Genomic DNA, 144,179 nt, shown 5'->3' on the forward strand with positions numbered 1-144,179 from the left:
CTTCATCGCAAGAAGTCAGAAGAAGTCTATGTGGGTCTGAACAGGTTGCCTAAACATTTGAACGTGTTGCAGCTAAAGAAAGAGTTAAAGAGTGAGAAAAAGAAAAAGAAAAGCACAGCGGAAAGAAGTGAGCCGTTTCTTTTCTGTCGAGAGGGGAAACGATCAGAGGACAAAGGGAAGGTTTTCCTCTCCCCACACCTCCTCCTTTTCTGTCCCTACATACCAACACACTGAGTCATCTCTGGCAGGAAGCATCGAGTTCAAACCGGAGAGGAGGCGAAGGGAGGGCCGCTGGAGGGCCAGAGCTGAAACCTGAGAGAAGGAGGAGGAGGGAGGACAAAAGGAAGGAAAGAGGGGAAGAAAGGAAGGAAGGTATTTGATGGGAGATTCCCAGCGGCATCAGACAGGAAGCAGAAAAAGACCAGGGTCAGGATTTCTCAAGAATCCGAAATCATCTGTGACGTTAACCTGAGAAATCATCTTCACTAGAGCAGAAAATCCATCATAATCCAGCAGCTACGCCTCACTGTAACAACATGACGCTTCGTTAAAGAGTCCTTAATCATACTTCTGGTTGCAAAAGCCTTTCAAAACACGGGCAGCACCAAAACATATGTTCATCCGGCGAAACTGTGGCAGGGGGAAGTTTCTAGTTCCTGGAAAGTTCAGGAGGTTGAAAAGGATGAATTCAAATGAAATCCACAAACAGGTTCGGTGAAAACCTCTCTCAGAATCAGAAATACTTGTTTTTAATTCAAACTCCAGCTATACAAACAACAAATTTGACAACAACGATATTATACAGAAACAGACATATAAAACAGTATGCATAGTATATATAACTATATATAAAATATCCAATTTAGAATGATAATATATACAGATCAAGTAGTCATAAAGTACTGTAATAACGTGCAAAGTGCCGTAAATATGTGCAAAGATGAACTAGTTCATAGTTCTTTTTTTAAATTGCAAGCAAGCTATTATTTTTCGAAATTATTGCCACAGTATAGAACACAATATAGAGCCACAGACAGCATCATTTTATCAGTTTCAACACTAAAACGATGCGTCGTTTCATCTTCATATCCAATTTTGAATCCTTATCCAACCCGGGTTTACATTAGACTCAACACTTTGCTGCGTTCCATTCAGTCCACACAGCAGCAGCTGCAGCTTTCACACCTACACTATATTCTCAAAACCAGGAGGAAAAACAGGACAGTAATCCTTAAGGTGCAAATGTTTTTCAATTTGAATCAATTTACATTTCAGTACATACTAAAAAGGAAAACTGGAATCCTGGTTCAACAAAAAAGCTACATGAATAGTAAAACCAGGAACCAGGCTGAGGTAGGAAAATAATTATTAACACGTTCACAGTAATGTTCATCAGGCAGAATACAGTACGTTCAGTTCGCCCAAAATATAAACGAGTTCAGGTACTATCGTTCAGTGTCATGCAAACACATGAAAGTGTACTGTACTTTGCTGTACTTTATTATTATTAGTTTTAGTTTATTTTTTTTTATTTTTTTATTTGGCGGCACAGAGGTCCGCGTCTATAACCTCGGATGCCCAGATCTAACAACGCACCCACCTCTCCCGACTGAAGAGGGAAGGATACTTGTTTTAATGTTTGACTGCACTGACGTCTTGTTTGAACGCTGGAACATCTCCTTTCTGCAAGACAAATGTCCCATTGGTTACTAATGAAGAGTAACCATGAACCTGCGGTGACCGTGGTAGCTGCATTCATCACTCGTCTCCGTTGCTCTCTCCTCAACAACATGAATTTCAACTTTTTTTGTCCCTGGAAGGCACAAGCCTGCAGCCAGACTACTTACTGAGACCTCATAATGCTCGCACGTCACCGCACTTCACTGGCTTCAATTAAACAGTCTTGCTCCAGAGTGGAACCACTGATGCCGTAAACCTCTGCTGGGCCCTTCAGGTCCTCTGAACAAGGCTTACTGCGTACAAGACTGACGACACGGGTAGACTGTGTACTGTGGGTCCCAGGATGTGCAACAGCCTCTCCCTGGGACTCAACAGCAAACCATCTTGCATGCTTTAAGTCAGAGCTGAAGATGTCTCTCTATTCCAAATGTTACTGTGCATGAGTCATGCTCTCTCCTATTTATCATGTTCATGAAGCACTTTGTAACCTATGTTTTGAAAGGGGCTATGTAAATAAAATGAATGAATGAATGGGTTTTGCAGCGAGACAAAGACAGTCAAGACAATAAAATACAAAAAGCTTACGTGGGGTACATTATGAGTGACTTTCCTATCACAGATGATACAGTAATAATAGCGTGAGCGCTGACTTTAGGGAGATTTTTTAAAAGATCTGCATCATTATGATAACAACAAAGCTCAACCATATGTTGTTTCTGAAGTTCAGTGACAAATACTCAGATATTCTGTTCAGGCGATCGATAAAAAACAACTTCCAGTTTCCATGTTACCACTCTCTTGCTATGTAGCCACTGTGTGAAATAGATGAGAGCAGCATTGCAGACATACCTGGAAAGTGACAAGCGAGTGGGAAAACACGCCGTGGACTATTTTAAACTCAGGTTTTGAAATAGTCTTTTCTTGTTTGGCTTGAGGCCAAACTCTGTTGCAACTTTTTTAAAAAGCAGAATCTTTTTTTAGTTAATATTGAACGAGTTTCTGCGGGTTCAGAGTGTGAAACAGAGTTTAGCTGTCTACTTTTGTTTTACATGTTTAATTCTGGGCTGAAAGTGAGTCCAACTCCACCGCCTGCTGACCCCTGAAGCTTGAGCAAAATCACCACCAAACATGTAGCGTATACCTTGTGCTATAACTACTTAAAACTGGCATTTTTAGTGGGATTTACAGTAATATGAATATATGTTGCTTGGTAGAATATGCACTTTTAAGGCAGCTTTGTCATGTTTAATTGGTGAGCAATGAATCGTTTATCATTTAATCCTTCAATAAGTTATTTTAAAATATCCAGTTCATTCACAAATCCAGTTAGAAAAGTATTTAAAGTATTTGTGTGGTGGGGAACACCCAGAGTACCGGCGGGGTGGAGCTGCGTTCAGGTGCACAGTCATACATCCGATACCTGTAAAGTAACTAATCCAAACTCTGTCCCCACTCCTTCCACTGAATCAACATAACAGTCTGAGAGCAGATCACCTGGGAGCTCCGTTCACACAGAAACGCCGCCATCACTCATCATGACATGACCGTTGAACATGCCAAACATACCAGAGAGCAGCGTTTCTGAGATAATAAAAGAGGGTGCAGCATTATGTCACTCCCTGCATTGCACCTGAACACATCACCTGTGAATTTCATGAGAATACAGCGGCGTCTTCTGAAATCAATAGAAGCTATAATTAAAACAATTATGCTCAATCTACAATAACCATTTGTCATCTGAACTTAACCATCAGCTTGTTGTCTAAACTTAACCATCACCATTTGTCATCTAAACTTGACCATTACCTTTTGTCGTCTAAACTTAACCATCACCTTTTGTCGTCTAAACCTAACCATCACCATTTTTCATCTAAACTTGACCATCACCTTTTGTCGTCTAAACTTAACTATCACCATTTTTCATCTAAACTTGACCATCACCTTTTGTCGTCTAAACTTAACCATCACCATTTGTCATCTTAACTTAACCATCACCTTTTGTCGTCTAAACTTAACCATCATCATTTGTCATCTAAACTTGACCTTCACCTTTTGTCGTCTAAACTTAACCATCACCTTTTGTCGTCTAAACTTAACCATAACCTTTCGCCGTCTAAACTTAACCATCACCTTTTGTCGTCTTAACTAAATCGTCACCTTTTGTCGTCTAAACTTAACCGTCACCTTTTGTCGTCTAAACTTAACCGTCACCTTTTGTCGTCTAAACTTAACTGTCACCTTTTGTCGTCTTAATTTTACCGTCGCCTTTTGCCGTCTAAACTTAACCGTCACCTTTTGCCGTCTAAACTTAACCATCACCTTTTGTCATCTAAACTTAACCATCACCTTTTGCCGTCTACACTTAACCATCACCTTTTGTTGTCTAAATTTAACCGTCACCTTTTGTCATCTAAACTTAACCATCACCTTTTGTCGTCTAAACTTAACCATCACCTTTTGTCGTCTTAACTTAACCGTCACCTTTTGCAGTCTAAACTTAACTGTCACCTTTTGTCATCTTAATTTAACCGTCGCCTTTTGTCATCTAAACTTAACGGTCGCCTTATGTCGTCTCAACTTAACTGTCACATTTTGTCTTCTCAACTTAACCGTCACCTTTTGACGTCTAAACTTAACCATCACCTTTTGTCGTCTAAACTTAACCGTCACCTTTTGTCGTCTAAACTTAGCCGTCACCATTTGACGTCTAAACTTAACCGTCACCTTTAGTCGTCTAAACTTAACCGTCACCTTTTTTCGTCTAAACTTAACCGTCGCCTTATGTTATCTTAACTTAACCGTCACCTTTTGACGTCTAAACTTAACCATCACCTTTCGTTGTCTTAAAGTAACCGTCACCTTTTGTCGTCTAAACCTAACCGTCACCTTTTGTCGTCTAAACTTAACTGTCACATTTTGTCGTCTTAACTTAACTGTCACCTTTTGTCGTCTAAACTTAACTGTCACCTTTTGACATCTAAACTTAACCATCACCTTTTGTCGTCTAAACTTAACCGTCACCTTTTGTCGTCTAAACTTAACCGTCACCATTTGACGTCTAAACTTAACCGTCACCTTTAGTCGTCTAAACTTAACCGTCACCTTTTTTCGTCTAAACTTAACCGTCGCCTTATGTTATCTTAACTTAACCGTCGCCTTATGTTATCTTAACTTAACTGTCACCTTTTGCCGCCTTAACTGAACCGTCTGCTTTGTCGTCTAAACTTAACCGTCACCTTTAGTCGTCTAAACTTAACCGTCACCTTTTTTCGTCTAAACTTAACTGTCGCCTTATGTTATCTTAACTTAACCTTGGTCTTATGTTATCTTAACTTAACTGTCACCTTTTGCCGCCTTAACTTAACCGTCTGCTTTGTCGTCTAAACTTAACCGTCGTCTTTTTTCGACCAAACTTAACCGTCTGCTTTTGTCGTCTTAACTTAACCGTCACCTTTAGTTGTCGAAACTTAACCATCGCCTTTTGTCGTCTAAACTTAACCGCCGCAACAACTTCCGGCATTAAATAGATGTCATATTGTATATCGTAAATTAGACGTATCTGATGATTAATACATTGGTTATTTTATGACCATTTATGACCTGTGATTTCAAAATAAAAGCCACACCAGGTTGAATATTTTGTCTAACTTTGAAACACAATGCCCGCTAACAAAGAGCTTCACACAAACACTCTTACTCAATCTCTTTATCTCTTTAGACAGCAGAGTACAGACACACCCTGCACACACTGGAGGAATTCAGCTGAATCGGCTGTGATGAAAGGGGACATTCCTGCCGTGATGAAACTCCGTTTTGAAACAAAGATGAGTGTAATAATTTTACATCCGTTTACTCACCTTGAATCAAAGGAAGCAGCTCAGATTTTAATTTTATTTAAATATAATCCAAATTTTCTCTTGGTTCACAAACACTTCCTGACTGTTCGTTTAAGATTTATATTTTTTCATCTTTTTTAAAAATGTCTTCTTAATTTCTTTGTTTGGGGGGTTTAAACTGTATGTAAAATAGGCCTTAAACAGATGGAGGAGTTATAATCACACTGTGATCTCCTTCATGTCAGATGTTTAATTGTCTGCAGTGAAATACTTTCTATAAACAGGACGGAACACTTCCTGGTCTCGTTAAATCTCTTCCTCCTCTTTGAGCTTTCGGAGGAACGACAGGAATGTTGACCGGGAGTCAGAAATACGTTGAGACATGTGGAGCAAAGTGACTTCACACCTTCTGCAATGATGAAACATAAAAATGGAAGATGAATTGACCTGTCAGCCTTCAGCCAAAAGAGATGGTTTAAGTGGAAAACTACAGGAAGACGACAGGAAGTTCAAACGTTTCAAATCAAAACCTTTACTCATCATGAGGGGAAGGTTCATTCATTTAATTCAAATCAAAATATGCCACATTAAATCCATAGATGTGTTTATTTAAATCAGGATACCACCGGCTATACACGTCCATAAAAAGTCTGACAATGCAGCAAAACTGGATTTTGTTTTTGATTTTTACCATCAGTGAACTTTTGACGGTTCAGAAAAGCTGTCTGAAGAGATTCTTAGAAACAAAAAGTGGGACAAGATTCATCACCACTTGTAATGTTCTTCTCCTGTTTGTTTCAATCAGACTGGTCCATCCCACCTGTGAGGACCAAAGACTGTATTAAAAAAAAGGACATAGCCTCTCGGTCCGTTCTCTCAACTTGATCCAATCATACTCGCCTCTGGGAGCCTCCATCTTGTCAGACTTTGTCTCCTCCTCATTTCCTCTTACCAAAAAAGGACATTGATGTGATGTTGGGGGAGGGAGATACGGCCGTCTGGCTGACGTTTACAGAATTAGCTCACATTAGCTCACATTAGCTCACATTAGCTCCACCGCCCGGGAGCTAGGCTAACAGAACACGTTACTAGATAAACGGGAGAGGGAGTCAATGTTGAAATTTTTTTCTGGGACCGGGAGGGAACTGAAGTCTTTATTTACTTATTTTTCCCCCCGTGTCTCTAGCAGAAATTACACCGGCTCGGCGAGTGAAGTGCAGGCAGTATTTATGGTCTATGATTTAAATTGATATTCAACACAGTACCATGCCCATAGACTGTAAAACACCGACCCTCACGACCCCAATCCTCCTGGTGCTCCAGATTAGCATCTAGTGTATGTGTCATAGAAAGCAGGCTGTATTGCAAGTCATGGTGCAAGTGTGGCTATTTAATTAGCATAACAAAACTAATGTTAACGCGGTGTGTTCCTAAACCATCTGTTTGTACAGTTGATCGAAGAGCAAACCATCTTGTCACTTATAGTAACATCACCACAGGAATGACCACAGTCCAGGTCCAGATGACAGAGTTAGCATGCTAATGATGCTAATCATGACAACTAGCCCCCGAGGAGAAGTGAGAGCCAGAGGCTAACTGTCACTCAACAGGCCACGCCCCTAATTATTCATACACTTTAACCTCCAATAAAATAGAAACTAGCCTGGTACAAAAATAACTCAACTGAAAAAATACCTGGAGGTGAGAACGTTTGAAGCCAGTTTGGGGAAAAATGAAAGGTGGAGGATACGTTAGCTCGTTCAGCAAGTAACTACATCCTGAAAGTTAATGTAATACGAGATGTAACTTAAATTGATTACTTATTTGGTAAGTACTTATTTTTGCCCTGAATTATTTAAGGATCTTTGACTAATAACATATATATATATTATTATTAAGTGATGCAGTACAATTCAACCAAAAACATTACATACGTTAGACTACACGTGAACATTAAACAAAACAAAGACGTGTTTACATATAAGACAACAAATACATGACAGAAACATAAGGGGAGGTAGATAAAAAATGATTAATAAATTGAGTAAATATAAATATGATTAGATATGTGTACATAGAAATTCAAACCCATTAAAATTGATTCATAATTAAGCGTAATAGAATGGTAGAAAGATGATTTTGTTGTTGGTTTTAAATGGGAATAAATACATGCTTATTGGAATGAGCCTAAATAAATATGTGTATATGGAAATTCAACATTAAGTGAGTGTCTGTCATTTCTTGTCATCAAGTTTGATTTTCTCATGTACACTTTCGGGTATTATTGCTTGTCCACTTCAGATCATACACTGGTTTGTCCAAGTGGTGTAGCTAGTTTTCAAAGATGGCCGACCTTCTGAATTTGCGCACCTCAGGTCGTGCATTAATAGCCCTGGAGCAGAAAAAGATCCCAGTTGGTCCTATTCCTTGTGTCCCTTGGGTCTAGGTGTTTCCACAGTGCAGTGTTGCAAATGCCAAGCTAGCTAATTTACCAGCTGGATCCCCATCCGAACACCGGCTGCCTGTTGACCACCACTGGACTGAGGATACCAGCAAAACAGCCGTGTTGGTAGCCCTCATTTACAAACTCTTTCTCGCCGGTGTCCACGTTAGGTTTCTCCACCAATTACGCATGAATATCTGAACACTGCATGCATATCTGAACACTGCATGAATATCTGAACACTGCATGAATATCTGAACACTGCATGCATATCTGAACACTGCATGAATATCTGAACACTGCATGAATATCTGAACACTGCATGAATATCTGAACACTGCATGAATATCTGAACACTGCATGCATATCTGAACACTGCATGAATATCTGAACACTGCATGAATATCTGAACACTGCATGAATATCTGAACACTGCATGAATATCTGAACACTGCATGAATATCTGAACACTGCATGAATATCTGAACACTGCATGAATATCTGAACACTGCATGAATGTCTGAACACTGCATGCATATCTGAACACTGCATGAATGTCTGAACACTGCATGAATATCTGAACACTGCCTGAATATCTTTTTACTTGTTCATGTTCTCCTCACGCTCGCTGATTGCACACAGATCCAGAAGTCTGTCATGGATCTTTGCTGGTTAATGTCTTTTACTTCCATTGCCAAATTGCGTGCACACACTAGAGTACGTCATCATTGATACAGGCTGTAAAAGGATATTTGCTTCAACAACTCCAACTGTATAGATGCTATATAATACTGTGTTTGTGTAAATGAACCAGACTTTCTCAGCTGGAACACTGAACGTCCATAATAACTCCTCACGCTCTGTTTTTCACGTGTCACGCGTTTCAGTCGTCGTGTTTTTTGCAGCTGATTGAGTCACACTACATGAATGAAAGTGTGACGGCAGCCAGCTGGAATGTGTCCAGATAAATGTCCCTCTGACCTGCAGTCCTCCTCCACTCTGAGCCTGTTTGTCTCATGAATCATAAAGTGTTTGTGTTGAGCGGCTCAGTGCGGAAACACTGCGGCATCAAACTGTAACCGCTATCGCTCCGAGTTTCTCTCTCCTGATAACCTAAAATAAACTCCTCTCCTCCTCCTCCTCATCGTGATGATGACGAGATATTTTATACACAGACGCTGACGTAATTTGGGTGTTTTGGAGTAAATATATTTATCAGATCATTTGAAATGAATCAGGAAGAAACAGACATGAGTCCTGACTGCTGTTAGTTTTCAGTATTTTAAACCCAAAAGCATAATTTCTACCCTGTCCCACTCACTTTTCAAAATCCTTTTTTACATCTTTCTAGAAACAATCTCGTGGTTACTCAGAATAATCCGCAGACTTTGCTCTTCTGTGTGCAGATAAAACATCCTGCAGGAGGATGTTTTTTTGGTTGTTGTTTTGTTAATGCATTTTTAAGAAGAGTGTTTGTGCCTGTCCTAAATTATTTGTGTCTTCGTGTGAAGAATAGAAATGGGGACATGAACTGGGTCAGACTTCAGCCAGCTGGACTCTGTCCATTTGTTGAATAATCAGAGTCTGGACTCAACAGGACAGCAGCTGATTTCAGCGTCTTCTCAGGAAAGTTCAGGTCCGACTGCGTCACTTTCTTCTTTCTTCACAAAAATTGATATTAATCTCCTGAAATAGGTTTTTTAAAGGTCCCATGTGTAACATTTTAATTGTTTTTCATCACCAATGGTTGAATGTGTTGTTCTGTAACTAAAACCATCACCTTCAGGACTTTCTGGTTGTCTCTAACAGCCTGTGGACTGACTTCTCTGTAAAGGACGAAGGATGATGTGAGGTTTTGCTCCAGGGTCCCTCGCCTCACTTCAGCTCATCTACAGCCAACAGTGATGCTTAACGGAGTCGGCTAACATGAACAAATAAACACACATGCTGTTCTTCTGTTCTACATTCTGCCCGGAGATGGACCTAAGGTTAGTCGCCGTCCTGTAACTGCAGCAAACGGGGAGTGGGACTCTGGGTGGTCCAGGATCAGATCCCCGGTGCTGAGGTTTAGGCCGGCTGAGGGTCTGACTCCCGGTGCTGGGGTTTAGGCCAGCTGAGGGTCTGACTCCCAGTGCTGGGGTTTAGACCGGCTGAGAGTCTGACCCCCGGTGTTGGGGTTTAGGCCGGCTGAGGGTCTGACCCCCAGTGATGGGGTTTAGGCCGGCTGAGGGTCTGACCCCCGGTGTTGGGGTTTAGGCCGGCTGAGGGTCTGACCCCCGGTGTTGGGGTTTAGGCCGGCTGAGGGTCTGACCCCCAGTGTTGGGGTTTAGGCTGGCTGAGGGTCTGCGGGCTGCAGAGCATCTGTAGCGGAGGGACAGCATGGATGGACTCATGGAGGGACAGCATGGATGGCCGCACTGTGTTGTGCTGCTACAACAAAACCCTTTTCCCCTCGGTGCTGATAAAATCCTAGAGGAAACACTGACGTGGAATATATTGTGCTGTTAGCTGCTAATGCTAGCTTGCTGCTAATGCCGATGAAGTGATAGCTAGCTGATTCAGCAACTACCTATCTTGAGTAGATAACATCAGCTGATTAATCCAGACTCCTGGCTGGCTCGCCGTCTGGAAATGACTTTATCAGCTAACATAACAAAGCGACCGACACCAGATCCATGCAGCGCAGTGAAGTTACAGCTAGCTGGCTAATGTTAGCTTCTTGCTAATGTTGGCTCTGTGAAACCTAAGCTGGCTAACGTTAACTTCTTGCTAATGTTAGCTCAATGAAACCTAAGCTGGTTAACGTTAACTTCTTGCTCATGTTAGCTCAGTGAAACCTAAGCTGGCTAACGTTAACTACTTGCTAATGTTAGCTCAGTGAAACCTAAGCTGGCTAACGTTAACTTCTTACTTCTGTTAGCTCAATGAAACCTAAGCTGGTTAACTTTAACTTCTTGCTCATGTTAGCTCAGTTAAACCTAAGCTAGCCAACGTTAACTTCTTGCTAATGTTAGCTCAGTGAAACCTTAGCTGGCTAGCGTTTAGCTTGCAGTTTAGGTTGGTACTCACTCGCAGCTATGGCGTGTGAGCACCAGGATCTGACTGCAGTTCACTCGCTGATAACAAGAGGACCATTAAATACCCAGTTACTTATTTATCCTGCTGATTATGTCTTCTTTTGTCTTCTGATTGACTGTTGTGAGATTTTAAGAGGCTGAATATGAGGAGGAGGGGGAGGAACGGGTGATGACGAAGATGTTTACAGTCTGTGGAGGACGGAGCAGCTCTCACAGCCACATTTGGGAAAGTTTACATGAATGTTTGGACGGTGAGAAGAAGCTGGTTATTATTAGCCGGACGACCTGCAGGAGGGTCTGTGTTTGACTGTGACTGAATCCACTCTGTGATGGATCACAGACGTCTCTCACTCTAACTGATTTATTAACTGTCACCTTTGGTTGTCGAGCTGAATCCATGTTGTAATGTGCTTCTTCCACACATTTCAAACATTTCTGCAGCTGGGGTAACCGTCAGTTGCATTTACTTCCTCAGCGTCTATAAATAACCTCTCTTGTCTTTCTTTTCTTAAAAAGAAATGCATACCTAACTATCTTGTTATGTTATATGTTATTTAATTAACAATTTGTTTACTGTGACCACGTCGACGTGGGTTGTTGGGAGGGATAGTTGGATTCATGTTGGGGTTTTTTCTTTTTCTTTTTCACTTTAAAGCAGACGCTGTGACGCAGTATGCAACACCATCTGCAAAAATTGAATAAAGAAATTTGGAAAAGAAAAAATTGCAAACAGCTATGTTTTCGAAAAACTGAAAGCAGAGAGCGAAAAATGTAAGATCGGAAAATTTGTTTCATGCCTTCGTTACAATCATCTTAAGGTAAAAGCCTGTAAATAAGATGGCTTAAGAACAGTTTGAGCTGTATTTTGTATATATTTCTAAAAATGTTTTAAATATACTGTATATTCTATTATGAACACTAATTGTGTTTCCCGCAGATATCACAGCTATCAGGCTGAAAGATGAACAAGACATGAATGATTCTGTCTTTTGTGTCTTAATATCATCTGAAATGTAAAGAAGCAGTCTGTTAGTTTGATCTCGTGGACAGAGTTGTGACACTCAGAGGTGAGTGAATGCCCCTCTGCGTGTCAGCAGGATGAACTGCACTGTGAAGTAACGTTGGGCTTTTGTCAGTGATATCACCCCCTGCAGTGACATCACTTCCTCTATATGACTACAGCGCTCCACTAAAGGTCAAAAGGTGGAACTGACCTCATAGCACAGCTTAATTGGTTTTTAATTTATTCAATTCTTGTTAACTATCGTGTAGATGGTCATGAAATTTGGACATTTATGATCTTCTCTGGAACTACAGTATAATCAATAATCCACTCCACTCCACAAAGCTGCATTCTCTCTAATGTCCAGCAGGTGGAGACTCCACTTAAAGCTGCATTCTCTCTAATGTCCAGCAGGGGGAGACTCCACTTAAAGCTGCATTCTCTCTAATGTCCAGCAGGAGGAGACTCCACTTAAAGCTGCGTTCTCTCTAATGTCCAACAGGGGGAAACTCCACTTAAAGCTGCATTCTCTCTAATGTCCAGCAGGAGGAGACTCCACTGGCTCCAAAAAGAAGTGTGATTGTGTAGAAGTGAATAAGAAAATGAGCCTAAACTTCTCACTTGATTTATTTCCTCAGTAAACATTTTCCTAATGAGTTTATGTCTAAATCTCTAGTTTAAAGTCTTCTTCAATACAACATGATGTTCATTTAGTAACTTATGGTTCCATTTAGAGTCAAAGAGACCAGAAATCAGAGATGCTTTAGGGCAGGGCTACACTTACGACTACAACACTCATTCTTATGTAATTGTATAGAATTATATAATCTTTGTAATTACTGTAATTTGTCCTTCTTGTATATTTATACTGTGTACATATATACATTTACATTTACTTTTCATGATTCAGTCTAAATGTTTGGACCAAACTGAGGAGGAGGGAAACGTCATTGTTCACAGTTATCTTCCAGCAGTAATGGTCTTTGTTTTTAGTGTAAACAGAATACAGAGGGCTCTTGAGTCACCAGGGGGCCCCTGTCGACAGAGCCGTAGGGAGGAAGTGATGTCATCGTGTCGTGTGTGGAATGATGAAACTGTGGTTTGAAGGAGAAGAAGAAGAGTGGGATAAACAGAAAGAGAGAGAGATAGCTCCCTCTGCTGCAGGATTGAATCAGCCGATGGAGAGAGAGAGAGAAAGAGAGCAGAGAGAGGAAGGAGCTACAACACGAAGGTTGAAGGCGAGAAGAAAAGACTGGATCATGGAGAGAGAGAGAGAGAGAGAGAGAGAAGTGAATCTGCAGGATGTGACGTCATTATCAAAGGTAGGGGACGTCACTCCACTCTTTGGTGAGGAAGTCTCTGCTGCAGCTTTACCTTTCTGTGTGAAACTCTGCTGACCCCTGCTGTCTGAAACACACACACACACACACACACAAACACACACACTCACACACACACGCGCACACACACACACACGCAAGTTCTTTTTAAAATTTTCTTTTCATCTGCCTTTGAAAATCATTTCAAATTTTTAAAATGATGAAATCAGTTTTAATTTTTCTAAAAAAAGTTTAATAAAATGGAAGAAGTTCATGGATTTATTTATTAACACAAGTATTTAAGTATTGTAAGATTGAATTATATATAAACATATTGCATAATTATTTATTATTCATTTATTCAAGCATTGTATTATGAATTATATCTATTTACTAAGCAATCACATTTATTTATTAACCTTATTAATTAAAGCATTTTTAATACCAAACAATATATATTTATGTGGGTTTTATTTTAGAATTCTATTAGAAAAGTATACATTTTATCAAACATTAAATTAAATAATTATTTATTTATTGAATATTTATTATTAATTATATATATATATATATTAAGTATTAGAAAACATAATCATCTTTTTATTAATGTATTCAACATTGATTATAAATGATATGTATTTATTAAGCATTAAACCACACAATTACCTATTCATTTATTTATTTGAGCATTTCATTTTAATATATATATTTATTAGGCATACAATTATATAATTATTATTATTATTATTTAAGCTTCAATTTTAGCATTTTATTATAAAGTATACATATTTATCAAACATTAAATAATGTAATTATTTATTTATGTAATATTTATTATAAATTATATATTTATTAAGCATTAAATCACATAATTACCTATTCATTTATTTGAGTATTTTATTATAAAAGTATAGATATTTATTAAGCATTAAATTACATATTTATTTATTCAAGCTTTTATTTAAGATTTTTACTATAAAAGTATACATATTTATCAAACATTAAATAACGTAATTATTAATTATTTTATTATAAATTAAATATGTTTATTAAGCATTAAATCATTTAATTATTTAAGCTTTTATTTAGGATTTTTACTGTAAAAGTTTACATATTTATCAATAATTGAATTACATAATTATTTATTTATTTAATATTTATTATAAATGATAGATATTTATTAAGTATTAGATAACATAATCATAATTTATTCATTTATTTAAGATTGATTATAAAGTATATATATTTATTAATAATTAAATTGTATAATAATTTATTTAAGCTTTCATTTAAGCATTTTATTGCAAAAGTATACATATTTACAAACATGAAATTACATAATTATTTATTTAACATGTATTATTAATTTTATATATTTATTAAGTATTAGATAACACATTAACCCGTAGTGAATGAAATCACATACTTACCTTTTCATTTATTCATTTGAGCATTTTATTATACAATTATACACATTTATTAAGCATTAAATTACATGTTTGTTTATTCAAGATGTACTATACACTAAATATATTCATTATCATTAAATTACATAATTATTTAAGATTTATTATCTAGATATACATTTATAAGCATTCGATTACATAATCATCTTTTTAAAATTTATTTAAGATTAGTTATAAATTATATATATTTATTGAGCATTAAATTACATATTTATTAAAGATGTTTTACACATTATGCATATTTATTAAGCATTAGATGACATAATCATCAATTCATTTATTTAAGATTGATAAGAAATTGTACATGTGTAGGCTATAATGTATACATTATATACATGTATATACTGTATATGCATGTATATATTACATATTTATTAATATACATTAATTCATTTGTATATGTATGAATGAATATTAAATTCCATAATGAATGCCATAATGATTTATGTATACTTTTATTAAAGCATTCAATCATATAATGGGGTGTCAAACTCAGGCCCGTGGGCCAAATCTGGCCCGCGGTGTAATTATATTTGGCCCGCAAGATCATATCAAGGTTCTCTGAGAGCTGGCCCGCGAGTATAAAGCACACACGTCTCCTTTCTGTTGACAAACATGAACATCCATGCTACCAGTCTCTGCAGACACACTGAATCCACCCCTCCCCAAAAACGTCCAAAAGAAAGATGGAGAACAGGAGCTTTCAGCAGATGATCTGTGTGTGAAGGTAAAGAGCTGTTTGTCACCGTGGCTGTAACCAAAGAATCAAAGAGAAGAAACACCACGACAAGAACAAGAAGCTGCACTGGAAAGGTTCAACATTACACATGTGGAGAGAAGGGAACACATGCACATTTAGAGTCTTTTTTTGTTTTTTTTAGTAAATATTGAGTTTGGCTGCAACTTTGTCCCAGTTTTTAAATTTGGCCCACTGTGAATTGGAGTTGGACACCGCTGTGTTGGGTATTTATGTATTTGACTAGATGCATATTGATCATATTGAACAGTTGCAACATGCAAACTGGAGCCCTCCGCAGGACCCGACTGTTCCTGTAAGTTCTCAGATGTCAGAGACTCGGGGAGCTCATGTTGCCTTCCTCCTCCTCCTCCTCCTCCTCCTCCTCCTCCTCCTCTTCCTCCTCCTCCTCGGAAACGGGATGTGATGTAAATACACCGTTTTTGTCTCTGGACTGTGCAGCAGCAGCACTTTGTTGGAGGAAAACTGGAAGAAAATTCAAAAGCAGTGAAATCCTGCGGACAGAGAGCCCTCAGAGGAATCCGGTCCCCGGTAGTATCTCCGGTCGTCTCCTGCACCATGATCCCCTGAGTCTCCCACGGCTAAAACACACCGACCTGCCGGACCGGGAACCGAGGAAAAACGGATCAAACCGGACAGGAGCTCGCTGTTGTTGTGGAGCCAGAGGGAACCGGCGGACAGGTAATCAGCTGTTCTGCTCATCTCTGCTGTAGATTTCCATAAACGTGTGTTTGTGTGTGTGTGTGTGTGTGTGTGTGTGTGTGTGTGTGTGTGTGTGTTGTTAGTGAAACAGTTCAGTCTGCGGGGAACTTTGAGTGCATGACAACAGAGATCAGTTCTGCTGCCGAGGCCTTCGTGATGAAGCACAGCACACATTCATATGCAACAGTCACAATGATTATACACTGATTCAACTTGTTATTACACTGACAACTGCACTACTCCCACCCTGCACTGCAGCTAAAGCACACACTCAAGTAAAAGTCCTGCATTTAACATATACAAGTATTATTAAGTAGTCAAAGTATAAAAGTGTTATGAACTTAATGTGCTTAAAGTAGTAAACGTATAAAAGTGTTATGAACTTAATGTGCTTAAAGTAGTAAACGTATAAAAGTGTTATGAACTTAATGTGCTTAAAGTAGTAAACGTATAAAAGTGTTATGAACTTAATGTGCTTAAAGTAGTAAACGTATAAAAGTGTTATGAACTTAATGTGCTTAAAGTAGTAAACGTACAAACGTTTTATAAACTTAATGTTCTTTAAGTAGTAAAAGTATAAACGTATTATGAACTTAATTTTTTAAAGTAGTAAAAGTATAAAAGTATGATGAACTTAATGTACTTAAAGTATTTAAAGTATGAAAGTATTATTAACTTAATGTATTTAAAGTAGTAAAAGTATGATGAACTTAATGTACTTAAAGTATTAAAGTATAAAAGTATGATGAACTTTATGTATTTAAAGTATTAAAGTATAAAAGTATGATGAACTTAATGTACTTAAAGTATTTAAAGTATGAAAGTATTATTAACTTAATGTATTTAAAGTAGTAAAAGTATGATGAACTTAATGTACTTAAAGTATTAAAGTATAAAAGTATGATGAACTTTATGTATTTAAAGTATTAAAGTATAAAAGTATGATGAACTTAATGTACTTAAAGTATTAAAAGTATAAAATTATTATTAACTTAATGTATTTAAAGTAGTAAAAGTATAAAAGTATGATGAACTTTATGTATTTAAAGTATGAAAGTATAAAAGTATGATGAACTTAATGTACTAAAGTATTAAAAGTATAAAAATATTATTAACTTAATGTATTTAAAGTAGTAAAAGTATAAAAGTATTATGAACTTTATTTATTTAAAGTAGTAAAAGTATAAAAGTATGATGAACTTAATGTACTTAAAGTATTAAAGTATAAAAGTATGATGAACTTAATGTACTTAAAGTATTAAAGTATAAAAGTATGATGAACTTAATGTACTTAAAGTATTAAAGTATAAAAGTATGATGAACTTAATGTATTTAAAGTATTAAAGTATAAAAGTATGATGAACTTAATGTACTTAAAGTATTAAAAGTATAAAATTATTATTAACTTAATGTATTTAAAGTATTAAAGTATAAAAGTATGATGAACTTTATTTATTTAAAGTATTAAAAGTATAAAATTATTATTAACTTAATGTACTTAAAGTAGTAAAAGTATAAAAGTATGATGAACTTAATGTACTTAAAGTAGTAAGAGCATAAAAGTATGATGAACTTAATGTGCTTAAAGTAGTAAAAGTATAAAAGTATGATGAACTTAATGTACTTAAAGTAGTAAAAGCATAAAAGTATGATGAACTTAATGTACTTAAAGTAGTAAAAGTATAAAAGTATGATGAACTTAATGTACTTAAAGTAGTAAAAGTATAAAAGTATGATGAACTTAATGTACTTAAAGTAGTAAAAGCATAAAAGTATGATGAACTTAATGTACTTAAAGTAGTAAAAGCATAAAAGTATGATGAACTTAATGTACTTAAAGTATTAAAAGTATAAAAGTATGATGAACTTAATGTACTTAAAGTAGTACAAGTATTATCAAATGAATGTACTTAAATATTTAAAGTCAAAAATAAATAAAAAGTTTAAAGTTTGACGCAGTAAAAACTCTTTTGATACCACAGTATAAGAACCCCAAAAGTCCATGACACAAATCCATTTCATGGAAATGACCGACCCGCACACTTACTTCCCTGTTGTTTCTTTTTTGCAGCCTTGGGTTGAAAATCTGATTGAAGATCTGCGTTTTGAATAACGTTGATACTTTCAATCCCACTTTAAAACATGTGACTTTGACAAGTGTTGAAGAATCGATCATTTGACAACAGGGCAGCCAATAATCCGTCTTTGAGTACTGATGGTATCCGCCCCCTGAGGTGTCTTTCACAGTAAAGAGCTGATTCATTGTCTCTTGACCGGCCTGCAGCTACAGAGTCTCACAGTGATTTCACAACAGCAGCCGCTCAGTGTTTGGCTCAGGCTGTGAGAGCTGACAGCTCAGTCTACAGCTGAAGTTCACCACTTTTTCTCTTCATCACACTGTCAGGATGTATGAGCAGTGTGTTCATACATGTACCTACTGTTAATATAACTCATTATAGCTAATAATGCACTGCGATTCATAATCCACGTATTTATTACTGTGGAAATGACGTCCGGAGCAAAGAAGGGAATCAGGTTACGTAGTATGAGAGTATATGAAGGAGGTTTGGGGTTGGTGGATGGGTCCCAAAACACAGGACTCTTCATGTCCCGGAAGAACTAAGACAAACCACCACCTTTATCTGATTTGAACCAAGTCCTTTAGTGACTAAACTTAACCTTCACCTTTAGTGACTTAACTTAACCGTCACCTTTAGTTAATAAACTTAACCTTCACCTTTTCAGTCCTTTAGTGACTAAACTTAACCTTCACCTTTAGTGACTTAACTTAACCGTCACCTTTAGTTAATAAACTTAACCTTCACCTTTTCAATTCAGTTCAATTCAATTTTATTTACAGTGGTAAACAAAAGTTACCTCTGGACACTTTACAGAGTAAGTAAAGACCACACTCTATGAATTATTTAGGATTTACACAGACCCAACAATTCCTCCATGAGGCAATCTTGTGCACACAGTGGCAACAAAAACCTTTCCTGTAACAGACAGGAATGAACAGACCCAGCTCTGTGGAGCAGACATCTGTCTGAACCGGTTGGTGAGGAAGAAAAGGAGAGAGAAAGAGAGAAAAGACACAGATGGACAGAGAGAGACAAAGATGGACACAAAGACAGAGAGACAGACAGATGGACAGAGAGTGTGGTTAATATGATCAATGATCCTGTGAATGTTCTCATTTGTCCAGGTCATCGTTATCCTCAAAGCAATTTCAGTCAAAAGCAACTGGACTTGTTTATTTGAAGACGTTTCACCTCTCTTCCAAGAGGCTTCATCAGTTCATGTACGCATCTGACCAGTCCCAGCCTGGTCAGATGTGTCTTCCTAGACAAAGTTGCTTTTGACTGAAATTGCTTTGGGGATATGATTGATAATGAGTAGTGGTAATAACAGCTGTGATACAATTAGAAATATTACTGATGATGTTTTTATGGCTACAAATTTTTATAATTTATAAGACTAATGATAGTTTATATGAGTAACAGTGATAATAGAAGCAGGAAGTGTCATGGAGGACCACGGCAGCAGGCACCACCACCATCAGCAGAGACCTGAGAGGCGACAAAGCACAAACAACTCCGGGGAAGAAGTGAATTATTAACATACATTGATGAGACATGAATGATACAGACGGGGGGGGGGGGGGGTCAGAGAATAAGGAACATGATTATCCCCCGGCAGACTAGGCCTATAGCAGCATCATTAAGAAGAACACACTTGACAATAACAACAAAGCTGAGGGCTCGTAAGCCCTAGCTGTAAGCTTTATCAAAAAGTAAAGTTTTAAGTTTACTCTTAAATAAGGGGACAGTGTCTGCCCCCGAATAACACTTGGGAGTTGGTTCCAGAGGAGAGGAGCTTGGTAGCTGAAGGCTCTGCCTCCCTTTCTACTTTTGGAGGCTCTAGGAACGACAAGTAGCACTGTATTCTCAGAGCGCAGCGATCTAGTCGGGTAACTTGGTACTATGAGCTCTTTAAGATAGGACGGAGCCTGACCAATAAGAGCTTTGTACGTAAGGAGAAGGATTTTAAATTCTATCTAGATTTTACAGGTAGCCAGTGCAAAATAGTTAATAAAGGTTCGGCGTCTAAACTTAACCGACGCCTTTTGTCGTCTAAACTTAACAGTCACCTTTTGTCGTCTAAACTTAACCGTCGCCTTTTGAAGTCGAAACATAACAGTCACCTTTTGTCGTCTAAACTTAACAGTCACCTTTTGTCGTCTAAACTTAACCGTCACCTTTTGTTGTCTAAACTTAACCGTCACCTTTTGTCGTCTAAAATTAACCGTCACCTTTTGTTGTCTAAACTTAACCAGCACCTTTTGTTGTCTAAACTTAACCAGCACTTTTTGTTGTCTAAAATTAAATCGGCACCTTTTGTTGTCTTAACATTACAGCTTCATATTTCTTCACTGATGTCTGTTGTTCTCTCACTTCAGTCTGTTTGTCTGCGACCATCAAACCTCCTCTGAGGTGAACCACAGTCTGAAGAGAGTTGATTCTCCTAAACGTATTTAGTAATTTAAAACACAGGTCTGCTGCCACTTCAGAGTTCCCCAAACATTACCAGCACTACCAGGTTTTTTATTGCTTTAAAATCTAAAACTGGTATTTGTTGTTCTCATACTGCTTTGATATAATAACAATAAAATTGTTAAAAAAACAATAAAAATGAATGTTTGAAAAGGCACAAAACTGTAGACGCTTTCAGAGCTCACTTACTGGACTTTTAATAAAAATGTAGTCACTTCCTTATGGGATTTTATACATCATAATCTGCAGTCATCTTCACAACTTTTAATATTTCTGATGGTTTTTTAAAGAGAAAGGCTTCACAAAGACGCACAGCTGCTGCGCCCTCAGTGCACTCTGAGGACTAAAAGTTCACAAGATGACGTCAAACTGAGTCTCTTGCTTTCCAATGAAAGATAATTCGTCCCATCCTGATTTCTATACCGCATCCAGATCTCCTCTGAAATCGCCGCAGCTCAACCTTGGGCCAATAAAGAGATCTTTTCTCTGAGGTGGAACTATTCAACAGATCGTATTTCCGCACCAGAAAATGTAAAAAGACGACCTCCTTCCAGTGAAGACACTCCCAAAGACTTTAACCTCATAAGTCACCATATAAAGTTTTATCAGGCTCTGATTGGACTGATGATGCTCTCATGATGCTCTTTTCACATAAACGCCACTCGAACACTCACAGGAAACAGTCAAAATGGCTTCTGGAGAAGAAGTGTGTGCAGATAGTAGCTGCGGTTCGAGTGGAGGCAGCCGATTACAGATGAGTAAATGAGCGTCAAGCATCACAAGAGTGTCGAGTTTCCATGTGCAGGGCTGCAGCCGGCGGCTCATTAAACCATTAAGAAACCACACGGAGGATCAGTTAGAGGCACGTGAGCGGAGTGGAGGAACACTGAACATGGCTGTTGCTAAAGGGGAGGAGATACATGCAACAGTCATCTGCTTTTATCAGGTAGAGCTGCATTAAAATCTAGTGAAAGGAGGAGGTAAAGGTCCCCCAGAAGCAGGATAACTTCTGCAGAGACGAGGGGTTGAGACTGTAGGGTCATATAGAAACAACTGTGCTGCCATGATATATGATCTAATCTATTCCTAATCTATTTATTCTTCTGTAATGAGTCTGTCAGGCCCATAGAGTCTATAACATGGACGTAGCATACCTGACGGGGTCCATTCTTTCAACTTGATCCAACGTCCTCGCCTACAGGAGTTTCCATCTTGTCTGACTGTGACTCTGCCTCATTTCCTCTTACAAAAAAGGGCATGTATGTGATGTTGGGGGGAGGGAGATACGTCCATCTGGCTGACGTTTACTCAATTAGCCACATTAGCACCACCGCCTTGGAGCTAAGCTAACAGAACACGCTACTAGATAAACATAGACTGTAAAACACCGACCCTAATGGCCAGAATCCTCCCAGTGCTCCAGATTAGCATCTAGTGTATGTGTCACAGATAGCAGGCTGTTATTAGCATAACAAAGCTAACGTTAAACCTAAACCAAAAAAACATGTTTGTACAGTTGATCGAAGAGCAAAACATCTTGTCACTTATAGTAACATCACCACACGAATGACCACAGTCCAGGTCGAGATGACAGAGTTAGCATGCTAATGATGCTAATCCTGACAACTAGCCTCTAAGGAGAAGTGAGGGCCAGAGGCTAGCTGTCACTCAAGAGGCCACGCCCCTAATTATTCATACACTTTATCCTGCAATAAAATCAAAGAATAGCCTGGTACAAAAAAATCCACCCCCCTCAGTGTTGTCATAGAGATACAGGTGCGTAACCATCATTTTAGAAGTGAGGGGGACAAATTGTTTAGAGGTCTATTGAGTGATTTATCATCCTCTCGCATTCAATTGCACCTCTCCTTAGCAGCTAAAGAACCACTCAAACCAGGAAGGCCAGGAAACTGACTTTAGCTCTTTAATTCAATTCAATTCAATTTTATTTATAGTGTCAAATCATAACAAAAGTTATCTCAGGACACTTTACAGAGTAGGTAAAGACCACACTCAATGACTTATTTATGATTTACATAGACCCAACAATTCCTCTGTAGAGTACAGTGGCAACGAAAACCTTCCCTATAACAGGCAGGAACGTCAGACAGACCCAGCTCTGTGGAGGACGGACATCTGTCTGCACCGGTTGGGGAGAGAGAAAGAGAGAAAAGACACACAGATGGACAGAGAGAGACAGACAGACACACTTCCAGAGATGCAAGCAAAGCCTAACAGTAACTATAAAAATGACAGTAACAGTATCATTTTAAAAATGATAAACTATCAAAGTCAAAATCTGAACTCTAAAGCTGCTAAACTCTGCTTGAGTTGACATAGAATGACCCCGGGGCATCTACAGTACAGGGTGAGTAGCCACATAATTAAGCGCCAGATGAAAACACTGAACACCAAACGTTCTGTAAAACACCAATACTGTTTAAAGTCATCAGCATCAAAATAAAATGGGAGTGAAAAGGTATTAATTGATTGCATATTGATGTTTGGTATTAGATATGCAACAAAGCGATTGGTTGGAGTCACATAGCCACTCCTACAGTATTTAAAGGTGTTCAGAAATGGCCATTTGTTCTGTTTATCGCACCTCCTTCTACAAGTTTCCACAAGTTTGAGTTTACCCGAGTAAGGAAAACAAATTCGATTGGACGTTATCGAGTGGGCGGGATATTTAACGTTTGGGGCGAGACTGAGCTCGGTGTGTGTTTGTGTGTCTCAGAGGTTTGATTGACGGATGATGGATCCAATATTACTGGCTGATGAATCGTGTGCAGGAAAAAAACTACCTCACTTTCATCCCAGATTTACTCAAAAATAGAATTTTGCACAAAGTTTGGGCTTCATCGTATGATAGATGAGTTATTACACTCATTTTATGACCCAGAGTGGAATCACATTCATTTTTCTTATCTGTACAGCTTTAAGAATAGTAGTGGTGACATAGCTGTGTTTAATTAATCACAAAGTCCGTTTTATGTTATTGATATTTTTTCTCACCTGTGACCCTGCATAACCATCCCTGTTGGCCTCTGGCCCACTTTCTCCTCGCTCACCCTGCTATGTCTCTGTTCAAGGTATTATCTACATGTAAAAGTATTACTCAACTGCGTTTGTTTACCGCCTTAGCTCCGCCTACCCATGATGCGTTTAAAGGCAGAAAAGCGCGTTTCAACATGTTAAAAGTGAATTAAGTGGTTGTAATGGCTGTAAAAAGTGCGGGGGACATGTCCCCTGTGTTTCAGATATACAGGTACAGATGAGCCCCTCTGCTTTCTCCATCCACTGCTGACAGAGTTATGATACCCTGCATACCTGTGTGTGTGTGTGTGTGTGTGTGTGTGTATGTGTGTGTGTGTGTGTGTGTGTGTGTGTGTGTGTGTGTGTGTGTGTGTGTGTGTGTGTGTGTGTGTGTGTGTGTGTGTGTGTGTGTGTGTGTGTGTGTTCATTGTTCGGAAAGTGTATTTTCTACTAGTCCAAACTAGTCCAACTAGTCCAAAGTTCATTTCAAATAGATAGATGAATTAGTTCAGTTCTTAGTTCATAATTCCAAATTATGAACTAAGAACTTATTTTATCAGTTTCAATACTAAAACTATGCGTCAGATTTCATCTTCATATCCAATTTTGAATCCTTATCCAACCCGGGTTTACATTAGACTCAACACTTTGCTGCGTTCCATTCAGTCCACACAGCAGCAGCTGCAGCTTTCACACCTACACTATATTCTCAAAACCAGGAGGAAAAACAGGACAGTAATCCTTAAGGTGCAAATGTTTTTCAATTTGAATCAATTTACATTTCAGTACATACTAAAAAGGAAAACTGGAATCCTGGTTCAACAAAAAAGCTACATGAATAGTAAAACCAGGAACCAGGCTGAGGTAGGAAATTAAGGTAGAACTTGAAATTAATTTTAAGAAAGTTTGGCTTTCCGCTCCTCTCAAAGGCTGCATGTCTCCGTCAGTGAACTGCCCCACCAGGTCGTCCAGCTGTGTCTGGGAGATGACAGCGGAGCCGCTACTGTACACAGTTAAAGGGATTTGGGTCAAGGAACTGTCTTGACTGTCTTTTGATCTTTTATTTGCTTTCTCAGACGTTAAATGCCGGGTGCTTCAGTTCAATGTGCCAGACAGGTTTGCTGTTGATGTGACTGAAGTGCAGATTTATTTGCACAGCAAAGTTTGCACAGAAATATAAGATTGTTAACCAGATTTGGATTAAGCCTTCTTGCTGCTTTGTCCCCCAACACGTTGCTGTCGCTTCCATGCTGTTTTTGTTTTGATGACGTATGCAGCGGTGCGACACTGGTGGCGGGTGTTGCCAGATTGGGTGTGTTTTCCGCTCCATTTTAAGCCTGTTTACGGTGTGTTTTAGCCGGGGTTTGGCCTGGAAGGCTCCATAGAAATCTGGAACCCTATTGAATGAAGTTAAACTGAGAGAGTGTGCCGTTCACAGACATCAGGATGAACGCGTTCACGGTAACGCCGAAAATATGGCACATTTGTGTGTGTGTGTGTGTGTGTGTGTGTGTGTGTGTGTGTGTTTGTGTGTGTGTGTTTGTGAACTGACACATGTCTTCAGGGCTCGTATTCTCAAGCAGCTCAGTCTTGAGTTGTTCGACATCAGAGCTGCAGGAAACATTCAAAATCTATATAATAAGTCCTCACTACTCACTGTAGCTTTAAAAACACTCGCTATTCAGGTGAAATTCTTCTCTTCAGCCTCCGTGAATCATAAAACTGGGCTAAAGCGTTCCAGGTTTTCAGGTGTGTTTGATAGCGCTCACCTTGGCTGTCAGTTCAAAGCTCTGCATGTTAAATCAAATGCTCCTCAACATTCTTCAGATGCCAGCAGCTCTTTTTTTAAGAAAACCATCTGCTGAGCTGCTCCGGTTCAGACCTCCCATCCGTCACGTGCTCTGAGGTTACATTTGCATTCTGAGCATTTGGGCTGATGCACATGTGTAATTTTACACCGAGTGCCTCACGAGCGAAAGTTGAAACGTCCACCTGAACGCTCTGACCTGACAGAGACAGCTGGACAGGAGATTTAAAGTGTCAGTCTGGTGAAAATGGACCTGTGGTCTTTTTTTCGGTAGGAAAATACATCAAATAAGCCATGTTGACAGTTTTTTTGGTTGATCAACCATGTATAGAGAATGCCCGGAGAGACGCTAACAGCCCCAAAGGGCTAACACTGATTAGCTTGAGGCGGTTCAGTTAACGCATCCAAAACAGCATTTTTTAACCACTAATATTGTTTAAAATAACACCAAACCTCTGCAATAGCACGTTCCAACAACGTATTTAGAAAAAAAAATGTATTCCCGATTGACATCTTATAAACTTCAGAGCTGAAAAACAAACAAACAAGAAGTTAAGTTTATTCTCTTACATATACTCTTCTAAACTCCTTTTCATCTGGTGTCAAGTCTCCTGTGTTACGTTTTCTCAGTTTCTCTTTAAGAGAGGAAAATGAGTTTAAAGCAGAGTCTTGTACTGAAGATATCAAACTAATGCTGGGAAGGAAAGGACACACAAGAGATGAAACTGAGTTTAGAGGAACAGAGCAGTGAAGACAGCAGTGGGGCCAGCAAGCATCAAATGTAAGAGAATGAAATGAACTCCTTGTTTGTTTGTTTTTCAGCTCTGAAGTTTATCAGATGTCAATCAGGATTGCATGCACTGCAAGATCATTTCTATTTGAATATAATGCTTATGATCAGTTTGACACCTTTTTTGTTTCATATTTTCTTTTTTCAGCAGATGCAACACATTATAAACAGTAAAAAAAAAAAACTATAGCTTTTTCAGTCGGTTACTTGTCCCACACTGTGAACTTAATCTAAAAATGTGTAGCTATGTCCGTCTGACATATCGGACGGATCTCGATTTGAACTTGCGGAATCAACACAGGAAACAGAATCAGAGAGGACACACTACTTCTCGGCAGGGCAGGCTATGAACGCAGGTTATTTCCCGCTGCTGCTGCCTCTCTGTTGGACTTTGGTGCTGCAGGAAGGCTACACTTCAGACACTGGTGTGGTCAGGGGAGGGAGAATGCCATAAACCGTGTTGAGCTTTTTTCCAACTACTGTAAACATTGGGGCTTTGGCAAAAACATCCTGGGCTCGAGCCCAAGTAGCCATGCCCTAACCCGCTCCTGCCAGTAGGTCCATGTTGACAGGTCGTCCGTACAAGTGGGTTACTGAATGCACTGGAGTTCAGTTCAAGGAGGAAAGTTTTGACGTTTATAATTCCATGGAAATGCAATTTTACTGTGCTGTTTGTGACGATGTCTATCGAGTGTTGACATGGAAATGAAAGTAGCTGTATAGGTAAGTTACAAAATGAATGGACTGGTAGTTGGGCAGTTGGTAAGTCTTTAAAACAGTCTTTACGTGACGTTTACAGGGATGTTAATAGAAGACAGCAGTTTGTCAGAGGGTTGACCAGGCCATTGGTTTTCCTGCTGACTTTTTATATGTATTTTATTCAGTAGTAACATTTCAGAAGCATTGTAATGGTAACACTTACTACACCTCCAGTGTTTTGTTTTACACTCCCTGTTAACAGACGCTTCATGCTGGCCGTGAACATGTTTATGCCTGTACACTGGAGGTGTAAAACAAAACAAGTTTTTTCTCATAGATTTGCTACTTTTAAATCTCATAAATCTGCAACTTTCTACTTGTATATTTGCCACTTTAACTCTCATAAATCTGCAACTTTATTTTCTCGTAGATTTGCCACTTGAATCTCTTAAATCTGACACTTTTTTCCCTCCCCCAGGTCCGATATATATATATATTTTTCATACCTGGCCCTAATATGCCGTCGTAGATATGAGACAAAACTAAACACAACTCTTTAAGCAGCAAAGTGTTAGATTAAAGTTACAGGCCAGATAGAAACTAATAGAAATGTATCAACACCTCCAGAGTTCACAGCTAACTGTTAGCAGAAAGTGTACGCCGTCTACAGTGTGTTGTGGTGAGAAAACCAAGATGCGTTTGAAAGAATCTGTCTGTGAAAGCGCACACTCTGGTTCAGATATAAAAGTGTAAAGATATATTAAACATCGCCATTTTTTTCTCTCTTTGACAGTTTGCTGTGAGCAGCTGGGATTCTTTAGTCTGAGTGTGTGTGCGTGTGTGCGTGTGTGCGTGTGTGTGTGTGTGTTTCATTGTTTATGGTGTTGCATAATCAGACAACGGTGCTGTACAGGAAGTCCACTTTGAGATAACAGATCTGTGGCACATTTACACAAGAGTCTCCCGTTGTATGAAGTCCAGATGTGATTGGACATCATGTTTTCGAATGTGTTCTGCTCAGACAATGACGGCGAATTAAACTTGACTGACAGGAATAAAAACAAGCGTGCACTTTGACACAGCTGTCTGACGGGAACCCACCGACACTCACGAGGGTCTGCACTGTTTACATGCAGCTTAGGGTTAAGGACTGTGTGTGTGGTTGGTTGGCACGGAGAGTGTGCACAAACATGTGGAACTAACCGGGCAACCACTGCCAGAAGAAATGAAATGTTCAGACAAAGCCTGTGATATGTGTAAATGATACAATAATATTCAAATGAGTTCAGAGAAGTATGCAGAAACATATTTCATCATTTTAAGTCTTTGCTTTATCATTGTCCTGCTCATCATCAGCCACTAGACTGCATTGAAAAAAACTGTGATTTTAGCTCACAGAACAAAGCAATTCCTGCTCCGCCACTGCCTCCATCTGTTACTTAGTTTGTATTATTGAGTGACTCTGGTGTTTTAACAGGTTGGGAGCTCACAAAACGAACGAACTAATTAAACGATGGAGGCGTTGTTAGAAGAAGCATCTCCTGTGTGTCAGTGAGGTATAATCACTGTTTTTGTCATTGGAGTCTGGTGGCTTTGACGAGAGCATGTAGATGGATATAGCGGCTTCACTTCCCGTCAGAAAGAGCTGTCTGACAGCAAGGTGAAGCTGTGAAAATATTCTAAACACAGTGTGCACTTAAAATAACATAGATTTATAAGGTTGGCCTTTGTTTGTAGGTGTAAAGTAGGCTGACTAAGAAATCAGCTCGTTAATAATCCTGATATCTAAATCTTGCTAAACCGTTAATGTTATAATCTATGGAGCATATGCCACACAATCCCCCAAACTTCACTCATTTGGCGTCTTTGAGATTTATAATAATAATAATAATAATACATATATTCAAAAGGTTTTATTTTTTTAATGTTACAGTATGACATTGTGTGTTCAGCTTTGCTCTCAGTGAACTCTGTCTTATTCACCCCTCAACGAGACAGAGAGAGAGAGAGGGGGAGAGAGAGAGAGAGAGAGAGAGAGAAAGAGAGAGAGAGAGAGAGAGAGAGAGAGAGAGAGAGAGAGAGAGAGAGAGAGAGATAGATGTGGATTCCTGTGTGTTTGTGTGAGCGAGAGACATAGACACAGAGTGAGGGAAAGAGAGCTCTGGGTTGCGTTGAATGTCAGGAATGTTGAGGCTTTTAACCGTAGTTTGTTCTGACGGAGGGAGGAGTGGGAGGAGGAGGAGGAGAAGGAGGAGGAGGAGGAGGAGGAAGAGGAGGAGGAGGAGGGACACAATGAGAGGAAAAGGAGGATTGAGGGAGGAGATGAGGACGGAGGAAAGGGGACGGAGATAATGGAGGAGAAGACAAAGGAGAGGAAGCAAACTAGAGCAGAGAAAGTAAGGAGAAAGTCAAATGTGTTGAGACTTTCTGTTGTTTCTGTGAAAAACAAAGACGAGAAAAGAAGTGTGTTAAACCAAGATTAGACTTTTAAGTGCGACACACAACCAGTGGTGGAAAATGACTCAGTACATTTAATTCACTGTACTTAGTTTCATTTTGAGGTACTTGTCCTTTAATTGAGTACTTTTCATTTTCTGCTACTTTATACTCATACTCCAAATATTGTACATTTAATGCCAATACGACTCTAGTTACATGTTACTTTGCAGAATATTAATATCACCAAAACATTTGTCATGATGTATGATTTTATTTAAGATAGATATTAATCCTCAGGGGGAAATTCACAAGCCCCCAGCAGATACGGTTCATAAAGTGGTTAAATGATTGCGTTAATAATTATAATAAAGACTGCTTTTGCTTTTGGTGGTGGGTTCATTTCAGGTGCATTCTAGATGACCTCTGTAGATGTGTATCTTTTCACAAACTTACAGAACTTTTCACTGTGGAATTTCAGAACAAAATGCCCTTGGAAATTTCCTGTACGCTAAAAACTAAACATTATATTAAAAATCTGTTTCCAGTCACTAATTCTGAATGTATGGTATATATTTTTTAATATTGTACTCTCATGACACGATGGTTCCTGTCGGTTTAGCTTCTATGTTGCATCTTCAAAAGTGAACAATAAAAATATGTCACTGAATTTGAAACAGCACATTGTTATATATCTATTATCAAAGTATGCATTAGTTATACAGTGAACATTATGTGAATATTTGGTCAGCATGTTGATTTACAGTGTGTGCCCCTAAAGTTTTCAGCTGGGGGCCACAGTGCTCCTGGTGAGCCCTGTATATGTAAACATGGTATTTCAGTCCAACCACAATGCGTAAATGCTAGTTTTGGGAGAGGCCCAGTTTGGAAGATGTTGTCTCTTGTGTTCAGACTGGCCAGTCTGATAATCAATGCTCTGCAGGACACACAAGGTCACCGCCACGCAGACAGCCATGTTCAGTGAAAAGCAAGAATAAAAGAACCATTCGATGGGAGGTTCACTGACTCTGACATACAGTACGAGAATAAAGTTTCTTTTAGCCATGACAGGAATCTTTCTGAAGGTGATAAATCTGTTTAGCCATGCATGTGTGAGGACTGCACTGGTGACAAGGGTTATTGCAGGACCCTTAACTCACATCACAGCTACTTCAAACACAGAAAAAACTGTCTTCATGTCCTGAAATACTCGAACAGGAAACTGTTTGTGATGAAGTTTTTGTCAGAGAAACAGATTCTTGGTGTTGATCTTTAGTAGGTCGTATGTCTCTCCCAGGTTTTTTCTCCCTCTCGTATGTCTCTCCCAGGTTTTTTCTCCCTCTCTCTCTCTCTCTGCTTTGTTGAGATGAGCAACAGAGCAGGAATCTGAGCGGCAGCCAACACATTACATAAAGCCCCCCCCCCCGCTCCCCCCCTCTCTCTCTCTGTCTCTCTCTCTCACTTTCTCTCTCTCCTGGTCGCTGCCAGACATTAAAAAGCTGAAGTGAATTAACTCACAGAACGGAGATCTACGTCAGGAAGAAAAAGCCTGTTTCAAGAACTGACTGTGTTCTTCACAGCTGTGAGGATCACTGTAGCACAGTCTGCATGTGCCCGTTGTGTCCTGTGTCTTCCTGATTGTTTGTTGATCATATTATAACGTGATCAGACTCCCAAACAGTCGTGGGGCATTGCGGGTTCAAATGAACGTTGACATTTAAAGTGTTTTATCCCGTATCGCGTGACACGAGCCTGTGAACTAGACCTCTGAGCTCATGTAGAATATCGACAATGCAATATGACGTACTTCTGATGATACACAGATACAGTTTGGATACAGCAGCAAAAGCTATAAGGGCAGCTTTGATAAAGCCTCTTCATTCAAAACAAACATTCGTTCAAGCATGTTGGTTAAATGTATACGATACACTGTATCATGCTAAGTATTGTAGCCTCTGTAACTTGGTAAGTATCACAGCCTATGTACCGTGATAGGTATCGTAGCCCCTGTATCGTGATAAGTATTGTAGCCTCTGTGTCTTGATAAGTATCGCAGCCTATGTACTGTGATAAGTATCGTAGCCACTGTATCATGAAAAAGTATCGTAGCCTATGTATCATGATAAGTATCCTAGCCTATGTACCCTGATAAGTATCGTAGCCTCTGTATCGTGATAGGTATCATAGCCTCTGTATTGTGATAAGTATCGTAGAATCTGTATCGTGATAAGTATCGTAGCCTCTGCATTGTGATAAGTATCGTAGCCTCCGTATTGTGATAAGTATCCTAGCCTCTGTATCGTGATAGGTATCATAGCCTCTGTATTGTGATAAGTATTGTAGCCTCTGTATCGTGATAAGTATCGTAGCCTCTGTATTGTGATAAGTATCGTAGCCTCCGTATTGTGATAAGTATCGTAGCCTCTGTATCATGATAGGCATCATAGCCTCTGTATCCTGATAAGTATCGTAGCCTCTGTATCCTGATAAGTATCGTAGCCTCTGTATCGTGATAGGTATCATAGCCTCTGTATTGTGATAAGTATCGTAGCCTCTGTATCCTGATAAGTATCGTAGCCTCTGTATCCTGATAAGTATCGTAGCCTCTGTATCGTGATAGGTATCATAGCCTCTGTATTGTGATAAGTATCGTAGCCTCTGTACCGTGATAGGTATCATAGCCTCTGTATTGTGATAAGTATCGTAGCCTCTGTACTGTGATAAGTATCGTAGCCTCTGTATCCTGATAAGTATCGTAGCCTCTGTATCGTGATAAGTATCGTAGCCTCTGTATCCTGATAAGTATCCTAGCATCTGTATTGTGATAAGTATCGTAGCCTCTGTATCCTGATAAGTATCGTAGCCTATGTATCCTGATAAGTATCATAGCCTCTGTATCGTGATAAGTATTGTAGCCTCTGTATCCTGATAAGTATCGTAACCTCTGTATCGTGATAAGTATCGTAGCATCTGTATCGTGATAAGTATCGTAGCCTCTTTATCGTGATAAGTATCGTAGCCTCTGTATCAGGCTAAGTATCGTAGCCTCTCTATCGTGATAAGTATCGTAGCATCTGTATCGTGATAAGTATCTTAGCCTCTTTATCGTGATGAGTATCGTAGCCACTGTATCGCGCTAAGTATCGTAGCCTCTCTATCGTGATATGTATCGTAGCCTCTGTATCGTGATAAGTATCTTAGCGTCTGTATCGTGATACTTATTGTACCAGACCGAGTCCCTCTCCCATCCAGATCCAGATGGGGAGGGGTTTTAGACAGGGCTCGACAGTAATTTTACGGATTATTAAACCGTATTGTTCTAAAACTGCAACGTCTCTGCTGACCACCTGTGGTTGAACTTGTCACCTGGCTGCAGTGGAGTACTCTAGCACCCTGTGACATCGCTGGGGGGCGTGGTCAGAGGTGAAACTTTGGAGCAAAACTTTGATTTTCTGCTGTTAAATCACTCTGTACACTCTATGCTCTCCCTTCCGTCCATTGTGTTCCTCTCCACCTTTTCTCCCCCTCCTTCCTCTCATGCCTCGACTTTATCCTCCTCCTCCTCCTCTCTTTGTGTTTTCTCTCTTCAGCCTCACCCTGTTCTCTCTCTCTCCGTCCAGCTGTTTCCTGCAACACTAACTTGACAGCAGATAGAAAATGAGAGAAGAAGAGCGAGGTGCTGCGTAGACTTTCAAATACATATATACATCTGTTTAACACTTTAATAATGTGTGTGTGTGTGTTTGACTGTGTGTGTGTGAGTGTTTGTGTGTGTGTGTGTGTGTGTTTGTGTGTGTGTGTGTGTGTGTGTGTGTGCGTGCGCGTGCGTGTGTGTGTGTTGCATAACCTGTGAGTGGGCTGCTGTTTGTGTCCAGTATTTATAAACTGCTCCACTCCAACAGCAACAACATTGTGAAAACACACACACACACACACACACACACAGACACACACACACACAGACACACACACACACACACACACACACACACACACACACACACACACACACACACACACACACACACACTCACACACCTCCTGCAGTAGAAACATGGTCAAATAAGGATTTGGTCTGGAAGGAACTGCAGTTATCTGTTTCTGTATGTTAAAGAAGTGTGTGTATTACTTCCTGTTACAGTCCAATACAATTCAAGAAACTTTATTTGTTGCCGAGGGGCAATTCAAGGGCACAAAGGGTAGAAACAGATACAAAACAACAAAAACAGTGCAAAAAGGAAGAAAACACCTCTATTGACTGGAATGATTCTAGCATCAGTGCAAAATATATACAATAATATAGTTTACGGTGCATTGTGGGTAGATGTGAGTCATGAGCTGGGGGGTGGAGGGTGGAAGGTTCGGAGTCGAGGAGATTTGGGGACAAAGGTTGCCCTAACGACTTCCTGTTATAGTAGTGACTTCCTGCTGTCAGCTGTTTGGTGTTCAGCTTCCGAAAGCACCAGAAGTACAAATATAAATCTATAGAAACTACATGGCATTATATTAATAATAATACTGTACGATAACAAAAGCTCCAAACTTTGTTCAAAATCATCAAGATTTTCTCTTGAAATATTATGTGTCCATTCAAAATTATTGAATTATAGTATTGAAAGTTGGGAATAAACTGGAAGTTTTGTCATATAGGAATACAAATAAACATCTTGTATTTTTATAAGCAGACATGCCTGCAGACATTTGGAATGACTCTATTTCCTCGGAAGAGTCTGACTGCATTATGGAAAGATGGAGAAGTTCTTTAATTTGATTCTTTGCTCGTGAGCTTCAATCTCTCTCTCTCTTTTTCTCTCTCTCAGAGATGTAGCATGTGTGTTGGTGTGATCGGCGGACCATCATGCACCTCTTTTTGCTGCTGATCCTTCAAGCCACAGCAGCCTTCGGACAGATCGACCCCGGTACACACACGCACGCACGCACGCACGCACGCACGCACGCACGCACGCACGCACGCACACACTTACATACACATATATATTTTGTACAGAGTAAAATAGGTCTTTTTAAATGATTAATTGTGATTGTTTTGTGTGTGTGTGTGTGTGTGTGTGTGTGTGTGTGTGCGCTTGTGTGTGTGTGCATGTGTGTGTGTGCGTGCACGTGTGTGTGTGTGTGTGTGCGTGCATGTGTGTTTAGCACACTGTCGCTATGCTTTGGGAATGGAGGATGGACGGATTAAAGACAATGACATCACAGCATCGAGCCAATGGTATGAGACCACAGGACCGCAGTACTCCAGGTCAGTGTGACTCCAAGAATCCCAAAAATAAATAACTCATTATTTACTTTTTCTTACGTGTTGTTAAAACCATGTGTGCACATTCAATCTGTTTAATACTGGGGTCATAATTATATTAACATAATTGATTATAATATATGGATAGTTTTGTAGTTTTTCTTGGAACAAGTCTTAAAACCAAATTCCTATTAACTCTGACTTGCGTATCAAAATATGGTGAAACATGTCATGTAGGATGTTTTCTAGCTGGTGAAAGTTGTCTTGAATTATTAAAAATAAACAAATCAAATCTATTTCTCATTGTCCTAATAAATAATACAAGTCATAACCATACTTTTTATACAGCGCTTTTTATAAATCTCAACAAAGATACTTTAGACGACAAATGAAATGAAAGAAAGAAGCATGTTTGTTTTATAATTTGAGTTACGTACGTGAGTTAAAATAAGTCAAAGTTGACTTTTGGTTTCAGTAATCTCTGGAGCTAAAGTCCTGAAGGCCACAGTCTCTTTTATGTCATAAGTGGTGTGCACAGATGACCTGTATGATGCTGTATTTCCACTCCTAGTGTTTGACCCGGTTGAGATCCATTGTAATTGACATATTTCCCGCCAACTCTCCTGTGTAATAATTATCCTTATTTCCGTTTACCACTTCCTCTTTATGTATTCTGTATTCTCTGGTTTGGACAATTGTATGGCATTATATAACTTGGAGATAATTTTTGTTACAAGATCTTGAGTTAGTTAATGATAAGAATACCTCCGTGAACCCTGACTCACTTCTTTTCTTAACACAGTCTCTCACTTGCAAGTACCTAAAAAAATCGTCTCTCCCTAGACCATGATCCTTCTGTAGGGACTCAAAACTCTGAAATGCCCCCTTGTGGACAAATGAATAATAGGTAGTTAAACCTTTTGTGATCCATGTCTTAAATCTGCGATCGGTTTTCCGAATCATAGGCACACCACCTCATAATCTTAGATGTGTCTTCTGTTTTTGTTCCCCGGAAGTCATTGTTACCCCCTTTATATTCTCCCTCTGCCTAATTAGTCGACTCATGGGTTCTATAAACAAGGTGAAGAGGAGCGGCGACGCGCAACACCCCTGCCTTGTTCTTCTTTCTAAAGTGAATGAGTTGGTTAAGTTTCCATTGATTTTGATTCTAGCTGTTGGTTTGTTATAAAGTGCTGAAAACGTGTCAATTATAGTTGTATGGAAGCCAAATTTCGAAAGTACATTGTATAAGAATGACCACCTCACTGAGTCAAATGCTTTTTCGGCGTCCAAACTTAATATCAGTGTCTCCAGTTTTTGATGTGTGTCTCATAACGTGCAGTGTTTTCCTGATGTTATCTTGGGTCTGTCTTTGTCTGACAAAGCCAGTCTGGTCCTTGTGTATTAATAATGGTAATAACAATTCTATTTGTTTGGATAATATGGAGGTGAACAGTTTATAGTTGTTATTTAGAAGACTTACAGGACGGTAATTTCCACACTCCAGTTTATCTTTCCCCTCCATAGGTATGATCGAAATCATTGCCTCCCTCCATGAGGGGGTGGGTATTTTTGTTCTCCAGAACCCAGTTAAATGTTTTTTTATAATGTTGGAATTAGTTGATCCTGCATTGTTTTGTACCATTCTGTGGAAAAACCATCTGTCCCTGGAGACTTCCCCCCTTTCATTGTCCTAATTGCTGTTTGAATTTCTTCCTTTGTTATTTTGGATATTAATTTCTCATTTTGTTCATCAGTGATCTTTGGAAGATTTACCTGGGCCAGGAAGGCATCAATCTGGTTGTCATTGCTTATCTGTGGTTGTGTATATAATATTCTATAGTATTCTTGGAAGCATTGTTGTATTTTCTCCGGGCTGGTTTCTATTACATTTTTTTCGGAGTTTCTTATTCTATATAAAGTTCTATCCGCTTGTTGTTTTCTAACCTATACAATAGGAGTTTCAGTGATTTCCCACCAGTCTCATAGTATTGTTGCTTTGTAAAAAGGAGCTTCTTCTGAATTTCCTGAGTATTTATTTCATCTATTTGTTTTTTTAATTCTTTGATCTTACATTTGTCGTCATCTTTGTGAGACTTTGCATGTTTCTGCTGTAGTCTCTTCACAATACCTTCTATCTTCCCTGTGACCTTAACAAATCTGCCTTCCTTGTTCTTATGTTCTGGTATGTGTTCATAATTTACTGCACTGGATATCAAAATCGCCACTCCCCTCCGTCTCCCTGAAACGTGTGAAGAAAAGTAAACATGTTTAAATCATAATTTATTCAATTAAGCATGTTCGGCGTCGTCGAGGTGTGTCTCCTGTAAGAGAGCTATTTGGGTTTTATCTTTCTTTAATTTTGATAAGATTTTCCACCTTTTAACTGGATTGAGTACTCCATTTATATTAAATGACGCTATTTTTAGAGACCTGTTTTGCATCTATGTGATTTCCCCCTCCCTCTCACTCAAAAACCCAGTGCGCTTCCCCCTCCCTGTGAGAACCAGCAGGGAATAAACAACTAACACGCTAAACATCATCAAACTGAACACAATTTGTCTGTGTGACTCCCTATGTAGGGGTCTGATAGTCTGACCCTGTTGAGCCTCCCGAGGTGGCTCGAAGGAAACAGTCTCCCTCCTCAACCCGGAGGAAGAGGCCCTTACCTGCAACAGCCGCATGTCGGGAAAAAGTTGGCTCCAAGCGAACCAATAGTGGATCTTAACAACTAATTATAGTCAGTATATTTAAAAAATATATATACATGTATTTCACAATTTAGTCCGCCGTCCTCTAGCGTGGGTTAAATCTTCCTGTCCCGGAGGGGGTCGGTGATGTTCTCCTGAAGGTTCGAAGCTTCTCCTTGTAGCCCTGGTCCCGTTCAGCTAGGCTCTTCTTTGCTCGTCTGTCCACTCTCATCCAGGAGAGCCGCTGCACCTGCTCAGTGAGCATCTCCGGAGGTGTGGTGGTGGTTGTCACAGCGTAGCCTCTTCTCAGCAGATCCACTGATGCCTCCTCTACCGTCTCGTAGGTTCTGGTTCCGTCCTCGTGTCTCACGCGCAGCCTGGCAGTGAAGAGGGTCTGGAACTGAACTCTATTCTTCTCCAGTATTTTGCGGATCTCTCTTCTTCTTTTGAGTATTAGAGGTGGGTAGTCGTGATCCAGGTTTATGCGGTTCTCTTTTCAGGTGAACCCCTTCTTCTGCCATGCCTTGTGGAGTAATTTCTCTTTTGTTTTAAAACTTAAACACTTGATTACCATGGAGCGTCCCCCGGCGGCTGCAGTCCCAGCAACTGAGGCCGAGACTATCGCGGAGTAAGTTTTCCACAAATGAGACCATCGTGGTTGATTCCTTCTCGGACCCCCCTGGCACCCCATAGATCCTTATGTTCTCACGCCTGGAGAGACTTTCCAGATCCAGCAGCTTGTCCTCCAGCTTGGTGTGTAGCGTTAGCATGGCCGTGATGATGTCTTCTGTGTTTTGGATCCTCTCCTCTGCTTTCTCAATTTGTCCTTGCGCCTTGTCCAGTCTGGTATTCGCCTTTATAATTTCCTCTCTTATGGCCTCTAATTGTACTTTGTTTTCTTGGCGAAACCCTCTCAGTTCTTGCAAAATCAGTTCCAAGTCGGCCATTTCTCCGCACTGCACCGCGGTGTTTGCCAGCTCCGACCTGTTAGCTGCACTCCGTCTTTCTCTCCCACTTGTCTTCAGACGACGTTTACTGCTCAAAGTGGTGATATCACTATTTAACCCCTTTCTCTACGTTTTTTGCTAAATGGTTTGTTTGGTTTATATGGGGGTATTTCTCGAATTGCTCTGGTTAAACCGGGAGCTCCCTCACGATGCGGCCATCACGGTGTTCCGACCGGAAGTGAAGACAAAACATTTTTTTAAAACAGCATGAAAACAAAAACCACAGAAGAATAAAAAAGTTAAAGAAAAGAAAACAGATAATGTTATTATGGATAAAGTTATTAAAAGAGCTCAGCTATAAGCACATGAAAAGAGAAATGTTTCTAACCTGGATTTCAAAGTGCTCACAGTTGGGGCTGATTTCAGATCTGCTGGTAGTTTGTTCCAGTTGTGTGCAGCATCACAGCTAAATGCTGCTTCACCATGTCTAGTTTGAACTATGTGCTCCACTATCTGACCTGAGTCGGTAGATCTCAGAGCTCTACTGGGTTTATATTCTACTAACATGTCATTCATGTATTCTGGACCAAAACCATTCAGTGATTTGTAAACCAGTAGTAGAACTTATAAATCTATTCTGTAGCTGACTGGGAGCCAATGTACAGTCTTAAGAACTGGGCTGATGTGATCTGATCGGAGACAGTGCAAGATATATCTGTGTGTCATCTGCATAACTACGATAGTTGACATTAGAATTCTGCAGAATATGTCCCAAAGGCAGCATATATAAGTTGAGCAGAAGGGGTCCAAGGGGGGCTTGGTGACTTTTGGTTAAGGATTGTTTCCAAGGTGGTGAAGTGGGAGCATGTGGACTGTGTGGGAGGTTAATGGGGGGAAAAGATCCTGGCGTGGTGTTAGTTGGATTCCAGTATTGATGAGGCTCTTCATCCTGTCGCGGAAATCTAGAAATGGGGAGTCAAGACTAAATGGAGAGAGTTGGGGGCTGGGTGGGGTCTGGGGGGGTGAAGGTTCACTTATTGGGGTGCAGATGGTGACGTTGCAGGTTCTTTCTGAGTCCGCTGTCCTCCATGGTCAATCCTTATCTCAGCGCCCTCACCAGAGCGCCGTCTTATCTGTTGTTTTGGATTTTCTTGTCTCTTGTCCTTGACAGGGACCGCTGGTGCCTGACACAAAAAATAAAAAATGTTGGAACTACCTTATAGAGGTGCCTGCATTCCCAGAAGATATTAAAATTGTCAATAAAGTTAATTGATTGAGCAGGACATGCATGTTTGAGCCATCTGTTTAGCATCATCAGCCTACTGAATTTCTCATCTTCTTGCCGAACTGTTGGTACAGGTCCACTGAAAGACACTTCAGTATTTAAACACTGAACCTTGTTTATCTGATCAATGCAGTCGTGTTTTAATACCTCTGATTGTTGTTTCACAACATCAGGGGCTCCTGTGTTGATGATGAGGGATTTCAGTGTTGGATGCTCAGCAGCAATCCTAAGGATCTTCTTTGAGACATCAGACACCATGCAATTGGGAAAACAGAGTACCTTAGTGTTTTTCTTGCTGCAAAAGCATTTTATCTCATTCACAGCTCCGTCACCCACTTTTAGAGTTTGAGGCCCAGTGGTTAGCTCTTTCTGTAGCCCTATAGCATTTGGTTTAGCCTCATACCTTTCTCTGGTCCTGAGAGATGAGCCTTCTTTTGGGGAGTCTTGTGAAAGTGGAGCAAATCTGTTCTCTAGAAGAATCCCTGTGTCTTGGGGCAGTTTGCTCTTAGTTATTGTAGTAGCCTTGGTCCGTGGTTGCTTTCTCTGTGGTATTGGGGTTGAAGAGACATTCCTGTGTGATGGCAGTGCAGGCCACGCGGTGTCATGATGAGTCTCCGGGTGCTGGGTTCTGCCTGATAACAGTCTTCCCATATTTAAGGGAGGCAATTTGTAGCGCTTTTGCTTTGCACCAAGAGAGTTCCACTTAAGATTTCACAACCTCCAGGGAAGGAGAAGCTGGATACGACTCATTTAATATGCAAGGTTTACAAAATAGAAGTCAAGTACTTTGGCAACACTACGAACGCCCACTGCGATCAAGTGAGCTGTCATTGGCTTCTCCGGCCCTATATTTGTATTGGCACGTATTGTGATATTTACGGTAAATGCATTGAAATTACTCAGACGAGCTGACAAGAAGGTAAAGACTTTACTGTCATTCTGTCTCACTCTGCAGTATACACACACTGCCGTATAAAACTCTGACCTGCAGAGAGGAAATTAAGTATTAACTCTACACGAGCACCCACGCGAAATATAAGTCTTCAAATTATGTCAAAAACATTTTTGTTGTGTCCACATCCAGTTTTCAGTTTTCAGAATAAAATTTTTAACAAACCAGGCCCAAATACCAAATAAATATGGAAATAAGATCAATTGCATAATATTGACAAAACTTTTCACTGGGGAAGTTCAGGATAAAAGGTCTTTCAAAATGTACTTCACACTAAAATATTATATTGTATAAAAAAACTACAAACAGGCAAAATGCCAGTTTTGCAGTATTACGTTTGTACACTTTTATTTTGGAAATGGACAGGATTCTGAGAAATAAGGAAGCTACTAGCCTACTGTATAATTTTATTTATGTTAATAGCACTTTTTTTGTGAACTCGCTGAGAATTGAGATGTATACAAAAAACTGTGTAAATTAAGCATGAATAAATCATTTGTTCATAGATTTGCCTTTGAGTGTGTACATTATCACATCAGTTCAATTTAATGTTTTTTATGCCATAATTAGGACTGGAGTAGATCCTGGAGCATGTACTTATTCAAAAATCGATTTTGAATCAAGAATAGTTTTGAATCGAACATCGATTCTGAATCGAATCGTGAGGCACCCAAAGATTCCCACCCCTAGATATTGATTACTGTAAACAAAACTCTGCCTACCTCACAGCTTCACACATCCAGAACAGTTGAGTGTGAGCACAGAAACATCACAGAAGATTCACTGGGACAGAAGGAGTTGGAATTAAACTACAGAAAATTAACTGTAAATGATCAACCTCCTCAGGATCTACAGACGCTCTGGGTAAACTGTGTGTGTGTTTGCAGGTTGAATCGTGAGGAGGGAGATGGCGCCTGGTGTCCCGAGGGACAGCTGGAGCCTTCGGACAGTCAGTACCTGCAGGTTTGTGAAGAGAGAACCTCAAACATGTTCAGTTGTGTTCACGTGCACGTATCACAGCTCTGACAGTTAAAACGTTTGTGAGGACTCTCAGTCGTTCAGCTTCAGTGAGACACCTTTCATCAGTAGGAGAGAGGTCAAATGACTCATTGTGGAAATACGAGGCTCAGACCCAGAAATAGTACTTTGAAAGACTGATTTCCGACTCACAGACCAAATTGAGAAGTGCAAAGTCAGTAGATGAACTTGGTGTGTTACCAGGTCTGACAGAAAGCCTGGTCTGTGTTGTTCAGGTGGACCTGGGCAAGCTGATTTTCCTGACGGTGGTCGGGACCCAGGGACGATACGCCAGATACTCCGGGAATGAGTTTGCCCGAGCTTACCGCCTAAACTACAGCCGGGACGGCCTGCTGTGGAAGTCCTGGAGGAACCGACTGGGGAACACGGTGAGTGACACGGAAAAAGCATTGTGGGGTCAGATGGAGGGAAGATTGGGAGTACAGAGGAAATTATGCTTTTTTTTTTTCATTGTGAGCTGCTTCTGGTCATTCACACTGGAATCACAGGAAGTGACATTCACACAGCAGCTTCCTGTAAGCCTCTGAGGTCCCGACAGCTTTGTCAGGACACTTTCAGTCAGGACACTTTCAGTCAGTCACTTTCCTCCAACACATTCAAACTCCTAAAACTAGTCACAACCAAAATAAAAGCAAGAATATAAACTAACATTTCTGAACGATCCAAACACAGCACATTATAATGGAAAAAGAGACATTTGGACCATAGACTGTATAAAAAATGGACGTAGCCTCTACGTTGAGGTCCGTTCTCTCAACTTGATCCAATCGTACTTGCCTCAGGGAGTCGCCATCTTGTCCGAGTGTAACTCCGCCTCATTTCCTCTTACCAAAAAAGGGGCGTGTATGTGACATTGGGGGGAGGGAGATACATTCATCAGGCTGACGTTTACCTCTGAGGAGAAGTGAGGGCCAGAGGCTTACTGTCACTCAAGAGGCCACGCCCCTAATTATTCATAAACTTTAACCTCCAATAAAATAAAAAACTAGCCTGGTACAAAAAAATTCACCTCCCTCAGTGTTGTCATGGAGATATGACCTAAACATACAGACTAGAATGTTTTTTGTCCCAAGCCTTAAACAGGTTTAATGATGCTGTGAAAACGGCCTGTTTAACATGGGGGTCCCATGTTAAACAGGCTGTTGGGACATTTTTGGCACTTCTTTATTGGATCAACCAAAAATCGCTGTGGTTGGGACTTGATTTGGATAAGAGTCGTTCATCACAGCATCTCTAAACACAAACCACTGCTGATTACAGGGACACGTGGATGTTTTGGTGCAGGTCTACAGGCTGTAAATCTAAATCCTTCTTCAGGACGATTGATGTGATCTTTGTCTCCAGGTGATGGAAGGCAACAAAAACGCCTACACGTCTGTCATCAACGACCTGCACCCTCCCATCATTGCCCGCTACGTGCGGCTCATTCCGGTCACCACACTGTCCACCACCGTCTGCATGAGAGTGGAGCTGTACGGCTGTCCGTGGGAGGGTAGGACACACTTTGTCTCTGCTGACACAAGAAGATGATTCACTCTTTTCTCAGAAATGTTTACTTCTCTTCAGACTTGGGAAAACTCCTCAGAAACAATCTAATTCTATTAGTGTCCAGAGGGATTGTTTGTGAGACCATGTTTTAGTCTTTTCTCTAATAAAACTAAATCATACCAACAAGCTGACAGGTAGATTTGAGCATCAAGCACAGCTGACATTAAGAGGCTTTCTAGATTTGTTGTTATAAGCAATCCTTTCCCTCCCCCCTTGCAGATGGTCTGATCTCCTACAGCGCTCCGGAGGGTCAGCTCATGATGCCGCCTGGTTATCCCATCGCCAGCCTCAACGACTCCACGTATGACGGTGTACATGAGAAGAGGCGAGTCACTCACTCATCACAGTTGGGTTTAGATGGTTAACATAGACTCTGGAAAACTCTCGCTGTCAGATGACCTGTCCTAACCATAGCCACTTAAGGTCAACGCCTAACAGTAACCATCTAACTGTTACCAGCTAACCATAACAAACTAAACTTAACAATTCATGTTTAACCCCTAACTTTAATCATTTAACCTTAACCAATTAACCTTAACATCTAACCTTAACCAACTAACCATAACATATAACCTTAACCAACTAACTTTAACCAACTAACTCTAACCAACATACTTTAACCAACTAACTTTAACTGTCCAACCTTAACCAACTAACATTAACCAACAAACCTTAGCCACCTAACTTTAACCAGCAAACTTTAACCAACTAACCTTAGCCAACTAAACTTAAGGCAAGGTGTAACGGAACAGCTTCGGTGATGATATGCTGGCTGTGTATATACTGGCCTAATCCTCCGGTCAGAGAAGAGCATGACTTTAAAATCTATTCTGTAGCTGACTGAGAGCCAATGTAAGGTCTTCAGAACTGGGCTGAAGTGATCTGATCTCTTTGTTCTGGTTCAAATGCCTAACCAAAGTTAACCAATTAACTTAAATCAACTAACTTAAACCAACTTAACTTAACAATTCATGGTTAACACCTAACCCTAACCAACTTACTTTAACCCACTAACTTTAACTATCTAACTTTAACCAGCAAACCCTAACCAACTAACTTTAACCAGCTAACTTTAACCATCTAACTCTAATCAACTGAACAAAAAAGTTCAAGGTTAACTTGGTTGCTTTAACCAAATAGCTTTAACTTACTGCCTTTAATTGACCTCAAACATCTTGCAAGAGTTTTGCGAGTCGTTGGGTACCATCCAGACACGACAGCTCACCACACGTTACTCCTTCCTGTCTCCCTGCTCTGACTGACAGCTGTCTTGTCCAATAGGAGGCTGTTTGGCGGACTTGGTCAGCTGACGGACGGCGTAATAGGCCTGGATGACTTCCTGCTGACACGTCAGAACCACGTATGGCCGGGCTACAACTACCTGGGCTGGAGGAACGACTCGCTGGGAAGCCAAGGATACGTGGAGATGGAGTTTGTGTTTGACAGGCAGAGGAACTTCACCTCCATGAAGGTTCTCACTTCATACTTCACCTCATCAACATTAACCTCCGGCTCCGGCTGTCCCATTTTAATTTCAACACGTTTTTAATCTCTTCTCAACCAGGTCCACAGTAACAACATGTTCCCCCGAGGTGTGAAGATCTTCTCCTCCGTTTCCTGCTGGTTTAAGCCCCGCCTCATCGCCGGCTGGGAGGCGGAGCCTGTGGCATTCAAGACGGTGCTGGATGACAGGAACCCGAGTGCCCGATACGTCACCGTGCCACTGAACCGCTGTGGTGCCAAATCCATTCGCTGCCGCTTTTTCTTCGCCGACGTCTGGATGATGTTCAGCGAGATCTCCTTTCAGTCAGGTAACACACACACACACTCACACACACACAGATTACCATTTCTTTTTTAAAGCAGGCAGATAAAATTTCTTTCTCTTATTCATCCTTCAGAGGACACCGTCCTCCCGACCCTGATGACCCCGGGGTCGACCTCCCCTCCAGTCAAGAAGGAGAGCGCCATGTCAACCACGCCTGTGACAGGTGTGACCTTTAACCTCACACTCTTCATTATCTAATAATCATCCCAAAAACTGGAACACATTTAAGGCTTTTCTTTCCCTCCGCAGCAGCAGTTAACCCGTCAGCCAGTATCCCGCCGGATGACGGGAACACGCCCATTCTGATTGGCTGCCTGGTGACGATCATCTTGTTGTTGGTCATCATCATCTTCCTCATTCTCTGGTGTCAGTACGTCTGCAAGGTGCTGGAGAAGGTGAGTCTCAGCAATAGGCCCGGTGCCCCGATTAAGCGCCTGAGGGCGAAGTTAGAAAATGGCAAAGACAAATATTTTTATCCAGGCTAATAAAAAAGTTGTCAGTTTAGTGGCATTTTCACTCAATGCAAACAAATCATTCCGTCTCCCTCTCTCCTCCTCCTCCAGGCTCCACGCCGGATCCTTGACGAGGAGGTGACGGTCCGACTGTCGTCCTGCAGTGACACAATCATCCTCCAGACCCCCCCTGTGCCTCCCCGCTCTGGCCACGCCTCCACAGGTAAACAGTCCATTGCACTTCCTTCAAGTCTGACTAGAAGGTTAGAAATGGCTTATTACGTCTTATATTACTTAGAACTATGGTGGGGCGATATTGAAATTCCCTGAGTGACGATATTGCTTTAAGACCGACAAGGGTAAACTTTATTGAATTGAATGCATCAAATAAGCCATTGAGACAGTTTTTTCCCGTGTATGAACTACTAACTGAGAAATCTGGTAGAGTCGCTAACAGCCGGGTGTGGCTAACACTGATTAGTGTTGATTGACACTGATTAGTGTTAGCCACGGCTGTTAGCGACTCTCCTGGATTTCTCCATTAATAGTTCATACATGAAGAAAATTGTCTTGATGGCTTATTTCATGTATGTAAGTGCCGAAAAAGACCATGGGATGATTTTGCACAGAAATTACACTTTAATAGACTGCATGCCTGTATTCTGTTCTTTAATGATCATCTGCAGCTCGTCCAAACAGCTGTTTTATATAATTACTATACTTCACTAGGTAATTGTAACTGTGAGAATTGATTTTGAAATGATTTGACTTGTTTTTAAGGATTTAAATGGTTCACCTTCATGCGTCAGTGACTGATATCTGAGTTTTTTCCAATTAGAGCTACAGCTAACGATTACATCAATTAGTTGTTTGAGGGGGAAAAAACGGTTTTAAAAAAGTGGATCAGTGTTTCTTAAAACCCAAAATGACATCCTCAAATGCAGGGCTCTCAAGTGTCACGCATTTAATTTTTTTATCACGCACTCCTGCCACACATTGTATTTCTCACGCAGAAAAACATTTTATAACAAGCTGCAGTGCAGTAGCTGCTCTCACTATGGAACCAGCAGGAATCAAGCGCGTCTCCTCTGGAGCTCAGTTGAGCCGCCACTTACCAGCTAATCAAAAAAGACGAGGGCTACACAATGGCCAATCAGAAAATTGCACTTTTATATCTGGGTAAGATTTAATGCAACAACCAATGAAAAAAGCATATTTTTATTCACGTGATTCTTTTTTTTTCGTTTTGTAACTTTAAAACAGTGATTACTGTTCAATTTTCAAACAATATCACCATAGTAACAATAACAATATCGCTCAAGGTTGTGCATATATCATAAATAAAACAAAACATTTAAGTACATAAATCATTACAGATCAAATTTATTACACATGTCTTTGGTTTTCACAGCTTTACAGTTGGTGCAGTACTTTAGTGTGTCCAGGTGGAAGTTAAAGTAAGAACTGAGAACAATAAAAATAAGTTTCTGGTTTGCAAATTTAGTGGTATGTCTATAGAAATTGCCTGATAATAAGAAAAGAATCATAACATACAATTTTTTGATAGGAAATATATTTTCCAAAAAAGTAAATAAAATCAATTTTGAGTTTGAGTTGTATACCTAACCTGCATCAGGCCACAGTGTTTGACTAAAAGAGCATTCCCTAAAAAGATGTTGTGTTGTTTCATCTGTGATGTGACAAAAGGAGCAGAGAGGATCATTATTTAACATAAATCTTACAACAACAGAATTAAAAAAAAACATCTGTGCAATCAGTTCAGAGACACCTCTTGCACCTTATTTGAGAAATAATTTCCTGGGTAATAACAATGTATTTTCACATCCTATATCAAAATACAAATTACTCTGAAAATATAGAAGCAGGTTTACTAATTGTGCATCTTTGTTAATTGCCTTATTATTAGTTTATACTAAAAAAAGGAGTTTCCTACAGCTTATCCCTTTATAGTTTAGACAGCTCACAACATATATTTATAATATTGTTTTTATTGTTAGTTGTTTATTGTCACTTTGACTGTTATTCAATATACTTATTTTATGGCTTTTGTATTTTAGAAATCAGGTTGTTTTTGCGTTATTAATTTACATTGGATCCTACTTTATTCTTTTATGACTTAATTCATTGTTTTTATTTTTTGTTCTTTTTTTGCTCTATTTTTTCCATTTTAATACCTGTGTTGCTTTTTATTCTGTGTAAAGCCGCATTATATTTTCTTAAAAGTGCTTTATGAGATAAAAATAAATGATAAAACGACAAAAATTATTGTTGTTCCATCCTCAGTGTAGAAACAATCCAAGTGGTTCATTTGTGTGAGAGTAAGATAGCAGAAATATTCAAATAGCTCCGTTTGTTTCTTTGTGTGTTTGATGGAGGTGTGTGTCTGTCGTCCACAGGCCCCACCCACACTGACCCTCACTATGAGAGAGTGTTCCTGTTGGACCCGCAGTACCAGAACCCGGTGGTGCTGAGAAACAAGCTGCCGGAGCTGTCGCAGAGCGCAGAGGCTTCAGGTAAATATGTGACCGGAGAGCAGTTTCAGTAGCACATTACACAGTCATCATCATTTTGAAAATTGGCATTGTGATCCAGTTATAAACGGAAACGAACAGAACTTGGGCTGTTTCCATCTACAGCAGGTAGTAGAATAGATTGATGATAAAAAATGAAAGTTTCATAATATTAAACAAAAGAAGGGTGTTTCGGGGCGATGCACAATCTCCACTTCTTCCAGATTTCCTTAAATTTGGAAGGTGTAGCCTCGTGAGACCATCCTGATCTTATGAGCTCCATTTTATTTAGTAGCGCATCACTCTGGTAAGGTGTCACGGAAAACATTTGTCCAATCAGCGTTGGTTTTGAGGTGGGTTTGAGTGTGATGCAACATTTCACCTCGGTGCACACAGGGGTGTGGTGGTTAGGACTTTCTCTGTCACAGTAAGAGGGTCGCTGGTTTGAATCCCGACCGGGGCCCTTCTGTGTGAAGTTTGCTCTCCCCGTGTCTGTGTGGGTTCTCTCTGGGTTCTCCAGGTTCTTCCTCCCACAGTCCAAAGACGTGCAGGTGTTTGGTTCATTGATGACTCTAAATTGCCCGTAGCTGGGATCGGCTCCAGTCCCCCAGGACCCCGATAGGGACAAGAGGCTGAAGATGATGGATGGATATTGTTTGGCTTTAATAACTTCACTCAAAGCTGAAACAAAGATTGTTTCAGAATGCAACGTAAAAAACTATCAATGTTACTAATGTTACCTTTGTGAGAGGTTAATTTTTGAAAAGTGTTTTCTTGCCGGTGCTGCCTCCATCTGCTGCTAACGACGTTAAAGGATTTTTTATTTATTTCACAGAAAGAGCTGCTGACATTAAACATCACTTTTTTCAGAGTGTCCTGAGACAGACAGCAGCAGGACTGACAACGTTTCTGACAAACAGAATGAGCAGCCAATACAAAATACATGACTTGTTTGATACATTAAAATGTATCAAATAAGTTTAAAAAAAGCAAAAATACAGCAAAATCCAGAATAATCCTGAATATATCTGTCAGAATATCTATAGCCAGATGTGTCTGCCTCCAAGTTCTTATCAAATGTCTTCAAATCCTCCAATGAGAGCAGGACCTGGAGTTTCAGGTGTGTCTGTGATTAGTTCAGGTAAACTTTGTTTATTTACACTAGATTATAAACTGTCATTAGTTGGGACTTTATGAAAGTATATAATACGGTTTCACTCCAACTCTATATTATTATTTATTAAAACCATAAGAGACTTGATTAGGACTTGCTGCTGCCCTGACTTGAGACTTGACTTGGACTTTCGAAAAGTGATTGCAATTCTATGCAGATCTTACGCCAGAAAGCATTTACATCACATGTTCTATACAGGCCCAGAACATGTGATAGTGATTTGTCTCCTGGGATCCACACTCGCTCCAGCGGCTGGAAGAGCCTGAGTGATGGGACTGCTGAACAGGTGTGATAAACTATCTGCTGAGACTCTTCCAGCCAAACACTCTCCAGGAGGTCGAGCTTGTTATTTTCCATGGGATTCACCATATTTGGTCCAAGTTTCCTCCGTAATGTGACTCTTAGTATCCCTTTCCCATTTTTGTTTAATGTAGGTGCTACTTGTTGTTTTAACTCCCTTATACAGCCTTGAGGTTATCCTGAGCGTTCATGTTTTATTGAGTTTTATTAAAGAGACCTTTGAACTTTTGTTTTGGTGCGTATCCTGACGTCATTTCCTCAGCTAAGAGGTTATGTAAGTCATTTAGCCATTATAATGAATAACACTAGTGGATTTAAATAGCAATAAAATGTTTTTTTCATCAAATTTGACTAAATAAACACACAAAACATATTTATCAATGTAGACTGTGTGAACAAAACATTTCTTAACGCTATGAAGGTTACTTGAACTGTCAAGGTTTTTTAGTTTTTGAGATATGATTTTTTTAATGTAACTGTTTTGAAAGTTTTTGCACTGGACATCACGTAACCTGATGACACCATCGAGACAGAAGCCTTCGCTTCCTGCTGCAGAAAGAATGACCCCTCTAGATATTATGGTTTATATTTGAGACGGTTTTATTCAGCGTCATGTAAAAGACAGACCCTTTTTAATGACAGGTTTAGACACAAAGTGCTGCAGTGTGCCCCCTGCTGGCACCTCCACAAACTTCTTCTCCTGCTTTCTTTTTCTCTCCATGATGCTGGATGTGCACGCTGATTCACTCTCTCAGCTCTTTCTGTCTCTGTCCCCTGTTTCCTGCTCCTCTTCCTCCAGCTCTCCTCCTCGGTAATCCTCTCTATGACCTCCTCCTGCTGACTTCCTGTCACATGACGTCAGGCTGGCTGCGTGGTAAGAGCTGAAAGGTGTGACTTCAGATATTTAAATATTGATAAAACACAGCAGGCCGTGCTGAGAGAGGGAGGCGTTTGCTTTTCTTTTTCATTCCTGTGCATGAAAAACTGTATTCTCTCTCTCTCTCTCTCTCATTTCCTGCTGCGGAGGATTTAATTTCAAACTTGACTTAATGTGGAAACTACACAAAGGATGTGTTGTATTTTATTGTTTGGAGCGTTTAAACAACACGTTTGATAGCTGTCTCCTGTATCTTTTTTATTGTTTGAAGCTTTATATCAGTGATTTCGTTTCATTAGCCCTAAAACCTCTCAAGTACATCTTTTCTCATTAAACCTGACTTGTTATCAGGTGTAATGAGAATAAATAACTTTTCTAACTAATCCAGGTCACTCTACGTGGACAGTAACTCGTGTTTTCAACCTGATATATTTAAATAAAAAAACATTTATTACCATCAACCCAACATTTGCTTTTTCCACTTTGAGAACTAATTTTTGTTGAATGCAGCAAAAGGCTCAACGTGCTTCATAGGGATTAAGACAGTAATATTAATATTTATTGTTCTTATCTTGTCTTATCCTATGTTATATCTTGTCTTGTCTCATCATCAAAGTGCTTCGTAGGAAATAAAGACAATAATATTAGAATCACAGAGTAATCAAACACATCTTCCCGTCTCTCTCCGTCAGCGTGTGGAGGAGGCTACGCCGAGCCCGACGTCACCCAGTGCACGCCGCACCAGTGTTTCCACAGCAATGCGCCGCACTACGCTGAGACGGACATCGTGCGGCTACAGGGCGTCACCGGCAGCAACATGTACGCAGTGCCCGCCCTCACCGTGGACTCGCTCACCAGGAAGGACATATCAGCCGCAGAGTTCCCACGGCAACAGCTGATCTTCAGGGAGAAGCTGGGCGAGGGGCAGTTTGGAGAGGTGAGCAGGGGTCGGGGCCACAGCCAATCAGAGCGTCACAAAACAAAGAATCTAATCGATTTCTCGACTGAAACAGAATATCAGGACATCATCAGATTACTTTTGGTTTTATTCATATCTACTTGTCTCCTGCAGGTCCACCTGTGTGAGGCCGAGGGACTCCCAGAATTCCTGGGGGAGGGGTCTCCTCTCCCAGAAAGAGATGGTCATTCAGTGCTGGTGGCTGTTAAACAGCTGAGGGCCGACGCCACTAGCCAAGCCAGGTACACCAAGAGTCTGTTTGACAGCTGTGGGCCAAGGCGTTTTCAGGTCGTCCGTCCCCTCCGGGATCCCCAGGAGGGGTCTTGTCTTATCTTGTCTTGTCTTATCTTAAATGATCTAAATCTTAAATGAAACCTGAAAATGTCTCTTCCCGTCCCTCCACGTGCCCCTCCACCAGGAACGACTTCCTGAAGGAAATAAAGATCATGTCTCGTCTGAACGACCCCAACATCATCCGGCTGCTGTGTGTGTGCGTGTCGTCCGACCCGCTGTGCATGGTGACCGAGTACATGGAGAACGGAGACCTCAACATGTTCCTATCGCAGCGGGAGATCGAGAGCACGCTGACACACGCCAACAACATCCCTTCCGTCAGGTTAGTACACCAAACATGCTCCTTATACACGCCAATGCCACAAACACACAGGCCGTGATCTACACCTCCTTCTTCTCCTCCCTCCAGTCTGTCCGACCTGCTCCACATGTCGGTGCAGATCTCTTCGGGGATGACGTATCTGGCGTCTCTTAACTTTGTGCACCGCGACCTGGCCACCAGGAACTGCCTGTTGGACCGTCGCCTCACCATAAAGATCGCAGACTTCGGGATGAGCCGTAACCTGTACAGCAGCGACTACTACCGCATCCAGGGCCGGGCGGTGCTGCCTATACGGTGGATGGCGTGGGAGAGCATCCTGCTGGTAAGTGAGAGAAGAGTTAAAGCAATTCATACCTTTCTGTCACGTTTACACTTTTTTTATATAATCTTAAAATGCTCCTATTAAGCGTAAGGCACACTAAAATGTAAAAGAAATCCTCCACGAGTTGAAACTCATCAATATTCAACTCATATATTTCTGAAAAAAGTCCGACCAATCATTGGTCTGTTTCACTTGCGCTGCTCATGCTGTGTTCAAGTGTCAAGGGAAGTTTCAGACCTCCAGCTAGGCAAAGTGCACTGGAATGCTTGTCAAAGTGAACCTCCTATTATCGAATTTAAGGGATATCAATCTAGCCTGAAATCACTAGTAGAAGGTTTCACTTTGACAAGTATTCCAGTGCACTTTGCCTAGCTGGAGGTCTGAAACTTCAGACTTCCCATTGCATTTGAATGCAGCATTTCTCTCTCAATCAAGCCCCCACCACAGCTAGGGACACGGGACTCCCACTCCTGTTTATCTAGTAACGTGTTCTGTTAGCCTAGCTCAATGTGTTTTAGAACGTTGCAGGTGAAAGTTGCAGCAATCTGAACTGACCCGTCTCGTCTGGACTCTAGCTGATGCTGTCGACAGCGATTTAGCTCGTCAAATTGCCAGCAGCTGGTTTTAGAAGGTAACACAAGTCACCTATAGCAACAGCCAATCAAGTCTTAGCAACTATCAGCTGGTTGAAAATGCCATTTTGGACGGAGGCTTACAAGTGTGCCAGAGAGAGAGAGGGTCCAACGGGCAATACAATGAATAAGGAGAACGAGGGCTGTAATCCAGAAAGAAGCAGCGAATCAGGGAAATAAAACAGTATTTTTGCAGATTTATCATATCTAGAAATGCAGCTGTAGAAATTATCTCACTATCTCTTTCCTCATTCATATTTTCTAATGCTACAGAATATATTCAGCTAAGGGGAAAAAAAGTCAGAGGTTAGAACAAAAGTACAGAGAGACGTTGCTATGGAGATGATACATGGTCTCCTCTCGTCTCACTGTTGTGAACTGGCAGGTTTCAGAATGGTGCAAACCTGCATGTTGCAAGTAGTTGCAAGTTTCAACTCGTCTCGTTGCGAATCTTTGGTGTGAACTGGGCTTAACATGAGCTAGCTTAGCAGTGTTAGCTTAGGGGACATTACTTTTTCACTGATTCAAGCTAGGCAGCCGCATGCTATTCATTGTGAGATAGACGAGTGTAAACCAAAACTGAGCATCTGTTGCTGTTTGAATCCATGTAGACTGTACGGCCTCAGACAGGGGCGCTCTTCATGAGGAAAAGGTTTGAATCCATGTAGACCGTACAGCCTCAGACGGGGGCGCTCTTCATAAGGTAACTGTTTGAATCCATGTAGACCGTATGGCCTCAGACGGGGGCGCTCTTCATGAGGTAAAGGTTTGAATCCATGTAGACCTGCTGTTGGAGCAACAGAGAATTGCAAAGGCTCCTCACAACTTCGTAGACATCGTTGTCAAGGGTAATGCTGCTTAAAAAGTACAGGTAAAAGTAGAAAAGGTGCACTTATAATGAAAGCTCACCTTGAAGCACGTGCATACTGGAGAGAGACGCCACCACAGCAACGGCTAGCTAGACGGAGAAACACACAAATGGCTAGCCAGATCCGTCTATACCACATTTAATGACTTTCAGCTTGAACGCACTTCCACCCTCAACAAAGCCAGTTTGAGGGGGGAAGGGCACGGTTTGAAACACAGACTAGGTTTTGCCTTAAATTAACAGGTTCTATCACAGTTAGCGCTAATTTTTTGTACTCACAGAGATGTATTGTGTGATGGTAACACTCCTTAACACAATATTTTTTCAACAGTTTGCTGAATGGTCAATCGGGTTGACAAAATAACATGTGTATTCTAGAGCCTGAAAATCATCAAAACTAATAATTTGACATTGTTTTCCTTTTATTTCCGTGTGACCTCGTCTCCAGGGTAAGTTCACCACGGCCAGTGACGTGTGGGCGTTCGGAGTCACCCTGTGGGAGATCTTCACTCTGTGTAAGGAGCAGCCCTACAGCCTGCTGTCCGACGAACAGGTCATAGAGAACACTGGCGAGTTCTTCAGGAACCAGGGCCGACAGGTAAGACGTCATTTTGGCCACTTGTGCAAACTGCTGCAGCAAGGATGCATGTTTGTGATTTGTGTTAACTGAATCCAGGTAAAGATTACGTCCACTTATTAGGCGTGGAGCACCACATGGAGCTACTTTGTAACTCACTGATAAACTCAATACATGTAGCAGGCTGCTGTTTTTTCCCAAGGGGGGGCTGTTCAGTCATCGTTACCATACTAAGTGTCAAATGAAAATATAATTACATTTTCCAAAAGTTATTACAAGTATACTTTTACCCTTTTTGTGCTTCATTTAAAGTATATTTAAAATATACTTTATAAAAGTGTACTTCAAAATCGATGCCATGAAGTCCAACTTTAGTGTACTTTAGTGTAACATAAATATACTAGTTCTGATTACTTAGTTGCCTTTTCAGTGTATTTTGAAAAAGTCTACTTTAGTGTAAGCGTCTCCTTATTTGTACATAAGTGTACTTTTAAAAAAAAGTTTGTGTGGAAATGTTGGAATCTCTTTTCCTTCCTTTTTAACACATTATTTGTCTGCTTTATTAAAGTGTATTTAGAATTTAACCTTTTTGAAAGTGTATTTAAATATACTTACAATAAGTGCACTTTATTATAAGTTTATTTTAAGCTGTGCATTTCTAAATAGTATACTTATTTGCTCATACTTATAGTGGCTAAAACTCAATACTTAAAAAAGTATACGCAACTTGTTAACTTGAAGATGACAAAAAAGTACCTTTTTACATTCTTTAACAAGTATAATAATTTAATTTAATTAGTATAATATATTTTTCACATTATATCTATTCTACAATTTTTACTGCTTCATTCTTTTAAAAGTTAATCAAATGAACTCTCATTGGTTGATCTGGTCACAAGTCAAAAACATATGCCAACTTTCTGATTTACATAAGACAATAATGTTGTTGTTACTTTAGGATGCCCATTAACAGAAATGAAAACTAGCCTGTAAAGTGCCTTTACATTTCTTTTTCTTTTTCTAAGAATATTAATTCATGTACACTGTCCCTGTTTAAAAAAATAAAGAATTGGATTGGACTGATAACAGGGAATGCAGTTTAATTTGCCCTTTTTTGGCCCAAATTGCACTCATCTGCAGAATTTTATTGGTGTGTTTGAACTGTAATTTCGGACCTTCAAACGGGGCAGATAGCGGCTGCAATTGATGCACAATTCAAGGTGCGGTCAGCCGCCTCAATCAATTTTGTGAAGTGTTTTTATGCCTCCGCGCTGCTGACAACCGTGGCCTGAGGCGTCATGTTTTTGGGTTGTCCGTCCGTCCGTCCGTCCGTCCGTCCTATTCTTGCGAAAGTGATATCTCAGGAACGCCTTTGAGGGATTTTTCTTCAAATTTGGCACAAATGCCCACTTGGACTCAAAAGATGAACTGATTTTGAAGGTTAGAGGTCACCGTGACCTCACAACATCTGACACAACAGGATAAAAATGAGCCGTTGTGTTTTCTGGTTGTGCTTCCTGTTCTGAACGTGATATCTCAGGAACCCCTGGAAGGAATTTATTTGGCACAAATGGTTAAAAGTGATGACGTGATGACATTCTCTATGCAAAAGGTCAAAGGTCAACTTCACTGTGACATCATGTTGTTTCACAATTTAGAAACAGAAGGGGAGACTTTATACTGAACTGGTGACACTGATCTTGAGCTGATTGTTTGGATCTGAATGTATGTGAAGCATCAACGTTTCACCAAACGATACACTATTTAATTCCTTTTCCTTCACTACGTATAAAGTGTAAGTCCTGACAAACATGGATGTAAAGTGCAACTTGACTGAAGGCGGTAGTTCTAGTTTGAGATGTTCCTGACTTGGTTCGTACTTCTAACGCTTTACTAACGATGTCTTTACCGCCTAGATCTTCCTCTACGGCCCTCCGCTCTGCCCGCCTTCACTCTTCGAGCTCATGATGCGTTGTTGGAGTCGCGACTTAACCGACCGACCCACCTTCGAGGGACTCTACCAAGCCCTGAGGCCCCACGTCAACCAGTGAGGCGAGTCTGCCAAAGCACTCAGTGTGTTCGTCCATCTCTGGAATCATGTGGGACGACAGATTGGACACGAGAAGACGGAGGACTGGAAGTGCATTACAAGTCTCTGCCAGAGGGAATGAAGAAGCTGGCAGACCTGTGGTCAGCAGGTGGGTCAGCTCCGAGGACATCCAAACCTTTCAGTCGTTAAAGATTTCTAAGCCTCTTAAAGATTTCTATCAACCATCTCTTTAAAGCCCCTTTGACCAAAACGTCTCATCGGACCTTTTGACATATCTTTTTTTTTTCACGTTGTTACGGTGCCAAGAGGTGTCATAAACGTTATTTCTCTTCTTCTCTTTGGCTTTTAAAGATGCAAAAAAAACTGGACGGACTCTTCAGTCTTGGTAGTTTCTCCTTTCCCGGTGTTTTTTTTTAAATTTTATTATTATTATTATTATTATTATTATTATTATTGTAAAGCACTGTCTGTGTCTCTCAGTTATTCATGTTCATATATTAACCCACACTGGAGCTAGGGTTAGGGTCAAACTGTAGTGTAGTTTTTCATTTTTTAGATTTTTATTCTATTTTTTTTTTGGTTGTTGTGTAGCAGTATTTCACTTTTGTTGGTTCTTTTTTTGTGGATGCGAGTGTTCAGCTGAGGCTCACATCACACCGGCGAGAGGCTGCGTTGAAACCTGTGTGGTCCTCAAACTGAAGATCAGTCCGCAAGTAAAGACACAAAGCCAAATGGAGGCAGGTTGAAACCAAATTTAAATAAATGTATTGTGCTATTTTTGTTGCCAAAGAGAAATAAAAACTCTAAGTGATAAAACATTTTATATTAAATCAGCGATTATGTTACATTTTTAAAACTCATCTTTGTGATATGGAGGACTGAACCTGCCAAAATAAAAAAATACTTAATAAATAAATGACTTGATAAAGTAATGAATATGCCATTAAATATACCAACATTTATATTCAAATAAATGTAACAATCACTTGTGTGATCAAATGTGACATAAATCAATATTCATTTTTTATTTTTTAACTTTTGTTAATAATATTCTAAACTGTTATCACAAATTAATTTATCAATTTCTAGATTATTTTCTTTTTACATTTCTTTTTCATTTTGCAGATGAAAAAGAACACATTACAAGTGCTAGGAATGGCTACCTGTAGATAGCATCTCCTCCCTCATATGCATAATTTAGAAGAAATGCATAGGGAAATGTAAAAGGAAATGTGTAAAAAACACATAAATAAATCTAGTTTAAACATGAAAATACATTTAAAGAACTGCATTTACAATAATATTGTAATATATACAATAAACAATGTAAAATGTAATAAAAAAAATAAAGAAAAAGGGAAGTAAATAAATGAATACAAAGATCATTTAAATATCAATCTATGTCATATTTTATTATTAAATGAATGCCTACATTAGTTTTTTTGTGTTATTTTTGGTATATTTAATGGCATGTTAATAAATGTATCAAGTAATTTATTTATTAATGTATTTAAGGAATAAGTGCCTTACATTTGTAGCATGAGCGGTACCAGTGGGATGTAAGCCAAAATCAACGACATGGGTACTTCTAGCAGTAAGAGTATCTTATGTCTAATGAAAAGATATCACTAAACCTGTGTCTGTGTATGTGTTGGGGCCTATAAAGTGTATGTCAATGTCTATGTTGGAGCCCAGAGACCTGTATCTTCCAACTTTGTCTCTATTAGCCCTGTTCAGCCTTGATGGAGCTAGTTGTGATTTGGTTTGCACATGCAAAGATTAGTCAGCTAGCTATTGAAATTTAAGATATTTAATTTTGAAGTAAATTCCATCATTATAATAAGTCAACTGCTGCACAAATAGTAAACCACTTAACTGATTTTGAAATTTTAAAATCACTTTGCAGCAACTTACAATAGGACATAATAATAATAATAAAGATGTTGGCGTACAAGTGATGTTGCTGTTAGCGACTAAAAAGCTTGCAGCAAGTTGTTGTCTTGTTGTTTTCCAGGTTAAAGACAGTGAAGACACTTTGGCCCTGTTGGAAAAGTAGCACAATATCTGAAAAGATACTAGCTAGCTAACTGACTTGCTAAATAGCTTCTCTGGGGTCACAGTAGGGTTGTTTTAGTTTAAGGACATAAGAAAGCTAACTACCTTTTTTGCTAGCTGTCAAGCAAAATGGGCTACTTAGCAGGTAAGTCAGGTTATGTTGAAACCAGCTCTAAAAACTGTGGAGATACTAGCTAGCTAACTGACTTACTAAATAGCTTCTCTGGAATCACAGTAGGGTCATTAAAGTTTAAGGATATATGCAGGCTAACAACTACCTTTGCTAGCTGTCGAACTAACTAGCAAAATCAACTACTTAGCAGGTAAGCTAAGTTATGTTTAAACCAGCTCTAAAAAAATGAAGATGCTAGCTAGCTTGCACTCAATTTATCTTGTCTTGTCTTTGCCCAGTTTGACACTGTTGTGTTTAGTCTATTGCTTCGTCTCACTACTATTGCTTCTATCAATACACTTACACGTAGCACAGTTCCAACAACGAAGGCTAACGGTAGCCTATCATTTCTTCTACTTTTCAATGGAGAATTGCAACAGGGCGGAACACTCCCTCCTTCTAGTGCTGCATGCAAAAGATCTCTACAGTTGTGTTTTTTTTCTCACTATCCGACCACAGTATCGTGGTACGTAGTGAAAAAACACACACAATGTTGGGGTAGTAAAAGCAGTCTGGTTTCTGTTTAGACAAAGTAGTATTGACCATGTTTGAGCACGCTTTGGTTGCAAGCAGGTAAACAGTCCAGGTGGAGAGCAAATGAGGCGCAAAGCATCGGCCGTCATGCACTCTCCGAACCCATCAGTTATTGTCTGACAGCGATTTAGCTTTTCACTATCTTCTCGTTAACATTTATCTGCATTGTTATAAAGATATCTGTATATAGCCCTGCCCAGATATCCGCTGACGGATAACCAATGTGTTCCAAGGTTGAAATTCAATTGCAGCCTCCTTGCCCCTCCATTTTCACCAGTTTGACAGGACGTCAGTGGTCCCTTAGCTTACGCTAAGTTTCAAAGATGGCAACCATTAAGGGCAAGTAGCGTCCAACATTCTGCGCTCAACTTTGCAGCATCGGGGGACTCATAGTGCACTGCATTTTTGCCATACGTTTTCAGTGTGAGCGCACTTAAAATAGTTAGTGTTACTGAAGTATGCAACTTGAGACAAAGCCAGGTCCGGTGTGATTTTAGAGACGTGCTACGGCAGCCAATCTGACCACATCAATGAAATGTTTTGGTCATTTTGGTGGGTAGAAACAAGACAACATGAACATTTTGGGCCGAATGTAGCAGAACTACTGTGTTAGAAGAGAGACCCTCTGAGCTGAGGGCCAATGAGCCACTAGACACTGATGGACATGAACAGAAACAACTTCTCGCCGCATCAACCAGCCAATAACTAAATAACGAGAAGGGATTGGCGATTATGGTCAAGATCCTCTATTCCAATACAGGTCACTTTTTCATACAGCATGTTATTCAATATATACATACTATGAAAAAACACATGGTAAAGACAGTCCTTGTATTATTTATTTTGTCAAGTATTTGATTCAAAATAAAAAAAGTATTTTCTCATTTAGTTGAGAACTTCGGGATCAGAACATAAAATGTCGTCCAAATGACATAAATATTGTGACGCAGTTCAGTTTTTTGCTGATTTTTCGACACACAAAAATATATTTGATAGACATCTTTTTTCTACTCCTGGTTGATATAGAAGGACTGTAGTTCAATATATCATGGTATTTGCTCACATAAATTGGAGATCAAAATTAGAGAAAATAATAATATTAATGATTATTAATGATTATTAATATTAAAACTAAAATATTGTTATTTTTTATTGTCCATAATTTGATAGAATATCCGCTGTGCCTATATGATACATGCTTCTGTATGTATGAGCATGTTTTTTTTAATAACCAAGGCACTTCAACAAACAGCTTTATTTTGTGAAAAAAACTTTCAGATCCCTCCCAGTTATTGGTGTCAATCTGCACCTGGTGACAATTTACTTCATTGTTGGATACACCCTATTTATCTGCAGCTCTCCTGGATACTTTGTAAGATGGTGAGCTGCTCTAAGGAGACTGAAACCCTCTCCAGTTAGTGAACTGTGGAAGAGACCGAAGAGATCAAAGCAGAGCAGTGTGATAAACTAGTGATGTCCTGTGGGCGCAGATGTGCTGAAGTCATTCAAAGCTGTGGCCTCTACACTTCCTGTAGTCAGTATTAATAATGTGTTCTCTAATTTCGATCTCCGATCTATATGTAATCAAATTGATGTTAAAACACTGCCATTTTAAAGGATATTCCCCAATAATAACATTATATTTTTTAAAGAGCTTGTTATTGTTCATTTAGATGATCATCGTATAGACGTAAAATCATATTAGATTATTGCCCGGCCCTAACATCGAGCTAAAGGGTAAACTTTGAAACTGGATTATTATCAACATTATTATCTGATGTGTCAAATTGGTAAAGTACATTTTCTGTTTGTCCCACTCTCTTCATCTTTAAGTCCCTCTGTTCGTGTGTTTTCTACATGTTCATTACATGTGTGCAGTATTTTGAATCCTCCATCAGAGCAAACTGTTGGAAATGTAAAAATGGCGCAAGTACAAATCATCATCACGTTCACAGGAAAGAGGGGGAAGACCAAATCAGTAAAGTTTGAGTGCATCTTTCAGCGTTTGTGTTGTTACGGTGGAGTTTTTTTTTTTTAATTATATGTACTGTATCTTAACACGCCTATGTGTGTGTGTGTATGTTTGAGAGAAAATGAGTGTTTTTGACATTCCTTTGAGCACTGGGAGCTAGTTGGGATTTAAGTGGTGAACCTGAGTTGCTCTATGGAGCCAAATGATGTGATGAAAAGGGCAGAGAAGGCAGAGAGTAAGGAAACCACTAAACTCAATCTCCCAGAGTCCTTTGCTACAGTGAGCCTGTGCGTTTAGTTGCGGTTCCACTAGAGAGATGGACGATAGTGTACAGTTTAATATCTCAGTGTTTGAATGCAGATCAGGTGTGATAAATGTTAGTGATAACTGATTATCTATCAGCAATTACAGTAGCTGTTTATTTCTATTCTGGGAAGGTGTCACTTTCTTTTTCTTTTCTTTACATACAAGGATTCAAACATTTCTAACAGAGATGTCCTGCTTCTGACTTTGTTGTCGTGTGTGTATATTAATATATTGGGAGTTTGTGTACTCTGTACCCTCTCATGTATGTTTGTTTTTCTTTTAATAAAAACGCCAATTTGTCAAACAAAAGAGTGGAGACGTGTCTGAGGGTGTCTCTTATGTTTTTTATGTTTTATAAAGCCTACATTCATCTCTGCTTCATGGGATATTGTGGTTATTTTTGAAGTGGGGGTTGTATGAGGTAATTATTGTACCTACAGAAATGAAAAAGATATGGGGGTGTGGTGGATAGCACTGTCGCCTCACAACAAGAGGGTCGCTGGTCTGAATCCCGGATGGAACCCTTCTGTGTGCAGTTTGCATGTTCTCCCCGTGTCTGTGTGGGTTTCCCCAGGTTCTCCAGCTTCCTCCCACAGTCCAAATTTAGAGTCATTGATGACTCTAAATTGTCCGTAGGTGTGAATGGTTGTCTGTCTCTGTTTGTCTCTATGTGCCCTTTAATGCCCCTGCTGTCAGCCAGCAGCAGGGGCATGTCTTCTAAGGGAGATTGGTCCTGAACTGAGTGTCTTCCCATGAGAGTGTTATCCAGAGACAGAGTTAAACTCCTGGCTCCGACTCTGCATCCACACACTCCTCTGCAGTTGCCATGATTAAAGATAGTATCTCTTTATCTCTGCAGATAATTAAGGTTTGTAGTGTGAACGTAGCGAGACTCAGAGTCAGATAAATGCAAGTGAGAGTTAGAATTAAACTCCTAGACCACGTTACGACCACCTGAATTGTATCAAAATCAATTTGCATGAGTTTTTTTTTGTCATTATCTTTTTATTGTGATGGTAAAAAGCCACATGGAGACTGATATTACTTTTTCGTACTCCAGCTGTTTGACCTGTTGCAACTCAGTCTACAACATGCAGCAGGGGCAGCAGAGACACAAAAACCTTTTTTCATAACAGAATCCTGCAGATAACTTAACTCTAAAAAACGATTTACATGAGTTTATGATATATAAAAAACAGAGACGAAGAGATATAGAGTAATTTTATACTCTGATAACAAAAAACTGTTTAATACTGAAGCTTATTTGCACTTGGGACACCTGTTGTAGGTATATAAGGATGAACTCTCAAAGTCTCTGCAGACATTTTAGATCCAGTTTTAGGGTGGATGTTTTTTGTTTTGTTTTTTTCTTAGGAAGTAAAAACAACGGCGTATGTGTTCCAGTTTAACAGCAGAGTTCATGGTGGGCAGGAATGTTGTTGTTACCCATGACACTGATAATTAAACTTTACAGCCAATAAGGAGGAATACGATTCATACTTTGCATGGATTTGTCTTTTTTTCAGCCACTAGGAGGCAGAAGAACTCCAAAAGAAGCTGACAGACAAACGTACATTTCAGTATTTTTAACCTGGACATTTTCCCCCATGTATTTATACTTTCATTCTTTGTTTCTTAAAGTTGTCCAGTATTGAGAGGAGCTGCAGTCTGGCTGCTGTGAACCAGCTGGACCTGCAAACGACCATACCCATCCACTAAAGAGTTAGTTTTTCTCTGCCTGGATGATGGAAAGATGGAGAAGTTTCCATTCTCCTGCCATGCTTTGGTGTGTAGCTACTGATGCAGGTCAACAAAATCATTTTAGCTAATAGCATTAGCTTAGCATTAGCAAGTGTGTCCACTCTTAGAGCAGCATGTTTCTAGCCTGACACCCCAGATGGATTAATTCGCATTTTCTCAGCAGATCCATCCGGGAACGCTGGTTTGGAGATCATTTGGGAAGGGTAGAAAATACTGGTTGCTGATTGGATAAACCATCACCAACATACGGACCAAATCAACCATCAGATCAACAAAACATATGATGTACTAACTGTAAAGGATATTTGACATTTGTGCAATGTAAATTTACAGATCGAAGGCCCATTTTCAGGTGTCCGGTCCATATTAAACAAAAGGAGTTAAAAGAGTTAGTGAGCAGCTTGCTCCATAGCTGCTCATCTCATCTGTGGAAGCCTCCATGTTGTTTATACTTAACAGTCTCTTATCGTTTCGTCACACTTAAATCTGCCTCAAAACTGGTCAAAAGTCTCCAAATTTTCTCTGCCGCATGTTACCAGACTGATCTGAGAGTAAAATACAATGGAGCTCAGAGATCAGGATGGACTCACGATGCAAGCTCGTCTTCTCCTCTTTATCTGGCAGTATTGTCCTGGTCAAACTGCAGACCCGATGCACTCCTGCTAAATGCTCCACTATGGTTCACTAGCATGACGGAGTGACGCGATGTGAAGTTAAATGACCTGGGGTTGTTTTTACGCTCTAGTTTACACGTGGCCGGTTATTTTCATGAACGGACATTTTGCCGTCTCCGTTTTTAAAAAATAACATCGTGCACACCTGTCCTTTTTCATAAAATATTTCCGTTTAAACTAACCTGTGTATATATGCCGTCAAGAGCATGCCAAACCTGTAGGTGTCAATGTATGTGTGTGTCTGACCTTTTTTCCCCAAAAGGGTCCTATGTTCCTTGGTCTCATAAGCCTCTGCCTTCGCGGATTTAATTCAGCATTTTGGTACGGCTATAGGTAACGGTTAAGGTCAGGGTTAGGGGGTAATGTTAGGGTCTACATAAGCCTATTTGCTTATAGGAATCTGTCACTGATAGCGGAAGAAATAACAGACCAGGGAACAAAGGACCCTTTCTGTGATCATCAGACCTTTTTAAGGTCTGATGTTACCCGCTCCCAGCCCACCTTAGCCAATGTTCCATGATCATGAGATGGTTCAACATGGGATTCAGGGCCAAAAGGTAAGACACAGGATTTAATTTAGCTAGAAGTTAAAAAAAAAAATGGTTTCCAAAGCCCTCTGCAGCTTCAGGTGTAAAGAATAAATGAGTGGTGAATGGTTGGATGGAGAGTCTAAAAATAAAGCAACACAATGGGTTTTGGATTTGACGCATGGCGACGTGACAACAGCTTTTCTAAAAGTGTTTTCTCACGAGTGTGATGCTAGAGTAGGCCCAGCCAAACCCAACCTGCTGTAATTGTTGGTCCTCCTGAATGAGGGAGGAGGTATTTTTGTCTCCTCTGCTTTGAACTCTCTCACATCCACAGATGACTAGTGCCCCTGTCTTAATCTGACGGCATGAAGGGACTGAAGTTCAACGTTTTTAGAGCATGCAACGATTCATTTTGTTTGAATAAAACTCACTATTTTTCATCTTCTTTACCTGAGTGTGGCCTTCCAAAACACTTCAGTCAGTACGATGGAAATAAATGTGTTAAACAGTTGCAGTTGTAATTTACTTAAGGAATAAAGCTGGAGAAAGATTTGTGCTGAATTATCCAGCTGTTCAGGTTGTCTTGAATGCCCCCTTTAAACAAAAAAAAAACTTAATCAAAGGAGACAACTTATACACGCCTTCATGTATTAAGTAATTAAGGCCCGATCGATGTGGGATTTTTTATACAGATTACTGATATATCAGGCAATTTAGTGAATTTTTAAACTGGATATGACTCTGCAAAGGAGCTCAGAAGTATGCTTAATCATACAAATAACTTTATTAAATCATGTTTAATCCTCTCCGGGAACCATCACCTTATCGTGGTGGGGAGGTTTGTGTGTCAATGTGAACCTGAGGGCTGTGTTGTCTGGTGCCTAGTGCTCCTGGTAGGGTCTCCCAGGGCAGAGTGGTCTCAGGCGAAGGGTTCACAAAGACTCAATGGAAAAAGGAGGAAGAGGAAGAGAGACCGTGCCCGGAGGAAGACCGGGACCAGGCCCAGACGGAGGGCTCGCTGGCGAGCGCCTGGTGGCCGGATTTACCACGGAGCCCGGCCGGACACGGCCCGAAAAAGTGACGTGGCACCTCCCTCCTCTCCATCCTGTGGTCCCACCACTCGCAGGAGGAACCGCTGGGGTCGGGTGCGCTGCTGCATGGATGGCAGTGAAGGTGAGGGGCCTCGACGCACCAGACACGGGCAGCAGAGGCTGGCTCTGGGCACGTGGAATGTCACCTCTCTGTGGGGGAAGGAGCCAGAGCTTGTGCGGGAGGTGTAGCGCTACCAGTTAGATCTGGTGGGGCTTACCTCCACACAAAGTCTCGGTTCTGGAACTGTACTCCTGGATAGGGGTTGGACCCTATTCTTCACGGGAGTTGCCCAGGATGTGAGGCGCTGGGCGGGTGTGGGGATACTCACAAACACCCGGCTGAGCGCCGTGGTGTTGGAGTTTACCCCGATGGATGAGAGGGTCGCCTTCTTACGCCTGCGGGTGGTAGGGGGGGGGGACTCTGACTGTTGTTTGTGCATATGCACCGAACAGCAGTTCAGAGTATTTGGCCTTCTTGGAGTCCCTGAATGGAGTCCTGCATTGGGCTCCAGTAGGGGACTCCATAGTTCTGCTGGTAGACTTCAACGCCCACGTGGGCAATGATGGAGACGCGTGATTGCGAGGCCTCCCTGATCTTAATCCGAGGGGGTCGTCTGTTATTAGACTTCTGTGCTAGTCACAGATTGTCTATAACTAACACCATGTTCGGACATAAGGATGCTCATAAGTGTACGTGGTACCAGAGCACCCTAGGCCAAATGGTCGATGATTGATTTAGTGATCTTATCATCTGGTCTGAGGCCGTATGTTTTGGACATTAGAGTGAAGAGAGAGGAAGAGCTGTCAACTGATCACCATCTGGTGATGAGTTGGTCAGAGGATGGGGGAAGATTCTGGACAGACCAGGTAAGCCCAAACAAGTAGTGGGGGTGAACTGGGAATGTCTGGAGAAGGCCCCTGTCCGAGAGATTTTCAACTCACAGCTCCGGTGGAGCTTTTCTGGCATCCCTGTGGAGGTTAGGGGTATTGAATCGGAGTGGGCAATGTTCAAAGCTTCCATTGCTGAAACTGCAGTGGTGAGCTGTGGCCTCAAGGTCTTAGGTGCCTCAAGGGGCGGTAACCTTCAAACACCATGGTGGACAACGGTGGTCAGAGAAGCTGTCCTACTGAAGAAGGAGGCCTTCCGGGATATGTTATCCCAGAAGACTCCGGAGGCAGTTGCAAGGTACTGACGGGCCAGAAGTGCTGCAGCCTCTGCTGTGTCAGAGGCAAAGCAGCGGGTGTGGGAGCAGTTCGGAGAAGTCATGGAGAAGGACTTTCGGGGGTACCAACGTGTTTCGGGAAAACCATTCGACACCTCAGGAGAGGGAAAAGGGGAACCGTCCAAGGTAGCCGATGAGGTAATCGGGCGGTGGAAGGAGCACTTTGAGAAACTCCTTAATCCGACCAACATGCCCTCTTTTGTAGAGGCAGAGCTGGAGGCTGATGGGGAATCATTGTCAATATCTCTGGCGGAAGTCACTGAAGTAGTCAAACAACTCCACAGTGGCAAAGCCCCAGGGATTGATGAGAGTCATCCAGAAATGCTGAAAGCTTTGGGTTTGGAGGGGCTGTCTAGGTTGACACGTCTCTTCAACATTGCGTGGAAGTTTGGGACAGTGCCAAGGGAGTGGCAGACTGGGATGGTGGTTCCCCTATTTAAAAAGGGGGACCAGAGGGTGTGTGCCAATTACAGGGGTAACACACTACTCAACCACCCTGGTAAAGTATACTCCAAGGTGCTAGAAAGGTGGCTTCGTCCTTTAGTCGAACCTCAGATTGAAGAGGAACAATGCAGATTCCACCCTGGACGTGGAACAACGGACTAGCTCTTCACTCTCGCAAGGATCCTGGAGGGGGCCTGTTAGTATGCCCATTCAGTCTACATGTGCTCCGTGGATCTGGAGAAGGCATATGACCGGGTACCCCAGTAGATACTGTGGGAGGTGCTGCGGGAGTATGGGGTGAGGGGGTCACATCTGTGGGCCATCCAATCTCTTTAGACCCAAAGTGAGAGCTGTGTCTGGATCCTCGTCAGTAAGTCGGATTTGTTCCCAGTGGGAGTTGGCCTCTGCCAGGGGTGCCCTTTGTCACCAATCCTGTTTGTGATTTTCATGGACAGGATATCGAGGCATAGTTGTGGTGGGGAGGGGTTGCATTTCTGAGGGCTGATGATCTCGTCTCAGCTTTTTGCAGATGATGTGATCCTGATGGCATTGTCAATCAGTGATCTTCAGCACTCACTGGATTGGTCCGCAGCCCAGTTTGAAACAGCTGGGATGTCATATTTAATATTATCATATATTATATACTGTCACACCGCGGTGAGGAATGTCCTGTCTTGGGTTTTTTGTCTTGTGAATTTCATGGTTTTATTTTGAAAAGTAACTCTCCTCTCGTTTCAGGTCACTTGCCCTTCCTCTTGTGTCACCGGTCTGGTGTCTCCCTTAATCCCTGATTGTTTCCACCTGTGCTCCCTTCCCTGGTGTATATATTGTCTTTGTCTTCCCCTGTCACGTCGCCAGAGTATTTCGTCATGTCATGAAGCTCCAGCGTTTCACAGCCTTGCCACAGAGTTGCCTTGTGTTTGATAAGTATTGCCTTGCTTGTTTTTCTGTTTCCTTGTATTCCTCTGACGAAGAGTGATTTTGATTTTGATAAAGTTTTTGGTCAGTTGTGAACCCTTTTGTTTTCTAGAAAGCCATAGCCTCTTTGTTTTGTTCCTCCCTCCTTGTGGAGCGCTTTGTTTTTGTAATTATTCTCAGCACAGTGTAGGGTAGATAATTTAATAGCCTTTTGTCCTTTTCCTCCTCGAGAGTGATTTTCTGTTGGTGTAACATTTCTCAGTTTATTCATTATTAGACCAGTGTAGAGTTTTTTGGTTTCACCTCCTTCGGGAGCGATTTTCAGTTTCTAGCCCTGTTTCATTGTTTTCTTGTCTACCCTCTGTCAGTTGACGAGGTAGAGTTTTAAAGCCGTTTTGTTGTCACTTCCTCTGAAGGAGATACAAGTGCTACAGAATAAAAGCCTGTCATACTCGTTCTCTGACTGCATCTGAGTCCTCATTTCGCCAGGCCTGACAGTATACTCTGGCCAGTATGGACTCAGCAGAGGCAGAACGGGTGTTGGAGGTAGTGCGGACTCAGGAGGCGCGTCTCGGCCGTCAAGAGGAGTTCCAGACGGCGATGGCTGCGCAAATGGGCCACCTATCCTCCCAGCTCCAAGACCTACTAGGGCAGTTTCCGCAACAGAGACCTACAGCTCCGCTTCCTACCACAAATGCTGCACCAGCTCCGGCCACGCCCATCCAAGGAGCCGGTTGTAAGTTGGCTCCTCCAGCCCAGTATAGCGGAGAACCCGGACTGTGCAAGGTATTTTTGATTGACTGTTCAATCCATTTCGAACTAGCAACCCATGTTTTTCCCACCGAACGATCCCAGATTGCATTTATGATATCCCATCTGACCGGTAGGGCCAAAGCCTGGGCTTCAGCTGAATGGAGTCGCGGTTCAGCCATATGCTATACTCTCCTAGATTTCCAAACAGCATTAACCAAGACATTTCACCCTGTCATCACTGACCGAGAGAAAGCACAGGAACTGAGCAGTCTGAAGCAAGGCAGCGGTTCCGTGTGCGACTACGCCATCCGGTTTCGCACCCTGGCAGTGGAGAGCGGATGGAACGACACGGCCTTATACGATGTGTTCCTGAAGGGGCTGGCAGCCCCGATACAAGATCTCCTCGTCCCTCTGGACTTACCTCCTGACGTGGATTCCCTCATCGCGCTGGCTATCCGGACGAACAACCGGCTTACCCAGCTTCGGCGGCAGCGAGGCGTAAGACCGGCAGCTGCAGAGAGGACAACGAACTCGCCTTCCGCGAGCTGCCCGCTGGAACTTCGTTCATCGTCCGATCCCCCTTCCCATCCCAGCACCGATCGAGAGGTGGAGCCCATGCAGCTGGGAAGAGCTCGGCTGACACCGGAGGAGCGGAGGAAGCGGCAGCTGGAGGGAAGATGTTTCTACTGCGGAGAGGTCGGCCATCTTGTCTTATCATGCCCAGCCAAGAAATCCAAGGCCGTGAGTCATGTTACTGGTTCTAGCTCTGTGCCACGCACTCTCACCAAAGTTACGATAATGCATCACACAGCTACAGATTTGGAGGGGTTAATAGACTCTGGGGCGGACGAGAGCCTGATGGACTGGGGATTAGCCAAGAGGTTGGGGCTCAATTCTGAGCCGCTAGCCAAACCCATCAAGGCCAGCTCCCTAAATGGAAAGGAACTATTTGCTATTACGCACATCAGCGAACCCACTCAGATGTACATTGATCATCACCATGAAACTATTTGTTTCTATCTGTTCACCTCCTCCTCGCATTCATTGATTTTGGGACAATCTTGGCTGTTATTGCACAACCCCCACATAAACTGGAGAACGGGAAAGATCAGAAAATGGGCAACAGACTGCGCTAAGAACTGTATTTCCCCTGTAACTGAGGAAGAAGAAGTCACAGAGATTAACCTGTTTTCTGCCAACCCTGCCACAGACGCCGATTACCAGGACCTGAGCTCGGTTCCCTCCTGCTACCATCACCTCAGAACAGTCTTCAGCAAAACCAAGGCCCTGTCTTTACCACCTCATCGCCCATACGATTGTGCCATCGACCTAATTCCCGGTTCCACCATTCCCAAGGGGCGTCTGTACTCCGTTTCGGGACCTGAGAGGGAGGCCATGAAAGAATACATCACGGCGTCACTGAAAGCGGGCCTGATTCGACCCTCATCTTCACCAGCAGGGGCTGGGTTTTTCTTTGTGGGGAAAAAAGACGGGTCGCTTAGACCCTGCATAGACTACAGTCCACTAAATGAAATCACAATCAAGAACCGCTATCCTCTCCCTCTCATGTCCTCTGTGTTTGATCAGATACAACAGGCCAAAGTATTTACCAAACTTGATCTCAGAAATGCCTACCACTTGATTCGTATAAAGGAGGGCGATGAGTGGAAGACTGGATTTAACACGCCAAGTGGCCACTACGAGTACCGAGTTATGCCTTTCGGTCTCACCAATGCACCCGCAGTGTTTCAAGCCATGATCAACGACATACTACGAGACTTTCTTGACCAGTTTGTGTATGTTTACCTTGACGACATCTTGATCTACTCACCTGACCTTGACACACACCAAGACCACGTAAACCAAGTTTTAAAGAGACTGTTAGACAACGACTTGTATGTCAAAGCCGAGAAGAGTGTGTTTCATGCCGACACCGTCTCCTTCCTGGGCTTCATTGTAGCTCCTGGAAGAGTGCAGATGGATCCGGCTAAAGTTAGCGCTGTGGCAGATTGGCCTACACCCGACGGCCGCAAGAAGGTTCAGCAATTCCTGGGGTTTGCTAACTTTTACAGGCGGTTTGTCAGAGGCTTCAGCGCAATAGCTGCCCCTCTCCATGCTCTTACCTCCACACAGGTGCAGTTCCACTGGTCGCCCGAGGCTGAGAAGGCATTCCAGACTCTCAAGCACCGTTTCACCTCAGCTCCCATTCTCACCATGCCAGATCCACAGCGCCAATTCGTGGTGGAGGTCGACGCTTCCAATGAAGGAGTAGGTGCGGTCCTGTCTCAACGTTCCGAACGAGATGGCAAGATGCATCCCTGCTCCTTTCTGTCGCGGCGGCTGTCCAAGGCGGAAAGAAACTATGATGTCGGCAATCGGGAGCTGTTGGCGGTCAAACTCGCCTTAGAGGAGTGGAGGCATTGGCTGGAGGGGGCCGAACATCCATTCATTGTCTGGACCGATCATAAAAATCTGGAATATATCAGAAAAGCTAAGAGATTGAACTTGTGCCAGGCCAGGTAGGCTCTATTCTTTAACCGCTTTTCCTTTTCCCTTTCTTACAGGCCGGGGTCCCGGAACGTTAAACCGGACGTCCTGTCTCGATTATTCGACCCCGAGCCTGATGCCAAGGAGCCTGAAACCATCCTTCCACTGACCCGTGTGGTTGGGGCGGTGACTTGGCCAATAGAAACTGAGGTGAAGCGAGCTAATGGTGGTGCTCCATCACCTTGTGGATGTCCAGATAATCGCTTGTTTGTTCCCACCGAGTTACGTCCACAGGTGATCCATTGGGCTCACACCACGCTGCTTTCATGTCATCCGGGAGTCAGAAGGACGATGTTCGTCATTTCCCGGCGGTTCTGGTGGCCATCCATGGAGCCGGAGGTCCGGGAGTACGTGGAGGCATGTTCGGTCTGTGCACGGAACAAGACGTCTTCCGGGTCCCGCATGGGCCTTCTACAGCCACTTCCCATACCCTCCAGACCGTGGTCCGACATCTCCATCGACTTCGTCACAGGGCTCCCGGTCTCCCAAGGTAACACCACCGTACTCACGGTGGTTGATCGATTTTCTAAGATGGTGAGATTTATTGCTCTGCCCAAGTTGCCATCTGCCAAAGAAACGGCCGAGGACATGATGACCAACGTCTTCAGGGTCCACGGGTTCCCCAAGGACATCGTTTCAGACCGGGGGCCCCAGTTTGTATCACGGTTCTGGAGGGAGTTTTGTCAGCTCATCAACGCCAAAGCCAGCCTGACCTCGGGGTATCACCCGGAAGCCAATGGCCAGACCGAACGCCTTAATCAACAGTTGGAAACCAGCCTCCGGTGCGTGGTCTCACAGAACCCCTCCACATGGAGTAAACACCTGGTCTGGGTTGAGTATGCTCATAATTCATTGCCCACATCAGCCACGGGCTTCTCGCCATTTAACTGTGCTTTCGGCTATCAACCACCTCTGTTCCCAGATAATGAGCTGGAAGTGTCGGTCCCCTCCGCCCACGCCATGGTCCGCCGCTGCCGCCGCATCTGGGCAGCCGCCCGACAGGTGCTGATCCGACAGGGGGATCGCGTCAAGAGAACAGCTGACCGCAAGAGGCGACCTGCTCCTGCCTATCAGCCAGGCCAAAGGGTGTGGCTGTCCGCCAAGAACCTGCACCTTAAGGTTCCCTCCAGGAAACTAGCGCCACGATTTGTTGATTCCCAGTCGCCAGACTCGTAGGACCCGCAGCGGTCCGACTTTGTCTGCCTCGGTCCCTCCGCGTTCATCCCACCTTCCACGTCAGCCAGGTGAAACCTGCTAAAGAGAGCCCCATGGTTCCAGCCGGAGCACCTCCCCCGCCTCCGAAGGTGGTCGATGGAGGGCAAGCAGCTTCTGGCAGTACGCAACCGGGGCCGGGGCAGACAGTTCCTGGTTGACTGGGAAGGGTACGGACCAGAGGAAAGACAGTGGATTCCGTCTCCGCCACATTGTAGACCCCAGCCTCATTGACGACTTCTACCGGGACCATCCTGAACTATCTGGGCCGTCAGGAGTCGGCCCTAGAGGGGGGGGGGGGTACTGTCACACCGCGGTGAGGAATGTCCTGTCTTGGGTTTTTTGTCTTGTGAATTTCATGGTTTTATTTTGAAAAGTAACTCTCCTCTCGTTTTAGGTCACTTGCCCTTCCTCTTGTGTCACCGGTCTGGTGTCTCCCCTAATCCCTGATTGTTTCCACCTGTGCTCCCTTCCCTGGTGTATATATTGTCTTTGTCTTCCCCTGTCACGTCGCCAGAGTATTTCGTCATGTCATGAAGCTCCAGCGTTTCACAGCCTTGCCACAGTGTTGCCTTGTGTTTGATAAGTATTGCCTTGCTTGTTTTTCTGTTTCCTTGTATTCCTCTGACGAAGAGTGATTTTGATTTTGATAAAGTTTTTGGTCAGTTGTGAACCCTTTTGTTTTCTAGAAAGCCATAGCCTCTTTGTTTTGTTCCTCCCTCCTTGTGGAGCGCTTTGTTTTTGTAATTATTCTCAGCACAGTGTAGAGTAGATAATTTAATAGCCTTTTGTCCTTTTCCTCCTCGAGAGTGATTTTCTGTTGGTGTAACGTTTCTTAGTTTATTCATTATTAGACCAGTGTAGAGTTTTTTGGTTTCACCTCCTTCGGGAGCGATTTTCAGTTTCTAGCCCTGTTTCATTGTTTTCTTGTCTACCCTCTGTCAGTTGACGAGGTAGAGTTTTAAAGCCGTTTTGTTGTCACTTCCTCTGAAGGAGATACAAGTGCTACAGAATAAAAGCCTGTCATACTCGTTCTCTGACTGCATCTGAGTCCTCATTTCGTCAGGCCTGACATATACACAATGTTTGTCAACAAGTTCTAGAAATGAACATGAATTGAAACTGAAGAATAAATACATGATAAAATATATAGGAAAATAAACATATTCAGTATCAATCAGTTAATCAGTTAACTGTAAGTAATAAGTAAGTAATAAATAATAAATGAAATTAAAATCAATCAGAAAATGTATGTTCAGTCAGTCCATCACTATTTAAATCAAAAATAAATATGGCAGCATTTGTAAATCACTCCATGCATCATTTTCTGCTTTAAATGTTCTGTAATACATACACAGACACACGCTGATACTGACAGTGAATATTGGCCAACTTATATATATCTGACTCTAATAATTATCCATTTATTAATCCATGAATTGACATGAAACAACCCTGTAAATGTGCACAACCGTCTGAATTTGCACATTCAATGTGTTCTAAAAGTATTCTGCAGTCTATCATTTTGGGTGTGTTGAATGATTTCAGGTGTGTTGACCGGTTTCAGGTGTGTTGGCTGATTTCAGGTGTGTTGATTGATTTCAGGTGAATTGACTGTTTTCAGGTGTGTTGACTGTTTTCAGGTGTGTTGGCTGATTTCAGGTGTGTTGATTGATTTCAGGTGAATTGACTGTTTTCAGGTGTGTTGGCTGATTTCAGGTGTGTTGATTGATTTCAGGTGAGTTGACTGTTTTCAGGTGTGTTGGCTGATTTCAGGTGTGTTGATTGATTTCAGGTGAGTTGACTGATATCAGGTGAGTTGATTGATTTCAGGTGAGTTGACTGATTTCAGGTGAGTTGATTGATATCAGGTGAGTTGATTGATTTCAGGTGAGTTGACTGATTTCAGGTAAGTTGATTGATTCCAGGAGTGGATTGATTTCAGGGGAGTTGACTGATTTCAGATGAGTTGATTGATTTCAGGTGAGTTGATTGATTTCAGGTCTGTTGATTGATTTCAGGTGAGTTGATTGATTTCAGATGAGTTGATTGATTTCAGGTGAGTTGACTGATATCAGATGAGTTGATTGATTTCAGGTGAGTTGACTGATATCAGATGAGTTGATTGATTTCAGATGAGTTGATTGATTTCAGGTGAGTTGATTGATTTCAGGTGAGATGATTGATTTCAGGTGTGTTGATTGATTTCAAGTGAGTTGATTGATTTCAGGGGAGTTGACTGATTTCAGGTGAGTTGATTGATTTCAGGTGTTGATTGATTTCAGGTGAGTTGATTGATTTCAGGTGTGCCGATTGATTTCAGGTGAGTTGATTGATTTCAGATGAGTTGATTGATTTCAGGTGAGTTGACTGATTTCAGATGAGTTGATTGATTTCAGATGAGTTGATTGATTTCAGGTGAGTTGATTGATTTCAGGTGAGATGATTGATTTCAGGTGTGTTGATTGATTTCAGGTGAGTTGATTGATTTCAGGTGTGTTGGCTGATTTCAGATGAGTTGATTGATTCAGGTGTGTTGATTGATTTCAGGTGAGTTGATTGATTTCAGGTGTGTTGATTGATTTCAGGTGAGTTGATTGATTTCAGATGAGTTGATTGATTTCAGGTGAGTTGACTGATAACTGATTTCTCCTCCTCCATTTGGACGTGTGTATTTCTAGCAACAGGTGGATTTAAATCCTGTTTAAATGGAGTGTCGTTTAATCTCTCTCAGTTGATAATCAAACAGAAACAGGTGGTATTTTTACAGTTACATGCTGCAGAAATAACGATTTTACAGAAAGCTGGATTTTTCTCATGCAGACAGGTTTACATATGCTTTAATGTTAAAATGTGGTAAAGACCACTTAAAAGAAGAAAAATGTCAACATCTAAAGGGCTATACAAATCAAATTTGATTGACTGATTGGTTGATTGATTGATCTGCCGGATCTTAGACTTAGACTTAGACTTAGACTTAGACGAAGAATCCCGCAAGGAAATTGATTTTCCAGCAGCTTACAAAAACACAAGGGAGGTTTAAAAAAATACAGTATAGGATAACCAATAAACTCTTAGCTTAATAAATACAGAAAGTATAGATATATATATAAAACAATAAACAGTTAACAATAAACTCTTAGTCAAATATATATGAGGTAGATGTAAGAATACAGGTCAAATAAAGCGAGTCCTGTTTCATGCCGACCAAAGAGCCTGGCACGCATGATCAGTTTAGCAGTCTGGAGGTGTCCTTCTTGGACCTGTAGTGTCTGATTGTTGCTGGCTGCCTCCAGGTAGAAGATCTCATGTGGTAGGTACAATCTAACATTAAAGCATAACTAATCTGGATGGTTTAATACTTTCTCTAACTAATGATTGGACAGAGAAGAGCACAAGACTACAGCAGCTAAGAACTCAGTGCTGCCTCCACACAGTTTGATCGAAAGGTGATCCCTGCAGAGTGAAGTGAAGCAGCACGGAAACACAAGCCGCCTCTCTGATGTTTAATGGAAGGTGTGTGAAGGTGAGGGGTCAGCTGGCTGATGCAGAGTCCGGTTCTGTCATGGTTTACAGAGTTTTTATTGAGTCTGGCTTCTGTTAGCTTCTGTTACAGCTGCTGTACAACAGGAGCAAACCTATTCAGACTGATGGATGACCAAAATCCAACACCAGGACAGCGTCTAATGCCAGCATCAGTTTGCTGTAGATTACTGACCTCAATTATGTTGTCCCGTAACCAAAACCCTTAGTCTACTCAACGTCTGCTAAATGTTAAAATGTTGAACATGTTCAAAGTTGATGTCAACCCGATTTTCATTTCCAACCGGAATGTAACGTCTGTCCAATGTCCAACGTCCTCCTGATGTTAAACTGATGCCAGCTGGGTAGCGCCATCTTCTGACAAAACTACACTGTATCCTTTATTTTATTAATTTGCCTGACAAAAGGTAACGTCTAAAGACAACTGTCTTTCCTGCAAATTAGGTAGGTTTACATCAGCAGACTAGAATCTGTAGGTGTATCAACATATTGAGACATTACAGAGAGCGTAAAACCTTTTGAAATGTCTTCTTAATGTGTCATGAAGAGGATATTATGCTGGGGAATTAACATACCCCCCCCCCCCCACACACACACACACACACACACACACACACACATACAAACACACAAACCTAAAGGTGGTGATGATGATGATGATGATGATGATGATCATGATGATGATCATGATGATCATGGTGATATTGTGTCTGGCGTTTCCATGGTTCTTTATGTGCTCTGCGTGCAGGAGGCCCCTCCAGGCGGCCAGCCCTCATTATGAAGCTAAGCGGCTCAGATCAGGCCGACACCTGCTTCTCATTGGAAACAGCAGCAACCTTGTATTCCTGAAAGGGAAGTGCACAGCGCTGCGATAAAGTCGGCCTGCCTTTGATCTTTACACAAATGTCATAAAAAAGGAGCTGTTGTTCAGCTTGATCACTTTTTCCTTTAACATGAAGGAATCGCTTTAACTACGCACACGTGTTGACGCTGCAAGCTAGCTAGCTGCTGCGTGGCTACCTACTGCTACTGGAGGAAACAACGTAGCATTAGCATTTCTCCTGTGACACGAAGCCCGGGTGTAACCTGGTGTGATCTTTCATTCAATTCAATTCAATTCAATTCAATTCAACTCAATTCAATTCAATTCAATTTTATTTATAGTGCCAAATCATAACAAAAGTTATCTCAGGACACTTTACAGAGTAGGTATAGACCACACTCTATGACTAATTTATGATTTGCATAGACCCAACAATTCCCCCGTAGAGTACGGTGGTTACGAAAACCTTCCCTATTACAGGCAGGATATTCAGCATGATACGTTCATATGTCTGCCTAATGTCATATTGGCTTTATAAACACAGTCAGGTGTCCACGGTTTTAGAGGACTGTCGCTAGAAATGTCCCCCTTTTTCTGAGTGTGTGTGTAAAAAACAGGCCACAAAGTCTTTTGCGCATGGACAAAGACTGAGCAGCAGAGCCTACAAGTTGACATCTCAATTGTGTTGTGATTTTTTTTGCACAGTGTATGGGCAAAATACAAGACACCAGAACTGTCCACCATTTTTATTTCCTAGATAATAACTAATGATATACTGACCGCAGAACTGGACATATCACCGGCTTAAGTCGTCAGGGCCATCACAAGAAACATAAATTAAGAATAAATAAACCCAGCAATGACAAGACCAGACCAAAATAATAAACTCTGGGTCAAACAAACACCATACTTTCACCCAGGAGACTGCTGTTCGCGTCCTTTTTGTGAATTTGCTGTTTCCCATACGATGGCGAAGACATGCCCTATCCTACTTCAGCCTCTCATTGGCTAACCCTGGTATCCTTACCCTGACCAGTCTCACTCCTCATGCTTAAACCTAACCAACCCAACCCAACAAAGGTAAATCAAAGTAACCAATCAGAGGAAGAGTAGAGCAGGTCATGCCTTCGACATTTTCTGTTTATGTCCTGTGTTTAACTTTCGATACGTAACAAGTACAAAAACATCCACGTGTGACAAGTTGAGATGAGGATGGGTTAAAAGTCAGGCTGCCCTCATGCAGTTTTCATACATATTACAACGAAAAGTAATGTGCATTAATCTGTGTGTATTCCACGTGTTTATTGCGTGTATTCCCCATAGTTAAAAGCATGTGATGTAGTATAAGACAGCGAGACGTGTAAGGAGGCCGGTTGGCTCCCGCTCCCCTGGTTCAAAGTCCTAAAACACAGGACTTTAAACCAGGGGAGCAAGGTCAACCCTTTTTTCTGAACCTAACAAAGTGTTTTCATGCCTACCCTATCTGTCACCTTTTGTTGACTAAAATCGGTTGCCTTTTGTGTGTCGTTACACTTACGGTTTGGTGTCTTTACACTTCCGGTCCGGTCCCGCGGTCCATCAGTGTGTTTTTTTGTACGAATTTCTGTGCATAACGTTTCACAGAATTTGGTCTGGACCCGTTCATGAGAACACGTGGTTATAATACACCTACCAACACCTCGACAGGTCTCTATATAACATGATGATGAGATGAATGTCATAACACTGTTAATTTGAGAGGATTAAGTAATTTGAGGGGACATTTTGATTCAGTTAATGAATTACTAAAGAATTAAATGAAAATATACCGTATATATTTAGCACTCAAAGTACTGGTTGACATTTTGTGCGAAAAAAAATAACAAATAAAATTAGCGATGTGTCTTTTCTCAGTAAATATAAAATATATATTTTCCTTCCCTGATGACGGGTGAAGCAGCTTATTGTTAGCAGCTGCTCCAGCTGTCAGGGATATTACAGAACTGTGGAAACAAACTATGTGCCCTGTACATTAAGCGACGGGATAACAAGAACAACAAAGCGTAAACAACATCCTTGGGGTTCAAACCAGTCTCTCAGACAGGGGGCTGTTTCTTGACTACATGTAGGGTCCAACTTATTACATCTATATTATTTGTCTGAATACATCACTACGCACTATTCATGGTTGTTTCGAGAAGTCTTTAATTACAAGTGTAATTAGTATATAGTACTCACACTTTAACACCTAAATGCTTTCACACCCGAGCTGTTTGGTCTTGTTTAACTGAACCCTGGGGCATTTCATTCAGTAGATCGGTTGGTTTTGGATGGTGTGGAAACTCATTTGAACCTTGGTCAGCTGATTAAACTGTTGAGTGGGCCTTATCAGTTGCTTATCAACAACATAGATATGAGGCGGTAAGGCCCAACTCCAACTTCTGGTTGAGGACAGTTGAGGTGGTGGACAGGAGACCTGAGTTTGCACCCCATGTAAAAGCAAAACATAACCAACCAAATATTTTTGGCATCTAAATTTAACCATGGAGTTTTGGCATCTAATCTTAGCCATGTAGTTTTGGCATCTAAATTTAACCAATTCGTTTTGGCGGCTAAACTTAGCCAAGTAGTCTTGGAATCTAAACTTAGCCAACTAGTTTTGGCCTCTAAACTTAGCCAAGTAGTTTTGGCATCTAAATATAACCAATTAGTTTTGGCGGCTTAACTTAGCCAAGTAGTTTTGGCATCTATATTTAACCAATTAGTTTTGGTGGCTAAACTTAGCCAAATAGTCTTGGAATCTAAACTTAACCAAGTAGTTTTGGCATCTAAACTTAACCAAGTAGTTTTGTCTTCTAAACTTAGCCAAGTAGTTTTGGCATTTAACCTTAACCAAGTTAACCTGACTCTCACCAGATGAATTTCATTCTGCCTTGCTTCCCTCATCCATCTGGGATCACTCGACTGGGAAATGATTTCAGGAGGCTGAGCGTTATCAAATATCCTTTCATATAATTGGTTAAACCACTTTTCCGTCATCTTTATTGATGTGCTACTTTAACCACTCACATCACAACCAAGGTGTGACAGTGATGAGAGCGACGCAGAGAAAGCCAAACAGAACAGCCGGCATTGTTTCCACCAACAAACGCCTTCAGAGCCGTTCTCTGGTGTTTTTTTTAAAAAAGAAAGATTCTCTAGAATGGATAAAAAGGATGAAACAACAATGTTGGTGTCTGCTTCCTAGATGCAAGCTGTCACAGTCGTTTCTTTGCTATGTCACATCTATAAAACCCTGCCCAGTGGTCGTGATTGGCCTGACCATTTTTCGTGGACCCTGGAATCACTTTCCTATGGAGCGAATCAAGATGGAACAAAAGTCATCTGGCGAGAGTCAGGTTACAACCAAGTAGCTTTGGCATCTAAACATAACCAAGTTGTTTTGGGGTCTATCCTTAACCATGTACTGTAGTTTTGGTGTCTAAATGTAATCAAGTAGTTTTGGAGTCTAACCTTAACTAAGAAGTTGATGTCTAAACCTGAGCAAGTAGTTTTGAAGAGGCCCTAATACTCTGTTGTAGCTGACAGATTAGAATTCAGCCTTTTCATTTTTGATTCTCACTTTAAATCGAGTCTGTCTTAGAACTTTTGATGTGGTCATTTCATCTATTGTTGCTCTTCAGTTTGCATACTTTATCGACATTACTGGAGGCATTTGTAGTGTCATGAGTCGCGCTCTAGTGGTTTTTCAAAATAAAAGTCCTCTACTACTTTTCTGTTTTTGTAGTGGGGAGGCACATGCTCTTAATACTGAGGGGGCTTGTTCCCTGCGACACCCTCCAGGATCTGCAATACATCCTCCTTTTATTAGTCAAAGAATGGGTTGTCCTCCATGCTGCTAATGTCCACTGATGAAGATACCTGACAGACATCATCTGACACGACATGAGTTACTCTAACTGATTGTGTGTTTTTGTGTGTGTGATGTGCAGCATGTGGGTGGCAGGTTGTTTTACAGTGCTCTGAGAGGAGGAAACTTCTCTGTTGGTTTTAAAGCATCCTGAGTGCTCAGTGGGGAAGGGGGGTTACACTCCAATAAAAGCAAACAAAAAGCATCTTGACTGGATTGTACTGTACCAGCTGACTGTGCCTCTGAACAAGTAAATGGAGCCTACAGCAGCTCGATTCCCGACTTTCTATACTTTTCAGACAATCAAACTGACCCGGTTCTTATTCACTCCTTGTAACATATAACTACAAAAAGCAATGCGCAGCCATTTGTGGTGATTTGTTCACGTCTCAGGAGTACAAACCAAACCTTTTTCTAATCCTAACCAAGTCCGTTTGAAGAATAGACTGTATAAAAAATTGGCGTAGCCTCGTTAAGTATCTTCAGACGTAGCCTGAAGATACTTAACCCGTCATACATAATCAGTCATTGTTTAGTTTGATTATTTTCAGTTAAAGTTACTTTATCATACTGCCCTTTGAAATCTCTCTATGTCATTTAAGGACGCTGTGAAAACATCATCTCTTTGTGCAAAGGTGCCAAGGGCAGCTTGAACAAAACTGTTTGGGGTTTGGTCGAAGTGGAAACTGTAATTGAGGCCTGAAAAATACAAAATAAAAGCCTCAGCAAAAGAAAAAAAAGTCATTTGCAGCTCAGTTCGAAGGACAATGTGTAAAACCACTGCTCCATTGAGACTCAAAGAGAGTCCGTCCTGCTTTCCCCTTGCTCTAAAGTGAAGACGTCGCTCGTATCTTATGATTTGGTCTTCAAATCTCGGAGCAGTCACTACATAAGTAAACATATTTTAAAACACCTTTTTTATAACCAAAGGATTCTGTTTTATGCCTCTGTGTTATTGTCCAACGCGATGTTCCAGTGAAGTGTGCTGAAGTGAAAACACACAGAGAAAGGGTCAAAGTCCTGAGACTTTACTATAGACAACACTCAAAAATACGTTCACATGTTCTATTTTAATGTCCACAGTTGCCGTGGAGACACATTACTAAACCTCTATCCTGATTGACAGGTTGCTGTGTAGCCCCGCCCTAAAGCATCCACCTGCTTTCTGATCTCTTTGACTCTAAATGGAACCATAATTTACTAAAGGAGCATCATGTTGTGTTAAAGAAGACTTGAAACTAAAATTTAGATATGAACTCATTAGGAAAATGTTTACTGAGGAAATAAATCAAGTGAGAAGTTTAGCTTCATTTCTCATTGACTTCTACAAAATCAGGTTGGTTTTAAGTGGAGTCTCCCCCTGTTGGACATTAGAGAGAATGCAGCTGTAAGTGGAGTCTCCCCCTACTGGACATTAGAGAGAATGCAGCTTCAAGTGGAGTCTCTCCCTGCTGGACATCAGAGAGAATGCAGCTTTAAGTGGAGTCTCCCCCTGCTGGACATTAGAGACAATGCAGCTTTAAGTGGAGTCTCCACCTGCTGGACATTTGAGAGAATGCAGCTTTAAGTGGAGTCTCCCCCTGCTGTACATTAGAGAGAATGCAGCTTTAAGTGGAGTCTCCTCCTGCTGGAAAAAAGAGAGAATGAAGCTTTTAGGGAAGATGTTACAAATGTTAAATCATTACTGGCATTAAGACAATATTTCTTTTAATTTTCTGAAACCATTATCTAATGCTAACTTTTGGTGAATTTAGTATAAATCTGCCCCGTCTCTCCCTCCTCTCTCTCTCTCTCTCTCTCTCTCTCTCTCTCTCTCTCTCTCTCTCTCTCTCTCTCTCTCTCTCTCTCTCTCTCTCTCTCTCTCTCTCTCTTGCAGAGGCTGCACCCCTTCATCACTTGAGCTGAACTCTTCGGAGCAGCAGTTTGTGGAGGGAAGAGGAGAACCGTGTCTTTCTTCATTTATTCATTTATTAGTAAGAATGAAGGAGCTCTCCCCTGACTCCTTGCTGCTGTCTTTTGCACATTTCTGTTCCCTCTGTACTTTTCTGCAGGGGGCTCGCGCTCAGGAGGCTGCAGGTGACGCCAGTGTGCTCCGGCCCGGGTTGACATGGCAACATAACGGGCAGGTTTTCAGCATCCTGAGCCGCGGCTCTCAGTACCGGCCGGCCGGCAGGAGGCGAACCGGGTCGCCCCGCCGCGGAAACCCTGTGGTCGTCCTCAGCAGCGGTAATGACACGGTCCCCGCCGCGTCCCGGGGCTCCCTACGGGTCCCCGTCACCAGCGGCGCCGCGCAATTACGCACCATGATGCGTCCACAGCAGCCGCAGTCCGGCAGCGACGGAGACTCTGCCCCGGTCAGACGGGAGGACATGATGGTCGGAGACGACCCGTACAACCCATACAAGGCTTCTAACTATAACCCCTATTATAACTACTACAACTCGTACTACAGACCCAGACCCAGGACTCAGCACCGGCACGGGTACGGAACCAGCTACCACCAGCACGGTAAACTAACTTTGCTCTCCACGTGAACAGGCAGACTGCTCTCAACAGAATAAAGACAAGTTCTCTGAAATGTTATGTTCAAATATGTAAATGAGGCATTATCTGATGTTATCATGAATTTAGCAGAAATATCCATACAAAGAGACAAAGTAAAGACAAATAAATGTTTTCTTTGCACTATTCTGACAGAAGACGTGATGAATACTAAATAATGTTTTTACCCTTAAATGCAAAAGGTTTCTCTTGAGTTCAACACAGGTGTTCAGTCAGAGGTTATTCTCCGTTAAAGTGTCAAAGGGTCATGAAAGTGTCTAAAGGTTTGTTTTTAGAGGGTAATTATTCTTATGAAATGGCTTCATCCCTCAGTTTTTGCAGTTTAATTTTTCCAGTGCAGTTTGTCACTCAGTTCAGGATGAATTTCATCTGATGATTGGCTCACTCCTCGAGAAACTCTGTTAGAACTTAATAAGGGAACAAATCATATACTTAATTAAGCAATAAGAAATAATAGCTTTCTTTGTATAGCACCTTTAAAAACAGCAGTTTACAAAGTGCTTTGACGTATACAAATCAAAATGCATACAGTTAAAAAAGTGCCATATATATTTGAGAAAGATAAAAAAGACGGCATCAAATGAAGGCAAGTGTCAAATAAAGTTTTAAGAAATGATTTAAAAGTAATGCTTTGAATCATGATGATTTAATGCAGAATCATGAATTCCTGTTGCTCACCGCTAACATGAAATATAAATTCAGTTTACTGTCACAGAGGAAAGAAACCAGGAAATATTCACATCTAACAAACGGAATTTGGACTTTATTCTCTTAAAAGGGACTCAAACAATAGACTGTATAAAAAATTTGCGCAGCATACGCGTCAAGGTCCGTGCTCTCAACCTGATCTAATCGTCCTCACCTATGGGAGTCGCCATCTTGTCAGACATACGTCCATCTGGCTGACGTTTACCTCCGAGGAGAAGTCAGGGCCAGTCAGAGAACTGCAGTTTTTGGCACTTTCTCATTGGATCAACCAGGAAGTCTCTGACTCAAACAGATGAATCAATCATCAAAGTAGTTGTCATTTAATTAGTTCAAAACTAATCGATAAATTGACTAAGATTACTTTGCGCTCATTTGATGATCCGTGCAGTTTTGTTCAATCCAAAGTTACTTTATATTTTAATTCATATGTAACTGAATTAGCTGCTTTTCTTTGACATAAAAGTTTATTTCAGGACCATCTGTTCAGAATTTAAAGTTTTTTAAATGTGTCTCTTTATTCTCCTCTAAATCGATCATATATGAGTGTGAATATGTTTTTCAGCATCAATGCAACAGTTTCATTCGTATAAACACAGTGTAGATGCGATGAAAGAGTATTTGTACAGCTTTATTTTTAATTAGGTCTTCAGGTTTTTATTTTTTATTTTATGTTATGAGAACGGCACGCTTTGGACCGTCATTGTTTTGCAATGAACAACACTAACACCAGTCGGAGACCAGAGAGCTCTTTGTGGTTACTGTAATTCAATTCAATTCAATTCAATTAAATTTAATTTTATTTATAGTGCCAAATCATAACAAAAGTTATATCAGGACACTTTACAGAGTAGGTAAAGACCACACTCTATGACTTATTTATGATTTACATAGACCCAACTATTCCCCCGTAGAGTACGGTGGCAACGAAAACCTTCCCTATAACAGGCAGGAACATCAGACAGACCCAGCTCTGTGGAGGACGGCCATCTGTCTGCACCGGTTGGGGAGGAAGAAAAAGAGAGAGAAAGAGAGAAAAGACAGACAGATAGACAGAGAGAGACAAAGACAGACACAAAGACAGAGACACTTCCAGAGATGCAAACAACCAAAGAGTAACAGAAACTATAATAATATCTATATAAATGTGAATATGACTTATATGTTATGACAGTTAATGCAGCAGAAATGTAGAAACAAGCACAGCTAAGGTTATAGATTATGAAAATGATAATTATGGTGGTAAATATGATCAATGATGAGTAGCGGCAATAGCAGCTGTGATACAGCGAGACATACCACTGATGGTGTTTTTATTGCTACAAATGTTATAGTTTATGAGACTAGTGATAGTATATATGACTAATAGTTATAATAGCAGCAGGAAGCGGACAGTGTCTGCCTCCTGAATAACACTTGGGAGTCAGTTCCACAGGAGAGGATCTTGGTAGCTGAAGGCTTTGCCTCCCTTTCTACTTTTGGAGACTCTAGGAATGACAAGTAGCCCTGCATTCTCGGAGCGCAGCGATCTAGTCAGGTGATACAGTACTATGAGCTCTTTAAGATACGACAGAGCCTGACCAATAAGAGCTTTATAGGTAAGAAGAAGGATTTTAAATTCTATTCTAGATTTTACAGGTAGCCAGTGCAGAGAAGCTAATACAGGAGAAATATGTTCTCTTCTATTTGTTTTAGTTAGTACACGAGCTGCAGCATTTTGGACCAACTGGAGACCCTTAACAGACTTATTGGAGCAGCGTGATAATAAGGAGTTGCAGTAGTCCAGCCTAGAAGTAACAAATGCATGAACAAGTTTCTCTGCATCTTTCTGAGACACAATGTTCCTAATTACGCAATCTTACGCAGGTGAAAATATGCAGTCCTTGTTGTTAGTTTTATGTGAGAATCGAAGGACATATCCTGATCAAAAATAACACCCAGATTCCTTACTGTGGTGCTGGAGGACAACACAACATCATCCAGAGTAACAATATCTTTAGCTATTGAGTTTCAGAGGCCTTCGGGGCCAAGTACAATAACTTGAGTTTGATCTGAGTTTAACATCAGAAAATTGCAGGTCATCCAGCTTTTTATTTCCTTAATGTTATCTGGATATGTCTTGTGTATCTGGCCTTAGGTCTCCCTGATCTGGTTCCTGATCCATACTACATCCAGATTGCCTCCTACGTCCAGAGAATGCCCATGTACAACCTTCGCTGTGCTGCTGAGGAGAACTGCCTCGCCTCGTAAGAGCAAAACATCAACACCAACAGCAACACCAATACCAACACCAACACTAAGACCAACACCAACACAAATACCAACCCCAACACAATTACCAACACCAACACCAACCAGAACACCAATGACAACACCAATACCAACCCAAACACCAATACCAACCCCAACACCAATACCAACCCAAACACCAATACCAACCCCAACACCAATACCAACCCAAACACCAATACCAACACCAACACCAATACCAACCCAAACACCAATACCAACACCAACACCAATACCAACACCAACACCAATACCAACACACCAACAACAGTAACAGCAGCACTAACACCAACGCCAACAGCAACACCAACAGCACCACTAACACAACACTAACACCAACAACACTAACACCATGCCAACACCAACAGCACCACTAAGACCAACACTAACACCAACAACACTAACAGCAACACTAACACCACGCCCTACATCAACACCAACAGCACCACCGACACTAACAGCAACACTAACACTAACCCCTTAAGTGATGATCTGACAGCGATACAGTTTATCCCTTTTTAATGAGGCAATGTATTCTCATCAACAGCTTAAGTTTAGATGACCAAAGGTGACAGCTAAGTTTAGGCGAAAAAAGGAGACGGTTAGGTTTAGACGACAAAAAAAGCAACGGTTAAGCTTAGTGACAGAAGGAGACAGTTAGGTTTAGACGACAGAAGGCAACAGTTAACTTTAGACGACAAAGGAGATGGTTAAGTTTAGGCGACAAAAAAAGACAGTTAAGTTTAGGCGACAAAGGGAGACGGTTAAATTTAGGCGAAAAAAGATGAAGGTTACGTTTAGGCGACAAAGGGAGACGGTTAAGTTTAGACGAAAAAAGATGAAGGTTACGTTTAGGCGACAAAAGGAGACGGTTAAGTTTAGACAACATAGGTGATGGTTAAGTTTAGGCAACGAAAGGTGATGGTTAAGTTTAGGCGACAAAAGGAGACAGTTAAGCTTAGACAACAAAGGGGATGGTTAAGTTTAGGCGACAAAGGGTGACTGTTAAGGTTAGACGATAAAAGGTGACGGTTAAGTTAAGACGACAAAAGGTGACGGTTAAGTTTAGATGGCAAAAAAAGACAGTTAAGTTTAGACGTCAAAAGGTAACGATTAAGTTTAGTCAACAAAACAACTTGGTGGTGATTAGAAAAAAATAATTAATTAAATTAAACCCGTCCTCTCATCTCGTCCCCCAGCTCCTCCCGTTCATCCCATGATTATGACACCAGAGTTTTGTTGAGGTTTCCTCAGAGGGTAAAGAACCAGGGAACAGCTGATTTCCTGCCCAGTAAACCTCGATATTCCTGGGAGTGGCACAGCTGCCATAAGTAGGTAGCAATTTTATACAAGTGTGTTTGTTGAATGAACAGGTTTATTAACTTCCTTATGTCGCTGTTGTTCAGTCACTTCCACAGCATGGACGAGTTCAGCCTGTACGAGCTGCTGGAAGTGGACACGGAGAGGCAGGTAGCTGAGGGTCACAAGGCCAGCTTCTGTCTGGAGGACACTTCCTGTGACCCGGGATACTACCGCCGCTTCGCCTGCACCTCACACACTCAGGTATAAACACGCACAAAAACAGAAATGATCCACGACATACGGTATAAAAAAACATATAGATCTCTGTGATATGTGTGTGTGTGTGTGTGTGTGTGTGTGTGTGTGTGTGTGTGTGTGTGTGTGTGTGTGTGCGTGTGTGTGTGTGTGTGTGTGTGTGTGCGTGTGTGCGTGTGTGTGTGTGTGCAGGGTTTGAGCCCAGGTTGTTATGACACCTACAACGCTGACATCGACTGTCAGTGGATCGACATCACTGACGTCTCTCCTGGAAGATACATCCTCAAGGTCAGTCAGTCCGCCGACGGCAGTTTCACCTCCAGACAGGTTTTTCTACACTTTCGTTATTACTCACTGTAGTCACGGTTTGGTGAATGATTGTTACCCTGGGAACCAGACGAATCTGCCAAACTCATTTTTCATTTGTTCTGGAAGATGCGTCTGGTTCCTCTCATACTCCAGTCGTCCTGACCCTGTACGGACCGATCCCAGCCCTTCATCTCATGTAGGGCGGGTTTAAGATGATTACTCAAAGCATCACTCTCCAGTCTGCAGGTTCACGCTCAGTCGAACTAGACATACTGATCATAGATGTCTCAATATTCTGTTACTGTGTTGACTATTTCTAGAAAATGTTTTCAGAAATACATTTTTGTTTTTGTTTAGTTGCCGTGTCCTTCCTGTGATTGTAGGTCACATTTAATGGCTCTGATTGGTTGTAGGTCAGTTTCTGGTGATGTCAGATTGGTACAGCAGGGAAAAAATAAATGCCATCTCCATTAAGGCCATACCTTTTTAAAAGCTCACTATCATTGAATCTCTCCAAAATTATGACTGCAGCAGCCATGTTAGCTCCTTCCTCATTTACTCAGTGATTTCAGTGACCTCAGTGACTTAGAAGTACTCCAGATGACTCCTATGTTTTAAAAGATTTCGGAGCTACTTTAGCGCTAAAATGCTATTTTAAAAAATTAGGAGTCCTACAATTAAACAAAACACCCCTTATTTTAAGAGTTACTCCTAAATCAGCAAGTTAGGACCTACTCTTAAGAATTAAGATGTTTTGTGAATATGGCCCCAGATTCTTTTAATTTTTTTGAAACAGTCAGTAGTTAAAGTGTCAAAGACAGACAAAAGACATCAAGTCACAACAGGCTATAAAACTGAAAAGTGTGGTGGAAATTTAACTGGTGAGGTGAAATAAACTATAGACAAAGATCTGTATTCAAGGATTATTGTATAAAAGGTTTTGAATGCAAATATAGTCACACAGGAGTATTAATCAGATCCGTGTGCAAACAAACTGACCAAGACGCAGCTGATAAAGGATGTATTTATAAGACTTTTTCATACATGATCAGAAATCTCACATGATATGTCCAGACACATAAATTACATCTAATCTCTGGACACTCAATGTAAGAGCTGTGTCCGGATCCTCTGCAGTAAGTCAGAGTCGTTTCCGGTGGGGGTTTGCCTCTGCCAGGGGTGCGCTTTGTCACCAATCCTGTTTGTGATTTTCATGGACAGGATATCAAGGTGTAGTTGTAGTGGGAGGGGTTTGCCGTTGATGTGGTCCTGATGGAGTGTGAAACGGCTGGGATGAGGATCAGCACCTCTAAATCTGAGGCCATGGCTCTCAGCAGGTGGATTGCCTACTCCGGGTAGGGAATGAGTCCTTACCCCAAGTGAAGGAGTTCAAGTACCTCGGGATTCATGTTCACGAGTGAGGGGACGATGGAGCGTGAGTTTGGCCGGAGAATCGGAGCAGTGGGGGCGGTATTGCAGTCTCTCTACTGCAACGTTGTGACGAAAAGAGAGCTCAGCAGGGGGCAAAGCTCTCGACCTACCGATCAACCTTGGTTCCTACCCTCACCTATGGTCATGAAAGCTGGGTCAGGACCCAAAGAACGAGGTCGCGGGTACAAGCGGCCGCAATGGGTTTTCTCTGGAGGGGGGCTGGAGTCATCTGGTAAGGATGAACCCTGGGCGCTTCCCTAGGGAGGTGTTCCAGGCACGTCCAGCGGGGAGGAGGCCTCGGGGAAGACCCAGGACCAGGTGGAGAGATTATATTATATATGATTATATTATTATATATCCCCAGTTAGAGCTGGTTAATGTGGCCCGGGAAAGGGAAGTTTGGGGTCCCCTGCTGGAGCTGCTGCCCCCGCAACCCGACCCTGGATAAGAGGTTCAAGATGAGTGAAGAGTGAGACATAACACTCACAGAAACAGGAAAGACAAAAGTTCAACTGAGCTGGTTCAGGCCAGGTCAGTGGTTCCACATATGAATCATGGTCAGGTGGAAATGACCTAAAAGCATCTCTGATCAGTGTGTTGATTTTTTTTTTCTTCGTCCAGGTGAATATTAGGAAGTTGGATGTGTTTTCACCTTAGCTCATGTTGCTAATGTCGTACGACTTCAACTCTTGATTGAACTTGTGTTTGTGAACTTTAGTTCCACATTACACACATCACTCTGCAACGTACACGTATTGTGGCGGTTCAGCACAAATATGAACGCAAACATTACAGCCCTAGTACTCACTATAAAAACACTCTGTGATGTGTTTGAAGCAAGAAAAGTATAACAACATTAAACTAATCCTTTAATTATCTGTTTTATGCATCACGTTGTGTTATCCTGCAGGTGACAGTAAACCCTCGGCAGCAGGTTCCAGAGTCCAACTACAACAACAACGTTGTCCGTTGTGATGTCCAGTACACCGGCACCGCTGCTCACATGTCTGGATGCACCATGACATCGTAAGAGAATCTTTCTGTTTGAGCTTTATTGCAGGTTTCAGAGAGGGTCGATGATTGACAGCTTTATCTTACAAAGACTTATTGTTTTATCAGTGGTTTCTTTACATTTTACAGTCATATTTTTAACATGCCTGTTATTCGGATTTGTGGATATGATTTGTCAAATTCATGCACGTGAAGAAGAATCTCTAACATCCCAAGTTTTCACATTTCACATCTGATGAAATCTGTTCAGAGAATGAAATGATAATTCCTCAAGAACGGATCAAATTCACAGATTCACTTCACCTGCTTTTGAAGCTGAACTTTGAGTCTCTTTGCAGAAGCTGCAGAAACAAATGTTACTGTCTGCACAACGACTTACTGTGTAGTTATTATAAATTAAAAAAAACATTTGCAAATATTCATCTCCATCTTCTGAACCCTTGTGCTTCCTTTTAATATGATTTTCCACATTATCTCTCCATCTTTAATGATCAACACTTTCTGTCAGTGATTGGTTTTCATTGTTGTTTTGTTTGTTGCAGGCACTGAGATGAATTCTGCAACATGAGCTGGAAAACTCTTCAACTTTGACCAGATTAAGGGGAGAACCCACAGGCAAAATCATCATAAGGTTTTCCATAACACGTCAGACATGTGTCAGACAGGTTGAAAGAATCATTTATTTCACTTCACTTTGTCCCTTTGTTTCTGCTAAAGGTGCTTTTCACTTTGAACCATTTGACTGACATTAACCATAAAGATTCAGCAGAGGGAGACAACACGACGGCTGCTGGAAATCCTGCAAGAAATAAGACAAACCAATGTGTGCCTCTGTTGGTGAACGCTGTATAGAGTGTGTATACAGAGCACATACACAGTGTAACCACCTGCAGAGCTGTATATATTATTATTATTATTATTATTATTATTATTATTATTATTATTATTATTATTATTATTATATATGTATATCTCATGCCATGTTATCATCCTGCATTACTGCTCCATATATCATTAATAAAGCTTGCTTAAATTTGAACAGTGCATGTTCAGTGTCTGCACAAAAAACACAATATTTACAATATTGGGTAAAAATATACGTGATAAAATGTCTGTCTAAATAAATGTCTAGTCTGCACAATCTGTCTTAAAATGATTCAAATGTGGGTGTTTCTACATTTCACATTAAAATAAATAAATGTTTGCATGATCCTGGAGTGAAAACTACATTTACATTACTAAAAATACATCCTGTGATAACAAGATCACTTTCCTCTGTTTTCTCATGATAACGAGACATTAATTTGAGATCTGGAGAATCAGTGCCAATGTCAGAGGAGCAGGAGAATATGGATCACCATCACATCTCTCTTTAATCGAGGCCGGCACAGGCTAAACTAACTTTATGCCTTTTTATTACAGATAATATTCACATTAGTGTGCATCATCTAAGAAGACGTTAGTAAGGCTTCAGCTTTAGCAGAGGAGCAGGCTAAGTGAGCCTGATGTCCTCATTAACTACTAGTTTTGTGTTTTTTAACAAACTTTATTGTGAACAATATTCTATTACAACAACATAAATACCAGTACAGGGAGGAGTTTTACAATGTGCACATACATATACAGATTAAGTAACAGTATAACCAACTGAAATCATCTGTCAGTGTTGTCTATAGTGTATATATATATATATATGGTCCAGTAGGGCTGGGCGATATGAATAAAATCTCATATCACGATATATCATTTTCTATAAAAAATAATATTTATTTTTTGCTTAATGTTCATCAGGGTGAACTTGAGTCCAGTGCTGCTGAAACTGAGTGATTTATGATTTATGATACGGAGTATTTTTAAAAGTAGTTGTTGTTATAACAGAAATTTGTTTTGTTATTATCTGGTGTTTTTAGAAGTGTAGTTTCCTGTCAGACTGAGCCTTTATAATATATAGGTGTAATTCATCCATGAAAAGACAAAATGTGGTAACAAATGGGCATAATATTGTTGAAGGATGTGGCGATTTTGAATGTTTAGAGACATGAATGTTTATTCCCTTTACCTGAGAGGATTTTTGTCAGGATGAGCGCTAGTAGTTGTGTTGATGACATCATGTTATAAGCATGAGCACATATTCACTGTTGGTTATTACCGAATATCTAAAGCACAAAAATATCTGTGTCTGTGAGTGTGTTACAGTTGTCCTCTGGTGATATAATGAAGAGAGAAACAGTCTATGGGCGCGCTAATAACGAGTGGCTCCTTTCATCTTCACACACTCCTCAGCCTGTAGAGTCAAAAAAAAATGACACCACGGTAGAAACGATGGAACTATGAAACGATATGAAACGATAGATGTCTTTCTATCGCTAAATTGCACAGCTCTATAATCCAGTATTATAGCTAGAGTATATCCATATAAACAAAAGAATTCTGAGAGACTCAGAGATTTTCAATGCTTAAGCTTTTTAATGTTCATAAGACAAGAAAGAATAGTTCACTCTGCAGAATAAAGTTGTGCTTAAAGCATTCGGTCTGCTCTCATGAAAGGCGGAAAGATCCTAGACTCTTATACTTGGTTTTAAAATGTGTCTTCTAGAGGAAGTGACGTAGGCAGTAACTAAATCTGAACACAAGTGGTCAACTGGACGTGTGATAGACACCGAGGAGAACATTGATGCTCTCTGCCCACTTGTGTTCACATCACCAAAATGCATTTTAAAAATCAAATGTTAACAGGGTCATTGAGACGGTCAGCTTTGTTTACTCGTCACTTGTTTTGTTTTTGTAGTTTTGTTGCTGAACTTGAAATAGACAGTACAGAAATAAAGAGCTCAAAGGTATATGAGACTGAGGGCACTGAGACACATGGACCAGTGTGGCTTTGTTGTCTTTGGTCACTGATGGATCGGGCCTCTCTGTCGGGAATCACATGATGATGTAGCTGCAGACCGATGGGAGCTCAGCCTCACACTTCATGTCATCCAAGCATCCTGAACTGTTCTCAGCAGATTCTGTAAGTACCAAAAACACCAGGGTCAGGAGGTCTTTTTACACTGGCTAGCAAGCCGTCAATTTGGCTGCCTATTTGCTGGCCTGGTACGAGTATTAAAACAGATCGCAGCATATCACCGACCTGAATTAACCCCCTATTTGTGCCTGCTCGGACCCTACACATATTGGTGGCTCGATTTCCATGTAAATAGAGTTTTGAAGGTCGCTGGCACATTGGGCGGAGGTGTCGATGATGTACGAACAGCTGATAGATGGTAGAGAAAGTCATACATTTTTCAGGTCATGGGGACGGCGTCTTCTTCCGACAAGTATGTTGTACGTCACATGTTGTGCTTAACATCACGTCACACATTTATGTCAGTTTTAGATTATGGAGACATTTTATACATGCATGCATCAGCTACAACTCTTTTAAAGCCCTCACTTGTCTCTTACCATCCTGTATTTACTCTTTAGGTTCTTTTAATGCAAGTCTCCACCATACACACAAAGGACTGGCTCACAATGCAGGTTCACTCTGTCAACACCAAATTTTCTTACTATGCACCTTCGACCTGCAACACTCTGCAAAACCACCTGTAACTTACCACACTTTTATCAGCAGGACAATTGAAATCCCTAACTGCATCTTATGTTACTTCCTACTGCTCCTGTTTTTAACTAGGCGTCTCTGTTTTCATTAGTCTGTGTCACTTTGCTTTTCTGATACTCGGATTTGCTTATGTATTTTTCAATTTTTTTGTTTTTTAGTCTCGGCTATATTGCTCCTCAACTTTTTCCTAGAGTTTAAATAAAGGTTATAAATGAATACATATGTCTGTGCCTATCCCAGAAAGTCGACTTTTGAGAAAAGTGGAATATTACGCCTTAGTTTCACACAGACAGGACGGCAAATTGACGCCTTTGCCTGGACGCCAATGTGACAGCTTTTCTGTATGAAAACACCAGAGTCAGTGGCAACACAAGCCAAGACCTTAAATGTCCCACATCATGCTCATTTTCAGGTTTATTTTCTACTTGAAGACATTTATTTAATTTAATGTTCAACAGCGTTGGTTTTGTTAACAAAAATTATGTTCTTTATGTGTTCTTTTTTAAAAGAGACCATGACGAGACAGCAACGCTGTCATAACACGTTAACTGTGCCAATATCAACATGCAATAACTAAAATGTACTTTAAAGAATTAAAAAAATCTCTTTTTTGCCACTTTTCTTCCTCTGTCTCTGTCTTTATGATCTGTCTAGATTGCTGCATTATTTTATTAAGGGTTTTGTTTTATATGCTGAATGCGTTTTGGATGCAAATGTCCCCTGGTGGGATAATAAAGTTTGACTTGACTTGGAGCCAGGGCTGGAGTGGGATTCATTTTCAGACATTCATGCCCACTTCAGTTCACGGCTGATTGATCTACCTCCAAAGGTCATTTGTAGACAGTGGTGCTTGTGTTCTCCAGGACACCAGTCATGGAACTGGGAAGATACATAAGTGAGCCACTCATCAGCCCAATGCCAAGTAGAATCCTGTGAGACAGAATAGAACAGACGGTTTGTCTGAATAAATAGCAATTTTTAGAATATTGTTTAAAATAAAATAATCAGAACTTGTGTAATGATTAATACCTCTGGTTTATAATGGCCTCCAACCCATATCTTTTCAGCCTGATGACCGCCACTCTGCATCACCTTACGAATTTCATTGGCCTGCTCAGTGTTCCATACGGATGCAAGGTTTCCCCCCTCGGACGAGCACTTTAGCTACAGTGGAGAAAAAACACCCTTAGTTATAGGACACTGAAAGAAGACCATTTTTGTGGCTCAAAGTCGTAGTATTTTGTTTCTAAAAGTCATAGTATTTAAAGACCAAAAGTCGGATTTTCAGATTAAAAGTCGTAGTTTGAGATTAAAAGTCAAAGTATTTTGAAACATTTCGAGACCAGAAGTCACATTATTTTGGGAACAAATCTCATAAGTGTCTAAGTCCTGCTGTGACATAAGTCCTTTAATCTTTGATACATTCTTTAGGTGATAGTAGGCTGACTTTGTAATTGTTTGGATGCGGCTGTTGAAGTTTGCGTCTGAGTCCATGATTACACCTAAGTTTCTGGCTTGGTTTGTAGTTTTTAGCATTACTGTTTGAAGTTGGGTGCTGACTTTTAACCATTCGTCCTTGGCTGCAAGACAATAATTTCATTTTTTAGAAAAAAGAAAATTGTTGATTGGCTCAATGCATCTAGTTAGTGTTTGCATTTGATTATAGTCGCCTAGGGATATTATTATGTAAATTTGTTAGTCTAGTAATATGTTGTGATCCACTGTATCAAATGCAGCACTCCAGTAATACTAAGACTGAGATTTTAAGACTTAAGTCGTAGCATTTTCAGACTAAAAGTCGTAGCATTTTGAGAACAAAAGTCGTAGTATTTTGAGAACAAAAGTCGTAGTATTTTGAGAACAAAAGTTGTATATTGAGATTAAAAGTCGTAGAATTTTGAGGACAAAAGCATTTACAGCAGGAAAATGAAACAGACACATTTATGCAGCAGGAAGATTCATCCATCAGTTATAACAGGGAGACATTTTACTACACCATACTTTTACTCACAACTACTTTATTATATGTGACTTCAGTAATGTTTTGAATGCAGGATTTTTACATGGTGTATTTTCACTGTGGTATCAGTACTTTTACTATAGGATATGAATTATTCTTCCACTTCTACTGAATAGGAAATCCTCCTGATTACCTCAGCTTGATCCCAAGTCATTTTTTCTGGAACGTAGAGGATGCAACGAATATCAAACATCGTCCAACCATCAGGACAGTATGGTTTCCAGCCACCGTTGTTGCCATATTCTGGCACTGTTGTTGGCTCTAGAGTCGGTGGAAGTGAAACTGTGTGTAGAAACAATTTCCCCCTGGGATTAGTAAAGTTTTTCTGATTCTGATTCTGAGATAGATAGATAGATAGATAGATAGATAGATAGATAGATAGATAGATAGATAGATAGATAGATAGATAGATAGATAGATAGATAGGTAGGTAGGTAGGTAGGTAGGTAGGTAGATAGGTAGATAGATAGATAGATAGATAGATAGATAGATAGATAGATAGATAGATAGATAGATAGATAGATAGATAGATAGATAGATAGATAGATAGATAGATAAGTTGTACAAAGTGTTCTCGTAAATTACGTCCTACCTCTGCCAGTAAATACTCACAAGCTTTATTCAGAGCCATCATTGCACAAAGAAGTGCACACACAGTCAGCATCTTCATGGTAAAGGTGTTGCAGATGTTACAGAAGATAAAATAACCTTTTACAAAGAGACACAAACATGTTAACATTATTTCTATAGGAAGAAGAAATAGGTGGATAAAAGTTTGTCAACCTGCTGCAGAACGATCTACTCTTCGTCTTCTCTGTGTCGACGTGCAGCTTCAGAGTTTCAGTGTGGAGGTACTGAACAATAGAAACACCAACTCTTATATATACACTCCCAAAACCAGCAAATTATGTGACGCATACTGACAACAGGCGATTCAAGTCAGGACTTCTGACTCATTATTTAAGTCAGTGGAAGTAATGTTGTGATGGTGTTAGGCCAAGAGTGCCCTGGCACACCTGACAACGGCCTCATACAACAAGTTCAACAACTATGCTTTGCTTAGTGCTATGGTAAATAAAAGAAGTTGTGAACAAGCCCCAACCACAGCCACTTCCTGGTTGATCCAACACTGAAGTGTCAAAAACTTCAGTTCTCCGAGTGTCCACTAGGGGCACGTTTCATAATAGAGCAGTTTCTCATAGACCTCCATGTTAAACAGGCCGTTTTCACAGCATCATTAAACCTGTTTAAGGCCTGGGACAAAAAAAACATTCTAGTCTGTATGTAACACTGAGGAGGGTGAATTTCTTTGGAGATTAAAGCCTATGAATTTTTAGAGGTTTGTCCTCTTGATTTACAGATGACCCTCACTTCTCCTCAGAGGCTAGTTGTCAGGATTAGCATGCTAACTCCGTCATCTTGCCCTGGACTGTGGTCATTCGTGTGGTGGTGTTACTATAAGTGACAAGATGGTGTGCTTTTCGATCAACTGTACAAACAGATGGTTTAGAAACACACTGTGTTAACTCTATTATGCTAATTAAAAAGCTGCACTTGTACCATGAGTTGCAAATATAGCCTACTATAGCCTAATGATGGCACATACACTAGATGCTAATATGGACCACCAAGAGGATTTGGGTTGTGAGGGTTGGTGTTTCATGGTGCTGTGTTGAATATCAGTTTAAATCAAATTTCATAAATGCTGCCCGTCTGGACTTGACTCCCTGAGTGTTCTCCACCAGAGATAAAAAAAAAAATCCTGCTCCTGTTATAAAATTAAAAAAATTACTCCCGTTCCCTCCCGGTTCCGTAAAAAATCTCAACATTTACTCCCACTCCTGTTTATCTAGTAGCGTGTGCTGTCAGCCTAGCTCCTGGGCGGCCGTGCTAATGTTGCTAATTGGGTCGACGTCAGCCAGATGGACATATCTCCCGTTGATAAGAGGAAATGAGGCGGAGTCAAAATCTGACAGGCAACGTCCATAGACAAGGACGATTTGATCAACTTGAAAAATAATTGTTTAATTTATATACTATCTGAGTGTGAGAACACCAAAGTGACGCCAATGGTTGAGGATGATGAGACATTATAATGTCCCAGTGAAGTCGACCTTTGACATTTTGGATAGAAAATTACATCACGTCATCCTTTTTTTATTGTATTAGACATTTGTGTCATAAGTCATAAGAAGAATAGGGGGGTCACAGTGAATTTTGACCTTCAAAATCTAATCAGTTCATCTTTGGGTCCAAGTGGACGTTTGTGCCACGTTTTAAATAAAATTCTTCCAGGTGTTTCTGACGTTCACAAGACTTGGATGGACAGACAAATAGAAAGAAACATAATGTCTCCGGCCAAGACTGTCGCCGACATGGAGGAATAAAAGGCAGTTTTTAAGTCAGGGAAAATAGCTCTGATGTTAATTTCTCAGGTATTTATCTATTGATAATAATGCCGAACAACGCCCTGATTCAATTCCACATACGGCCCAAAGGCTCAACTGACAGCTGCGTAATACAAACAGTCGAATTCCACTTTAATGTTCCCTTGTTTGTTCAGTACAAATAAGGCATAATTCATTTCTATGAGAGTGTGAGACAGACCACACCAGCCATCACATTATTGCTGCAACTCATGAACTAGTTTTCGTTCTGGTTTAATCTGTCCGTCATTTTCTCGATTATTCGAATATTTTTTTTGTTCCAGAAAACGTTGATAAATGTGGAACAGTTTTTCCCAAAGCCCAAGATGATGTCCTCACATCAAAAAAATATTCACATTTATGGAGCTGGAATAAAAGAATTTTGACATTTATTTTCTTAAAAAAATACTGATGAATCGATATGACATACAAGATAATTTGCGATCAATTTAATAGTTGACAATTTGTGGATTAATCAATCAAATTGCATCTAAAGTCCAATAGTAAGGACACATTGCAGCCATTGCTTGATTGCTTATCAGATGTAAAAACTTGGATGAACATACATTTTCTCAACCCTAATGAAAAAAATCTGAGATTATAATGTTTAGGAAAAATGTTAGCGATTTTTCTGCTGGTTTTCTGGGCCCACGTACTTCTAACTCTCGCACTCATGTCAAGAACCTTGGAATAACACTAGATAGTGCATTTAAATTTGATATGCAAGTTATTTCTGCAGTCAAAAACAAGATTCTTCCGGCTTCGACTCTTAGCCAGGATTAAAGCCTATCTTCCTCCTAAAGACTTAAAGAGAGTGATCGATGCCTTTATTACTACACGGCTGGATTACTGTAATTCTCTGTATATTGGTGTTGATCAGTCGTTGCTTTGTCCCATGCAGCTAGTGCAAAACGCAGCCGCTCGTCTTCTAACTGGACATTCACACCAAAAGCGATGGAGGCGATGAAAGCATCAAGCTGCCATTCAAAATCAATGTAAATGATGCAATGACACGCACCAGCGATGCAATTCGGGCGATAAGAGCGGGGCGATGAAGCGTTGATCGCGTCAATCGCATCCATCGCATCCATCGCATCCATCGCATCCATCGCCTCGTCACCTCATCGCGTGTGTCGCTTGAAGATGAAACTTGACATCGCGTGACGCTGTTTTTTTTTTCTTCTCCACTATCTTTTCCTAACTCCCCCTTGTCCTTTTAATCCTTCCTACCCCAAGTCATCCTCCAATGCTTTCTCCTCCCAAACTTCGTCCTTCATTTGTTTTTTGTTTTTTTCCAATCAGCATTGAGATTGCGGTAAGCGTCATCGAAGTTCTCCGTGATAGATCAAGAGGCTCACCAAAGTTGTTGTTGCAGTTGTAGTTGCAGTCCTTGGTAGAAACCAGTCTGTTCCTGTGGATCTAATATAATGGATATAACTATGAACTGTGGATGGCACTAACGTGCCTTTAGGCATCTAGTCTGCCAGAAATCCAGATGAAGAAGAAGAAAGCCGTCTGTGCAGAGTGAAGTGTATCCTGGTCTGATATACAGGAGACCTGTACAGCTTCCGAGGTTAAATCACTGACGGCCTGATCTCACTGCAACACAACGGCTCTTTAAAGAGCCACACTTCATCTGAGAGCTCATTTCTGTTTTTTTTTTAAAGCATTCAGATCCCTGGAAGCGATGATCAAAAATGTGACAAATGTGAGCAAGCGACGCGATACTCATGTTCTGGGCGATTTAATTGCCTCCTTTGCTCCCGATGTGAATGCACGGTTACTGGTCAAAGAAAGTGCAACCACATTACACCAGTTTTGGCCTCACCCCACTGGCTCACTGTCCGCATCAGTAATGATTGTAAGCTTTTGTTATTTGTTTTTAAAGCTCTAAATGGACTGGCACTGCTATACTTAACTGAACTCTTACACTGTCACACTCCAGCGAGAGCGCTGAGGTCGAAAAATCCATCGCTGCTGGAAGTCCCTGGGACCACACTTAAACCAGAGGGGACCGAGCGGCTGCTGCCCCCAGGCTCTGGAATCGCTTGCCTTGGCATATTATGTGTATTTTTCTTATTGTATTGTTTTGTTTACTGAACTGTACAGCACTTTGGTCGACCATTGGTCGTTTAAAATGTGCTCTATAAATAAAGTTTGAATTGAGTTGAGATGAGAACACATGTACAGACTAAAACATAGATTGAGAAACGGCTAGAGGATTTGTAACTAACCTGCTGTTAAGATGAGATTTCTCTTCAAACTTCTCATTGTGAGCGTGCAGCTTCATACTGACTACAATTGTTTTAAGTCAGGAATACTGACTCATTGTTTAATTTCCCTGGAAGTTATCTTTTGATGGAGTTGGGCCAAGAGCACCAAGGCTCACTTGGCTCGCCTAATACAAACAGTGAAACTAAGCTTCAATGTCAACTAAGAGAGAGCATTTTCTTACTGTGATAAAAATAAAACATATGTTGCACATTTTTGTAGACCCACACCAAATCCTCCATGACATCCTTGAGAGGTTCAGCACGAGTCCTTAAGATTATTACTGTTGCAGTTTGAGAAAGAACATTCCATTTTTAATCCAATTCAGTTTTATTTTCACTGCCAAATCAAGACAAAAGTGATCTCAAGACACTTTCCATATAGAGCAGGTCAAGACCAAGCTCTGTTGCTGATTTATGATTTACAGAGACCCAACAATTCCCCCATGAGCAGCAACAAGTCGCATTATCTTTAATTTACTTGAAAGCATAGTAAGGAGTCAGGGGAATAGAAGTATATACCCATCCATTTCTAAAAATGTTTTAACTTTTTTTTTCTTTTACTTTGTTTCGACATCAGGCTAAATAATGTGTTTTGATTTACCATCATTCGTCATCTGGAGACAACTCTGGTTGCCACCTTCATTGTTGGGCTCCCCTTTACACCAATATGAAAAGAAAAAAGGTGTGCCATCACTCCAGAACCAAAAGCGATCCTGGAAGACCGAACAGAACAGAAAAGATGGTTAAAGAGTATCATATTATCAGTAATCAGATCTCTTGTAATGATAAATTACCTGCTGTGCGTCAGAAGCTCCAAGCCATGTATTTGGAGCATCTTCACTCTGTAGAGTCACATTATTCACAATGAATTTATGAGCGATCACGCTGTGCACCGATGCAAGGTTTCCTTTCATGGTCTGGCAGTTGTTCTACAGGGGAGATGGACATCCGTATGAATTTTAGCCATGCTCTCTGTGTACCCCTGCCGCGCCACCAGAAGTTCTAAATGATCAATTGATCTGCGAGATATCTCAACATCTACAACCGTGATTGGCACAACATTTGGTTCAGATGGTCATGGTTCCAAGAGGATGAATCCCAGCAACTCTTATGATTCTCTGACCGTCATCAGGTCAACATTTGAATGTGTCCAATACTTGGATTTATGAGCAAACACCTGCAGAACTGATGGCATTCACATCAGCCTCAGCTGGACTATGTGTTTACTGCTAATTAGCAAATCTTAGCATGATAACAAGCTAAACTAAGATGACGAACATGGTAAGCATTATACCATTTTAGCACTGTCAATATAAGCATGCTAACGTTAGCATTTAGCTCACAGCTGCCATGCCCAGTTACAGCCACACAAAGCTGCTAGCATGACTGTAGACTCTGAGGGCTCTATCTTCCATCCGGTGCTGCACAAATACAACACAGGGCAACCATCATTTCTAGTTTCATACTTAAACTTGTCATTTTCATGCCGGGTGCCCACATTGAAATTAGAAGGTTTACACATTAATTTTTGGTGCAGAAAGGTTTTCATTTTCACTTGAACATAATCCCTGATGATCTAAAAAATATTCTTGAATTTGACCCCAACAGTCTTCTGAATACACCGTGGAATTGGAACCAATTGGAAATGAAAGGTCCAAGATGTTATTTTAGAGTGTTATAAATAACAAGAGTAACACAGGGACACCAGAGAGATGCTGATCTGTCTACTGTGCAAGAAAACACAGACAGAATAAAAGTAGTGTTTAGCTTAGTGCTTACCTCAGCCTCAGCCCAAGTCATTGGTCTTGGAACGTAGATGAAACAGCGATCATAGAGATGACTCCAACCATCGGGACAAGAAGGGGGTTCAGGGACAGCAGTGCCTTCGACTTCTATAAAGACAGAGAACAGTGTAATAATATTGTGTCATTTCAGAGCAAATAAAGGTGCAGTTGTGGAGTCTGAGGGCTGAAAGTCATCATGACAAGACCCCCCTCTCGAATCTCTGTTGACTTTGGCTCTGCTGACATCTACCTGATTATAAAGTGTTTGCTGTCTGAGCTTGATTTGTTGACGGAGGTGAGAACAGCTGATTTCACTGTGTTAATAATCATACTGTATATTTGTTAGCCCTTTATCATGTATCTACACACGTAGCAATGTCTGCACTGATGTTAAAAGTTAAACACTGATTCTCACCATCAGCTGATGTAGCCAGAGCCATCAAGGCCCACACGAGTAGAGATGCAGTCAACATGTTGATGGTTGCGATGAGGATTTAGCTGTAAAAGGAAAGAGACAGTCCACTAATGATCCTGAAGGGAGTGGAAGTGAGCAGAGCAGTCGCAGTGAGTGAAGAAGGAGAGAAGATGTGGAGAGAGCAAAGAGAGGAGAGTCCTGACCAACCTGCTGAAGAATGATCTTCTCTTATTCTTCTTCCTCACTTTCAACCTGTGGCTTTCCTGTGTGGAGGTGCTGAACAAGAGAAAAGAGCTGCTTTATATACACTTGTCATGATGTGGGTCATCACAACTGTTTATGCCTTTAAAAAGGGCTTATCAGTTTTGATCTTGGTCAACAAATCAAAGGGCACCAAATCCCACCCTGTTGTTTTTTTAAATGTAGACATTAAATTGAATTATCACCACTACAGCCTGGGTTATTCCATGGTTGGATTTTGAGACAATGGGTGGACACAGACATGCAAAAGGGTCCAACATATTTCCTACACAGGAGTCATTTTGTCCCTTTTTGTCTCTCAATGGTCACTTTGTGGTTGTTTTATGTGGCTTTGTAGTCCCAGTGTCTTTTGTTTTGTACCTGTTTGTGTTCATTTTGTCTCTTTGTTGTCGATGTGTTTCTATGTGAGTGGTACATTGGGCCTCTGGACCTGTGTCTGTGATGACCTTAGAAGATAAAAGTCTTGACCCTTCCTGGTTAGGGTGCAGGCCGTCGTGTCTAAAAAAGCTTGGGTCTTCTAAAAAAAGCTGTGAAGTTGTCAACAAATGGAATGCTCTTCCCCAGGCAGTATACTTTAAGCCACAGGTGCAGCTTGCGGAGGCTTCCTGATCACGCACTTCCCTGTGTTTAGCAGGCGGTCCACCATGGACCTAAAGTCCTGCTTTAGGACCTTGGACTGGTGTTTCTTTAAGTTGTTGGTGCCGGCTTGCAGCACCAGCGTGGAGGCTGACCTGTGTTGTGAACACAGCTGGAGGGCGGAGCACTCAACATCCCTGAAGCGGACTACAGGGTGGCAGAATATCTGGCTGTGCTTGACCATCGAGGTTCCGACAACCAGCACGGGGGGAATGCGCTGCCTCGCGGCTGCTCCTAACCGGGGCGAAGCGGGGGGCTTGGTTTGGGCAAGCGGACCCCGGCTCCTGGGTCGGCCAGAGCCACGACCGGCTGTGTGGACGGATCCCGGAGACGAGCTGGAGCGCTCACAGAGCGGGGGGAAGTCCTGCAGGTTTAGGACGTCAAACCTGTTATCCAAATCGAAATCAATAAACTAAGTTAAAAACAATATTTTCCGGAGCCGAGGTGGCGGGAAACCCGGTGAATTCAAACGACGCTGTGCATGCGTATGCGTAGATGACGTAGACAGTACAATGCAATGCAATACAATGCGATACAGACCAATACCAGCACAGACCAATACAGACCTCTAGGTGGCGGATCCAACAGCCAATCCCTCTCCCACCAACAAACTCTGGAGTAGTGAAAAAGGTGACCGTCTGGCACTAAAGGCGAAGGCTGCCTCTGCAGTAGCTCTTTTACCCTCCAGTAGCTGTTTTACCCTATTTTAACCTCTTTCTTTCTACCTTTTACTCTTCTTTGGAAGAGATTGTGTGTTTTATATGTATCCTATGGATATTTCTAACTTTAAAATGCAACCAAGAGCCAGTTTTCTCAATTACTCAAGAGAGGAACTGTTGGCTCTATACGCACAAAGGGACGTGCTGGGATACAAAACCCCGTCCTGGCGGAGCTGAGGAGGAGGCCCAGGGGCTGCAAGGCCGGGTGAAGCTAAAGGCGAGGGAGTGGAGGACCGGAGCTACAAGCCATCGATTCCTTCTGTAATCATGGGGAATGTGAACTCGCTGCCGAACAAGATCAACGAGCTGTCTGCGCTGAACAACCAGCAGCTCTACTATGAGAGCAGCTTGTTCATCTTTACTGAGACATTGCTAAACCACCTCGTACCGGATACTAACATGGACCTGCCGGGAAAGTCTCTGCAGTCTCATGTTGCCTGGACTTTGAGCTGCTAGCTTTTAGCCTACGGCCATATTATCTGCCGAGGCAATTCAGTCAGGTGATAACCGTCTGTGCTTAAATCCCTCCCCAAGCGGACGCAGCCACTGCCTGTGACAAGGTCCACTCACTCACTGCAAGGCTGCAGACAGAGCCCCCTGAGGCATCTATGATCATCTCTGGGGACTTTAATCATGCAACTTTTGATTCTACCTTGGCTGTTTTTCACCAGGTTGGAGACTGTCCCACCAGAAACAACAGGACAATTGATCTCCTGTATGCTAATGTAAGGGATGCATACAGAGTGACTCCCCTCCGCCCACAGGGAAAAGTCTGATCGCAACCTGGTTCACCTACAGCCACTGTATACCCCCCTGGTCCAAAAACAGCCGGTGACAACTCGCACCATCAGGAGGTGGTCCCCTGAGATGGAAAGTGGCCTGAGAGACTGTTAAAACAACACAGTCTGGCATGCGCTGATCAACCCGCACAGTGAGGACATAGAGGGGATGACACATTGTTTGACGGAGTACCTGAACTTCTGCGCAGACATGGTCTCCCCTGTCAAGACTGTCCACTGTTACCCTAATAACAATCCATGGGTAACCTAGGAAGTTATGGCTGCCCTCAAAAAGGAGAAGGCTGCCTTCAAGAGCAGGGACAGGGAGGCCATGAAGGCAGCACAGCAGGAGATGAAACACTGTGTGAGGGAAGCTAAGGACAGCTACCGGAGAAAGGTGGAGCAGAAGCTCCATGAGGGAGGTCTGGGAAGGTGTGAGGACCATCACAGGTCACAACACAAAGACCAGAGCTACAGGGGAGACAATGGAGAGGACGAACGAGCTGGTGGACTGGGTCAGAGACTACCTCACTGACAGGCCACAGTACGTCAGGCTGAAGGACACCATGTCTGACATTGTAGTCAGCAGCACTGAAACCCCTCGGGGCACAGTGCTGGCCCCTCTTCTCTTCACCCTGTACACCTCGGACTTCTGCTACAACTCGGAGCTGTGTCACATACAGAAGTACGCTGCTGACACAGCCATCGTGGGATGTATCAGGGGTGACAGAGAGGAGGAGTATCGGAACCTGGTGGGGGACTTTTCTCTCTGGTGCTACACTAACCACCTGCAGCTCAACACCTCCAAGACGAAGGAGCTGGGGCCTCATGTACTAAGACTTGCGTGGCTTTCTTACTAAAACATGGTGTACGCTAGAATCCAGAAACTGGCGTACGCACAAAAAATATCAGATGTATCAAAGTGTGCGTACGCATGGATCCAAGCACTTTTCCTTTGTACATCCCAATCAACGTGGTATTGAGCGCACATGTAGAAGTGCTAAACTCCTCCCTGTCCACACCGCCATTTAAATATGCAAATCAATGTAAATAGGGCCTGCAACGGGGATTCCCTCTCTGCACCATCAGATTTAGACGATGAGTAAAGGCAAGAAGCGCAACATCAACGAGTCTGAGCTCGAAATTTTATTAAATGAAGTGGAGACCGAAGAGCTGTTTTATTTGGTAGCCTCTCTTCAGGGATAAACACAAAGAATTAGAAATTTGAGTGGGAGTGTGTGTGTGAGGCAGTGAACGCCGTGGGGTCGGAGCAGCGCACACCCACTTAAATAAAAAAAAAAATGGTCCGACGTTAAGGTGGAGGTGGAGCGGAGGATTTCGGCCCACCGCCGAAGTATCACCGCAACGGGCGGGGGGACATGAGGGGAGACACTGACCCCCTTTGATCAGAGAGTGGCGGCTATTGTGGGGGACCCAGCTCTAAGCGGAGTTGTGGGGGCCCATGAAGGCGACACAGATCATCCTCAAGGTAAATGTGTTAAACTCAGAAATGTCATTATACTGGTCGTACAATAAGCTGCTCACATTACACATGCTCGTGGGTTAAGTTGCCAGGATATAAACACATTGACTCATGTTTGATTACTTCATTTTTTTAATTATTATTTCTCAATAGACGATGAGATAGGAGAGGGCTCCTCCCTCTGCACCGTGCGCCCTGGCTTCTCCACTGGCTACTCCAGCACCAAGCGCCCCGGCGACTCCACGCCAGCTGCTGACGTCCGCCCGACTGGCCGTGTCCTTCCACAAGCTGTGCTAGAATCACAGGAGGAAATAATGAGAGCAATCCCTGGAGTCAGAGATCCTCTAGATCAATGGTCAATGCACTGGGAGATATTTGTCCGGAATAAATGCACTTATAAAGTAAATGTGTCCTTGCCTCTTTACATCATTGAAATCAGATGCTGCCGGGCCCGTATCGCTTCGCGGGTTGGGTTGAGGTTGACTGGTCCGGCACCCGGTTCCTCTGGTGGGGGGATGTGCTCTGGCAGTGGTATGCTATGGCGGTTTGCCAAGTTGTGCAGGACACCATAGGCCAGCACGATGGGGCATACCTTCTCAGGTGTGTACAGCACATCACCCCGCCAGACCTGTCATATTTATATATATAAATATAATCACACTACTGTTCGTGGGAAAACAAACAGGACAAAACAACTTCATTACAAGAATTGACAAGACTGGTCACACTTATATTAATGACTGCAGAGGTGCGCCGTTGCTACTGAAGTGTGACATTTCCAACTTTACGCATGCGTTTATTGAGACAAATACTGAACACAAGGAGACAAAACTCTTTTTTCACCAGGGAAAAAAAAATACACATATTTGAATGCGCACGGGCATTGTGCTGGTTTAAATTTGGGGCGGTATTAAACAGATAAATTATTTACTCACCGACAAGCCACCCATCGCGCACCGTGCCAGCCTCCAACCTGTTACCAACCATGCTATTGGTTAGAATGAACGAGTCATGCGTTGCCGGAAACCCCAGAGTGGTTAGCACCTGTGTGGGAACGGACAACCCCTGGCTCCTGGCTGTGTGTCGTTCTAGGTCTGTCCGCAGCTCCCCGCACAGCTCCAGTAACACTGGCCTCGGCAACCTGAAACGACTCATGAGCCAGTTGTCGTCATTTGCCAACAGATCTTCCCGCTCTCTAAACACCCTCTCACGTCTGATATAACCATTTGCGATGTCTTCTAACAAGGCCAAGGCTTCCATTGTTGATGCCATTTTTCATTACTTTGCGCATGCTTTTATATCCATCCATATGATTGCAAACACGTGTGTGTTAATTGTCCATTAATGTGTCTCTGATGCGCACATTACACTGAGGATGAATTGTTTTCACATAATTAACAGTTTCCCAGCATCACCTCTAAGTGTCGCCAACGAAACAGTAGCTGTAGAAACGTGCGTACGACAGCCATGAAGTTTGCGTGGCGCACCGCACATTTGAATGTCGAATGGTTTTCCAGAAGCACCTTGGTGCCGCCCGAAAGTCCTTCTCCATGGCTTCTCCGAACTCCTCCCACACCCGCTGCTTTGCTTCTGACACAGCAGAGGCTGCAGCCCTTCTGGCCTGTCGGTACCTTGCAACTGCCTCCGGAGTCTTCTGGGATAGCATATCCCGGAAGGCCTCCTTCTTCAGTCGGACAGCTTCCCTGACCACCGGTGTCCACCACGGTGTTTGAGGGTTACCGCCCCTTGAGGCACCTAAGACCTTGAGGCCACAGCTCACCGCTGCAGCTTCAGCAATGGAAGCTTTGAACATTGCCCACTCCCGTTCAATGCCCCCAACCTCCACAGGGATGCCAGAAAAGCTCCGCCGGAGGTGTGAGTTGAAGATCTCTCGGACAGGGGCCTCCTCCAGGCATTCCCAGTTCACCCGCACTACTCGTTTGGGTTTACCTGGTCTGTCCAGAATCTTCCCCCATTCTCTGATACAACTCATCACCAGATGGTGATCAGTTGACAGCTCTGCCCCTCTCTTCAACCGAGTGTCCAAAACATACGGCCTCAGATCAGATGATACGATCACAAAATCGATCATCGATCTTTGGCCTAGGGTGCTCTGGTACAACGTACACGTATGAACATCCTTATGTTTGAACATGGTGTTAGTTATAGATAATCCGTGACTAGCACAGAAGTCTAATAACTGACGACCACTTGGATTTAGATCAGGGAGGCCGTTCCTCCCAATCACGCCTCTCCAGGTGTCTCCATCATTGCCCACGTGGGTGTTGAAGTCTCCCAGCAGAACTATGGAGTCCCCTACCGGAGCCCCATGCAGGACTCCATTCAGGGTCTCCAAGAAGGCCGAATACTCTGAACTGCCTCTCGTCCACCGGGGTGAGCTCCAACACCGCGGCGCTCAGCCGGGGGTTTGTGAGTATCCCCACACCCACCCGGCGCCTCACACCCTGGGCAACTCCAGAGAAGAATAGTTTCCAACCCCTATCCAGGAGTACGGTTCCAGAACCGAGACTGTGTGTGGAGGTAAGCCCCACCAGATCTAACTGGTAGCGCTACACCTCCCGCACAAGCTCGAGCTCCTTCCCCGACAGAGAGGTGACATTCCACATCCCAAGAGCCAGCTTCTGCTGACCGTGTCTGGTCCGTCGAGGCCCCTCACCTTCACTGCCACCCGTGCAGAAGCGCACCCGACCCAAGTGGTTCCTCCTGCGAGTGGTGGGCCCACAGGATGGAGAGGAGGTAGGTGCCACGTCACTTTTTTGGGCTGTGCCCGGCCGGGCTCCGTGGCAAAACCGGCCACCAGGGTCTCTCTTCCTCTTTGTTGTTTGTCCATTGAGTCTTTGTGAATCATTCTTAGTCCGGCCCCTCGCATGAGACCACTTTGCCATGGGAGACCCTACCAGGAGCACTAGGCTCCAGACAACACAGCCCTTAGGTTCACAGGGACACACAAACTTCTCCACCACGATAAGGTGATGGTTCCCGGAGAGAACCATCACCAGTGACATCTCAGGAGGGGGAAATGGGGAACCGTCCAAGCTGTTTACAGTTAGGACGGGACGCTGGTGACCTCAGCCGATGAGGTAATCGGGCGGTGGAAGGAGCACTTTGAGGAACTCCTTAATCCGACTAACACGCCCTCTTTTGTAGAGGCAGAGCTGGAGGCTGATGGGGAATCATTGTCAATATAAGTCACTGAGGTAGCCAAACAACTCCACAGTGGCAAAGCCCCAGGGGTTGATGAGATTCGTCCAGAAATGCTGAAAGCTTTGGGTTTGGAGGGGCTGTCTTGGTTGACACGCCTCTTCAACATTGCGTGGAAGTCTGGGACAGTGCCAAGGGAGTGGTGGAAAGGAGGGTTCGTCCTATAATCCAACATCAGATTTAAGAGGAACAATGTGGATTCCGTCCTGGACGTGGAACAACGGACCAGCTCTTCATTCTCGCAAGGATCCTGGAGGGGGCCTGGGAGTATGCTCATCCAGTCTACATGTGTTTTGTGGATGAAGAGGGCAGAAGGCATATGACCGGGTTCCTCGGGAGATACTGTGGGAGTTGTGTCTGGATCCTCGGCAGTAAGTCGGATTCGTTCCCGGTGGGGGGTTGGCCTCCGCCAGGGGTGCGCTTTGTCACCAATCCTGTTCGTGATTTTCATGGATAGGATATCAAGGCGTAGTCGTGGTGGGGAGGGGTTGCAGTTCGGTGGGCTGAGAATCTCGTCTCTGCTTTCTCGCAGATGATGTGGTCCTGATGGCATCGTCGGTCAGTGACCTTCAGCACTCACTGGATCGGTTCGCAGCCGAGTGTAAAACGGCTGGGTTGAGGATCAGCACCTCTAAATCTGAGGCCATGGCTCTTAGCAGGAAACCGGTGGATTGCTTACTCCAGGTAGGGAATGAGTCCTTACCCCAAGTGAAGGAGTTCAAGTACCTCGGGATCATGTTCACGAGTGAGGGGGACAATGGAGCGTGACTTTGGCTGGAGAATCAGAGCAGCGGGGGCGGTGTTGCAGTCGCTCTACCGCACCGTTGTGACGAAAAGAGAGCTGAGTCGGAAGGCAAAGCTCTCGATCTACCGGTCAATCTTCGTTCCTACCCTCAGCTATGGTCATGAAAGCTTGGTCATGACCGAAAGAACGAGGTCGCGAGTACAAGCGGCTGAAATGGGTTTTCTCAGGAGGGTGGCTGGAGTCTCCCTTAGAGATAGGGTGAGAAGTTCAGCCATCCGTGAGGAACTCGGAGTAGAGCCGCTGCTCCTTAGCGTTGAAAGGAGCCAGTTGAGGTGGTTCGGGCATCTAGTAAGGATGCCCCCTGGGCGCCTCCCTAGGGAGTTGTTCCAGGCACGTCCAGCTGGGAGGAGGCCTCGGGGAAGACCCAGGACTAGTTGGAGAGATTATATCTCCACACTGGCCTGGGAACGCCTCTGGATCCCCCAGTTAGAGCTGGTTAATGTGGCCCGGGAAAAGGAAGTTTGGGGTCCCCTGCTAAAGCTGCTGCCCCCGCGACCCGACCCCGGATAAGCGGATGAAGATGAGAGATGAGATGAGAATGAGAGACCGCACATTTCCACGGTCATTTCACTTTTGATACATCTGAACGTTGGCGTGGAAAATGGCGTACGCCACGTTTTTGTGCGTATGCAACATTGATACATGAGGCCCCTGGTCATTGATTTTTCGAGGTCCAGACCAAGACCACGACCAGTCCTGCTAGCAGGAGCTGAGGTGGAGGCTGTGGCTGGACAATAAACTGGACTGGACAACATACACCAGCCACCTGTACAGGCAGACACAAAGCAGGTTGTACTTCCTGAGGAGACTGCAGTTCTTCCACATCTGCAGCAAACTGCTGTGGATGTTTTACCAGTCTGTGGTCACCAGTGTCCTCTTCTACACTGTGATGTGCTGGGGGGCAGCATATCCAAAAAGGACACCTCCAGACTGGATAAACTGATCAGGCGGGCCGGCTCTGTGGTCAGCATGAAACTGGACTCGCTGGTGACGGTGGCAGAGATGAGGACACTGGAAAAACTGCTGGACATTATGGACAATGCCAGCCACCCCCTGCACACCGTCATCAGCACCCAGAGGAGCCTGTTCAGTGGAAGGCTGCTCCTGCCCATGTTTAGGACCAACAGGCTCAAGAACTCCTTTGTCCCTCAGGCCATCATCCTCTACAACTCCTCCCTCGGGGCAGGAGGAAATAAAGAGGACAGAAGGGAAGGAGTGGGAGCCACTCACTGTGCAATAATCTACTCTCACATACCTGGACACTTATCTTCTTTTCTTTGTGCAATATCTTTATCCACCACTTAAGTGCAATAATGTTGTTATACATTTCTACATTTAACTTATCTGATTTCATTTTCTGTGAATTTTATTTGACCTGTATTCTTAAATCTACCTCATATATATTTGACTAAGAGTTTATTGTTTACTGTTTATTGCTTATATATATCTATGCTTACTGTATTTATTTAGCTAAGAGTTTATTGGTTATCCTATACTGTATTTTTTTATACCTTCCTCATGTTTTTGTAAGCTGATGGATATTCAGTTTCCTTGCAGGAGTTCATCCCAAAGGGATCAATAAAGAGAAGTCTAATTCTAAGTCTCTATGTCTATGTTTTAATAATGTGAATGCGTTATATATCTAAATATGAGATTTGGCTTCATTCATCCTCCACATTCAGACTTTTGACGTCATCCATTCGGTTCCATAACTTAATTCTGCGTGGGAGAAAAACACAGAGCCGTCTATAAATGTTTTCATAATTACAGCCTGTGAACCTCTGCTGCTGCACTGTGGTTTCACATCCTCAGCTCACTTTGAACTCTTCACTGACATCTAGTGGAGCTCTGACACATCCAAATTCCCAAAGACTCCACTCTTTTTGAGGTGGTTTTGCATTTATTTCTAGACATTTTGCATCTTTTGTGGTAGTTTTGAATCCATTTTAAGTCATTTTGCATGTTTTTGTGTTGGTTTTGAAACTAGAGGAGCTCTGAGACGCTTTAAACAGCCTCATTAAAGAACATCCAGCCGCTACTTGTGTTAGAGCTGTATGTCTGTGTCATTGTGGTTACAAAATACATTAATAAACATTCTAATTCATCCAATTTTGAGAAGCAGTACAACAACATCAACAAGTGTTAAAAGATATAAATCAGCCATAAAAAAAGAGCCTCTGCAGCTTCATGCTTCATTAATAAATTATTTCCTAACTTCATAAAAACCTCTTGTATATACAAGACAAACAAACCAAAATCTCTTCAAATCTCTTCATGGATCTACAGAATATAACACAGCATAAATAATGTATGACGTCAGATATAATTTAGTACCAGGTATCGTATAAAACATGCTCTTTAACAGGGTGGAGGTTATCATTTAAGTTTTATTTAAATAAACAACTAAGAGAATGTTTAATACAAACTGTGAGTTCATGTGGATCAGCAACTAAAATAAGAGATATAGGAATGAGGAATTTTGTGTAAAGGATTACGTTTAGTTTAGTTTATCATATATATATATATATATATATATATATATATATATATATATATATATATATATATATATATAGTATATGATACGTTGCAATATGAAGTTTATTATTTCTCTTCCTTTTCAAATATGTAACACTGAGTTTGTGTATCAGTGAGTTTCCTACAGATTTATCGTTCATTTAATTTGTTGTTGATTTTGTTTTCATCTTTATATGTTTGAAATAAAAAATATAAAGAAAGAAACCAATACCTCAAAAACTACATACATGTATTGCATTTACTAAAATTGCATTGTATCATAGAATTGCATCAACATGTTGCAAAAAAACAATATTTAGTTTTTTGATGCTTTGCTGAGGGGCCGAATACGGTTTCTTACAAATTCTACAAGTGTTGACTAAAAAGGGGCCTTACATCTCAGTTTATTATGATTTTTACATGTAAAACATATAAAGTTAATGGACTATTCAATTCAATTCAATTTTATTTACAGTGCCAAATCATAACCAAGGTTATCTCAGGACACTTTACAGAGTAGGTAAAGACCACACTCTTTGACTTATTTATGATTTGCAGAGACCCAACTATTGCAGCTCACATGTTGCTAATGAGCAGAATTTCTGACTTGCAAATCACAAAGAAACTGAATTAAAACAGTGAGTATTGTCGCATGTAACCCAGGCTAAAAAACAAATAATTATCTTACCAATCACAAGCTGCTCCCAAAGTGATAAATATCCGGGCCCCGAAGGTCACTTCCTCTTTCTCCACTTCACCCCATAGCTGCGTTTCATTCATAGACTGTATAAAAAATGGACGTAGCCTCTCCGCCCGGGTCTCAATCTCTGACTCTTCCTTATTTCCTCTGACTAAAAAATGGCATCTGACTAAAAAAAGGGCATCTGACTAAAAAAGGCATCTGACTAAAAAAGGGTATAGATACGTCATGTTTCTAGATGAATGGGAGTGGGAGTCCTGTGTCTAGTTGTTTAATTAGCATAACAAAGCTAATGTTAACACGGTGGGTTCCTAAACCATCTGTTAGTACAGTTGATCGAAGAGCAAACCATCTTGTCACCTATGATAAAACCACCACACAAATGACCACAGTCCAGGCCGAGATGATGGAGTTAGAATGCTAATGATGCTAATCCTGACAACTAGCCTCCAAGGAGAAGTGAGGGCCAGAGGCTAGCTGTCACCCAATAGGCCACACCCCTAATTATTCATACACTTTAACCTTCAATAAAATAAAAACTAGCCTGTTACAAAAATATTCCCTTCCCTAAGTGTTGTCATGGAGATATGACTTAAACATACAGCCTATAATGTTTTTTGTACCAGGCCTTAAACAGGTTTAATGATGCTGTGAAAACGGTCTGTTTAACATGGGGGTCAATGAGAAACTGCTCTGTTATGAAACCTGCCCCTAGTGGACACTCAGAGAACTGCAGTTTTTGGCACTTCCTGATTGGATCAACCAGGGAGTGGCTGTGGTGGGGGCGTGGAGTTTACCCGCAGCAGCAGCAGCAGCAGGGGGCAGAGTTCCACTTCTCATGAATCCACAGAGTGTGAAAGAAATGGAATACAAGAGGTGCAAGAAGTACTCAGATCCTTTAAACAAAAGTATTAATACAACACTTATAATACTCCACTTCAAGTAAATGCCTGTACAGTGCGGTAAAATGTATTTATATTGTATCTGATGTTTGTGGACGGATATTAATGTTGTATTTTCCTGCTGTAGATGTTTAAAGTTAAGTTCATTTAAACTCCTTTATACTATGTTGCTCACATCAGAGCAACAGGATAAAAGATGTAATTACCATCATTAACACGTCAACACACCTTTTATTTCAGGTGATCTCCTCCTCCTTCTCCTCCTCCTCCTCCCCCTCCTCCTCCTTCTCCTCCTCCTTCTCCTCCTCCTCCTCCTTCTCCTCCTCTTTTTGGACTTTGCCCTCTTGCAGGACTCTCAGGAACACAACAGGTAGGCCTACCAAATGCAAAGTGCTAATAAATGTCATGTCTCATGCATTAAGCTTAGATATTAAATATTGTTTTCTGACTCATAAAGAGCTGCAGAACCGTGAGATCTCTCCAGGTCTCAGGTGTGTCCTCGGGGACACGAGTGGTGCACCGGACATGTGTTTAGAGTGACAGCATGTATGAACTCACAAAACATAATAATGTTCATAATGAAATAATAATAAATGGAATATTGTTGCAGATAAAAGTTAAACTAAAGTCTCTAACTAAATCAAAGTGTGCAGCGAAGGAAACACAGTGTTCAGTTTATTATATTTAATACGACTGGATCAGGGTAATCAAATAAAGTCACTCAAAGTGTCTCTGACCGATGAATCTGCGCACATCAACATGAGAAGAAGCATCCTAAGGAGCAGCAGAGGGCGCCACTGAGCCGCTCTGTGCAAAAATATCAATCTGAATCTAAAGTGGGACTCAACCTGTTCTGCAGTAGAGATAGTTATAATAATAATATAAAAGATAATTATAAAGAGCAGAAACACTCCATTTATTTGCCAGAAGATGTCTTATCTCAGTTTGGTGTAAAAAAAATCATGTATTTCACTTCCTTTTGTGTCTGCAGATTTGTCCTCAATTCATTAAAAGTTAATATTAGATAATGTCTCATTTTCATATTAAAACATAAATGTCAGCCAAAACATTTGTCTTAATGTCAGTAATGACCCGATGAAGCTTTGTGCTGATATAGACGCAGACATGGAATGGTAATTGGATTTCCAGCAGTTTACAAACACGTGTGTAGAAAATACGGAGGTATAAAAAATACAGTATAAGATCAACATAAATAAACAAATGAAATAGCTGAATACAGAAACTAATTAACAGACAGTGAACAATAAACCCTTATCTAAATATATAGTAGAATTAAGAATACAAGTAAAATAAAACTCACGGAAAATGTAAGCAAAGGAGATGCATTGATACCTGTTAACCTGTAGTGTTTTTTTCTTCCAGATTGATGTTGTTTGTTTGTAATAACAAGACGAAACAATGATGTATTATTAAATACAACTTTATTAATCCGTGAGGTCTCTCAGGGTCTCAGGTGTGTCATTAAAGTAATGAACACATGAATGCATCAGTAATTATAATAATATATGAGACTTTCAGTTTAGGTTCTTTAAGTCGTTTGTGATGCTGATGCCTTTTTACTTTTACCTGAGTAACCTTTGGAAAGCAGGACTTTTACTTGTAACAGAATATTTCGACACTGTTTTATTACTTTAACTGAAGTAAATGATGAGTTCTTCTTCCACCGCTGATGTATGAGTACAAATAGGATTCATATGATTGCAAAATGCTTCCAGTTTTATCATATCCATGCACTCAGTCTCCAGTTTATCACGTCCATCCAGGTAAAAGTAACAGTCCTGCAGTAAATCATCTGTCATGAAGCTTAAAAAGTTCAGTTCATCACTCGGGGCTCTGAGAAACTTTCTTTTTTTTTACTGCTTAATGTCATTTTACAGACTAATCTATTCATCCAGAAAATACCTGCCACATTAATGGATGATAGAGATAATTGTTAGTTGTAATTGTACTACTCATCTTAGTTATATTTGTGGTCAAAAGACTCAGTTTTGTTTATGGAGCCAAATTATAACAAAAGTCAGAGCATGTTTAACTCGGCAAAAAGGTGAAACATTCTGGTAAAAGATAATAATAATCATTCATTCATTCATTCATTCATCTTCAACCGCTTGTCCCTGTTCAGACATGTCAGAAAAAGAATATTAAATATTTGGTCCTACCGTTCATTCACAATTCAGTAATTGTCTTCTTATCAGTTTACTTCCCTTCAGCGTAACTTTGTACGCTATAATCTTTATCATTTATCTAATGTATTTACAGTTTGTACATCTAACTATACAATAATAAATCTTATACAATTTTGTAATTAACATATAATATATAAAATATAATATGTATAAAGTCATATAATTTAAACATATAATCATCAACTCAAAAACATCTATATACATGTATATAACTATGAATATATACTGTATATCGCCCATATTTATACACAAAGCATTTTTTTTTGTTTGTTGTTGTTTATTTATTTTTCTAAAGCAAAAGACAAAACAAAGCGATTTCACGAGGCATTCCCTGACCGATTTAAAAAGAAGGACAACAAAAAGCATTGGTATCAGCCAAACTGACTTTTAAACAGCAACATCTGTAAGGACAGAATTTCCCAGTTGTTGCATCGCTGCTTTTTTTCTGTATTCATACTTTTCTGCTTCCTTTCTGTTTTCAGAGCTCCAGGATGCTTCAGGTGAAGGACAGACCGTCTGTTCACTTCCAGCGTGGTGCCTTCACTGTCCTGCTTTTCGCCCTGATTCAATCCTGTCGAGGTGAATCACACACACATCACTTACAGTCTACTTTATGTTAACATGTAAAGGTTGTGTTAGGGGCTGTCCACACCAAGAACTATAGAGCGGCGAAGTCCTGCCCTTTCCGCTAAACCCCAATGAGATGGTGAAAAATGAAGAAGAATTCCTTGATTAATCCTGCAAGGGAAATTCAAATTTTTCACTCTGTTATTATTATTATACAGATTACACACAGGCCCAACATACACAAACAGGACCTGTTTGGTATTTGCATGCAATTAATGGAGAGATGTCGGAGCGATGGGGCTGCCGATGGATCAGCGATCCGAGCAGTTGGGGGTTTGGTGCCTTGCTCAACAGCACCTCAGCAGTGTCCAGGAGATGAACTGGCACCTCTCCAGCCACCAGTCCACGCTCCATTCATGGTCCTACACAGGGACTTGAACCAGCAACCCTCAGATTCCCAGCTAAGTCACCTACGGACTGAGCTACTGCCGCCAACTGAATGGGCAATGCAGATAATGTTATAATTTGCCGGTCACAGTTGCCATACTGTCTGCCCCAAACTAGAAATATGATGTTTGTGGATTTAAATGATTATTTTTTTATTTCAAGAGTTTGACCGCTTATTGTGCAATTGTTCAGTTTAAGGCTGTAGAGAAAACACAAGTAGAAAGACTACATGTATTGTCGCGTATGTGACGTCACGTCATCTCCCTTTCTCACAGCGATTCACAGCCGATCAAACCAAGATGCCGCTGTGTTTTGTTCCTGAATGTTCGATCCTCCCCTTGGAAAAAAGCAGTGAAGTGGAGCAGAGATATCTCCATGTCTCTACCAGAGGACCAAGCGCGGGTGGTGACGTGTATCATTGGCGTCAAGAGCAGCAAAGAGTTGTAGTTCACAAAGAGGCCTCACAAAAAAACCGACCATTATCAAACTTCCTCGCAATAAATTGAAGGTTGTTTTTTTTTTTTGCATGAATAATTATCTTTAAAAACCATAAACAACATATGTGACATTCATGGCACAATTCAAACAGGAACAGCCATGCATCAGAAATTCATATTGAGGTCCAATGTACCGGAAAGACAAAGGCGGGCCTTTGTCTCTCTATAACTGTAATGAGAACTATAACAATAACTACAATCATAAGGACGTGAGCGCCCACACTGAAGAACGATAGAGCGCAGAACTGCACGCTCCAGCTCGTCCCTCCTCTTCTGCATTAATGCATGCAATCTTTAATGAGAGACAAAAACAACATTTATGAAGCACCTGATTTAGCTTTTATTTGTCTTTATTGTTATTAATAAGAAAAGGAAGAAAACTGATGAAATGTAGCCGCTGCTGTGCGTCTTTCAGCCTCACTTCATTTATTATTATTATTATACAGAGTCTGAGTGGTTGATTCTGATTGGCTGTCAGCGTTTATATCGCACATCACTGTCATCATTATTATAGTTGTCGTGCTGGAAATACAGTTTTTCCTCCTAAAGCCTGCGCAAGTTTATTCTTCTGCAGAAACAACAATCACAAAGCTGTTTGTTTTCAGGTAACGCTCAGGTGCTTGGTCCATCTCAGCCAATAGTTGCATTGGTTGGTGATGACACATTTTGCCGTGTCACCTGGACCCTGTCAGGGACGCCTCTGACATGACGGTGGAGTGGGCGAGACCTGACCTGAACCCCAAGTCTGTCCTTGTGTGGCTGGATGGAGTGGAGCAGGAGTTGAAGAAACACCCTTCCTACACAGGGCGAACATCTCTGTTCACTGCTGAACTGAAGCACGGAAATGTGTCGCTCAAACTCTCCAGTGTGAAAACATCTGATGAAGGAATATACAGGTGCTTCATTCCAGACTTAGATAGAGCCCTGACTGTTCAGCTTGTTGCAGGTAAGTGCGCACGACTTCACCTTGATTTGCACAAGTAAGGATTTTGCTAAGGAAGCTCATAAAAAAAGTGTAAATGTTGTATCAGCTGCATCTGCGCCCAGATCCTCTAAAGCGTCTCATCTCTAGGTGCCGTCTCCTCACCTGTAATCCAGATGAGTAAGAACAGCAGTGCAGTGGTTTTAAAGTGTGAGTCCAAAGGCTGGTATCCAGAGCCTGAGGTGTTGTGGCTGGACGGTGAGGGGACCCTGGTCTCTGCTGAGTCCACAGAGACGCTCAGAGGTCCTGATGTCCTCTACACTGTCAGCAGCAGAGTGACTGTGGAGAAGAGACACAGCAACAGCTTCACCTGTCGAGTCCAACAGAAGAACATCAACCAGAGCAGAGAGACACACGTCCAAGTTCCAGGTTTATATGGTTCAGGCTGTTCTCATGAAGCATTCGTACATAGAACAACGAGAAAGTAGTGCGCAGTAATTCGTGTGTATTCCACATTTTTATTGTGTGTATTCCCCAGAGTGAAAGCATGTGACGTAGAAGACAGCGAGTCTTCATGAAGGGAGGCAGGTCGGGGGAGATGGCTGGCACCTAAAACACAGCCTCACAACCTTTGAGGCGGGGAGTGGGGTTCAATTCCTTTCTGTACTAAACCAATCCACGGCTTGTATTCTAATCCTGACCAATTGTTTTTCATGCCTAAGCCTAACTTTCACCTTTGGTTGGCGAAAATGGTTATTTTTTTGTGCGTTGTTACACTTTCTTGGTTTTTCTGGTTTGACCCTGCGGTCCGTCTACGTGTTTGTTGGTACGAATTTCTGTGCATAACTTTACATAAGAGTTGCCACGAACGTGTTCATGAGAACACGTTGTATGGTTTAGATCAGACCTGTTTCACTTGGCCCAGCATGAATCTGATCCATGACAGTCGGAAGTAACTAGCCATCTCGCTTGTTTCCTGTCTCTCTTTAGACAATGACATTGGGCCGTAATACAGAAACTTCCTAACTAACAAACTTATCTTATCTGTTTGGTAACTATGGTAACTAGGGTTAGGTTCAGGAAAAATATAAAAATAAATAATAAAAATATATACATTCAATTAATGGAGAGATGTTAGAGCGAGGGGGCTGCCAAATGGCTCAGCGCCCCAAGCTGTTGGGAGGTCCAGTGCCTTACTCAACAGCACATCGGCAGGGCCCAGGGGATGAACTGGCACCTCTACAGCCACCAGTCCATGCTCCATGCATGGTCCACACAGGGACCCAAACCGCTGACCCTCCAGTTCCAAGTTGAGTCACCTATGGACTGAGCTACTGCCACCCCAAAAGTCACTTCTCATTTTAACTCCAGAAAGGAAATGCGTATTAGAAAAATAACTTTGTAAATAACTCTGCATAACTTTGCTGAATTTTGATTACCATGACATATGTGGTTAATATGGCAGTTAATAGTATGGTAATGGCAGCAAGGTGGAGCTGTTGGTGCCATGTTTTAATAGGTCCTGCACATGCTCACGGAGAACTTGTTCGATAAGCCTGTGAATATTCTCATTTGTCCAGGTCATCGTTCTCCCCAAAGCAATTTCAATTCAATCAACCAAATTGCTTTGGGGAGAACTTGTTCACTTGTTTCATCTGATTAAAGATAACAAAACTGTAAAAATATCCCCTTAGCTTTCTTAAAAGGTTTATGTGTTCAGGATGTGATGTGACAATGTTTGGTTCAGATTTGATATGAACAATATTTTCTGTGTTTTCAGATCATTACTTCCCCAGTGCTCCGAGTCCTCCCAGTGCTCCTAGTCCTCCCAGTGCTCCTAGTCCTCCCTGGGCTCCTAGTCCTCCCAGTGCTCCCAGTCCTCCCAATGCTCCCAGTGCTCCCAATGCTCCCAGTGCTCCCAGTCCTCCCAGTGCTCCCAGTCCTCCCAGTAATCCCAGTGCTCCCAGTCCTCCCAGTGCTCCCACTGCTCCCAGTCCTCCCAGTGCTCCCAGTGCTCCCAGTCCTCCCAGTGCTCCCACTGCTCCCAGTCCTCCCAGTGCTCCCAGTGCTCCCAGTCCTCCCAGTGCTCCCAGTGCTCCCAGTCCTCCCAGTGCTCCCAGTGCTCCCAGTCCTCCCAGTCCTCCCAGTGCTCCCACTGCTCCCAGTCCTCCCAGTGCTCCCAGTGCTCCCAGTCCTCCCAGTGCTCCCAGTGCTCCCAGTCCTCCCAGTCCTCCCAGTAATCCCAGTGCTCCCAGTCCTCCCAGTGCTCCCACTGCTCCCAGTCCTCCCAGTCCTCCCAGTGCTCCAAGTGCTCCCAGTGCTCCCAGTCCTCCCAGTCCTCCCGGTATTCCCAGTGCTCCTGGTAGTCGTCATGTTGTCATCGGCTCAGTTGGCTGTGCTGCTCTGGTGGTACTCGCTGTTGCCTTTGTTCTGTGGAAACAGAGACAAAAGAAACCCAGTAAGTAACAAACCTCTTTCACTTCTTTCTAATTGTTCATCATCCTACGATGGGGTAGTAGTGCCAACTATGAAAAAATTTAAAAATATAGACCCTAGGGAGGGGGCTAATACTTAGAGAAAAAAAGTTGCAGATTTATAAGTCTAAATCTACCAGAAAACATTATTTTTCTTACTTTAAATGTCACAAATCTGCAACTTTTTTCTTGTAGATTTCTCATTTTAAATCTTCTAAATTTTGTGACTTTTTTCCTGTAGACTGTTACTTTAAATCTAAAATCTGTGACTTTATTTTCTTGTGGATTTGCCACTTCAATCTCATAAGTCTGTGACTTTTTTCTCAAAATATTAGCCCCCTCCCTCCATCATTTGTTCTTCATACTTGGCCCTACTATGCCATCGTACTACTACGCCGTTGTATGCTGCAGCCTTTTCATGATGGACGTTTATTCTTTTTAGTTTTGACTGATTTGAGTTTAAATGTAATTAGAATTCTTTAAGCGACATTATGCAGCTTTTTCACTGTAAAATCACAGCTTCAAAATCATTCTGATGCTTCCCTGACTTCTATTAGGGAGAACAATGATATTCTGTAATTCCTTAATCAAACCAGCTAATGTTTTCGTTCGCTCGTGCCATTTTGAAGTCAGTTACGAAAATTTTCTCCTGCTTCTATATTCTCACAGAAAACAAGAGGAGGAGCCCTGAGGATGGACCCGAACAGACCCAGGACGAGATGACGGTCACATGTCAAAGTGATCCCACAAGATATCAGGTGGTGAAAAAGGTGAAAGAGGAAGGAGAAAATGTTCCACTTATGGCAGGAAGACGAGTAGAGAATAATGCGGAGGAGAGGAGGGGAGCAAATCTCAAAGGGAACATGAAGATGAATCCTACCAAGATCAGCTTCTGACAAAACCAACAGAAGGAGAAACAAACCAGGAGCAGGAGATGACAGGAAAACAAGTATTCCATGTTGGGGATGAGGGTGAAGGAGAGCACATGATGAAACCAGGAAAAGAAGATTCAGGACTTCCGCTGGTTCTGGTGGCAGAAGGTCAAACAGAGCAGCAGCAAAATGTCCACACTGCTCAAAAGGTAGAGAAACAACAAGAGAACGATGGGAAAAGGAAGAAGCAAAGATTACGAAAAAGAAGGAGGCACAGAAGAAGAAACAGGAGAACCATAGAAAACAACGAAGGCAAATGGAAAGCAAAACGAGAAAGCTTCAATCAGAGGCACCGAAAGAAAAAGAGACAGAGAAAGACGAGATAGAGCTCGGACCACAAGGAAGAGATGTCAACCAACATGTTTTAGATGCCAAAAAATAAAAGGAGACTGAGATAAAGAGGGATATTCCTCCATCGGTCAGTAGGGAAGTTAGACAAGACAAAAAGAGACACCAAGAAACAGCAGAAAACAAGGAAGAGAGCCACCAGGAGGACAAACCTCAAAGAAGCCTGGAAGAAACCAGTGAACAGCCAGAGGATTCCACCGAGGAGGGAAAGGTTGAGTGTGAAGAAAGAGAGAGAAGAGGGGACAGAGGTTGACGAGGAGACAGAAAACCGTCTTGAACGGGTATCATCAGTAGTTAACAGTCAGTCAGGACGCCATTGGGACCTCTTGGCATCACTTTTTAACGCTCTGGAAGTCTCGTTTTGTTTGCCAACAAAACAAACGGAACTTTGTCAGGTTTAGTCAACAATCGAAAATGTTAATTCATTCGTTAATTGTGCTTTTTCTTTATCTATATTCACAATGATCAACATTTCTGTAAACATGCCAGCAGGCTCTTTTTCACCTGCTGTCCTTTGGTAAGATGTGAAAATGACCATAAAACCATGTCATTTTACAGACTAATCTATTCATCCAGAAAATACCTGCCACATTAATGGATGATGGAGATAATTGTTGTAATAGTTGTAATTCTTAGTTATATTTGTGGTCAAATAGACTCAATTTTGTTTATGGAGCCAAATTATAACAAAAGTCAGAGCATGTTTAACCCGGCAAAAAGGTGAAACATTCTGGTTCATGGACTTGTACTTTCTAGTCTTCTGACTACTCAAGGCACTTTCACACTACTTGTCACATTCACCCATGCGCAGAACGGGGAGCAATTCAGGGTCTTGCCCAAGGACACTTCGACATGGGGACCGGGGCAGCTGAATGTATTTCAGAAAGGTCAGAAAAAGCATCTTAAATATTTGGTGTTGGACAGAGGGACAGCAGCAGGCGGTGCACCAAGTGGACAGAGAGGAGGAGAGCAGAGGGCAGATGCCCTTCACCTTTAATGCAGAGAGAGGAGCTGAGTGTCAGGATGAACCGCAGATGGAGGAAGAGACGAGGACTGACAGAAGACCTCAAAGAAAAATCAAGAGAAGGGTAAAACAACATGAAGGAGAGAAAGAGCTTCATGAGGATCAGAAACAAACAGTCGGGGAGAAGAAGAAGCTTCTGGCAGGAGACAGAGAGTGCAGACACAGGAGACTTTCAAAAAGAAAGAACTAAATGATGTTAATATAGCGTCTGTAGAAACAGGAGCCAACATGGAGCAAGAAATAAGAGATGAAGCCCAGGATCCTGAGAAAATGTCACTTTGTCCCTTTGTCACTTTATATCACCACTGCATCACGTTATTTAGTTGTATTGTAAACTTGTGCTGCTACACTTTACTGTACTTTACTGTAACTTACTTCAGTAAGGAAGGCTGCCACACTCCACTGTCACTTTATATCACCACTACATCCCTTATTTAGTGATAATGTAACTTACTGCTGCTACACTTTACTGTGCTTCACTGTAACTTAGTTCTGTAGGAAATGCTGCTACACTGTTTCACTTATCGCTCCTTATCACTTATTTAGTTTGTACTTATTTTATTTCAACATGCTGCTAAACTGCACACTGCGTATTGTTGTATATTGTATAAACCTACGTTTAACCACAATGTCTGTTGCACTCTGTCACACTTAGTTATTGTTTGATTTATTTGATGTTAGCACAATCATTTCCCTCAGGATAAATAAAGCTTCTTGAATCTTGAATCTTGAATCTTGAATCTTGAATCTCGTGTGTCAGGAAGACCAGCAGGAGGAGGACATGGATCCGTAGGGACAGGAGGACCAGGATCTGCAACCGATGTCATCACTGCACTGAACGGGCATCATCAGTCAGTGGGTTAACATGCAATTTAAAAACACAATTATATTCGGGTTAAGGGCATACGCCAGTTTCTCAAACACCATGTAAACACTGTACCCCGGGAAAATCTGAGTTTTCAAACCACAATTAACACCTAGTGAACTCCTTCAGTAACCGGAGTATTGGTGCATGTAAAGACGTTACCCGGGGTCAGACGGGGTCACGCTCATGCACACGCTCCGTAGGTTAACAGCCCCTCCCCACTCAGCTGCAGGGGTTTTTGACCTAGATATAGCATGTGAATGTTCTCATTTGTCAGGTCATCATTATCACCAAAGCAATTTCAGTCAAAAGCAACTGGACTTGGTTATTTGTCTAGGAAGACATTTCACCAACTGTCACTCTAACGACGGTCGTGGGGACTTTGGACCACAAAGGGTTCCAGTGACATCATCGGCCTTGTGAGAGGTTAAATACCTGGATCTCCACACCAGTTAGTTGGACCAGTCCCAGCCTGGTCCTGGTCCTGGTCCAGTCCCAGCCTGGTCAGATGCGTACATGAACTGATGAAGCCTCTTGGATGAGAGTAAATGTCTTCATAGACAAATAACCAAGTCCAGTTGCTTTTGACTGAAATTGCTTTGAGGACCCAGGTATAGAAAAGATCAGGAAGCAACTGGGCCGAAAACAACAGCGAGCTTTACCTTTAAACCCAGTGAGGACTTTACCATGGCGACTAACGTCACTACCAATGAGATCCGTTTAAAAAAAAATCTTTTAATGTTTATTTATACGTATGTACAGGATAATGATGTTTTTTCTGCTTTTCATAAATGTACGTTTAAGAATGTATAGTATAGTAGTATGTATTCCCAATGTAGAATGACATAATAAAATCACAGTTGAGACGATGAGATAAAGTGAATTGATTTTTTAAATCACGTTAAAGCAGCTCAAGACTTTAAAACAGAGACAAGGATGCTAAATGACTAAAAATAGATGCAAAACCACCACAAAAAGATGCAAAACCACCACAAAAATATGTTAAATGACTAAAAATAGATGCAAAACCACCACAAAAAGATGCAAAAATTACTCAAAATAGATGCAAAACCACCAAAAAAAGATGCAAAATGTCTAAGAGGAGATGCAGAACTAACACAAAAAATGCAAAATGTCTAAAAATAGATGCAAAACCACCACATAGAGATGCAAAATGACTAAAAAGAGTTGAATTTGAATGTGTCAGAGCTCCACTAGATGTCAGTGAAGAGGTCAAAGTGAGCTGAGGATGTGAAACCACAGTGCAGCAGCAGAGGTTCACAGGCTGTAATTATGAAAACATTTATAGACGGCTCTGTGTTTTTCTCCCGCGCAGAATCAAGTTATGGAACCGAATGGATGATGTCAAAAGTCTGAATGTGGAGGATGAATAAAGCCAAATCTCATATTTAGATATAAGCACACATATAACACAATCACATTATTAAAACATCACACACATAAAAACTATAATTGGGATTAAAAAAAATAATCCACAGTAAAATGAACTCAAAGTGCTCTACACTGACCTATAAAAGCAATTAAATTCTATTATTTAAAGAATATAGGTTACAATCAACTGTATGATTTATTTTTATCATTCTCATATATTTTATTGTCCTGGCCAGATATTAACAGCCTAAAACATGATAATAGTGGTTCAAATAATAATTTATAATAATAATAAAATACTACATTATGATTACAATTCCACTAATTCCAGGCTACATGTTCAAACAAGTAACAAATGCTCCTCAGGAGAGAAGTTTTACTGTAGTTTTTATTCTGAGGATAACGGACCGATGCAAAGATCATCTATTGAACTGATGAACCAGCAGGAACCAAAAACAGAAACTCTTGCAGTCAGCCAGACACACACACTGCAGCTTCACCTTCAACACAACTGAAATCATTATTGTTGAAGAAGATACTGAAGTCTGTTTTATTCAAATACCACAATGAAGTCATCATACTATCATACTACTTATGTCAGCTGTAATTAGGGGAATAACAGTCACGTGAGAAGTTCATTATTACTCATGCATTTTATTACAATGAGTAGTTGAGTTACTCTATAGATTCAGATTATTAAACATAATATAAATAAACTAAATTAAATTATTATTATTATTATTATTATTATTATTGATAAGGTATCTAGAAGTATATAAATACACTATACACTTTACTTCTCCATACCTCAAACATTACATACACAAACAACGCTCCCTTTTTTCTAACCACTGTGGTTCAGTGAAAAGTGCTCAGAGTGAGAGCTCGTCTCGTTTGTCCCTCTCTGCTGCCCATATGTCAAAGTCTTTGTGCTTTTCAAGACAGAGACGCGACACCAGAAAAAAAAAAAAACACACACACACACACGCACACACACACACACACACACACACACACACACACAAACACACAGACACATACACAGCTGGATCCAAGAACTAGTCCAGCTAGCGGCTCTGCTAGCTGCATCAACCCATCAAGCTCGCTCTTCTCCTCGGCTGCGTCACTTCCATAAGGTACCGTATCATTAAACTGCCCCGTTAACCGAGGGAGGGAACAGCTCTTTATGTCCCGGGGCCGGGGCTCGTTTTTACCGGAGCTTTCTGTCCTGACCTCATTTTCCTGCCCGGCTAGCTCTGTTAGCTCAGTTAGCTCCCACGTTAGCCTCTCTGGATGCTCATTAGAGAGCTAGCTTAAGCTAATTAGCCTCCCGCTGCTTCACGAGCAGCTATGAGAGGATTAAATCAGCTGTAAGAGCCGAAGACCCCACTTTCACTGGTTTTCTGCGCTGACATCGACATTTTGTTTTATTGTTATGCTTTATTAGCATAACATATTACTGGCTGCTCATTCTTATCCACTTACTGAAATAATATCAAGATTTCCTTTTCATTTAAAGGGAAATGAAGCCAGAATCAGACACATGTACATGTTAAATGTTGTTTTGTTTCACTTTCATCACTATGCAGCTATTGTAGTTTCACTAAATGTAATGTCACCATGAATCACAAGTAATCACAATAACAACAGCTTTAACTATGAATATGAGTCCCGAAGATAGAATGATTATTAGCTGGTACATATTCATAACTGCTCAGCTGGTCTTTTTCAAGCTTTTGTACCAACATTGATAATATATCATTTAACAGGTGAATTGTGTGCCAAAGGTGTAAAATAAAACTTTTGAAAATGTGTTTTTTAAATGCATTTTACTTAATAATTGGAAGACACAATTTGAGTGAAATAAATACACTATGATCATATCACGAGGCAATAGGGACTATTTGTCATTTACAGTGTGAAATAAAAGGTAAAAGTGTCATTTTTGTGAAGTTGAGGAGGTTTTTAAAACACTGCAGGAAAGAAAAATAACTAAAAATAGATGCAGAATCACCTCAAAAGATGCAAAATGACTAAAATCAGATGGAATACCACCACAAAAAGATGCAAAATGACTAAAAACAGATCCAAAACCACCACAAAAAGATGGAAAATGACTAAAAATACATGCAAAACCGTCATAAAAAGATGCAAAATGACTTAAAACAGATGCAGAATCACCTAAAAAGATGCAAAATGACTAAAAAACAGATCCAAAACATTATATAAAGATGCAAAATGATGAAAAACAGATGCAAAACCACCACAAAGGATGTAAAATATAAATTGTAGGTAAAAAGTAGGTTTACGCAATTTGCTGAACATATTGGCTTTCAGCGATCATTTTTTCTTGCAATTGTTTTGACTTTATTTTGGTAATTTCCTGGTGTCCCCTCAGAAGAACAAAGTGCAGTCGTCTCTCTGCATTTAGAGTGAGAAACTTCACTTAGAGCTGACACACTTGCTCATGTTACTGTGTGAAGGAAGGATTGATTTGGTGATTGTTGGAACAGTTTAAAGACTAGCTAAGACAGTTTTGGTGAGTTAGATTTAGTTCCTGTCCAGCTGAGTGACGTGTGTTTTCATGATTTAACAGATAATTAACTAACGTCTTAGTTCAGTGGAAGAGTCAAACTTGAATCCAGAAGGTGCACGCTTGTATTTCTCTGTTGAATAAGCGAAATAAGTGGAGGAATATGTCTTTATTCAAAGTTTGTGACTTTTTTTTGCTAATTCTTAGTGCAGTGAAGTTGCCGCTCCAATCTATGGTTCGGGAAATGCGCATATCTAGTTTCCCTTTGTAGAAAGAGCAACCCGGTCTCCTCCCTTCTGTCTCTTTGACTGTGCTCCAGAACAGCGTTTCATTCCTCGGACTGTTTTTGTGTCTCATCAGCTGTTCACATAAACACAGAAAGCCAACGGCCTCCTCCTTTTTTGTTGTTTTTGTTTCCTTCAGTCTTATTTTTGCCGTCGGCCTTCAGGCCCGAACTGTTGTTATCAAGGATGTTCGGCTCGCCTGTTTCTCAAAGCTGCAATCAGAGGTTTTTCTTTTGACCGGTTTAGCTCGGCGGTCGCTCCCACACAGACTGAAAACAAGTCTCTGACATGAAAAGGCTGCGAGTCTTTCTGAATACCCTGGGGCCGGGAAGGGAAGTTTCTTTATGTGAAAACATGAAGAAGACTCTTTCGATTTAATGTACAGAAAAAGAGCCATTTTTTAACTTATTTCTCCATTCATTTCTGTGACTAATGGTAACTTTTTTTTTTAAGAAGAAGAATTCCTTTATTAATCCCCTTGCGGGAAATACATTTTTTTCACTCTGTTATTATATTATTCAGGTTACACACACACAGGTCCGAAATACACACACATGCACGAACAGGACCTATATACATGCAATTAATGGAGATGAACTTGCACCTCTCCAGACACCAGTCCACACTCCATTTATGGTCCACACAGGGACTCGAACCGGTGACCCTACGGTTCCCAGCGGAGCTTCTGCCGCCCCAATCGCTGTGAATCAGGCTCCAGTGTAATTAAACTGGGCAATTAGCGATAATGTTCGCCCACTAAAAGTATTGAAATAAAGATGGAGAAGTGTTGTTACCGGTTTGTTCTGCTTTTAAAAAACTTCCTGAACGATGAGCTCTGAAGACAACAACTCCCATGATGCTTGGCCACGTCACCAGCACGGATGTATAAGAGAACTGGATAGCGCTGGCGGCGGAGCTGCTTCAGAAGCTGCTGAGAGGAGCACGAAGACATAAAAGTTTAAGAGACGACCGGTTCTACTTTCTCCAGGGTTTATGTAGAGACTAGGACTATTTAAAGTGGATCAATCAATTAAGTAATAGTTCAAAATGAGAGACTTCCTGTTTAGCGCTCCATGAACTTGAATGGGGATGAAACCATTAATCTTGTGGGTTTTTCTTGATTTTCAAAATGTTGTTGGACCAATTAGAGCTACGCCTAATGATTATTTTCATTGTCAGTCGTTTCCTTCATTCAACGATGAGTTGTTTGGTTATAAAATGTGATAAAATGGTGAAAAGTTTGGATCAGTGTTTCCCAAAGAACCAGATGACGTCCTCAAATGTGTCAAAGATCTTCAGTTTCCTGTCACAGAGGAGGAAAGAAAGCAGGAAAAACTCGCATCTGCACTTTTCTCTTCCTAAAAAAAAGACTCAAACTGATTCATCGTTTAAATCTGTTCTTCCCTTTCTGGCATGTCTCACAGCATTTAGTAAAAATGTGAACATGACCAACTCCTCCTCCCTCCAAAGTCCCCCCCTCCCCCCGCCTGACCTCTGATGCTCCCTCCTCCCCCACACGTGCACTGAAAAAAGTGAGCAGCGCACGTGAAACGGCTGGTTTGTTTAAACTACCCGTGAAGTTAGCCCTGACGCTTACGCTAATGTTCCTTGCACAATCACCACCGTATTACAGAACTATAGTAAGTGATAACTGATAGCATCTGGATGCTGCGTTATCTCCTGTAATGCTGCGTTCTAGTTCAAACTAAAAGGACCTGTCCAGCAGAAACTCCTCCACCATCTCATCTCTTTTTAGCTCCAGATGAAGCTGCATCAGCCTCCACCATCTCATCTCTTTCTAGCTCCAGATGAAGCTGCATCAGCCTCCTCCATCTCTGGAAAACAGACCCCATGTTGACTGGCATCGCCTCTGGACGCATCAGTTCTTCGCCGTTCCTCGCTCTCTCACAGACTGCTCTGTCGCGGGACGCTGAGACGATGACAGGCAGGAAGCTTAACCAATCATTTTATTAGGACCGAATGAAATGATTGGTACGACGTTTATCAGAAATATATGAGAACTGAATATTGGTGCGTTTCAACAACTGGAGGATTTCTTTTACATTTTAGTGTGCCTTACGTTTATTAGGAGTATTTCAGGATTACAAAAGAAAAGTGTAAACCTGCCAGAAAGGGAAGAATTGCTTTAATATTTGACAACTTATCAGTTATTCCATTAATCGGCTGCTCTAGGACAGCTTGATGAGGAACAGATTTTTTTTCTCGAGTTGTTACGCTCGAAAACACGTCTCCACTAAGAAATACGTCTGTTTCTCTATTTAAGTCAATGAAAAAAGTATATTTGGGCCACATGACATCACTTGACTGACAGGAAGTTATAATTCCACCAAAATTGGCTTCAAAGTCTGGTCACTAGAACTGCAACTATCGATTATTTTGGATTATATCAAATGTGATAAAATGGTGAAAAGTGCGGATCAGTGTTTCCTCAAAGAACAAGAGGACGTCCTCACATGAGTCGAAGATCTTCAGTTTACTGCATCACCAAACTGCATCTTCTCCATCATTTTATGGTGTGAACTGAAGCATAAAATGACATCATTTGTACGTTTTGAAAAGTCCGAACCCCAAAGTCATTCAGCCGATAATGATATGAAACAGAGAAAAGGCGGCGCAGATGTTCGGCTCTCGCGCTTGATTATCTGAAAACAAGAATGCAATTATGATAAATGATGTCCATTAATCAACTCTTTTGGTCAGATTCATTACACACAGCAGCTCAGTGTTGTTCAGTGTGTTGCTTCGTGTTGGTGCTCGCTGCGTCTTTAAATCCTGCGAGTCACGCTGCTCTCTGATCGCTCCTGATTATCCTGCTGTTTGTCGCCTTTGATCACGACAGCTCAGGCGCTTGAAAGCATTTTGAAACCTGCAGTTTTACGGAGCAGGAAAGCCTTTTTGTGAGGTGGTAAATCTTCCTTCAGAGTAAAAGTCCCGTTTTGTTATTTCCACTGTTTCCCCGTTATTCACCGGGCACATGTTTGCCATCTCAGTGAGGACAGACAGAAACTTTTCTCTCTTTTCCTGCTACTTTCTGTGTGTTATCGCTGCTGATCAGATCACTGTAACATTCATACACACCAGTTATTTTCTCTATCATATTGAAGGATATGATGCTGCTGCAGGCGTGGATCTGTTGACTGGATCTCTTCAAGGTCAGAAACTTTCAGGAACTTTTAAAACAGAAGAATAGATATACTGTGTATATATTTAGATATAGTAGGGCTGTAGAGTACGGTCTAAAATGTATATCACGGTAACAGTATTACATCACGGTATATTTTTTTAAAAGTTTGAGGCTTTTGTTTTTTACTTGGGTATTTTCTTTTCATGCTACTTTGTTCTTCTACTCCACTACAGGTCAGTGGGAAATATTCTACTTTTTACTTTACCAGTTTAGATTTTTGCTTCACAAGGTTGCAGAGGACACACAGGCTTCACAGTGACAGTTATAAACTCACACTTCTCTGTCCATTCGCTGTTGAGCTGACGGTTTTCTGTGTCAAACTTCAAAACTTTATTTTTTTCAAAGTAGAAAGAAACATTGTGAAATGATAGCAAGAACGGAGCTTGGCGAGCTGTTGCCAAGAGGATTCAGAAACCCACGAAGAAGAGCGAAGTGGAAGAGGGCGGAGATTTTACATGCTTTATTTTTTCATGCTTGGATTATTGTAACACACTTTATGTTGGTATCAGAAAGAGCTCCCTTCACCAACTCCAACTAGTGCAGAACGCTGCGGCACAAATTTTAACACCAACAAATATAAGCACATCACTCCTGTGCTTGCTCATTTACATTGGTTACCCCTAAAGTTCCGTATTGATTTTAAAATTTGAATGGTCACTTTTAAAGCACTACATGGCCTAGCTCCAAAATATATTACAGATTTATAGACCCCCTATGTGCCTGGGCGTTCCCTCGGATCGGTGGATGCAGCTCTGCTGGTTGTTCCTAGATCCCGACTTGTGACCAAAGGAGACCGGGCCTTTGCTGTGCAAGCCCCAACACTGTGGAACTCTCTTCCTACTGAGATCAGACTCACCACAACCCTACCATCTTTTAAATCCCTTCTTAAAACCTTTTTATAGGAAAGCGTTTATGAATATTTCATTTGATGCTAAGTTTTATCATTTCTCTTTGGCCTTTTAATATTTTTTCCTTATTTATTGTATCCTCCAGTGTTTGTTTGATGCTTTCTTGATCCCAGTGTCTCATTTGTTGTTTCTGTTGATTTGGGTTTGGTCTCATGTTCTGTTTTGGAAAGCACTTTGTAACTTTGTTAAGAACTTTGCTATAGAAATAAAGTTTACTATTATATAATGTATATAACTGTGCATGTGCGTGTCTCTGCAGCTGCTGCTGAGACTGATGATGAGGTGTGAGGATGGAGGCTCCTGAATACCTGGACCTGGATGAGATCGACTTCTCTGATGATTCAGTGGTCAGTGTGATGAAGTGAATTATTCCAATATTAATCCCTAACGATTTGGATTCACCATTTTCCTTTACAGCGCTGCAGGTTTACTTGGTTTTCCACCTGTGACTGACTGGAAAACGTTGAATATATTTTATCAAACTGTTTAAGTGTTTAAAAAGTTTAGTAGTTGAGAAATTTGCTCTTGGTGTTTAAAATGATTAATTATTTGTTTTTATTTCATGCTTTCAGTCGATTCTAATTTGTTTCTTGTTTTATGTTTTGATTGTTCAAATTGTAACAGATTTTTCGACTCAACTGCAAAACTACTTTACCATTGGGTATTAATAAAGTAACCTGAACCTGAACAAAACAGCATAAAACTACTGCATCAGCTACTATTTTCATGCTTATATCTACTTACATGTTAGACCAATACGAGCTACTTCCTGGTCCAGTCTGTCTGTATGTAGAGCATCATAACAACTCCTGCAGTGAACTCTCGTCTTAATATAACTGCTGCCCTGCTGTTGTGTCTTTTCCTGCAGTATTCTGTGACGTCTCTGAAGAGCATCCCAGAGTTGTCCAGGAGGAGCGATGTCCCGGCCGAGGAGAGACCAGGTCACTCATTTTCATACGAGTACATCGTAGTTAGTATTTCTCTTTTCGCCTCAACGCAGCTTGCTGACTAAACTCCCGTCTGCTCCTCCTGCAGCTCCAGCCATCAACTGGAGTCGCGGGGGTTCCTCCCACGGTGGCGGGGGAATCAAACCCACGGGGCTTGCAGAGGTCCACAGTAAATTCAGGCCCGTGAAGAGGGTCTCCCCTCTCAAACACCAACCAGAGACCACCGATTCTGACTGTGACGGTAAAGTCCAGGGGCCTGGGGAGCCAGGGGAGGCCAGTAAGGACGACCTCGGCTCCGACAAAACAAGTCATGCCTCCACCTCCTCTGATGGGCCGGGAGGGAAGGCGAAGGGCGTGGGCGGCACTGGGGACAACCCACAGGCTCTGTTTGGGGAGCTGGAGCACTACGATCTGGACATGGACGAGATCCTGGACGTGCCTTATATCAAGTCCAGTCAGCAGATGTCCACGCTGCCTCGCGTCCCCCATGACAAGCGCTCTGTGACGGGGAGCAACCTGGGCGGAGGCAACCTGGGCGGAGGCAACCTGGGCGGAGGCACCCTGGAGAGGACCAGAGGAGGAGGGCTGAAGAGCTCCACTTTACCCCACAACGAGCCACTGAGCCTGGGCAGCAGCAGCTCACAGACTTCGGTACTTCAAACCTAATTCTTTGAATACTTTTTATTTTTGAATCCATGTGCAGTCCATAGAGACTCATGATGTTCAAACTATAGAAATACATCTGGAATTCAGTTTAATTTTGTACCAAGAAAAAATACTTTAAATGACAATATTTATTCGTCATACCTGCTGAATGAAAACAATCAGAGACACATTAAAGGTTTCACAACCACATGTTCTCACTGGTCCTAAGGTCAGCTTTATCGGGTAAACACGTTGACGGTCTTCCTCCTCTGTTTCAGTATAATCTGAGCTGCATTAATGAATGATTTAATCAGCTGTAATGTTCATATTCCTGTGTTCCCTGCAGTATTGTGTTCTGTCTCCGGTGAAGTGGTCAGACCTTAGGAAGTCCAAGTCCATGGATCCAGACCTCCACCACCTCCACCGCCCCCCGGCAGGAGGAGGCTACCAGTCGGAGTTGCTTTCCTCCGGGCTGCTCAGCTGCTCCTCCTCCCTCTCTTCTTTCTCTGATGCAGGTACGATATATAAAAACACTGTTTCTTCTCCTCTGTTAAGCCACTGTCGTGTCATGAGTGAAGTTATGGTGTGACTTCCAGACAAGCTGCTGTCTGCGCGGGTCTACCCAGACTCCCAGAGCCAGAGGTCGGCCGTGGAGCCGCCAGGAGGCCCAGGGATGATGTTTCCCCTGCCCGGGTGCAGCGTGGGCAGGCAAGACGCCTCCAAGCCCAGGGCTCCTGGACCAGGAGGAGGAGGAGCAGGAGGCAGCGGTGGGCTAAGGGGGTTCGGAGGAGTTGGAGGAGCAGGAGGAGGGGAGGTGGACGAGGAGACGAAAAAGAACCAGAACATCATGAACATTGTCAGAGAAGGACAAATGTCCCTGCTGGTGAGTGTCACGCTGAAACCTGAACTTTAGACGAAGATGCTTATTAGATTCAGTCAGATTTTAGATTTGATTTGTTTAATTCCTATCTTGTGTGTTATGTTGCCTGCTCTCAGCGCAAGGGATCATTGTTCCACACGGTCCGTTTTTGCGGATGCACGCCAGTACAGTCCGTAAAAGGCAGAGAATGTCCAAAGTTTGGGATCATTTCACACTTAAAAAGAAGCCAACAAGGGGCAATGTGTCCACTGTTAACTAGAACTGTTCTACCACAACAGCACAACATCGAAGATTCAGGGTCTGAACAGTGCATTGTCAACGCCACTTCACCGAGCGCCGCTATTATGGTTTAACGAGGGTCCCTGCTAACTGGGGTTGCCATTGTGAAAGCAGATGTTAAAAACAGGAAGAGAATGCGTAGCTGTCCTTGTGAATGCCTCTGTTTACTTTTTCATGAACATTTAAACATGACGTCACCTCCCTGATCAGTCTTTATAGTTTTGTTTGATTAAATGCATCAGTGGTGTTTTGTACATTGCTTGTTGTTACGGTAAATAGGAAGAGAGGGACTCGCTCTTCCTGATAATATCTGTTTTTGATTAATTTTCTAAATAAATCTATTTGTCTTTGAAACCTGTTTGAATAAACAGAGAATTTTATGCACCACTTTGAATTGTTTAAATAGTAAACTTATTCATGGTAATTGTGACCGTATTGCCTACAACACACACACATCTAATCTCTCTCTCTCTCCCTCACACGAGTGCACACAAAAACACAAACACACACACACACACCCATCCCTGTGTAAGGTTACCACACCAAATAGGCCTACCCCAGACATAATATATTATTAGTTAGGAATGGTGAGTAATAATGCAAAATTAGCTTTTTCTAATTTTGTTTTATTTTTTTGCGAAACAATTTTTCATCCGATTACTCGATTAATCGTTGGAATAATCAGTAGAATACTCGATTACAAAAAGATTCAATAGCTTCAGCCCTACTTTAATCCTTTTAACTCAAAATGTTTTAGTCCAGTCCAGCGTCACGTCATCGTCTCGTCTTAGCCTTGAAAAAAAGGTCATTGACGAACATATTTCATCATAATTACCATTGATGAAATGAACACATCTGATTCATGTCTTGTATCCACCTCCTCCTCCTACAGCCTCACCTGGCGGCAGACAACCTGGAGCTGATCAGGGATGAGGACGGGAACAACCTGCTGCATATTTCGGCCTGTCAGGGTCACGCTGACTGTCTGCAGCATCTCACCTCTCTGATGGGGGAGGACAGTCTCAACGAACGCAACAGCCAGCAGCTCACCCCAGCTGGGCTGGGAGTCAAGGTGTGTGCGTGCATTGGTGCGTGTGTGCTTGTGTGTGTGTGTGTGTGTTTGTGTGTCTGTGTGTGTGTGCTTACTCCAAAAGTGACATCTGAGCAGACATTAGCTTTTTATAAAGATAAGAAGCCATTTGAACTGTAGATAGATAGATAGATAGATAACTTTATTTTTCCCCGAGGGGAAATTAGGTCATCGTAGCAGCGGTACAAAGCAATCAGAAGTACTAAAAATAAAAGAAAATACAAAATATGAACAACAATAAAAGTACAGTATCGCAGATAAACACTATATTACTGTATGAAGTATTCTGTAGAAAACTGTTTTATTTAAAGAGATTCTGTAGGTTAACAAAAAAAAAATGCAAGGCAATAGCTGCCTGCTGTAAATCTATTTGCTCCTCACAACTTAAGATGCAAACAGAAAAAATCTCAATTTTGTACCTGCGGGTGTAATTATTGATCAGAAAACATCTGGAAGCTAACGAGGACATGCAGACATTTGATTGACTGCTGGCGGTGGGTCAGTGAGGTCATAAAGTGTTAAGATGGAGGATTGTGTTTAAAAATGAGCAGCGTAACTTCTGAGTGGGTCCTGTTTTGTTTTGCCCTGCTGTAGAAACCAGGCTCTTGATTGGCTGCCAGAAAGGAAGTGTGTTATCTGGAGACAAGCTGGGCAGCTGCGTCCTGATTGGCTCTTATCAACGAGCCTGTTGTTTATTCACTCAGATTAACGGGATGACAGATTTAAAGCCACCTGAAGCCTCACTGAAACATGTAAACTGTGTGTGTTTATGTGTGTGCGTGTGTGTGTGTGTGCAGAACGGTCATCTGGAGTGTGTGCGGTGGATGGTGAGTGAGACAGAGGCTATCGCAGAGCTGAGCTGCACCAGAGAACATCCCAGTCTGATCCACTATGCTGCCCGCTACGGACAGGTAACTAACAGAAACACATGCGGAGGGCGGATACACAAACATACCTTCCTAAAATATACAAAAACGATACCACAGCTAGAAAAAACTAAAACATCATCAAAGGTAACAGAATAAAATACTTTATTAGGCTACAACTCTTTTCAACAGGCATAAGCATGTAGAAAAGTGATATTTCAGTCGGCTCTGTCTCCATGCAGTGTGTGCTGCAGCTCACTTAACTTAATCAGTATTAATCACGCATCAAAAATAATAGTGTCTTCAAGGTTTTATTGTACTTATACCGCCACAATACTGTCTCTCATCCACTGCCATATCATACATGTCGTCATCGGACCTTGTAGCATTCTTCATTCTTTCTCTTCATTCACAGTATTTTTCAGAGTTTGCTGCAGACATAGTAGCCTGCACGGCCTGCAGCAGCGCCTGTGTTGATCCTGAAGTGATAGGGCTCAACAGGGAGTGTAAAACTGAAGTCTCGCTTTTACCTGCTTTTATAGGTGCAGACTTCAGGGCATCTCTAACTACAGACATGCTCAAAATCAAAAGTGTATAATGAATTATTTTAGAGATTTTCCGAAATAAAGTCTCTCAAAGTGTTTGATTCAACTCGATAAGAGAAAAGCAAAGAAAATAATCACAACACACATCGAATTGGTCACGTGACCTGCATGCACAACATGGTAGCATTTAATGTGTGTGTCTGTGTTTCTTTCTTTCTGCAGGAGAAGGTCTTGTTGTGGTTGCTTCAGTTCATGCAGGAACAGGCGATCTCTCTGGACGAAGTGGACCAGAACGGAAACACGGCGGTGCACGTGGCAGCTCAGTACGGACACCTCACCTGTATACAGGTGTGTCACTGCTGCAGACTAAACCATCATCACAACTGAGCTGTTTTCTCTCTCTTTCTGTCACAATATGAGACGTTGATATCAGGATTGTTGTCAGAAGAATTATCACAATATCATGGTTATTATTCATATCTGAACCTAGAACATCCTGGAACACATTAATAAGGTGGTAATTAAAATGGACGGAGGTATTCATCTCATAATATTAATGGGTAATGTCATTAAAACAATTGTCTTAGCTCCTCTGGACTACTGTTCAACACCATGCCTGGACAGACCATTCAAGAAAGTAGCAAAACATCTCCTAGCTCTAATGGATGCTGCATCCCTCATCAACATATATAATCATTAAAGGGAAACCATGTAGCCTTTGAGGTCATTTATTACCTCAAATCAACGTCTTCATTCATAAATAAGTAGGGTTGGGTACAGAAACACGGGGCCTACATGACACTGTCGAGACGGACGTTACAGGGTACAGAACCGTGGGGAAGTTCTGCTGGTAGTTTGTTCCAGTTGTGTGCAGCATAACAGCTGAATGCTGCTTCACCATGTCTAGTTTGAACTATGTGCTCCACTATCTGACCTGAGTCAGTAGATCTCAGAGCTCTACTGGGTTTATATTCTACTAACATGTCATTCATGTATTCTGGACCAAAACCATTCAGTGATTTGTAAACCAGTAGTAGAACTTATAAATCTATTCTGTAGCTGACTGGGAGCCAATGTACAGTCTTAAGAACTGGGCTGATGTTATCCGAGCTCTTTGTTCTGGTTCAAACTTCAGCTGCAGCTGTTTGATCCTTAGGTCCTTAGGTCCCTCAGATCATTTGATCCATAAGCTAATAATAAAAAGTAGTATCAGAAGAAGAAACTAACTCCGTCATATATATAAAAAGCTTAGGCTTTATTAATTTCAACTTTAAATTTGCCTCAATAATAAAAGACGTTCTTTAATGGCGTCGACTGTTTTAATAGTATCAATATCGGCACTGGCGAATCCAGAAAACGAGGGTAAACAGCTACTTGGCACATAGCGCCTGCCGTAGTTGCAACACACGTTGGGAAAAGAGAGGCACTAGAGAAAACTATTAGTTGTATAGTTATAATATGATAACATCTCATTTAATGTGATGAACAAGTACAATAATGAGTTTACTGAATACTGAGGATTGTTCTGGATACAAATATGGAGTTTACCACAGCTGGAAGGGGCTGGAAAAGACTGAAAATGCACCTGGAAAAGCTTGAAAAGTGCTTGAATTTGACTTTGGGAAAAGCTGCAAGAACCCTGTATGTTATTTAATGTAATAAGCACTGAAGTGTATATATGCACAGGTGTCGGGGGCAGACTCCAGGAAGCTGAATAGCTGTGATTTGTGGAGATCCCAATAAATACAATCCTGCTTCTGTGTCTCAGGATCAAACATGATATTATTTGGAATGTGTCGTACAGAGTGGAGCTAATGTTCCCGAGCCTTTTTTAATTCCTGGTCCTGGTCGGTGGCTCCCTCAGCTGCAGGAGCAGCGGATGTTATCAGTCTTGTCTGCTTCCTGTCGGGCCTACAGTGAAAACACTGATGGCTAACGATCTGCTGCTGATAAAAGATCTGCTTTCTCTCAGCAGAATGGAGCAGAGCTGTAGCTTGCTGTGGGAGGAGAGATGTAATGTTTCTAATGTGACCAGCAGTTAACGGGTTAAATCTCTGTTCAGGGTTCCTACGCAGTATGGAAAAGTATGGAATTTAAAAGTATGGACATAAAAAAAAAAAGAGTCTGGGAAAATGTTTGTGTTGTTTCAAGACTATTCCCTCATTTTTGTAGTAGCGGAGATGAGTAACTGTTCAAAAAAATCAATGACACTGTGAGACTTCTCAAAAGTTCTAACACAGTTGATGGACTTTATTGGCTTCCTGGGAAACACGGTCAAAAAAGCATCCCAAGATCACTTAGCATAGTGTTTTAAAGGGATGTACTAACAACTATGGCATTCAATTCATACGTAGCAGATCTGTATTCACATCATTCCTTATTTGGAAGGACTTTCAAGTTTAGCAGTGTCTCCATACTCAACAACTTCTATCAGACCAAGTAAGACTATTTCCTGATCCTGTTTAAAGGTCTCCATGTCCCCAGAGACAGAACACCTGGCAACTGTCAGCCTGTCAGCCTGCTGTTTCAGCCAGAACTTTGCAATCTTAAACAAAATATATTAATATATACAAATCAAAACAAGCTTACTAATGCAACACAGCCGTCCTGTAGACGATATGAAACTAATCAAGAATGGTGTCGGGTTACCATAGTTACCGTTTGCCGTGCGACTGAGATTCTCATTTATTGAATTTCTTCCATATGTGTCTTCTACATTTAATTTATGATTTTTTTATTTTATTAAGTATGTTTACTCCATCTGAAGCCAATGAATCAAAGATTCATGTTTTCTTTAGTAGTACCTGGTTAATTGTACGTCCCTGCTGTTCCTGTCTGTAGTGTTAAAGGTTCACAGTTATGCATTTCACTCTTTTAGCCTTTAGCTTGAATAAAATGCTGTGCTGTAAAATCCACCGAGAAGTCCAGAAATTTGAGTCTGGAAAGGTTTTGAAAATGTGTAGGAACACTGCCTGTTTCTGTGCCAGACTCTGGTGGAGTACGGCTCCAACGTGACGGTCCAGAACCAGCAGGGGGAGCGGCCCTCCCAGAGTGCCGAGAGACAGGGACACACCACCTGCGCTCGCTACCTGGTTGTCGTGGAAACCTGCATGTCGTTGGCCTCGCAGGTCGTTAAACTCACCAAACAGCTCAACGAGTAAGTCGGAAATAATCAATGGAAGTGTAACGGAATGCACTTTAATATTCGTTTTATTTATGGCGAATTATATCTTCATTATCAAACATGCAGACAGGCAGCAGACAGGTTAACTCTACAGAAGCAGCTGCAGAGACTGATGGAGCCCAACAAAGAGGGGACACCCTCCAGATCCCCCAGGTAACACACACACACACACACACACAGAAGGCACGTTAACTTTTAGGTCCAATGTGGCGCTGGAATGTCCTCTCACTCGGCGTGTCTCCATTACAAAAAAGGACCCCAGAGGGATTTACCAGAGTCCGAAAGGGACGTATCTCTGAATGTGTTTGGTTCGTCGGGTGATCATTGATACACTAGAGCGGCGCTTCAGCACTTCTGTCTCCAAGTGAGAAATACAGAATAGTTGCAGTGTCTCTCAACTTTCGTTCACCATTTAATTAATTTTGGTGCAGAACCTTCCGTTCGACGCCCTACGAACCTGTTGGTAAAGTAATTTTAATAGTAATAATAAATCTTCTCTTAATCTGTTTGGCTCAGTTTGTTCTAAACCAGCACAAATATTGCACACATTATAATTTAACAATTATCGGAAGGTACTCTAATGAATATTTGTGTATTTCTGTCATCTACACTTATTACTAAATCATATTAGTATGTTTGTCTCTGTAGTCTTAGTAATGATAACAGACATTAATAACAAACACACTTGTCTTCCTCTTTGGACTCCAGCTCCCATCAGCCCTCAGTGGAGGCATGGCCAGAGATGATGTTGACGGCGGAGGGCACTCCAGGTGACGGCTGGTTGGTCCGTCAGGGTGGCGTGGGCCCAAACCCTGTGCTGCGGCAACTGCTGGGGAAGGACATGTCGGACGCGCTGTGTCCCAGGGAGAGGCTGCCCCCGGCGGGCGGCCCCGGGGCCCCCGGCGCCCGTAGGACAGGGCTCGTCGAGAGGAGAGAGCTCAAACTGGCGAGACTCAAACAGATCATGCAGCGCTCTCTGAGTGAATCAGACTCTGACGGTTATCCACCGGAGGAAGGTAAAAGTCAAGCGGCCTCGGCCTCAAACACGCTGCGACCTGATAGGCCGTCCCACCTGCCCATCACAGAGGAGGAGCCGGCGTCCAACCACCTTAACCTAATGATGAAGAAGCACCTCCCCTCCTCCGCCTCCTCCTCCACGGCGGATAGGAAGCTGGCGTTTTCTCTCAGCGGGTCAAAGTCTGCAGACAGCGTCGGTTTCAACCCCTCCCCCACCTCGAGCGACCCAGAGGCGGCAGATGCCAAAACACCAGAAGCTCCCGGAGACCTCCACGACGGCCAGAAAGTGGCCACCAGCCCCAAGAGCGCCCTGAAGTCGCCCTCGTCCCGCAGGAAGACGTCTCAGAATCTGAAGCTGAGGGTCACCTTCGACGAGCAGGTCCAGTCCAAGAGCTCCAATCAGGACGCAGAGCAGACCAAAGTGCATCATGGGAAGGAGAGGACTGCGGCAGGGAGCTCTGAAAGCAAGCGGCCGTTCGGGGCGTTCCGCTCCATCATGGAGACACTGAGCGGAAACACGAACCACAACAACAACAGTGGCGGCGGTCAGTCGGGCTCCACCTGTCAGAACTCACCTGGCAGGAAGTCTGAGAGTAAAGGCAGCCCCGGAGGAGGCGGGGCTAAAGGCAAGAGCAGAACCAGTAACGTTTAACCGACGAGTCCCTACTGACGAGCCCCTACTGACGAGCCCCTACTGACAGAGCAAACACAAATCGATCAACACAAAAACACAAACGACACATCCAGAGATATGAACG

General features: G+C 41.7%; 4 protein-coding genes across 5 annotated transcripts in view; 3 read left to right on the forward strand and 1 right to left on the reverse strand.

The window, feature by feature from the left end:
- Window positions 1–16,010: 16,010 nt before the first annotated feature.
- On the forward strand, window positions 16,011–61,848 carry ddr2l (discoidin domain receptor family, member 2, like). 2 transcript variants are annotated; one of them, XM_083913055.1, is made up of 19 exons: window positions 16,011–16,262; window positions 34,425–34,523; window positions 34,762–34,864; window positions 41,623–41,698; window positions 41,989–42,141; window positions 43,118–43,265; window positions 43,541–43,646; window positions 44,603–44,792; window positions 44,886–45,132; window positions 45,223–45,312; window positions 45,399–45,544; window positions 45,713–45,824; window positions 48,019–48,135; window positions 51,176–51,420; window positions 51,556–51,683; window positions 51,860–52,057; window positions 52,145–52,379; window positions 54,328–54,477; window positions 56,373–61,848. In XM_083913055.1, exons 2-19 carry the CDS (start codon window positions 34,463–34,465, stop codon window positions 56,505–56,507), a joined length of 2,640 nt encoding a protein of 879 aa, XP_083769181.1. In that variant the 5' UTR covers window positions 16,011–16,262; window positions 34,425–34,462; the 3' UTR covers window positions 56,508–61,848. The 2 variants fall into 2 exon arrangements, with proteins under 2 accessions (XP_083769181.1, XP_083769182.1); XM_083913056.1 differs by having other exon boundaries at window positions 45,402–45,544.
- A 21,041-nt stretch (window positions 61,849–82,889) lies between these two features.
- Window positions 82,890–91,868, forward strand: lox (lysyl oxidase). Its single transcript, XM_083913207.1, has 7 exons — window positions 82,890–83,461; window positions 86,358–86,466; window positions 87,709–87,840; window positions 87,916–88,072; window positions 88,259–88,354; window positions 90,717–90,832; window positions 91,360–91,868. The coding sequence occupies exons 1-7, from the start codon at window positions 82,933–82,935 to the stop codon at window positions 91,364–91,366; spliced, it is 1,146 nt and encodes a 381-aa protein (XP_083769333.1). The 5' UTR covers window positions 82,890–82,932; the 3' UTR covers window positions 91,367–91,868.
- Window positions 91,869–93,269: 1,401 nt separating this feature from the next.
- On the reverse strand, window positions 93,270–97,375 carry LOC310946048 (type-2 ice-structuring protein-like). Its single transcript, XM_083912333.1, has 6 exons — window positions 97,225–97,375; window positions 97,054–97,149; window positions 96,575–96,723; window positions 95,451–95,585; window positions 95,243–95,351; window positions 93,270–93,828 (listed from the first exon to the last, which is right to left on the reverse strand). Exons 2-6 carry the CDS (start codon window positions 97,109–97,111, stop codon window positions 93,743–93,745), a joined length of 537 nt encoding a protein of 178 aa, XP_083768459.1. The 5' UTR covers window positions 97,112–97,149; window positions 97,225–97,375; the 3' UTR covers window positions 93,270–93,742.
- A 30,717-nt stretch (window positions 97,376–128,092) lies between these two features.
- sncaip (synuclein, alpha interacting protein) overlaps window positions 128,093–144,179 on the forward strand; it is a 16,514-nt gene continuing 427 nt past the window's right edge. The window contains exons 1-12 of the mRNA XM_083912327.1: window positions 128,093–128,174; window positions 134,228–134,315; window positions 134,837–134,909; window positions 135,004–135,566; window positions 135,907–136,075; window positions 136,157–136,443; window positions 137,612–137,791; window positions 138,607–138,720; window positions 139,443–139,568; window positions 142,208–142,377; window positions 142,471–142,557; window positions 143,113–144,179. The exon at window positions 143,113–144,179 is cut by the window's right edge and continues 427 nt beyond it. Of these exons, the coding sequence (XP_083768453.1) occupies window positions 134,259–134,315; window positions 134,837–134,909; window positions 135,004–135,566; window positions 135,907–136,075; window positions 136,157–136,443; window positions 137,612–137,791; window positions 138,607–138,720; window positions 139,443–139,568; window positions 142,208–142,377; window positions 142,471–142,557; window positions 143,113–144,073 (2,787 nt within the window). The 5' untranslated portion in view covers window positions 128,093–128,174; window positions 134,228–134,258 and the 3' untranslated portion in view covers window positions 144,074–144,179. The remainder of the gene's footprint in view (window positions 128,175–134,227; window positions 134,316–134,836; window positions 134,910–135,003; window positions 135,567–135,906; window positions 136,076–136,156; window positions 136,444–137,611; window positions 137,792–138,606; window positions 138,721–139,442; window positions 139,569–142,207; window positions 142,378–142,470; window positions 142,558–143,112) is intronic.

Source organism: Echiichthys vipera (genome assembly GCF_963691815.1).
Source record: "Echiichthys vipera genome assembly, chromosome: 4".
Taxonomy (NCBI): Eukaryota; Metazoa; Chordata; class Actinopteri; order Perciformes; family Trachinidae; genus Echiichthys; species Echiichthys vipera.

Coding starts and splice junctions, on each gene's coding strand:
- ddr2l (XM_083913055.1), top strand. CDS start 34,463: ATGCACCTCTTTTTGCTGCTGATCCTTCAAGCCACAGCAGCCTTCGGA. Junction 42,142..43,117: donor GGAACCGACTGGGGAACACG/GTGAGTGACACG, acceptor CTTTGTCTCCAG/GTGATGGAAGGCAACAAAAA. Junction 43,266..43,540: donor GTACGGCTGTCCGTGGGAGG/GTAGGACACACT, acceptor CCCCCCTTGCAG/ATGGTCTGATCTCCTACAGC.
- lox (XM_083913207.1), top strand. CDS start 82,933: ATGAAGGAGCTCTCCCCTGACTCCTTGCTGCTGTCTTTTGCACATTTC. Junction 86,467..87,708: donor GAGGAGAACTGCCTCGCCTC/GTAAGAGCAAAA, acceptor CTCGTCCCCCAG/CTCCTCCCGTTCATCCCATG. Junction 87,841..87,915: donor GAGTGGCACAGCTGCCATAA/GTAGGTAGCAAT, acceptor GCTGTTGTTCAG/TCACTTCCACAGCATGGACG.
- LOC310946048 (XM_083912333.1), bottom strand. CDS start 97,111: ATGAAGATGCTGACTGTGTGTGCACTTCTTTGTGCAATGATGGCTCTG. Junction 96,724..97,053: donor GATGGCTCTGAATAAAGCTT/GTGAGTATTTAC, acceptor TTCTACACACAG/TTTCACTTCCACCGACTCTA. Junction 95,352..95,450: donor GAGGCCATTATAAACCAGAG/GTATTAATCATT, acceptor TCTGTCTCACAG/GATTCTACTTGGCATTGGGC.